A 124,985-nucleotide genomic window follows, 5' to 3' on the forward strand; every position below is an offset into this window, starting at 1 on the left:
GTTTTGTAAAGCTCCCGGATAATGCTGACCGGCACGAAACCATCACGTAAAGCACCAACAATGATCACCACATCAAACTCACCTGAAACCAGGAGCAGACCAGGAGGGAGAGGAGTTCGTAAAAGGAGTTCAATCGGAGTGAGTTAGAGAGGAGTTGGAGAAGAGTTCAATAAAGAGGAGTTACTTAGAGGAGTTGGAGTTAAAGAGGAGTTAGAAAGGAGTTAGTTAAAGGAGTTAGTTAAAGGAGTTACTTAGAGGTGTTAGTTAGAGAGGAGTTAGTTAGTGGAGTTAGATCGGAGTGAGTTAGAGAGGCGTTACTTAGAGGAACTAGAGAAGAGTTCATTAGAGAGGAGTTAGTTGTTTTTGTGTGAAAGTTGGTATTGTCACGTTGTGGGTTTTTCTAAGTTTTGGTTCTACTTTGTTTGTTGCACTTCTATCTTGTGTAATGTTCTCGTGTTCCTTCCTCTATCGTGTCTTTGCAGTAATGCCCCCTGTGTTCCTCTGTAAGTGTTTTTATTTTTAATCTTCATCTCATGGATAGTTTCATGTTTTACTCTGATAGGTTTTTTATGTCTTGTTTTTGCTTTTACTGTTTGTCTTCCCTCCTTTTTCTCTTGTGTTTGATCCGTGATGCACTGTAGTTTCAGACCATTATTAACATAAATATATTGTGGCGAGCTCAGACAAGGAGGAGACAGGTGTCGTTTGGTCTTGCTTCCCGCAAGTTAGCCAGGCAGCACAGCCGTTTATTAGCATTCAACAGAAAAACACCGCCGCTAGCTCCACTGCTCGGTGTAGGGCTAGCATAACAACAACAAAAAGGCGCTTTCTCCACCCAGGAAACAGAGTCGCAGAGAGAGAGAGCGTCACCTGTAACCATGGCAACATAACGCTGCCGCCTGGAACAACAGAACATAGCTGTCAAACCCCAAACAGCCCTGACCCGCTACATAGCCCCCACCTAAGGGGTAAGTCGTCCCCGACAACCCCATTACCCAACACAAAGTCCTGCAAATGTCTTCTTTCGGCGTACAGGCCGATCTCGACCAGCAGGGGAAGAGTCACTCGGATCAGAGCATGGGGTGCCACCAGCATCCCCTGCCCGGCGGCTGCTGGAGCGGGCGGGCGGTACAGTGAGAGTCTGTCCTGGTGCAACACCACCATGCACCCCTGGCCCGGCATGCGGATCCAGTACACCACTTCTGTTAGCCGCTCCATGACCTCCGCCGGCCCTTGCCAGTGACTGCACAGCCTGGGGGACACTCCTCTCTTGCGAACCGGGCAGTACACCCAAACCTTGTCGCCAGGCACGAAAGCTCCCCCTCGGCACCTGGTGTCGCAGGCTCTTTTCTGTCGTACTCCAGCGCTGGCCTGGGCCTGGCGGGTGTAGTCATGAACCACCCGCGGCCGCTCCCTCCGCCTCCTGTAGCAGTCCATGGCCACCAACACGCGCCGGTTCTCTGACTCGGTGACGGGGGAAGGCCCTAGGACGTCCACTCCCACTCTCTCCATCAGGGCCCCCACCAGGTACTGCTGCAGGGGGGCAGTGGAGCGTTGAGTGGGGCCCTTCCGTGCCGTGCAGGTGTCACAGCAGTGCACATGAAGTTCCACATTCCGTCGACAACCAGGCCAGTAGAACCGTCCCCTGAGACGGCGGAGAGTTTTGGCATTCCCATAGTGGCCGGCCCCCACCGAGCCATGAACAAGCTCGAGCCCCTGCGACCGCAGTGACTGAGGCACCAACAGCTGCAGGAGATCCTTGCCCTGACCAGGGGCCCGCCATCTCCGGTATAGGTGGCCGTTGTGGGTCTCTAGATTGTTGTACTGGGAGTGGTAGGCCTTCACTTCGAGCCCCTGTCCCGAAACCCCCGTCCAACCTGGGTGTTGTGCCACCTCCAGCCAGGCCCCCACCTGAACCAATGTCGCATCAGCCTCCTGCTCCCGCTTCAGCTGTCAACGGGAGCCATCCCCCTCCGCTGACTGTGGCCTGAGCAGTAGCCACGCCCAGTACCTCCTGGGCCCGCTCCTCCTGTCATTTCGAGAGGGGCAGCTGGTGTGGGCGCAGATGGATGGGTTGAGCAGAGCCTGTGTTGCTGAACCAGCCGCGTCTGCCTGCAGTCTTCGTCACTAGCGGCACTGATGTCCACATTCTCGTCCAGGAGGCACTTCAACCGCTGGCACTGGTCAACGGTGAGACCTACGCTGCTGCGCTGCCACAGGTCATCAACAGCTTGGGTTGTCTCGGTCGAGGGAGGTTTGTCGGGCCTAGAGGCTGGGGCTGCGGCGAGTAGAGATGGTCTAGAGCCTCCGGCGTCCGAAGTCTGTTGAGCAGCAGCTGCCTGAAGCCCGGCTTGTCTGTCTCTGGTCCCCTCCGTTCCCTGCTTTTGACCGCACTGGAGGGCCAGAGTCTCTGTACCAAGAGTGATAGCCAGCTTTGCGGTGTCAACGCAGGCCCCCCAGCGGGTCAGCAGATCAAGGCCGATGATGCACTGGTCTTGGATGTCAGCAAGCCAGAAGTCATGCACCAGCTCCAGATCCTCCACTCAGATCTGCAACAGTTTCTTCCCCCGCATGTCAGTTCTCTCCCCCGTCACCGTCATCAGCTGGGTGTCGGTGGGCGACCAACCCATCACAAGCGTCCCGGACATTCCAGGGAGCACACCAGGTCGTATTAGGGAAATGGTAGACCTCGTGCCCACCAGGGCCCGGCAGGGCTGGTTCTCAACACAGCAGCTCAGGTAGAGTCCCTTGAGGTGCCCGACTAGGCCCACCACCGTAGATCGTTCTTGGAGGGGGGCAGGAAGCTGGAGCAGTGGTCCCCTTGCTACACCGCTCCCCCTCTCGTTTCCCTGAGGCCAAATAGTTCTGGTCTTTGGGGCGGGATCACCTGCTGGTTAGGTCGCGAGGTGAGCACCAGCTCGGCCCTTTCAGCCTCAAGGAGCACCTCACGGAGAATTCGAGGCATGGCCAGCCGGACGTGTTGGTGCAGTCGCTCTGGAAAGAGTCCTCGCAGAAAAGCATGCAGGCTAAGCTCCTCACGGGCTGCTGCTGGGAACTCCGGGTAGCCACGACGAGCATATAGCAACACATCAGCTGCAAAGGTGCCCGGCTCTCCCTGCCCGACGGCTCCGGTTGGTCAGCTGCTCCCTGCTCTGATAAGTGGAGTGCCGCTGCCCAAATCGCCTCTTGAGTGCCATGGTAAGGGCCTGGAGCTCATGCTGCTGTGCCGGGGCTAGGTCAAGCAGTACCTGCAGTGCATCTCCTTCCAATGCTAGCGCTAGGTGCATAGCAGCCTCTTCGTCGCTCCAGCCACTATGCCTCGCTGCTAGCCGGACTTGTGAGAGGTAGGGCTCTAGCGGGGTTAGCCCGTTGTATTTCGGTACCTTAGCTGGCGTTGTAGGCACCACTGCTCACTGTCGGTCGACAGAGGAAGCCCGCGAAGCATTGTCCTAGCGTCTGTCGCAACGGGCTGCTGCCACGGTGCGCTCGCGCCGTCTGGACCCGTCGGGGGACTTACATGGCCGGTCGCTTCCTCTCTCTTCAATCGCCAGCTCCCCAAGCAGCGAATGCTCTCCTCGACGGCTTGCTCCAGCCTCTGAATGTCTCTCTCCATTCCGGCGAGGGTGCACTATCCCACTTCTGACACCAATGGGGCGAGCTCAGACAAGGAGGAGACAGAGGTGTCGTTTGGTCTTGCTTCCCGCAAGTTAGCCAGGCAGCACAGCCGTTTATTAGCATTCAACAGAAAAACACCACCGCTAGCTCCACTGCTCGGCGTAGCTCTAGCATAACAACAACAAAAAGGCGCTTTCTCCACCCAGGAAACACACAGTCGCAGAGAGAGCGTCACCTGTAACCATGGCAACATAACGCTGCCGCCTGGAACAACAGAACATAGCTGTCAAACCCCAAACAGCCCTGACCCGCTACAATATTTTGAGCATCTAACTAATCAATATCCTCCATAAAAGTATTTTTTATATTTATAAAATTAAATAGGTAGCAAAAGTTTTGACTGCATTAGCACCGCCCCCTGACTTTGACGGGTGGGGTTGACAGATAAAATTAATTCATGTTGAGCTGTAGCAAATGAATTATTAAATAGTTAATTACTTAACTATTAAGTAATTAACTATCTTTAAAAAAAAAACATTTAAATTATTAATGACCAATTTAATTAATTATGTATTTATTTACTTGTTTTATTTTGGCACTTTTAGCCCCCCATATTTCTATTTAAAAAAAAAAAAAAAAAAAATCAGATGTTGTTATTCTCAATTGTGTTGTTTTACTATCAGCTGGAGGTGCTGTCTTCTTGTCTGTGGTGCTAATGTGTCTGTCGGGTCTGTGCTTTGTTAGCTCAGAGTGTGAGTGTGATGTACCAGTCTGTGCAGGCAGTGGGTCTGTTCCCAGTAAGGCTAGTTTGAGTTCCCGATAAAGGCCACTCTTAGCAGCTTGTTCCAGCATGCCCTTACTACCATCCACTCCCACAAAGTGTTTGAAGCCGAGGTCAAACATCTAAATACAGAGAAAAGATGATCAGTTCTGAGCCTGTACCATGAACTCTGGATGTTCGTCTGAGGATGAATTTCACAGATTTTGAATAACTGCTGAAATTTCCCACTTTCAAAAAGAATCACATGTAAGACTGTAAGTTCATGTTTGCCTGGCATTTACTATTTTACAAAACTGATTTGGGATTCATTAAAATGTTGTTGTTTTGTGTTTTTCCATAATTAGATCAATCTGAACATGTCCTCACTGTGATTCATGCTGACCACAGTAAAACTTCCTGAATCCCATTTGTGACATCATCAGCATTTTAAACATCTATAAGTCTCAAATCAGCTCAGAGTGACGGCTCCTTCCAGTTATTAGAAGGTGCCACCTTCCAGAGTTTTCCAGTTATTGGTTCACCAGTTTTGCAGCCAGTCCAGATCCGCAGGCCACATCGAGAACCTGAGCGTCTCCACGATTTCCACAGAAGTGATCGTTCAGAAAATCTACAGCCAGCTGTGGTGCTCTGTACTTCATTGTCTCCGAATCCTGTCAACATAAAGCAGCGGAAAAAACAAAGTATTCTTATTGGCTGTTGGGATTTAGGCTGTCCAGTGCTGTTTTTGTCACATGTTTCAGATCATCAAACAAATGTGACATTAGACAAACCGAGTAAACAAATTTTTTATTGATGATTTCATTTATTAAGGGAAAAACTTCCCAAATCTCCCTGCAATAATTGTCCCATAAATAATAACTAGTTGTGCCACACTTGGCGACAAGACCTGAAATCAAGTGTTTGTGATATCCTGCAATGAGTCTTTCACGTGTCTGCGGAGCTCTGCTCACTCTTCTTTACAGAATTATTTGAATTTCCAGAATTTTCCAGAATTTCCAATTGTTTTCCAGCATGAGCGGCCTGTTTACGGCAATGCACTGCTTGCTTTTTTCTTGTGACCTCCTGTGACGTCAAACTGAAATTAAAAACATAACCATCTTCATCAGTTGCTGCTCTCCTCCCTGAGTGTCTCCTCTCTTGCTCTTTCCTCTTTCCTGTGGGACAGATGTCGCTCTCCCTCACGTATCATATGACGCGTTTACATTTACGCACACGGCACTCAGCGTGTCTCCACAAAACCAGATCTGATGGTGAATGTTCGGTGTTCATCGGGTCAGCTGTGCCACACAGAGTTTAGGTTTCAACGGCTCAATCTTCTGTAATAATGAAACTCTCCTCCGGATCAATGTTCCGTCGTCGGGGCTTTTTGACGCACCAGTGTCCCCTCTGATTTAAACTGCCACACTGTTTTCAGAGAGAAACAACCCGACTGCATCTTTTTATATAAACTTAACATGGAGGCATTTTTATAAATGAATCATTACGCTGATTTGCTCCACTGCTTTCAGTCATAAAGCTGCGTCTCTTTGGTGAACTCTGGCAGCAGAGAACAGCGCACTGCGACCTAATCTGGCCTCGATAGATGACGATGACAGCTCTGAGCGCTCATTTTGTATTTAAAACTTTCTTAGATTAAATAATCTGCTCTTACAACTCAATGTCAAATGAATAAACTGTGAATATTCCATCTCGTTTAGAGCAGCTCACTCCGTCAGCTCCACACCTGTGAGTTTAGGGTTAGTAGGAGAAAATCTCAGGTCCAATCTGAAAGTTTTCGGGGCTTTTTGTTTTTTTCTTGAGGTCAGGGCGGAAACATTCTGATTATTTGAGAAGAAACAAAAAAGAAACGGTAAGAACTGGTCTTCACTGCCAGACTGAGTCCAAAGACCAGTTAAAGCGCGTGTTTGATATTTATTTGTTGGTTCACGCAGAGTCAGCCCAGGAGGGCTTTCTTTCTCCTCACCTGTTCGTACGTCTCAGCCCAGCTGTTGTAAAAATCCGTAGTCTGGTGCGGATCGAAGCCTTTGCAGGACTGAAAGAAGACCTTCATATCGTCCACAGTTCTTCTGGAGCCCGACATGATGAGGAGCTGAGCTCAGACCTGGAGAGAGTGCAGCGGACTCACTGACACGTGGAGACCCGACTAACCTGACTGTGCCCGCCTCCCTGCGCGGAGCAGGTGTGCACCACAAGCATCCTCGCCACAGACGGGCTGCGTTGGTTTTAGCTGACTGCAGGAGAAAAATAAATGTTTAAGATAAAGTATCACGACGGCTGATAGCTGTGGGTTTTTATTAATTACAATGATCGATAAAACGAATGATTCTCCGAGTCTGAGGCCTGCAGTCCAAGCTGTTTAAAGGGATGACATCACTCATAAAACATGCACATTCCAGAGTTTGGGCTGCGGTGACTTCACATCTGAAAGAATACGAAGTATAAATGAAATGGATTCCTGAGTCTTTCTGCCTCTCATGGTGTATAGTAAAAAAGACCAAACATGGCAGCTCCTTTAAACTCGATCAGGATAAGAGTGAGCGCTTCTAACAGATGAACAATGAGGCGACACTGAAAACTAACTAAACATTTGTCTGTTCTGCATATATGACGCCTGTGTTTCCATCAGGTGATGACGATCACTAAATGATTGCTCTCTTCAGATACTTTGTTACAGTTAAACACAATCAGATTTTCTCTGACCTGACTGATCGCTCTCTTCAGTGAGTCAGATGTGAGACTATAACTTCTCATCCTGCTTGGTTTCATTCTAATTTATGAAATAGTTACAAGTTCCAACTGTTTTTAAAACGTGGACACCGATGTTACAGACATGAATTTACTTTACTTACTTTAGTGAAGAGCAGTTTTACACAGCCTCCTCGTACTTTGTTGAAGTATTTCAAGTTCAAGTTCAAGTTCAAATTTTATTCGCCACATGCAGTGGCAGGTTGCCCTGCAGTGGAATGAACCCGCCCCCCGACCTTACACACACAACACAGACATCACATGTGGATACAAGTCAGAGAACGGTTACGTTACAGAAAACCACTGAAATGTACACTACAATGGGAAAGTACAAGAGGAAAAAAAGAGACCTCTACTCATGCTGGGCTCCTATAGGAGGACAGCATGAGAACAGGAAACAAAAAACTCCTCTGCACAGAAAGCACATAAATGTCCACAGTACAACAATAGCGGACCAGCAACAGGGTTGGGTAGGGGCAAGGGCGTAGATTTGGTTCTGGCATTGGTGGGGACGGATGATTCAACCACGGAACCCTGCCCTGTTTCTTTTTTTTTTTTTTTCCTTTTTGTTTTTGCTTCTTAATAAAAAAGAGGAGAAATATACTTGCCTACATATGCAATTCTACATGCTTTTAAACCATTTAAAAAAAAATCACAATTCATAGTTTTATATGTTAATTATATAATGTTAAATTACTATTAAACAAATGACTAAGTATTTTAGACTTTAGTTTACTTCAGCTATATTCCTTTTTTTTTTTTTTTTTTTATATTCCATATAAATCAGGTATCATACAAAAATAAAAAATAGCTTCAAATACAGTCATGACAATAAAAGAATATGACTTTAAGGACTTAACAACATTACTTCAGTTATAGTACACCAACATCTCTGATACATTAGCACTAAGGGAACACTGAATGACCTGGTGGTTTTTGTCCATAAAACTACTCATCTAAGATTACCACAAAGTAAAAGATCTCTCAGCAAAATCATGCAACAGTTTAGGCACTGTTGCCCCGATCAAATCAGTGAACTGGGATTTTTTATTCTAAACATGAACTACTGTTACAGCAACAGACATGGACTACTGGTGCCCCACACAACAACTCAATGTCCAGTATGTGAAGGAGCCAAACACATGCCTTCTCCTCTTGTTAACTGAGATAAACTGCTGGCATATTTGTTTTACATCTATACTGTCCAGCCTCTCCTGGTGAACATGGCATACAGCAGCATTGTTTAATCTCATTTGAGTCATTGTTGACCATAGCCATGTTTTTAGTCTTCTGAGACACTGAAGCTTCTTTCAGCCTCAGTACATGCGTTTTATCCTCAGATTAAAATTATTATTCTGTGCTTGATGTGCCTCACCTTTGGCCCTGGCCCTTCCCCTCTGACTGCACTAGGACATATTGCCACCTGATAAAATACCACATTGATTCGTGCCATATAAAAAGTGGGACATGTCAATTCAGATTCTTTGTCAAATATACACTAATGAATCAATTTACATCAGCAGCCTAACAACTGTCATGATAATAAATACTAGTTAATCTATAGCACCAAATCATCAGTCAGTCACCTGTGACCTCGCCTCTTCACCTCTGTCTGAGCTACAACATGGCAGAGCTGCCTCTGTCACCTGATAAATAACAGTGAGACATTCCAAATACATGCAGTCACACACGTGCTTCAAATACAGTCATGAACCAACAAGTCATCATCCAATTCCACCTGTGATCTTGTATCACCGTTGCTCTCTGAGCTTTGTGTTAGTTCTTCTGTCATCTGACAAATAGGACATACATGACAAGAAGAATAAAATGTGGAGCTGCTTCAGTGTTTCTGTCAATTTGTGCAGATCTTGACTCATCAGTAATGTTTGTAGGGTGAGTGCAATTTTAAAACAATTTGTGCAAACTGCACTACAAGTTGAAATATTTGCAAAATCACGACTACCTCATGATATTTTGTCTCAAAAATGAACCCTATGAATATGTCAACACTATTAGGATGAAATTATTGTGTCACCAACATTTTAACGTTAAACATATAATTTTAACAGCGTCTGTAAACTAATATCCTGGCTTGCTCGAGGCTCCGTTTTCTCTGACAGTTTCAATCAAAATTAGAAATGCTGCTCTGAGACTGAGAGAACTAATAGTGCTGCCTGTTGTGCAGTTAGTTTCCAAAACACGTTATTTATGGTTACATACAATTTCAGACTGATGTGGGCCAAAGCCTAGCACAGCCTGTAACGTTATTATGACGGACACATTTTATGAGTGAACTTGACTTTAAGTGACTTACAGGTTTCTTTGAAAAATACTTTCTTATATCCAGGTTCTTCCTTTGTGCTGCCGTCCTCCTCTCCTCCTTGCAGGAGTCGCAGCGCAGGCTTGCCGCTGCTAAAACTAAACAGAGCTCCCTGAAAGGCACAGCCAATCACATTGGCCATATTTGTCACATGAGGTAGAGAACGTAATTTAACTCTTTCTGCACCGCTGGGTGAATGAGACGTTGACAGATCGTTTTTTTTTCTTTCTATCGGGTTTGTTTTTCTTTACTGGAAGAGATCAAATTATTGGTGGGGACAATTCAGTAATCGCTGGATATTGGTGGGGACATGTCCCTTCCGTCCATGCCAAATCGACGCCCTTGGGTAGGGGGTGAGGAGTAATCCTAGGCTAACACAGCAGCCATTCTGCCACTGCGCCGTCTCTCCAGCGCGGGCCCAGATCCGCCGTGTTCTCCAGAAGGGAACAAGCATCGAAGGCATTGGAAGGGGAGGGGGGATGAGTGAGTGCTTATCAGTGTAAGTGTATGTGTGTGTGTGTGTGTGTGTGCGTGTCCAGAGTTCAGCTGAGACAGTGTCCTTCGCCCTGCCAGGCTAAGTAAACAGTCTTCCAGCCAACCCAGGTGGCCTTGCATAGAATAGGAAGAACAGTCTAAACACAGTCGTTATCAGGGTGTTGTTGTACAGCTCCAGCCTTGAGACCACAGCTGGCGCCGAAGGGGTAGCCGCATGAAGTGATGGTGGTTTTTACTTTACTGCGAATAACTCATATGAATTTCAAAGCTGTTCTAACAGTCCAACACTGGTCTCTGAGAACTCACGACTGCAGTGAGCTTCTTCAAGATGTAATCCAGTTTGCACTCAGAGGTCTTATTCTGAGTATTCACGGCAGCCGTAAGCTTCTCCAAGATCTTATCCGTGCTGCACTCAATGAGCCCATTCTGAGAAGTTGCGCCTCGTCCCATCGTGCAGCCTTGTGGGGGTTTGAACAGCCGATTCCGCTTTCTTAATTCTTCGATAAGCCAGGGCCAAGCCAGCTCCGATCAGCAAGAACCCTGTTATCATGGTTCCGAATAGGTAGATATCTTCAGCAGTCGGGCTCACCCAAGCCTAAACTTATCATTGAGAAAGGGGTGTCAATTGCATTCAGAGACCAGTTGATCAAATCCATAATTCCTCTTTTAGGTTTTAGAGCACAGACTGTGAGAGAGTGTTCCAGGGAAAGTAATACAAAAAACACGAGACTAGACAAGGACACAAGAAGCTAAGCAGGGAAGCTAAGGGAGAGGAGAGGAGGAGGAAAAAAAAGTGCGACCGCCTTCGTCAAGAGCAAAAGAAGACAAAAGAAGAGTGCTACTTTTGACTTTTACTCTGCTAATTTGAATCCAAATATTATACTTTGTGCTCCACAATAAATCATTTAAAGCTTTATTTTATTCTTATTTTGCTGATCTTCAAGTCACAACACATCACAATCATCTGCCAGTTTGTTAGGTACAACTCATGTAAATAACCTGTGACTGACACGATACAACCGACTCAAGGCAAGTTCAAACCCCGCAAATCAGTTTTTGTTGGCAGGTATTTCAGAAACTGTTGATCTCCTGTAATTTTCCTACAGTCAGGCCTGTCAAAACCTGAAAAAACCTGAAGGGAAGCCAGTATAGGAGAAATATGTGCTCTCTCTTTCTACTTACAACATCTGCTCAGTTCTGGTAACTAAAGCTATGCTGTCTGATAAGGTAAGAACAGAGCCGGACGTGGTAATGCACATGGGTTTGACAGTTTATTTCCAGCAAAACGTTCAGAACATTTTCATGCTTTCGAGCAGGTGTGACATTGTACAAGTACAGGAACAGGTCAGTTTAATCCACAGATCATGTAATGATAGTGAAGACAGCTAGAAGAACATCAGTCAATAAAATTCATCAATATGAGAATAAATCAAATCGAAACCTTGTCAGGCTACATTCAGCACAAGTGGGCACAAAGAACAAGGGGACACGCTCTAGTTTAAGATTAAGGGATAAATTCATTCAGCCTATGAACGTCAGCCAATAAAAATTAGGAAACGTTTAGACCGTGTCACAGTCTTCCTCCACAGAGTATCCAGGAGGCTCTGTTGGACCCACTCTGTGGAAAATCTTCCCATCAGGCTGCGTCTTCCACATCAGCTTCACCTCCTCCGTGATCCCTTCCTCCCCCAGCTTCACCTTCAGCTGAAACACAGTTTTCATATATCAACAGAAGCTCCTTAGCGATTGGTCGAGGTGAATGAAGTTTTTATCGCTATAAAGTGCGACCGATTCATGATGACGGGAAAAAAATGAAGTCTGGCTGCAGTTCTTTGATGTCCACCACATGCTCCTTGATCATTTACAAAAATAAAGTTAAAAAGTAAAATGTTGTTTATATAGCACCTCCCATGATAAATATCGCAACCAGCAGCAATGAAGGCCCCAAAACAGAACCTGGCGGTACACCGCAGGAAGGAGAAGGACCTGCACACAGAGCCAAACATCACTGAGGCAGAGAACTGCTCCAAAACAGACCCTGATCCACCCGACTGATAGCTCAGCCTTTCAAGGATAACACGATGGTCAGCAGTATCAAAGTATCAAATTCTAAAATTAGAGCAATATGAAACTGCGTAATGTTGAGATTGTTCTGTAACTGCAAATAAAAGAAGGGTCAAGGACTTTATCAGGGACCAGTGAAAACATTCATAGCGAGCACACGGAGAATAAATGAAAAAAATAATAAGTTTGGACTCAGAGATATCAAAACTACGGAAGCCCGTTTCAGCCACTACAAAAAAAGTATCAATAACTCAAAATTTGGAGTTATTAACTTTAAATTTCGACTTACTTTTCTCAAAACTTTGAGTTAATAAATCGAAATTTCGAGTTAGCACTGCCGATCAGTAATCTACGTGAATGACATCATTTCCTTGTCAGCCGGAAGCTGAAGCCCTCAGCTACAGCCAGTCATGAATGCACAAATTGCTGATTATTTTCATCGTGGCTTCATGAAATCTCTGTGTTATTAGCTGAATCACATGGCGTTACTATCAGCAAACATACTCTTGAATGCGCTAATTTGTTGCGATCCGGTTTTGAGTTCGTAGATTACTGACTGGCAGCGCTAACTCAAAAGTTCGAGAAAAGTAAGTCAAAGTCAAGTTACTGTTCTCAAAATTTCGAGTTATGGATTTTTTTTCAGTGGCAGAAACGAGCTTCCATACAAACCCTATAGCTAAAAGAAAAATTCCCTATTTCCAGGTCTCAGCAGCTTCTTATGAGGCTGTATTGTGAGATACTTTTAGATTTACCCGGTAACTAAAGCGGGCGGCATGGTGGTGCAGCGCTTGCAGTATCACTTCACAGCATAAGATCGTGGGTTTGAATCCACGGGCTGCTCTTCATGTGCTCTCTGGAGCTCCATTCATTTGATATTTTATTTTTAAATTTGATTCTGTAGCTGCAGGAATGCAACTTCCTGTACCTGCATTTATTATTACAGTTATTATAACTGTGCGCTCACTGAGTCAGGGCATCGCGTGTCCTCTGACCTGCTGCAGGATGGATTCTTGCACTGTCGCGTCGTTCAGGTCTGCAGATCCCGCCCTCAGCTGAACCTTCACGTTGTACTTCACGTTGTGCGTCACGTTGTACGTCATGTTCTTCTCTGCAGGCTTGACATCTGCAGTGAAATAAGAAGTCATCAGACCAGGAAGATCATACTCTGAGGAAGCAGTGATGAAGGACCCACCTTGGTAACAGAGGAAGTCATGATTCTTAGTACAGTCTTCACCGGACCAGGAAGCTGATGACGTTTCCATTAAGGCACAGTCCTTACCATCTTTAGGCTCCCCAGATTTCCAGTTTGTGTACGTGGCATTGCTTCCATCTGACCACCCCCACGATGTTTTGTACAAACCAATCCAAGCAGTTGGGGTGTTTAGAGTGTTTAACAGCATCAGAGCGGCGATCTTGGTGTTGTTCTGCACTGTGCTGATGCTGATCAGGTCTGTGTATTTCTCCCTGCAGTAAGACTGAGCAGCAGACCAATTCATTGGTGTCTGAACCAGGATTTGATCGTTTGTTGCACCTGAACAAGGAAAAAATAGACAGATTCACACCAGTGACTGTTTTTTAGGGACCGTCCTGATGCTTATGTTCTTTTCTGTTTGCAGTACTTTCACCTGTGATGTTTTTAAGTGCAGCATCTTGCATGAGTATAGACTTTGTTTGATGCTGATGTTGGTGAATTTAAAAATAGCTCACCACTGTAACAGATGAAATGATTCTGAACTGTACAATCTCTGGTAAACCAGAACCCAGGCTGAGATATTATGACACACTGTCCCGTCCCTGGCTCATTCAAGGCCCAGTTCTGGAACCAGGATGACTGAACCAGGCCTGTTTGAGACCATTTCCACGTGTTCCTGATGAGTCCGATCCAAAAGTTTCCACCTGATGCTGCCTGCTGGGCTTCCGAGTTATTGGCCGGTCCCTGGATGTTAGCGAGGTCGGTGTACATCTGTCTGCAGTTTTGGAAAGCTTCATACCAGCTCACTGATTGACTGACGTAGTGGAGCTGCACAGGCTGAAGATCACAGACCACCACACAACCTGAGCAATGACAAAAAATCAAAAAGGTGCTCGAACCTTTTAAAATGTTGTTTGTTTGTTTGTCATTATAAAGTCACTGAAATGTAAAGTTACAAACAGGACTCTCAGTCTCGACTTGAGGTGACTGTTATTGTGATTCGGTGCCATCTACATGAAATATCATGTCATCTGTGCATCCTTTAATCACATGGACCACCTCGAGTACCCACTGTCAGCACGGTGATTGAGGCCTAATGATTTGAGGACAGAATCCGGGCATCATGCAGTCACTGATTTGACATTGAACTTCTCTGTTTAACAAAGTATTCTAGAGTCAAACTTGAGCCATGCAAGAGGACTATGGTCCCATCACAGCAGCAAATCTCTAACAGAGGGGCTGAATGTGTGCTGCAATGGTTCACTCTGACCTCACCCACTCTGCACCACTGTGGTGGGAGCTTCAGAGAGCTCAGCATAAACAAATGGCTTCAAGCCTCAAAGATGTAAAACTGATACAAAAAAAGTTTGGTCTAAAAAACAGTGATAATTATAACCTGATCCAAAATGTTTTTAATGTATTTATCATAATCATGTCTTGATGCTCAATCATCCAGGTAGGGAAATCCCAAAAAGTTGATTCTGTTCATCTGGACGTTTTCAGAGAAACGTTTCATCATCAGGTGACTTCTTCAGTCTCAGCTGACTGCAGGTTTCCAACCTTATAACCAGGACATTTACGTAATGACTGAAACCAGCCCACTGAGGGAACAATGGGCTCTGAGGTCAGTTCCTTGATCATTAATATCCAAATAGTCATGACCATTGATCAATGATTTAATCTTTGATCAATAACGATGAGTACCATTCACAGAGAGTTGGAGAATGGCTGCAATCACAGCATGACAGATGTACCCTTAGGCCCCCTCCTCGATTCAGAGATGTTTTTACATAAATGGCCTCCTTGACTGAAGAAGTCTCTTGGATGAGTGACGAAACGTTTTTCCCACTGAAGACGCTACGTCAAGATGAATTTCATAAATATGTTCCTGTGAATTTGAACTAGGCAGAACGAGCTATGGGTGTGGTCAGCTTTATTTTGAAATCATGTCCGAGCAGCGTGTGCTTTTAAAGCCTTTGAAAGAACAGTTTGCAACTTTACTTTGTCCCAGGGTTTAGTTTGTAGGTGAACAGGAGGCAGATTCTACAGTCATGGTACAACATCGTGTCTTCAACAGTTCTTTGATGGAATAATTTCACAGACCTGAGAGCAGCAGGAGGATCACTCCACGTCCGGCCATGACTGAGAGCTGAAAGACTGTAAAGATGTCGTCATTAATATCATCTGCAGCCGATAACGAAAGCAGCAGCATGAGAGCAGACTCAGACTCAAAATATAATTACACAGAGCTTTACTGAAACAAAGCCTGGAGTTTGAATCTTTACTTAAAATATATGACTTTGTAATAAAATGTTTACTCAGCCCATGTAGAAGGTAAATTTTTAGACAAGTTACTACATTCATTGCAGTCAGCGGCCTCACCTGAGATGCAAAGTAATGTAACTGCAGATTCACAGTAAACTGCACAGAAGTCAGTATCACAAAAAGAAGGACGGATACAAAAAATCTTTCTTTTCATCATTAGCACAAAGTTTTCAAAAATCCACAGAGCTCAGAGAGGAACAGAAACGTGATGTAAGTGAGCAATATTCTTATCAGGGACATGCTGTCAAGGTCTGCACGGGCACACAGTGAGGAGTGGACCCAAATGCAGACAAATTAAACGTGAAGACAACTCGATACTAACGAAAAACGAGCCGTTTAATAAGACTGATGAAACAAAAGAAAGGGGCAAAGGTGAAACAGCATGAAACTAAACAATAATCTAAGCTGCGTAAAGCTAGCGTAAAGCAAACAGACATGAAAACCTGGACACGAGGAACTTGGAACACGGAGAGATTTGGGAAGATTAACGAACAAAGACTGAATGACAGCTAAACCAAAGGAAAGGAAACACACGGGGAGCACAGCTGGGACGAATGAACATAACGACAAGACAGGAGGAAGCGAGCTGAACACACTGAACATGGGACGCGAGACTGTCAAAATAAAACAGGAAGCGCAGAGAAGCAGACCCAAGACACACGGGCTTAACATAACCTCAAGGAAATAGAAACGGGAGATGGAGCACGGACATAACTAAGAAACAAATACAGAGAAGATGACACCAGGGAGAACACACATGACAGAACGACACGACGGGAAACATGCAGCCAAGATGAGACGAGACCCAGAGGGAGAGAGAGTGACACGAAGGGAGACAAAGACACCACTGAGACACACGAAGGGAGACTTAAACACAAGGGACATGACAAAGTGGGGAAGAAGACACAAGGACACACACATCAACAGAGACACACAGAGAGGGACACAAAGGACAAAGACACAAGCGGAGCCTAAAAACAAGGAACTGGTCATAAGCAAGCTGAGAGACGCAGTAAGAGTGAACTCAGAAATAACCAGTTAAACAAAAATAATCATAATAATACACAACAGAAAACTCAATCACGCTTTGCCAGATTAGCTACATGATAGAACAATTAATAAATACGTAAAGGTATCATCTCTGTCCTCTCCAGTGAGCTTCTGTTGAGGTTTATTCATGAGAGCAATGACGTACCTGAGACGAGGAGCTGCAGGCAGGCTGATGGACTGAACACTCAAAATTCTCCATCTAATATAAATCTGATGTTTCTGCCTCCTCCCACATCAACATGAAGTATGTAAAACCAGATGAAGTGTGAGTAATCGTTCATTAAAGTCCATTTGTTTAGAAGACGACCTATTCAAACTCACTGCAGATGCAAACAGGTTGTTAATTACAGCTAAATGAGGTCATAAGTGTCCGTCCGTGAAACAAAGACAGAGCTCGTGCACAACAAACAGGATGTCGAGGAGTTTCCCTCTCCGTGCTTTCCTTCAGTTTTAAGTCTCAGACTCGTCCCTTTACCGAACCTTTACCCAAACGTCACATTTTCTGTGTTTCTTCTGCATTGTTTGTCTTTAAAGACGGACAAGCTTGAAAGCATCGGTGTCTTCATTTGAATTTGAAGCAGCATTTTGTGTGTTTGCCTTTTGTGTTTGCATAGATGTCAGAGACTTTCTGCCTGACAACTTCGGGGTTATTTGAGTAATGTTGTAATTAAGATAATTCCCGTGAAGGCTTTACGCATCATCTAAACAAATCTGTGATGAGCAGCGTGAAGACACAACCTGAGACATTTAAATCCTAATCACAAAAACATCCTAATGGCTCATTCACTTCATTCATTTATGTTGGAGCAGTTATTTGTTTTCCAACATTTTAGTTTTGCTGCATCTCCTCGTGTTGTATTTTAAAACTGCAGATATAAAATTTTCATGCATCATTTGCTTTGCATGTGTTTTATGCAAACATGGTTTTCTGTGTAAAAAGCAAAGTTTCACTCCAACGATGAAATCAACCTCACATTTTACTAAACGAAAAAGAAGAAGAAGTGACATCAGTTTTTGAACCTCAGAAATATTTGCACATGTTGAATTTGATACCAGCAACACATTATGTCCAAAATAAATCAATAAATACAAATAAAAGTTTCCAAATGTCTGATGGCATGTTGCCCGTCCTCAGGCCTGATGGATTAATCCAACACTCCATGTAATACACTGTGTGTGTGTGTGTGTGTGTGTGTGTGTGTGTGTGTGTGTGTGTGTGTGTGTGTGTGTGTGTGTGTGTGTGTGTGTGTGTCATAGATAGATTTTTATGTCTGTTTGCACCCAGAGGATCAGACACTAAGCCTACTTCAGTGCTGTGACTGACTTTGTGCGACATCAGTGTAAAATGATAAATGCATGAAAGAGTCAAAAGAGTTCAGACTAAATATGCAAACACACAAAAACAAAAACAGACTCTTCCAAATACTCAAGACTTCCATCTCTCCGGGTTTCTCATTTAAAAGCCTGGAGACCAAAAATAAACATTTTATGGGAATAACATTTTTGTTCAGATTTTTTTTTTTTAATCATGTGTTTTGTTAAAGTTTGGGACGTCCCAGCATCACGTTTGTGTTCGCAGCGCCGTGATAGCGGTCGCCTGGTGTAAATCCTTAAATGATCAGGCAGCATGCTGGCATTTTGTGGACAAAAATCAGCTTCCCTACAAGAAAAAGGAAAGAAAAGAGACACATTACAATCAATAAATTGATCAAACTGATTTTATTCTGTTCTTCTCACAGCCTCAGAAGATTCAGCCAAGCATTGCTGCGTGACAGATGAGTGAAGGAGTCTTGAGTCTGTCTCCTTAAGCTCAGTCTGTGTCCAGCATCAGTGTCGTTTACTGTTTTTGATGCAGTCACTGAGTGTCCCCATGCAGCTGAAAGAAGCCCACCTTAGTTTATGACATCTATATTGGTTCTGGAGTCTGAGATGGCCGTGACTTCTAATCCTGCAGCTTCTACTTTGAGATGAGAGACGAGACTACTGTTCATCTAGATCACAGACCGCCTCCACTAGGATCTCCAGAAACAGCCCCCGTTCTCTTTAATTTTTGGAAGAGGTGAAATACTTACAGCTTGGGGCGATGCTGTCTCCGTGTGTTCACATCTGGTTTGGAGATAAGTCACGACAGGGCGCAGTAACCCCAGTAGTATAAAGTTTACGCCTGTTTTGACTGCTGTCAGTGAGGTTGTAGCAGAAACCTTGATTTGTGTTGACAGTCGAGCCGACGGCAGAGATTAGCATGGCGGACAGACAAACTGTGAGTGTGACGCATGTTTGGGTAAACTGTTTCATCTTTCTGGCGATTGGAAGAGAAACTTCTTGATGCATTCTCAATCATCCAGGAAAATAAATCTCCAAAAGTTGAATCTGTTCATCTGGACGTAGCGTTTTGTGGGAGAAACGTTTCGTCACTCATCCAGGTGACTTCTTCAGTCTCAGCTGACTGCAGGTTTCCCCAAACCTTATAAACAGCACATTTGCATAATGACTGAAACCAGCCCACTGAAGGAACAATGGGCTGGGAGGTCAGTTCCTTCATCATAATTATGCAGATTCTCATGACCATTGATCAACAACCACTGACCAAAACCCACTGATCAATGGCCATGAGTCCCATTCACAGAGAGTTGGGGAATCACAGCATTGTAAGATGGTGACAGATGTACCCTTAGGCCTCCTCCTCGAGTCAGAGATGGTCTTTCCCTTTTCACGTAAATGGCCTCCTTGACTCCGCCCTCAAACCAGCGTTCCTCCCTGTCCAGGATGTGTACATCCTCATCATTGAAAGAGTGTCCACTGGCCTGTAGGTGTAAATAGACTGCAGAGTCCTGGCCTGACGAGGTAGCTCTGCTGTGTTGTAGCCAGAGGTTGTTTGGTTTCCCCGATGTATAAATCCTGGCAATCCTCCTGGCACTTAACAGCGTACACTATGTTACTCTGTTTGTGTCGGGGGACCCGATCCTTGGGGTGGACCAGTTTTTGGCGCAGCGTGTTTTGGGGTTTAAAAGCCACAGAGACCCGCTGTTTAGAAAAAATGCGTTTTAACTGCTCCGATACTCCTGACACATATGGGATCACTACAGGTTTTCGCTTGGGCAGCGGTTGTCCTGTTTATTAGATTGGGGAAACCTGCAGTCAGCTGAGACTGAAGAAGTCACCTGGATGAGTGACGAAACGTTTCTCCCACAAAACGCTACGTCCAGATGAGCAGAATCAACTTTTGGGGAAGAGAAACTTATCTCTCATCAGAGCCTCAGTGGGTCAGAGCGCACCGCCCTGACTGTGTTCCTCAAGTAGCTCCACCCACTCGACCTCCATGGCAGTGTGCAGCATGCTTCCTGTATGACACGCCCTGATGGTCTAAGTAGAGCCTGTCTGGTGTGATCAGTGAATGACCCAAAGGTCATGTGCTCTCCTGTGTCGGGCTGAATGAAAGGCTCCATATTGGTCTCAGTGTTCAGATAAACTCAAACGGACAAGTTATGTTTCACATGTGTGACCATGACAGAGACGTTGTCTCTAAGTATTCTGTGTTTGCAGTCCCTCGGGCTCAAATACATGCAGGCTGCTGCCACACGGTTTGACACCTTTGATAAGGAAAAATAAACCAGTTTACTTCCAGTGCAATACTTCAGTTACCAGTCAAGTCAAACAGTGATGACCAGTGCATGATCACATCCCCAGTTCATATGATATACTTCAACAATCACCTTAGGTCAAAGTATTACTGTCACACATACCTGTAGACACAAAATGCTGTGACTGTGTATGATGCAAACATAAAGAGGAGGGCGTGGCACGAGCGCAGAGGCACAAATATTCTTCTCACACTCTTTGTCTGCTGTGTCAATAACTCCCTCAGATACCAGGGTTCATGTAGATGTGCTATACACTGATTAAAATATTTACCCACGTTACTCACTTTATTTACAAACACAAAACTGCCTGACTGAGTTTATGTTTATCAATATTCACAAATGGGAGAACTTTATGAGAGCTGCTGTAATCAGCTGCGCGACAGCATTATTTACTCTCGCTGCTAAAGGAAGGAATAAAGGAAGCATCCAAGCTCCTTTCCTAAGCTCTTATCATGACCGCTGTGCAGCTGCTTCAGGGTCACTTCACACAGGTGGAAACCTTCATAAGCAACAGAGGTTTTGATTGGACGATCCGTTTTAAACCGTTTGATTTTGGGATTTTTCGTGTGTTTCTCAGATCTCTCTTTAATGGTTCCCAGTAAAATCATGCTCACCTAAATGTTTTTCCTGAATATACAGGCCTCAACACATCTTCGCGACTTCGTGTTATCCTATCAGAGCACTTCGCTCTCAGACTGCAGACTTATTTGTGGCTCTTTGGGGTTCAGAATGAGAAAGTTGGGCTGAGCCATCAGCTCCCTCTCACACTGTTGGGCTTTAAACTTTCCTTCTTTTGACTGTAACCCTGAGTCATCTTTTAATTATTATGCTGTAGGTTCAGGTTGCTGGAGGATGTCCCGTACACTGAGCACTGCTCCCTCACGCCCCTCTGTTTCACTTCCTGTCTGTACTTTCTGAATGTAAACTGTTTTTTTCTGTGCTGTAGGGTCTTTATTTGCCTCTTTGGGAGGAGTGTTGTTGTGAGCTGTTACCTCGTAATCCTTCTATCTTCTTGTTGCTATTTTCTTTCCAGGAGTAGGTGGGTTAAGACGAGCATACCCAAACAGTTTGAACATAGCAGCACTGCATCAATACTTAAGCAATACTGCAATATTTTTACTGATCTATTTAAATGGAAAGTCTACCTCATTAGTTCCTCTTCCAGAGTATCTAGCCTCTGTGAGGCTTGGTTTTAAATCCCTCGACTGTCAAATTTGGCTCAATGCAATGTTTCCAGTTTTTTTTTTTTTGTTTGTTTGTTTTTGGTTTTTTTTGTTTTTTGTTTTTTGTCTGTCCCATTTGGATCTTTAGCCATCAGAATTGTTGTCTGAAGACCAACAAGGATACCAAATGGATTTATTTTGCCAAATGGATCATCATGGCATTGCCGTATTGGTCCATTTGATCAAACTTTGTTGTTATTATTTATTTTATTTTCAGTTGTTACAGATGGGACAGACATGATTGGGGGATAGGAAAGAGAGGAAGGAAAAGAAAAACAGAAGGGAAGAGGGACAGTGAGAAAGGGCACTTACAAAGACAAAGAGAGAAAAAAAATCTCCTGGATCACCTGTTGAGAGAAAAAGAAGAGAAAACAAGCAAAAAAAAAACAAAACAAAAAAAAACAAAGCAACATACTAAACACAACACCATCACGTTAATCTAGCTAAGTGTGAACAGCAGTAAATACTAAATATTGAATGTTGTTGTGCAGCACAGACAGCGCACAATGTGCTTTGAAGTAGCAGCTAAGAAAGGTGTAGTTTATGTCTACGAACAGTGAACACCCGTGTGCACACCTGTGTGGATCAGCGCGCTTGTATACAAAAGGTTTCCCCATGTAACGGTCTGCTAGAGGGTGTGGAGGGCCATAGCCCCGTCCCCCAGAGCATGAAGCAGGCATGGAGGAGATCCAGGCTCCAGACATCCAGAGGCCCCAGAGTGCGAGAGCCCAAGGAGTACCACCGGAGGGGCATCCTTGCCACCCTCCTGGGAAGGGCTGAGGAGATCCCCAGACGAGGGGTCACCCAGTAGCCACGGAGCAGAAGCCAGAGGGGGCTGCACCGGCGTGCCCGCCAGCTCTGCCGGCAGCCAGCTGTGCCAGAGTGAACCGAGTCGCAGGCCCCGAGGCCCGAGGCCCGAGGCCCGAGGGCCCCCTTTGCCCCGGAAGAGGCCTGACCGAGCGACAGGCACCAGGCCCCGCCAAGTAGCCACCGGGAGTGAGCTGGTGTATACCTGAGCGCCCAGCCCCGGACACCAAGAACCACCAATGCACCAACCCCTGAGGGCATCAGTTACCGGCAGGGAGTGTGGTGAGGGGAGATAGGCCTCCACACTTTGGAGGGCCTGGGTGTTCCCAGGGAGGTGGAGTCTAAGACCTGACCTGACATATAGACACAGACAAGCAGGCACACGCAGACACAAACATGCATTCCCACCCTCATGCACACATATACAAACACTCAGCACTCATCCAACGTAGGAATAGACATATATGGACATGTACACACAATCGCACTCCCCAAACATACTCTATACCCCGGGTCCAGGTACCCTCGCCCCCAGAGGGGGAAACGGCACCCAGACCCAAGAGATGTACCCTTTCCCCCCGGGGTGGAGGCAAGCAGACCGCCCCAGGGTCCGCAGCAGCAGGGAGGCCAATCGGACAGCCAACACCTCCTCCCAGCCCCCTGCCCCGATGGCTAGTAGAGAACGGGGGGGTGTGAAGACCCCATACCTCCCTCCTCCCGCTCATGTGTAGTGTTGCTGCTTGTTGTTCTAAAGTGCATTTAAAACAAGGGAGGGCATGGTGCTGCTGCCAGAGAGCAGCAGGTGTTAGCATGGCCCCTCCCGAGAACCCTCAATGTCTACATGGATTTAAAATTGAGAGGTGGGCACCGGCGCCAGAGGTAGGGTTGAATACACAGACCGTCCACTGGACGCCGTTAACGTGGTCACCCTCAAGGCCCTACATATGTGTGTGTGTGTTATGAGAGTGTGAATAATGTGGATGTCTAAGTTGTGGAATAAAATTGAGGCACAGGTGGCCAGAAGGGGACAGAGGGGGGGGGGGGAATGCCTCCCCTGCACCCTGGTGACACACCCGCACCCCAAGGCCCTACCTGGGTGGGTGTGGTGGAGCGGGAAGAGGGAGGCAGCCGGGGATGGGGAGGAAAAGAAGGGAGGGGCAAGATGCCCCTCCTTAGGGCCAGCTCCCCCGCTGACCCCAGTAGGCACCCCCGTCCTCTGGTACCCACCAAGGCAAGGGAGCCCAGGCCCATCCAGACCGGGCCTACGACAGCAGCACCGCCAAGCTCCACAGGACCCAGGGAAGCCCACCCTACCCCACCGCAGAGGAAACTGTACCCACCCCAACATTCAATCATCTCCAGACTACACAAGACAACAGACACCCAGGTTAGGTTTATTCTCCACCTCTCCTGTGTCTCTCCCCCACCTGCAGAGTGGACTTCTGCAAGGATGGAACAACCTCCCTGCCAGTTGAAGAGCCCCCCAGTTAGGCCGATGCACCAGAGGCCCCCTGCGCCAGGGCTGAGCCCCCGTGCACCCACCCGCCCACAACCCCGGCGACACACCGACGAGGACCGATGCCCCCAAGGCCCAGCCAGAGCCCCATCACGGAGACGAAGCACCCCCGAACCCCAAGCCCCCACGCCTGCCCCGGATCCACTCAGGGGCAGCCAGGCTACCAGGCCAGTAACCTACATCCACCAGCACAGACCATCCCCCAGCCCCGCTGCACACAGCTACGAGGAGAACACCCTCTAAGAGCGACCAGAGCCACTAACCAGGTTATGACCACAGCCCCCCGGGTTGAGCCCTCCAGGGATAACGTCTCTAGGGGTTCTCCAGATGCCCTAAGCCCGTCCCAACCTCCATATCAACCACAATAGCGAAGGCGGGACCAAACCACGACCCCCCACCCCCACTAGGTGATGAAGCCGATCAAAGGAGCCCAAAGGGATTGATCTAATGTGGTGGCAGAGGCTGTATCAAGACTAATGTGATCTATTAGATGGTTTTTATATTGATTAGAATTAAGATTATTTTTATTTTTCCAGTTAAGGAGGACCGTTTTCTTGGCAATGCATAGGGCTGTAAAAACAATGTGGGCTGTGTTTATTTCTGCAGTGACCTCATCCAAGTTGCACAGCAAGCACACTAAAGGGGAGGCTGGAATGTTACATTTCAGACACTTTGATAAGTCTTCACATATCTCACGCCAAAACTTCTGCACTGGTGGACAGAACCACAGTGCGTGGATGTAATTGTCTGGTGTATTGCCTTGACAGTGTGAGCAGTTGTTGGAAGATGTAAAGCCCATCTTGAACATCCGATGACCAGTATAGTGCACTCTATGTAGTAATTTGTATTGTATTAATTGCAGACTGGGGTTTTTAATCAATTTAAAGGTTTTTAAGCAAACCTGAGACCAGAATGTTTCCAGTTTTAAGCAGTTAATAAAAGCTTCCATCGGTGGAACAGCTGGAAGGTCCAGTTAGTGATCTGATGTTTTCCTGAACCGTGAAGACTGGTATGTTCAAATGTGAGGCCTGTTTGTTTGTTTGTTTGTTTGTTTGTGTAAATGTTTAAAATCACTATGAGATTAATGGCTGTTTGCATTTCATTTGTAAACAGAGCCCTGGAGCTTCTTTGATTTTTAATTCATATTTTGAAAAGTGCTTCATCATTTATTAATTATTTTGCTGTTTGTTGACAATATTAGAGAACACAGAAAAAACAATCTTGTAGTTCCAATTTGGCACATAGTTGAATTTCACAGTACTGTAAAATAAATAAAATAAATCACATAGATTCATCTTTTTAAAAAGGAAGAATCCTCAACATGAAGTTCTGAATGAAAATTTATTTTCATTCAACTTTCACACCTGATTGAGTAAATATGACAAGTATACAAGTATACTATATACAAGTATATAGTATATAGACAATACAGCAAAAATATCAGCAGAGTCTAATCTGAACAGAACAAAATTCTGGACTTTCTCGACGGTACTAATTATAATATTACAGGCTTACAAGTAAAATACTGTCCGAGTAAGACATAAAGGATTTTTCCTTTCATAATTAAATATTATCACAAAGCAAAATTAAAACCTCAAAGTGCTCAGAGCGCAACAGAAAACTACAAGTGACTAAATGTTTTTTATTACTAAAATGTTGTTATGTTTACACTTTTTCAAACTGTAGTTATTACAGGTTTTAGTGCGACATAGATGATGACATCATCATCTGATTGCTGAGCTTCTGTTTAAGCTTACGCAAAAAAAGATGCGAAACAAAAACTTCGTAACTTACCCGACACAAAGATGCCGACCCGCTGTTCAGCTGTGAAGCATCAAAACTCTCCATCTGATATAAATCTGATCGTTCCTCCTCCCACGCCTATCAGAAGGTCCTCATGACAAGCACACGTAGGCTTACTAATGTTAAAGATGCTCGGAATCATTTAAAGTGAAGATGACTTATTCAAATGTTATTACAGATGCAAACAGACTGACCTCTGTCAGCCACAACAGATAGTGCGAGACAAATGAGGTCAGGAGTGTCTTCTTCATGTTTAGTCTCCCGTACTTCTGTATTAAAGTGTGTTTCAGACCAGCACATCTGCTGCATCATCTATCAGTAACTATGGAAACGTTTGGAAACTGCGGGGTCTTCCTCTGAACTGAAAGCAGCTTTTTGGGTGTTTTTCCACCCAAAATCTTTTTTGTCTGAGAACTTCAGTGATATTTGAATATTGTTATAATTATGATAATTCTGTTACAGGAGTCTTCAAGCTTGATTCCTCCTCTAAACCAATCAGTGATGAGCAGGACGAGGACGCAGCCTGGGACAATTTACATCTCAATCCTTATTTTAATGGAAACACAAAAGGTTGAAACAACAACAAAGAAATGTTTAATTCTTCAGCTGTTTCAGTTTATTCAAACTTTATTGTTTTTAAAACTTCTCATACTTTGTCTCAAACCTTCATTGTCTCGTTAATTTAAACTGGATCAAATGATTCAAACTCCAGTCACTCGTCTCCATGTTACAGTTAACTGAAAACTGCAGGAAGTGAATATATCAAGCTGGGAAGTGTTTTGTTTTGTTAAATGCATGTAAGTACTAAAAAAGACAAAAATCTTAGGAACTCTGCACAACAGAGCCGTGGGCTCTAACAACAAGAACAGCAAAGGTCCACACTTAAAGCTGGATCATCGCGGTGCAGTGGTTAGTACTCGTACCTCACAGGAAGGAGGTTCCTGGTTTGAATCTGCTGGTCACTTGGTTCTGTGCGAAGCTTCCTGGGTTCACAAAACGAGTTTGTCTGCATGAGTTTCTGGTAAGAGTCCAATGACATGTTTCTCAGGTTAACTGGTAATTTTAACAGGTCAAAACCTTGAATGTGAGCATTATAAACCTAAGTAAGGAAATTTGTGTTTGCTTTGTTAATGCTGAGTCGCCTTCGGAATAAATAAAGTTCTATGACATGTGCCCGGTTTTACTGTTCCGGAGCTCAGTGGTCCAGATGTGGGCGGAGATCCCCCAGGACACCATCCGTCGTCTCATTAGGCCTGACGATGTCGACCGTGTATACAAACTACTGAATCTGTTTTGAGGTGCTGCAATAAGATTTTAACAAAGTGGACTCGCCAGTTTCTAGAATTTAGGTTTCTGTTACTTTGTCTCCTCCGTGTTCCACTCTAGTCACTCGTCTCCTCGTTCCCTTTGTCTGCCCTGTCAGTCGTGTCTCTATGTCTCAGTGTCTAGTCTGCATCTTTGTGATTGTCTCGTGTTTCCTGTTTTACTTTGACGGTCCCTTATTCCTTGTCAGTGTATTTAGTTATGCTTTCGTCTGTCATTATGTCTAATTAGTCCCAGCTGTGTTTCCCCATTCCCTCATTACTCCTTTGTATATTTAAGCCCTGTGTTTCCTTTGCCCTTTGTTGCGTCGTAGCTCCTCATGTGTGTAAGTCTCCCTGTGTTCCTGGTTTCCGAGTTAGTTCCATATTTGCATATTTGAGTTTTAGTTCAAGTTTCTCAGTGTTCCTTTCCTAGTTTAGGATTTTAGTTTGTTTTTTGTGCTTATGTTTTGGACATTTTTCCCAGCAATAAAGTTGATGCCTTGAGTTCACTTTTTGTCCTACATTTGGGTCCATCTCCTGCCTGCCACAGCCTCACATGACAAACTTTAAAATACTAATAAACACAAAACATAAACATGGAATCACCAGACTCCGGACCGTGACAAGAGGAAAACTCGAGTTTTCTGGTGGTTTTGTTATTTGTCTTCCAGTGTTTAGGTGTTCTCTGTGCTCCACTTGTGTTCGTGTCATTTTACTTTAACGGCCCCGTGTCTCATGTCTGTGTCTCTACCATTGTCTCCCTTTAGTCTCGTCAGATCAGTCCCAGCTGTGTCTCCTCCTGTGTCCCATTCCCTCGGTATCCCTCAGTGTATTTGAGCCCTGTGTCTCTCTCTGTCAGTGTCGTGTCGTCCCCTCATGCTGTCTCTGTTTTCCTCCGTGCGTCTCGCCCCTAGTCTCTTGTCTGCAGGTTTCTTAGAGTTTAGTTTTAGTTTCTAGTTTTGATTTGCTCTTTGCAAGTTTATTGTTTTTGGAGTTTTGTCCTGTAACTGCAATAAAGCATCCTCTTTGAGTTTACTCCTCCGCCTGAGCGTCCTGCATTTTGGGTCCTACATCCTGCCTTCCACAGCCGTTTCATGGCACTGAGCTCTGATGTGTTTTCTAACTGTTCCTTTCATTTTTGTAAACAATGTATGTAGAAACAAGACTTACATAGTACTTAAGTGGATAAAGTTCCTCGTTTAATTTCTTTTACACTTTTTAGGTGTAGCAAACCAGTTTATTTGCTAAATATTAGTGCATGCCACAAGCCCCTTTACAGCATTCACCATATCGATGAAAGCAATCCAGTCTTTAAGTCTGACGTTGTTAGCTGTGTCTGGGCCCAAACTCCGCTGCAGGTCCCAAAGTCAAACGAACACTGCAGCATCACTGAGAGTTAAAAACTGTCTGAATTCTTTCATCTGGAATAAAATGATCAGCGTTGCTGCTTTACCAGGTGTAACCATTAAGTTTAACATCCAGGCATCCATGAAAACAGGATTTATTAAATTCAACGTTAGAGTTAGAGTTAGAAGTTAGCAGGAAGTTAGCTCGCTAGTTTCCACCTAAACATGATATAGCATGTTCTGACTGAGAGATTTAGGGTTACTGAAGCTGGGCTAGCTGGTTTATAATGATGTGCTACGTGATCACAGCTATGTTAGCATAGCATAAACAGTGAAGCTGGAGGATGAATGCTAACTTTTTTCCACTCGATAAAAGTTAGCGTGAGGGTTCCTGATGGTTAGAGACAAATGCAATCGCATGGCAGGATGCTGTAAACGGACCAAACTTCATTCAGGAGAACAACTGAGATAATCCATCCACAATACCAGGTTAGTCATTAATATACTGCTGCGTGGGCTGGGCTGTAGTTACATTGTAAGGTTTAAACACTGAGCTTTAAAATGAACAGTGGTAATAAATCCCGAGAGAGGCCGACAGTGATCACTGACTGTTTTCAGGGGCTTGTTCAGATTAAATAGAACAAGATACAAAACAATAAAACATGTTAAAAACACAACAGCCTTATTAAACGCAGAGTAATTTGGGCCCAGAAGCAGGATTCATCATGTCATCACTTAAAGACCAGATAGTCATCTTCAACTGCCATGAAGGTTGTCTGTCATGCCAGTCAGTTAATCAGGTTTCTTTCAGGTGCAATTTAACTTAATGCTAAATATGGTGACACAAATATAAATGCCATTTAAGGTTAAGTTTATTAATATGACACATGTAGAGAGTAAATGTGTTTGTAATAAAGATTTAAACGTGTGTACCGCCTGAGCTGTGCAGATATGGAGAGGTAGGCTTTAAATCAGGATCATCCTCCAAAACATTGCCCACATTCCCTCATCCACACACAGAACTATTTACACAAAAACTTTAATACTTATATTAATTAAGTTAAAATTAGAGCAATGCGGTTGCTCTGGCTGAGGAGAAGGGGAGGAGTCTGTACGGTCCTGCAATGGCCCTTTGCAGGCCGGTGGTGCGGCCTTTGAGGACTCTGCTGGATGGAAGCAGGGGGAAGGTGGTGTGATTACATTTATGTCATAACAAATGCAGGAGTAAGAAAATAATCGGAGTAAATAATGTCAAAATTCAACAACCTGCGTCCGTAAAACTCAGCAGCCGCACGCACAAAGAAGCCATCGTGCACGCGAGCCTGTCAGTTTTGCACGCGCTGCTACAGTTTTACGTGTAGCTCTGTGCTCAGAGAGAAATCCTGCTCGCACGAGCAGCTCGCTCCTTTAGAGAGGAGAAACTGACCAGGTCAAAGTGCTCAAAGACAGCTTCACTGTGAGGAGGTGCAGATGGGTCTGCCTCAGCCTGAGATGATGAAGGTCTGAGAGCAGACAAGTTTTCTACACAGTAGTGTAGAGTCAGACACCAGCTGTGTTGAGTTGAGTGGTTCACTCTCACAACAAACATGAATGTTAAAATCACCTACAGTTAACAGACGGTCATGTTTTTGTATGAAACCTGTCAGCAAGCCTCTGATAAAAGCGTTTAAGCACTTTGGTGGTGGGTAAAGCGCCGCATAAAGCACAGGGTGGTTCAACTCAATGGTTCAATGGTAACTTTATTGTCCCCAATGGGAAATTGATTTGCAGAGATATAAAAAAACAAACAAAAACAACACATACACACAAATGGTAAATGGCCTGTATTTGTATAGCGCTTTAATTAGTCCCTATGGACCCCAAAGCGCTTTACACATTCAGTCATCCACCCATTCACACACACATTCACACACTGGTGATGGCAAGCTACATTGTAGCCACAGCCACCCTGGGGCGCACTGACAGAGGCGGAAACAACCTAAATTTATTATCAAAAAAGTGCAGTGGGCAATGGCAACAACCCTTATGGTTTAGTGTTATTAACCATGACAATAGCACTCAGTACAAAAGACAATCTATGTCTCTTTGACTTCACTGCAGGCACTTTATACCGATGACCTGATGGAAGCAGTTGAAAACCATTAAAGAGAGGATGATCTGAACACAACATGACAGAGGTTGCCTTCCTCATCACCTGCCTGTTATAGAAGTCCACACGCTGGACCTGAGACCTCCCTGAAATCTGACCAGACACTTTAACCAGGCTACTAAGTCTGGTCTTATTATTCAAGGACATGTTACCGTACCAGGCAATGATACAGAAGGTTCAAACAGATTCAATAAAACTTTTAGAAAAAAAGAGTCAATTCAGATGAAACATTAAAACCTCTCAGCCTCCTTAAACAGTCTTTGTTGAACCTTTTTCAGTGTAGCAGCAACATGTGACTCAAAGGACAGAGCCTTATCGAGAACAAGCCCCAAATACTTATAACTGTCCACCAGTTCAATGGCTGCACATTTACCACTGTTAGTGCAGGATGTAGTGATGTGTCGGTCGCGAACGAAACGGCTCTTAGAGCCGGATCTTTGACGTGAACGACGCGAGCCGGTTCCTTATTGGGAGCCGTGGGTTTTTTTTCTCTCTCTCACCCTCTCTCTCTCTCGCACTTTTTTTTCCGCTTCACTCCGCACGCGAGCCTTGTGCTTTGCGCTGGGCAGAGGGGGGAGGGGCGGTAGTTACAGTCGCAGTAGCACAGGAACAGAGCGGGAGGGAGAGAGAGAGAAAGAGCAGGGACAACAACGTCACATTAGAAAGGTATAGTAATCATCCACAACTATTTTCAGTTGCAGATGATAAAGGATTCAGAAAGTTTATTCATGCAGGCCCGTATGACAGAGAATGTGCATCTTCTTTTTGTTTTCATATTTTAATTTATATTTAATTGTGTTGTGGTTTGCAGTGTTTTGTGTTGTTTCACTTTAAATTTGTTTAAAAGGAAAAAGCTGAAAATTTAAATAGTTAAAAGTTGAAATGTGAATAGTTGGTTTTTGTATTATATAATTTATGTATTACATTTTATGTGGAGTGAATAAATAAAAGTCTCTAGTGGCCCCTAGAGACAAAGCAGCACGTACAAACCCTGAAGCACGTACAAACTCCAAAACAGGTAGAAAACACAACAGAAGTGCTCCAGGATGCTAGGCGCAGTGTTGAGCTTTTGTTACCTAGTGGCTACACAAGCCAGGAAGTACCAACGACCGGATTTGGTGTGTGGTAGTAACAGGTAAATGAACATTTTTTTGAATTATTTGAATATATATGAGTGCTTGAGTATAAATATACAAACAATACACGTATGCTTTTAATTGTGTAATTTAAGTGATCTAGGTAGCTCTGTTTGGGAAGTTCAGTTCATGCTAGAAATGTGTTTTGGAATTTGTACGTGCTTTGTCTCTAGGGGCCACCACATATATTTATATATAAACATATATAAATAAAAGCACGGTTTTTTTACATTAGTAATTCCTTTTGTGCATAATTTTATATTGTTGTTAATAATAAAATAATTAAAGCAACAAAACAACCTGAAGAGCCGGTTGGGAGCCGAAAGAGCCGGTTCTCTAAAAAGAGCCGGAAATCCCATCACTAGCAGGATGGGGGATGACTTCCTGAAGTCAGTTACCATGTCCTTGGTTTTCAATGTGTTGATCTTTAAGAAGGACTGATCACACCACGAAACAAATTCATCCACAGCAGGCCCACGGGAATCCTCTTCACCATGGAGGCTTACAATGACTGTGTCATCTGCATATTTAATGAAATGCCTGTTGGCCTGTGTACTGCGACAGTCGTTAGTGTGCAAAATATACAGTAGAGGAGAGAGACAGCAACCCTGTGGTGAACCAGTAGAAGAGCTCAGCTGTTTGGAAAAACAGCCGTTTACTCTCACACACTGAGATCTGTCACTTAAAAAGTCTAAAATCCAACCAACGAGATTAAAATCAAGTTTAAACTGCTTAAGAAGTTTATCGGCTAAAAGATGTGGCTGGATAGTATTAAAAGCTGAAGAGAAATCAGTGGGAAAAGTTTGTCTCCAACAGCTGCAGCTCAAAATTGGCTGATCTACCGAAACCCGACGCCACTGAAAACTGGTTTAAATATCAGAGCTAGTCCTCCGCCTTTTACTGAGAAGACGTTTGGAAAAAGAAGCAGACTGACCAGCATGGAGCCATGTCTCAGTTATGTTAGGTAAAGCAGTTTCAGCCCGGTTCTTTTTTATTCCTCAGGCCACCAGAGACGACACCGGACCCAGTGGTCATTTCACAAAATCTTTATTCATCTTCAGTTACACATGCATCTTCCAGAAGGGGAGATGTACAGGGCCGGTGTCCCTCTGCAGAGCTTCACTTCTTTGTTTGTTTCCACCAGTTTTATAGAAGCGACCCCATCGTAAAACCCACATGGTGTGTTATAAACTCTGTGTATGTATACGCGAGCACGTGAGTGCCTGTGTGTGCGCGAGTGAGTGTGTGTCTCTGCATATGTGACTTCCTGCCGGTCATAAAAGTCCATCTCCCCTCACCCAAGCTTCACCAAATTCCTTTACAAAACATACTAAACATATTACCAGCACTGAGACCCCCACTCTGCATCCACTGGGCCATCGACCTCTTGTTGTCTTACTTTTACAGCTAAGCATGTGGAGAGTCACCTGCAAACCTGCTTCTAAGTTATGACAATTATGAGCTTTTATTACATTCAGGTACAAGCATCAGCATCAGCAACCCCCAACTGCAGCTTCCTGTCTCCTTTTATGACAGCAGACCCCCAGTGTCCATGAATTCCTCTCCCTCTACACAATTACACACACTCTCAGGCCTACAGCTAAACCAGCTGAAACACACAGACAAATCCTTCCCTATTCCTCTGATCTACTGCTGGACCCTCTCATCTAAGCAAATTTAACACATTATATTCTAATAATTGTTTTCTTGTACTCACAGTTACTAACATAAAATCCTCCCGGGCAGTTGAAAAAATCAGTGAGTATAAAACTTTAAGAGTTTCTTTAAGTATAATTATATTAGTATAATTGATTGTTTACCTACATTTGCTATTTGTGTTAGCTCGTTTGGTGACTTGCTGCAGCCGCCACAGAGAGCGCCGTGTTTGAGCTAGGACTAATCATTATCACGACCGTCAGTGGTGCCGTCGACAGTTCACCCGTGAAGTGTAAATCACTATTTGGCTCGTGTGCTTGCTATTTTCTTTGTTTTAAAAGGGTGTGTGTGGTTTCTTCATATCGTAAGGCTGAGAGTAAATCTTAGTAGCTGTGTGACTGTGAGCAGCCAGCCTGGTGCCGAGTGTCCTTCCATATTTGTCTGATGGTTTTTAATGTTCTTGTGACCGAGGACCTTTCAGGTGGTGGGTCCTCTTCCACACTCCTTTTGTTGTTTTGTTGTTAACAAAAATATATTTAATAAGGGTTTAATACTCGAACCAATCCGTGTGAACACCATTTTTACATTTCCTAGTGGTGAAATTCCCTTAGTTGGCGTTGTGGCATTTAATCATCATTTAATTCTGACACACACAGACACAAACACACAAACACCTGTTTGGACACTGATAACAAGGAAAGAGAAAGCTGAAAAAAGGTGAAACTGCAAATCTATCACAACAAAACGCACACACATGTTTTGTTTGTTCCTCTCGTGATCTGAGAAGCAGAGTAAATGTTTATTTAACCAATAAAACGTGACACATGCTGTAAGTGTCTTTTCCTGAACTATGAGACGATGCCCACTTCATCGAACCTGATGTCTCATATTTAGATTGATACAGTTCAAAAAAAGATTTTAAAAAGTCATCCGTGATGATGTCACTGACCAGCAGAACTGCAGATGATGTGAGAGCCACCTGCCTCCTTCAGATCCACACAGCTCTCCCGTCAGGACTCGGCATCCTACCAGGTGGTTGAGAACAGCTGCGTTGTGTGGGTCAGCCTCCCCCGGCAGCACACCCTGAACCCACTGCTCCCCCCCTCCCACTCAGCTGCACCACATGCCCCTATGGACTGACTGATTTCTTGTAGAAATAAACATTCCCGCTGATGTAGGCAACCTCCTGCTCGGTCTTTCCATCTCTCTCGATTTTCAGATGCGGGTCTTCCATGTATCTGTCCACCTCCTGGATTGCTCCTCGACTCCACAGTCCCTCCTCCTCCATCCGTTGCAGCTCTGTCTCCAGGTCCTTCTTGTAACTCGCTGCCGGTGCTCCTCTGTGGTTCCCTCTCACCATACAGACAAAGCCTCCTGAACACAGCGCACAAATCACTCAGATCACAGCTACAGAAATAAACGTTTTAATGATGACAGGGGATTTCTTTAAATCACCCTGCCGTTCTTCAGCTGAGACGTCTGAGTTAGAAAACACTAGCACACTGCAGTTCTTTACTCGCGAGGACGGTCACAGAGCGCTCGCACAGGAGACACTCATGGACTCGCGCTTTGTCACCGTCTGCGTTCTTTATTTATACAAAATTGATCTGTGTGTGTGTGTGTGTGTGTGTGTGGTGTTACAAAGATAACATCATCACTCCAGTAGCGGGACTTTCCCTTTTCTACATCTAAATGTTCAGAACAACAGGAAGCGCTTAGTATCTACATAAGTTCATCACACAAGTTACTAGGTGAAAAGTCACATAGACATGTGCTTAATTATAAAAAGAATACATTTCATGTAACTGATCAAAACATAATTTTCTTCTGACAAATGAGGAGAACAATTCACTTTGAATTCTATTAAACAATAAGGCTTTTATTCTGATGTTAGCTGATTACTCAGAACGTGCTTGATGTGTGGCACAAGTGCTTATGGCTGCACCACCATGCTGCTGATGTCAGACTGCACAATGCACATCCTTCAGCTAAATGCTAAAGTTACCTGGTTTGGCGGCCCGGCACAGCTCCCTGACAGCACTGACTGGAACAAAACCAGCATCCAGAGCACCAACAATGGTCACCACATCAAACACATCTGGAACCAAGAGAGAAATCCCTTCAGTTAGCACGAGAAAACCAGGGACATATTAATGAATGTGTGGCAGGTGTGTGTCACACCAGTCTGTACAGGTAGCGGTTGTGGACCCAGTAAGACCAGTTTGAGGTCCTGATAGAGGCCGGTCTTTTCAGCTTTCTCCAGCATGCCCTCGCTGCCGTCCACTCCCACAAAGTGCCTGAAGCCCAGCTCGAACATCTAAATACACAAGAAACAACCAATGTTTGTGCTGGTTGGACCTCTGTCAGCTGCAGCTCTCGCTCCACACATTCCTGTAATGTTAGAGGTTTAAGGCCTCTGCTGAATGTGACCCACACCACAACTCGGCTCGTGTGATTAGGTAGAGGATCAATAGGGGGCTCGTGACCCTCTCGGGGACACTCCCATAGGGCTTAAATCTGGGACTCTCCACCAACTGCATCCACCTGAAGAAGCTTCTGAAGAAGGTCTTCAAGAAACTTAAAGAAGTCCAGACGCTTTTCTTTCCAAGTTCCTTAGACTGCCATTAAATACATTCAGGTCATGATGCTGTGATTATGATTTTGCTAAAGCCTTTAAGCAGGTTAGAAACAAACATTTTTACTAAAAGTCCAAATGGTAATTGTAACAAACACTTTCTAGCTGTGTACTGAACCGGTCACACCAGGTTCATTATTCTTCTTTTTCAAGCTGTTTTTTGTCTAAAAAAGTTGTTGTTGTTTTTTGTTTTTTTAAACAGTGCTGAGGCTCAGTGGGGGGGTTGGGATGTCACCTTAGACCAAGGCTCGTAATGCTGGAAGGAAACTGCTCTCACCAGTCTAGCAACCCATCCGGACCCGCAGGCGACATCCAGAACCAGAGCTTTTTCAGGATTCCCAGTGAAGTGATCAGACAGACAGCTGACGGGTCAGAACTTTTGCAGGACTGAAAGGCGGCCCTCGCATCGTCTGCATTTCGTCCGGACTCTGACATGATGGTGGCTGCAAACCTGCACGAAGAAGAAGAGAAAGAAGCCAAACTATGACGTGAAGGTTACATTATCAGGGAGGATCTTTGTACTGCCCAAAATGGAGAAGCTGGTTATCAAACTACAACGTGCTGAAACTAAGATCTGTGTCATCCAAAATATGTTTTCCACAAACACATAGTCCCAAATATGAAATAGCGCATAGAGTTCATTTCGTCCACATTGTTAGGAAAGGCCTTTTAAAATGAGCCTGTCTCATTTCTGCGTTTGTAAGCCTGTGGACACAAAGAACACAGCAATTATGTTCATGTCCAGACACAGACACAGGACATGATCAGGAAACCAAAGAGCAAACACACAAACCTCACTGGCCCTCCTCAGAAAGCTCTCGGGACGCTCGGGTTCAATTAAAAATCAGAGTTTGTTAATCCTGAGATCGAGGAGGCTCCAGGTTCTCTGCTCCAGAAACAACAAAACTCAGAGTCAGTTACTCTGTGTGTTAAACCTGCTCGCTGGCAGTTTTTCCTCAACATACCCCGAGGTTATCACTGACTCCTCCCCCTCCTGCTGCACCTGAAACAGGTAAAATGCAGCTGCAGAGCGCCTGATGGTAATCTGATTACGTTTCGTGTTGAAAGATGTTAACACTTTGAAACGTTCAGTGCCTGAAAGTCAGTCTTGTAATAAGCAGACGTGGAAAAGTAACTACAACTTTCAGGTATCTGTGCGAGTACTTTTTACTTTCCCTCCCTACATTTCCAAACAAATATTTATACTTTCTACTCTCGTTACTTTTGCTTTAACACATTTGGGGGGAGTTATAATTTTGTCACCGCGAGCCTCCAAACATCCAAATGATTTGAGCCTAAACAGAAACACATGAGATGAAATCCTGTTTGTGTATTAATGTGGCATAAAACGTGCAAAAAGTCAGGGCGTAAACGTGGGACGTTGTAAGTTGCGGTACTTCAGCTTCTGGCTAGCGCTACTAAAGAGAAGCAAGCATAAAGGGAGTAACGTTTTTAAGTGCCAGGTAATTTGAAACGCAGTGTTTCTATTGGCTCAGCAAACATCGGCAAACACACAAACTGTCTGTGTGCAGTTTGTGTCACAGTGTGCTGCAGCTAAAGGTCCAGCTGCTGCATTAACCTGAAAAACAGGTTAATGCAGGATAATCAGGTTAGTTTGCTGCACTGTGATGGGTTTGAGTAAAGAACAGTGTGTGGCTGCTGCACAGTGGTTTCATGCTCACAGTTAGCTTACATCAAGTGTAACAGAGACTCATGTGAATTTTAGCCGATGATGCTGAGATTCATTAACTGAACTCCTCCTTCATACCAACTTTAAAAGCATCTAGAAAACCCAGCACAAACTGTGTACTGTCAGTGTAGAGGGCAACTCATGAAACATCTGCTCACATCTGTTGAATTCAAGTGTAAAGAGCCTGAAATTATTATTGTGAGTTATGATTCTTTTCCCACACTGAGCCACGACAGCCATTTTTAGGATTTCCACACCTGCTGAATCCACTTTAACCCCTGACTCTGCTCATTTTCCTGTTTAGATGCTCATGTTCTGCTTCACTGATTCGAGGTACCTTCATTTGAATTAAACACTTGGATTGAAATAAAGCTTTTACTCCCATGTACTAATATTATTTTATATTAGTACATTAATAGAGCACAGGGTTCAAGTTTGGTCCTCCAAAGAGCTACTTTTTACTTTCTTACTTTGAGCACATTTCAGAGCCTGTACTTCTTTAGTTTTACTTAAGTAACGAAGTTGAATCAGTATTTTTTAAAAAGAGTATGTGTACAGCACGGTGACACTGTTGCCTCACAGCAAGACAGTCCTGAGTTCAGTTCCACCATCAGTCTTTCTGAGTGGTGTTTGTGTGGGTTCTCTGCAGGTTCTCCGGCTTCCTCCCACAGTCCAAAGACTGAGGTTCGGGGAAAGGTTAGGTTCCTTGGAAACTCTAAATTGCCCAAAGGTGTGAATGTGAATGCAACTGGTTGTCTGTCCCTGTGTGTTAGCCCTGCGACAGACTGGAGACCTGTCCAGGGTGTACCCCGCCTCTCGCCCTATGACAGCTCTGATAGGCTCCCGCCCCTCTGCGACTCTGAGAAGGATAGAGAATGGCTGGACGGAGTATCTGTACTTCTGTATTTCAACTTAAGTAAAGAATGTCTGTACTTTTGTCACCTCTGCTGAAATCTCTCAGATGCAGATGACCCAACACGTCCACACCTCTATAAAAGCCATTTTGTTGGCATGGAGAAACCAGTTTGACCAGTTCAAAAAGCGGCCTGGAGCTCTGCCACTGAAAGAAGCGAGCTGAGCTAAATGTAGGGACTGTTTTTACTGAACCGTGGCTCAGTCGCATCAAACAGCTGTTATACTCGTATATAAATCAGCAGGATCAGCTGAATGCAGTCTCTTCTTTTCTTGCAACAACATGCTGACGTCAATTTAATTTAGCAGAAAACTGCTTCTTACATCAAAAATGAACTTGTGAATTCTCTCAGTTTATTTTCAGAAATGCAGAAGTGAACAAACCAGCTACTCTTAGTAACTCGTACAAACATTTTTTTTTTTTTTTTTTTTTTTGTCTGTCCCATTTGGTTCTTTAGCCGTCAGAATTGTTGTCTGAAGACCAACAAGGATACCAAATGGATTTATTTTGCCAAATGGATCATCATGGCATTGCCATATTGGTCCATTTGATCAACTTTTGTTGTTATTATTTATTTTATTTTCAGTTGTTACAGATGGGACAGACATGATTGGGGGATAGGAAAGGGAGAAAGAAAGAGAGGAAGGAAAAGAAAAACAGAAGGGAAGAGGGACAGTGAGAAAGGGCACTTACAAAGACAAAGAGAGAAAAAAAATCTCCTGGATCACCTGTTGAGAGAAAAAGAAGAGAAAACAAGCAAAAAAAAAACAAAGCAAAAAAAAACAAAGTAACATACTAAACACAACACCATCATGTTAATCTAGCTAAGTGTAAACAGCAATAAATACTAAATACTGAATGTTGTTGTGCAGCACGCAGGACAGACAGCGCACAATGTGCTTTGAAGTAGCAGCTAAGAAAGGTGTAGTTTATGTCTACGAACAGTGAACACCCGTGTGCACACCTGTGTGGATCAGCGCGCTTGTATACAGAAGGTTTCCCCATGTAACGGTCTGCTAGAGGGTGTAGAGGGCCATAGCCCCGTCCCCCAGGGCATGAAGCAGGCATGGAGGAGATCCAGGCTCCAGACATCCAGAGGCCCCAGAGTGCGAGAGCCCAAGGAGTACCACCGGAGGGGCATCCGTGCCACCCTCCTGGGAAGGGCTGAGGAGATCCCCAGACGAGGGGTCACCCAGTAGCCACGGAGCAGAAGCCAGAGGGGGCTGCACTGGCGCGCCCGCCGGCTCTGCCGGCAGCCAGCTGTGCCAGAGTGAACCGAGCTGCAGGCCCCGAGGCCGGAGGTTCGAGGGCCCCCTTTGCCCCGGAAGAGGCCTGACCGAGCGACAGGCACCAGGCCCCGCCAAGTAGCCACCGGGAGTGAGCTGGTGTATACCTGAGCGCCCAGCCCCGGACACCAAGAACCACCAATGCACCGACCCCTGAGTGCATCAGTTACCGGCAGGGAGTGTGGTGAGGGGAGATAGGCCTCCACACTTTGGAGGGCCTGGGTGTTCCCAGGGAGGTGGAGTCTAAGACCTGACCTGACATATAGACACAGACAAGCAGGCACACGCAGACACAAACATGCATTCCCACCCTCATGCACACATATACAAACACTCAGCACTCATCCAACGTAGGAATAGACATATATGCACATGTACACACAATCGCACTCCCCAAACATACTCTATACCCCGGGTCCAGGTACCCTCGCCCCCAGAGGGGGAAACGGCACCCAGACCCAAGAGATGTGACCCTTTCCCCCCGGGGTGGAGGCAAGCAGACCGCCCCAGGCTCCGCAGCAGCAGGGAGGCCAATCTGTCAGCCAACACCTCCTCCCAGCCCCCCGCCCCGATGGCTGGCAGAGAACGGGGGTGTGTGAAGACCCCATACCTCCCTCCTCCCGTTCATGTGTAGTGTTGCTGCGTGTTGTTCTAAAGTGCATTTAAAACAGGGGAGGGCATGATGCTGCTGCCGGAGAGCAGCAGGTGTTAGCACGGCCCCTCCCGAGAACCCTCAATGTCTACATGGATTTAAAATTGAGAGGTGGGCACCGGTGCCAGAGGTAAGGTTGAATACTCAGACCATTCACTGGACGCCGTTAACGTGGTCACCCTCAAGGCCCTATATATATGTGTGTGTTATGACAGTGTGAATAATGTGGATGTCTAAGTTGTGGAATAAAATTGAGGCACAGGTGGCCAGAAGGGGACAGAGGGGGGGGATGTCTCCCCTGCACCCTGGTGACACACCCACACCCCAAGGCCCTACCTGTGTGGGTGGGTGTGGTGGAGCGGGAAGAGGGAGGCAGCCGGGGATGGGGAGGAAAAGAAAGGAGGGGCAAGATGCTCCTCCCTAGGGCCAGCTCCCCCGCTGACCCCAGTAGGCACCCCCGTCCTCTGGCACCCACCAAGGCAAGGGAGTCCAGGCCCATTCAGACCGGGGCCTACGGCAGCAGCACCGCCAAACATTTTTAAGTGAAAAATGTTACAGATGTCAGTGTTTTCAGACTCCAAAAGTGAAAATTGAAGTTTTCGTGCTCTATAGAGTTTGTTTTTCACTGTCTCAGTGTTGACCTATTACAGTGTCCAGTGACAAGAATTTGTATTTTTATCTCTTCTGGTGTAAATATTTTACATTACAAAGGTTTTTTTTTTCTAATTTAACACTGCAGTGATGGTTCTTATACAAACTGATCAGCTCCTACTCAACGAGCAAGTTTTCTAAACTCAGTTAATTCTGCAGTTTCAAATTTGTTTCTTAAGGAGTTTTTGTTGCATCCTGTTGTAGTTTAATCACTGAACGTCATGGATCAGCAGTGTGAAAGGCAGGATGTGGACCTAAATGCAGGACGCGGGAGGCGGGACTTGAACTCAAAATTACAACTTAATCACTGGCCAAGAACACAAAAGGGAACTAATGAGAACCAGCTCGCATGTCAGTGGTAACAAAAATAACAAGAACACAAGCTCAGGACTAAATCCATAAAAAGGCACAAACACAAGGTTTGAGAACACAGAGAACAAAATTAAAGAAGCTCCTCCTCATTCTCTCTGCTTTGGTCTTAAGGGAGCACAGGCGCTTCCGGGCCCTCAGTGAGAAGAGTCATTGCTGGGACGGGACAGGTCCATCGTGACCTTCCTGCTTTTGCACGCTTGGTGTAGATGGACAGCAGGTTCCCGGGTCCACACCTGGTCCGAGAACACAGGTACAGCTGTTTCCTGTCATTCTGCTTCAGCTGTTTGTGGACATATAAGTACACTTCCTGTTTATTATCTAACACTGTAATGACGCAGCCTGGGGCGGGGTCTCCGCTCCCGCGAGTACCAAGTGGACCCTCGCAGTGATGAGGATGTTGTGATGATGTCTCACTCTGTTCACATTTCTGGAAACCACAAATTTCAGACCTCAGAAATGACGGATTATAGAGGAAAAGGCTCTTTTGTGTTTTTAGTTTACTTTAAATATGATGTAGTAAATATATTTGAATCTTCACTACAGATATTTACATTTTCTTTATATAGAATATGGAAACATTTTGAATTTACTACATTTTAGTTTTGATCTTTTGTTTCTGTAGTCACATAATCAACAAGTACTGCCACACTTTAAAATCTGTATCATCCAAGTTAAGTTATGGGGCATAATATCTAACTGAATTTATAAAATTAATCTCTGTCTCTCTTCCACAGCATGTCTTTATCCTGTCTTCCTTCTTTCACCCCAACCAATCACAGCAGATGGCCCCGCCCCTCCCTGAGCCTGGTTCTGTCGGAGGTTTCTTCCTGTTAAAAGGGAGTTTTCCTTCCCACTGTCGCCAAAGTGCTTGCTCATAGGGGGTCATATGATTGTTGGGTTTTTCTCTGTATGTATTATTGTAGGGTCGACCTTACAATATAAAGCGCCTTGAGGCGACTGTTACTGTGATTTGGCGCTTTATTAATAAAACTGAATTGAATAAAGTTGTATAAATCTCTCTGAGTAATCCAGGAGAGTAGAAAAGCGCTGTATATGAATCATTTACCATTTATTGTTATCATTATTATTATTATGCTCATCTGAGAGGTCTCATGTGGAAAGCAAAGCTCCGTAGGCTCAAGGTCAGACAGTTCACATCTCAGATAAATAAACTATGTCTGACTAGACCTGAAAATGTTAATTCCTGCTAAGCTGAACTGTTATAATTCACATTATTGACACATGGGTTCTTCTTGTTTGCAGCAGGCTTACAGATGAGGTCAGGCTGGAGCTTCTGTGGACTGTGATGTTTGCAGACGACACTGTGATCTGCAGTGAGAGTAGGGAGAAGGTGGAGGAGAGCCTGGAGAGGGGGAGGTCTGCTCTTAGAGACAAGACAAATTAAAGTCAGTAGAAAGAAAACAGAATCCATCTGTGTGAATGAGACGGAGACCAGTGCGAAGTTGAGAACTTATTTCTATTAGTTTCATTGTAATTTTTAACGCGTCAGTTGACCATATATTATTTTATTTTTTATTTGTTTTTGAGGAGAAGATAGTTATTTGGTTTCTTTTTTGTTCCAGTGGTTTTCTTTTAATTTTATAATTTATTTTCTTTGCTAGTGATTATTTTTTTTATGAAAGAAGAAAATGTGGAAACCCTGTTCTGTCAGCAATAAATAAATAAAAGACGGGAAGGTCTGGTTAGCTGACATCTCTGCAACACAGCACAGAATTCATTTTAGAAGCTTCTCAAACAAGGATTTTACAAAAATAAAAGTAAAAAAGTCACCAAACATATTCAACGCATTTGCAAGCAAAAACGTTTTATGAGATTTATAAGATCTGTACTTTTCCTTTTATTTATATATATTTTAAACATTTCTAACTAGTTAATATTTATATGTAAAAAGAAAAATAAAGATAACATGTACTTTTAGAATTCACTTTTTGTCCTTGTGCTTTTAAAAAATAAAGATTCCATAACAATTAAAAAATAAATGAGACACGTTGGCGCAGGAATCCTGCTTTGGGTGAGTCATCTTGTTATTAGACAATCTTTGGTCAGCCTCATCGCGAGCTCCTCCGCGCAGACTCCCTGCATCCTAACGGGAGCATCACTGCGCACCGAGCGGAGCACCGACATAGAGACCGACGCAGCGAGCGGACGACACCTCCGTCAGCCGACGTATGAAGGCTTTCTTTCCCGGATCAGCGGCTTGTTTTCGGTGATTCTCCTCTCGTCCGTCGCTCCTCTATGGATGTGAAGTAAAAGCGGGCGGTAGTCAGTCGGTGTCCTCTCATCTGTGCGCTCTTTCTCCCCGCTCGGTCAGGACCGCATCCTGCCCCGATCCACAAAATGGCGGATATCAGCGAGCTGGGACCCGCCTACGGTGAGATCCAGGCCCTTTTGGTCTTCGTATCTTTTCCATCTCACCCACATCCACCGTGTTTAAATGGCCTCACTGTGTTGGGCTGTGGTGTGTACTGGGGTCAAATGCTGTGACATCTTTAACGGATGCCTGCAGCAGGTGAATAAAGCGGCCGCGGCCGCACAGCCCATCACATCCAGCCTTTCCTTTCATTCTTCAGGGGTAGAGCGGGTCATTTTCCCGTGACTGGCACCACTGCCTGCTGGCAGGCCGGTTAAATTAGCTCACACGGTGATTTTGTGACCGCAGCCATGTTTGAGTGGATGGTGTTGGGGAAAGATGACCGTCCTCTAAGTCATCATTTCACTGCCACGGAAAAAAAGTGCGTGGGGTTTAAACGAGGCCTCGCGCGTGCCTCTACATCATCGGTGACAAATTAAAAATAACAGCAGCCCGCGCGGGGAAGAAAAACAGGGCGTTCTCGCGGCGCTCCCACGCACGGTCTGCCTCGCTCTCGTGCGTGAGCGCGCGCCCGTCGGGGTGTGTATGGGTGACGTCATGTCTGTGCTCTCCGAGCAAAAAAACCTTTTTAAATCAGTTTAATCGTCGCGTGTCGCTGATCAGCGAAAGGAAAAATCAAGTAAACGACGATTACGTCATCGATGAAGCGCCTTTTAATACAAATCAGCTGAAGATCCAGACTTACACCAAATGTTATATATGTTGACTGATAAATGCAGTTAATCGATTGGCTGATTGTGGTGTGATCATAAAACTGGATGATGGTGTTTCTGTGGAAAATTGCTCCTAGTTTTCTGACATTTTTAGATAAACTCTATATTGAAGATTTCTGTTATTTGCTGGTTTAAAGGAGAGCTCTGTCTGTGTTGAACCTGAACATCCACCCAGAAGACACAGTCATCAGCCAGTTTATTAGGTACACCTTGCTAGCACTGGGTTGGGCTCCCTTTTACCTTCAGAGCTGCTCTAAGTCGTCATGCCACACATTCAACATTATGCAGAGATTTTGGTCTATGATCACATGACATCATCACACAACTGCTGCAGATTTGCCGGCAGTGTCCACGATGAGAATCTCCAGCTCCGCCACATCCCAGAGGTGCTCGACTGGACTGAGATCTGTGACTGTGGACGTCATCTGAGTACAGTGGAGTCACCATCATGTTAAAGAAACCAGTTTGAGGTGATCTGCAGTTTGTGACGTGGTCTGTTATGCTGCCGGAAACAGCCATCAGCAGATGGTCCACTGTGGTAGTAATAAGGAGACGCACAAGGTCAGCTAACAGTGCTCAGTTAGCTTTGGGGTTTTAACGATCTTTTTCGTTAAGGAGCCCAAAGTGTGCAACCAAACCACACCTCTACCTCACCAGGCCGAACCGTTGAGTCAGGATGGATCAGTCCTTTCAGTTCACCACACCGATCTGCTGTGGTCCAGTTTTGGTGAACCTGTGTGATCGTAGCCTCGGCTTCCTGTTCTTGAGGGGAGCGGTGCCTGGTGGACTCTTCCACATTCAGCAAAGAGTCTTGACTGCATCCCTAAGTGCACTGAGTTGCTCCTGCGTGTTTGGCTGGTGACATATTTGCAATTCCAAGCAGTTGAATGGGTGTACCTAATAAAGTGGCTAGTATAGTATGTGACAGGACGTTCTGTCCTAAAGATCTTGTTTCACAGACAGAAGCTGCAAATAAGCAGAACAAGGGTGCTTTAAAATGAGAGGTTAAGACTTCTGAGTCAATCCACTGTATTATTCAGGAGCTCGTTGATCCACATACTGATCAGCTGAGGTTATTGATCAGCTCAGGACGGTGCTGATTAGAAAAGAGCTTTTGGTGTGAAGAAATGGTGGCTTCCAAAGATTATGTGAACAAATTATTGAGAGTAAACACAATCACCTTCTGCATTCGTTTTAGCTGCAAAGCTACAAAGCTGTGCGTTCGAATGGTTTGTTCTGCTTCTCTGCAGAGTGAGAGTTCATTTTGGACCACAGTTTAGTTGAGCTCTGATGACTCAGAGAGAACCTTTAGTCAGCAAATTTAATCCAGATTAATCAAACAGCCGTCGCAGGGCCCACTGAAGGGCTTTGCAGAGTGCAGAGTTAGGAGTCCATACATTTTGGACTTTACTGCATTTTTTCATAATGTCTGAATCCCACTGACGAGTTTGATATTACACATTAAATTCTGTTCATTATCAGTTTAAATTGGGGGGGGGTTCAGTGAAATTATTATATAGTTACACCTCCAACCTTAAAATAAAGATGAAGAGATATTTTCAGTGTTCCCCACAAACTAGAACGAGCTCGATGCCCCTCACATACAAGACATAAAAGCTGTGTGCAGGGAGCCTGAGGGCGGCTGTGCAGACAGCTGTCTGTAGCTGTCAGCAGGGTGTCTCAGCACTGCACAGCTGAGGTGCCCGTTAGTTGTTAATTAACTTGAGCTCTCCTTCTCTTTCCCCGTGGCTCCCCCTTCATACAGGTCACCTGGGGCGCCGCTCTGTGTCCATGTGGGCCAAAAAACTCCCACTGTATTATTTATTATCTGTATTGTTCAAGTATACAGACACATCTTTAATATTCAGTAAGTTTGTTACATTTACTTAAATGAATCGATATGTTAAATAATCACAATTAAACCTGAAAAATTGTGATTGTGTTTCTTTCCACAATCAGACAGACAAACGAATACGTCTCATGCAGCACCGACTTCCTGTCGTATCCTCCAGTCAACAAATATCTGGATGTGATCAATTACAGTTATTGGGCACTTTTCCTTTACTCGAGTGTAATCAGTCAGTGACATTGCAGAGACAAAGGTCAGAACAGACAGACGTTACAGATGAGCTGTTTACTCTGTGAGAAATCTCATTAAGTGATGATTTAAACTGCTGAGAATAAACTGAGCAGATCAGAAACTGTGAGTTTCTCCTCAGTGTGAGCACAGCTCTGTGTGTGTGTGTGTGTGTGTGTGTGTGTGTGAGCATGAGCGTTTATTCATATCTTTGTGGGGACTAAAAATTGGAAGTTTTAGGGGACCAACAGCCCTTATAGGGACCAAAATCGTGGTCCCCACAAGTTTGAAGGCATTGTTGAGACTCAAAATGTGGTTTTAGTGTCAGGGTTACAGTTACAGGGTTATGGTTAAGTTTAGGGTAAGTGGCTCGGGAAAGCATTATGTCAATTAGATGTCCCCACAAGATATGAATGCCCAACATGTGTGTGTGTGTGTCCCAGAGTTGCCAGGCAGCGAGCTCAGCTGCTTTCAGCTCTGTCCAAACCATGACATCATCTGATGGAGTCTGAATGAAAAGCGACAACAAACAGGAAGGAGGATTTTCTGGACTTTAACTCTGCAGCTTTTACAGTTTGAGCAGCGACGCGTTTCTGTGTCCGTCTGATAATTTAGCAGCAAAACCCGCAGTTTTTCACCTCATCAGCAGAAACACACATCAGACCTACATATGAGTCAAAACACTGACAGCAAAGGGAAAACAGGGACGTGACACAGTGTACCAGGCACAGATAAACTATTTACACACAGACTGCGTGAACTTGTAAATGCTGTAACCACGGCTAATCACAGGGATCATAGTTCACCTCATCAACACGAGCAGTTTATTGTTTTATTCATATTTTATTCAGCGTTGTTTCTTCTAATCTGACTGAAACGCGCTGATGTGGTTCTGACGCAGCCTGTTTCTGTCTGCAGCAGCAGTGTCCCGCCTGCAGGAGAATCTGATTGGTTACTCATCACAATTTAAAGCCTATAGGAGCCAAACAAAGTAGGTCATTCATTCTGGAGCAGCTCTGCTGAGCTGTGATGGAGATAAAATAGCAGATGTTGGTGAAGTTGCAGTAAATAGATTTTACTAATGAAGCTTCTTAGATTTGATGGAGTTCTTCACCTCAGTTCTGCTCCTGCTTTTGTGTGTTTTTTCACCCCTCTTTGGCATTTGTTCTGCGGTTGTGTGTTTATTTCATTCAGCGAGGTTGCTTTTCATGTTTTGGCTACTGTGGGCACGCCAAGGGCAGCCTAGCGCTACGGGGCCGCTTCAGGCTGTGTGGAGTAGCAGTAACTCCTGCTCTCCTCTGAACGGCAGGTGGACGTTTCTCTTCAGGAGAGAAGTACATCTACCTAACCTGAACAGGAATGAGCTGAGGCAGGTGCTGGAAAACCAGAAAAAGTGTTTAGGAGGCTGGAGCCTTCCAGTGAGAGGTGGAGTACACTCTGCTAACTTTGCATCCTCCACCTGGGGTGGAGAGATTCTGGGACATGAGGACTTTCAGAGAACAGTGCGTAAAGTGGCAGAAACACGAGCTCCCTGCAGCTTTCCAAAAATCCCAGTGACTAAATGGATCAATTGAAAAGGTTTTTCTCACACTAGTTGTCTGGGATGGACATTTACTAACCGCGTCCTCTCTCTGTGGATGCTTTGTGTCCGGCCTGATCACCGACATGTGGAAGCTACAGCTCGCTGTGTTTTGCTTTAGCTGCCGGGTAGCGCAGCGTTTGAGGCACACAGTGGTAATAATCTGAATTCTACTTCAGCATTCAGTGAATACCAAGTCAGTACATCAGTGCAGTTTCTCTGGGAAAGCTACTGTGTGTGTGTGTGTGTGTGTGTGTGTGTGCACAGCATCAGTGTGTCCTCGTGTGACTCACAACAATACTCTTTTATACCCAGCAAACAAAGAGCTCCACAAACTCCGCCTCTCTGCTCTTCCTCCGCCCAGTCCTCAGATGTTTCTAATGAGACCCTCGGAGAGTCGATGTGGTGACTTCACTCTGGTGTTACTGTTTTTAAATATGCTGTCACCGACTGTGCTGCCCTAGCTGCTGTAGGATTGCGCCACAATCTGCGCTTTATTCCTCTGGTGGTCCCAGTGCTCGAATATCTCCACCTCTGCCGCTTAGATTTGGATTATATGGAAGGGAAACACTGACTGTCTCTGTGAGGACTGCAGCGATTCACCGAGTAAACCAAATAACTAACTAGCTAACTACAGAAGTTAAAATAAAAGTGTGCGTCTGCAGACCAACTGTTAACGTAGCTTGACTTAGCTTTAAATCGGGCCGCTCGCTGAAGTCAGACGGCAGATTTCTTACTTCCTGTCAGTGAACCTGAAGCGAGCAGGGGAGAGTCTAAAGGAGGGCACGGGGTGCACTAGACTGCAGATTTACATTTCTATAAAATATAAGTAAATAAAGTAAAAACACAAATGGGTCAGTGCAACACTGAATTATTATTAACATTAATTATTAACATCCACACCATCACAACATTTGTTTTACACAGTGCTGTGATGACTGCTCACACTATTGCAGTCATCACATGCTCCTTTAAATCTCACACACGCATATACTTAATCACAGACACACACACAAGGACTCACACATGAAGACACAGTAAATCTACATCTTACACGAGGCAGTGCCTCTTATTAATATGAGAACACCTTCCAAAATATAGAGTAAAGACTATTTTCTGCTTTAGTGTCAGTTGTGTATACCTCATTTTATATTTAATTATTGTTTTTATTATTTAATTATTTTTGCATTTGAGAAAATAAACATAAACACACAACAAGAGTTACACTGGCACATGTTATGTAAAGTACTGCAATTTCTAAAATGGAAAAAATTAACAGTTCATTTAAAATTTGTTTTGAATATTTACTGTTGCTGATTAATAAGACGACTACTTCGTATCCGATTACTCGATATTCAAAAGTCATCTTGGTTCTGCCCACAAACAGACGCAAAGCGTTCGGTTATATTTGGTTACTTACTCAGTTTAGTGTTTTTAATTATTTTAATTGTCATCCTTATAAGAGACCCTGATTCTAACTGCAGTTTGTTCTCCCAGTGATGGTTGTTTCACTCACGCACTTATTTGAGGGATTATTCTGAAAGTCATGGCTGGACCCTGCTGTGCGGTGGATGGCAGACACTTCAGGGTTAAAAATCGTGTCACACTGGGCTAAACTGAGTGTTTGTGTGTTGACTGAACCGCAGCCTGTTGTGTCTCACTCACTCCCCTGTCGTTCTCTCTCTCGCAGCCATGTCTCCGGTGCTGGCGGGCTTCCTGGGGGCTGGTGTTTTGGTTTTGGTCGTGGTGGTTCTGGTGCTGCTCTGGTCCTTCTGTCAGCGCCGTTACCTCCGAATCTCTGGGCGCTACAAGCTGCACGGGGACCGTTACTATGACTCAGAGGATCCGCCCTACAAGTTCATCCACATGCTAAAGGGGATCAGCATTTACCCAGAATCCCTCAGCAGCAGCAAAAGGATCGTGCGCGGCATCCGGCGTGCCGACCGCTCCGACCGTGACGGAGAGCGAGGCTGCACCACAGCGGGCACCGCTGGGAGGGGGATGGTGCTTGTGGACGCTGAGAACAACATCCTGGACGTCCCCGGTCAGCTGCAGATGAGTCACCTGGTCCCTCCTGCCGGCGCAGACGCCGCCCACGGCCAGGGTCGGCTGGAGCGGGCTTTACCGGTGCGTGCTGACTACTGCTGCCTGGACAGCAGCTCGGCCAGCAGCAGCCAGACCAGCAGCAAGACGGCGTCCCCCTTTACCCCCGCCTCCTCAGAGCCCGAGCCCGAGCCCAGCCTGGGCTCCATCAGCCTCACCGTCGACTACAACTTCCCCAAGAAGGCTCTGGTAGTGACCATCGTCGGCGCCCGGGGCCTCCCCGCCATGGACGAGCAGGCGGGTAGTTCAGACCCCTACGTGAAGATGACCATCCTCCCCGAGAAGAAGCACCGCGTCAAGACCCGCGTCCTGAGGAAGACCCTGGACCCGCTGTTTGATGAGACCTTCACTTTCTACGGCGTGGCCTACAGCTCGCTGCCTGAGCTCACCCTGCACTTCCTGGTCCTCAGCTTTGATCGCTTTGCCCGCGATGATGTCATCGGGGAGGCAGTGGTGCCGCTGAAGGGCGTGGACCCGAGCACGGGCCGAGTCCACCTGAGCCAGCAGATCACCAAGAGGAACATGCAGGTGAGCGAGGATCTGCTGCAGCGGTAATAAAACTAATAATAGTTGTATTTGACACAGTCATGGATCAGACTTCTAATCTGATCCCAGATCAGCACTGAAAAAGTTCCCAGTTTCTAAAAAATATAAAATCACGTTCACAGTTCAGTCTGTTTTTGGTTGTGTTTCCATCTTAAATGAGAGAGTTAGAAGTCACATGAGGCTAAAGCTTCCTGTTAGTGGTCCTGGCCCGTTACATACGTGACTAACTGACCCTGTTGTCTGCTCTCTGCGTTACCATGGCAGCCAGCTGCTCAGTCTGTGTCAGTGACAGCCTCGCTGTTGTTCCGCCTCTTATCAGATTAATGTTGGATTGTCAAACATGCAAGCAGTGGACGAGTGGTTGTCCTGCAGAGAAAACACAGCAAACCTGAAAACAAGAAAGTAGAGGAGCAGCTGTGATAATGATGATACAGTCACCCGGACACAACGCTGACTTTGTTCCATCTGTTGTGTATTTTAGTGCGAGAGCCGTGGAGAGCTGCTGGCGTCTCTGTCCTACCAGCCGGTGTCTCATCGCCTCAGCGTGGTCGTCCTGAAGGCTCGACACCTCCCCAAGATGGACATCACCGGCCTGTCAGCCAGTGAGTAGAAAGCAGGACAGGAACAGGAAGACGCTCAGCGTTCGGTCTGACTTGCTTAGAAGATATTTTTCTGTTTTTTGAGGCGCAGTCAATGTTCTGGTTGGAACATGCAGCATGGAGCGAGTCGGCCTAACCTCCCCTCTGAATTGATTTATTTATTCATAAACTATCCAAGCATATCCAAACACCCCCTGATAAATAACATCCTATAGAGCTGCTGTGTAATTGTTGTTTTTTCTTGTATTCATATAAGAGGATATATGTCAAACATCGAAGCTTGATCTTAGACCGTTCTCCTTCTGTCCTCAGACCCCTATGTGAAGGTGAACGTCTTCTATGGCCGAAAGCGCATCGCCAAGAAGAAGACCCACGTGAAGAAGTGCACGCTAAACCCGGTCTTCAATGAGTCCTTCATCTACGACATCCCGCCCGAGCTTCTGCCTGAGATCTCCGTGGAGTTCCTGGTGGTCGACTTCGACCGGACCACCAAGAACGAGGTCCTGGGTCGCCTCCTGCTCGGCCTCCACAGCCCCTCCCCCTCTGGAGCCTCCCACTGGAGGGAAGTGTGCGAAAACCCCCGCCGGCAGATCTCCAAATGGCACAACCTGAGCGAGTACTGAGGGAGGAGCACCGCCAGAAACCAGCCGACACCACCCACTGGCTGGGACTCCACCAGTGAAGCCACTGGGAAATAAAGACTCAGTGTACAGCACATACACACACACACACACAGACACACACATACATACATAAAACAACACACAGTCACACTGTTGTGATCATAGGTAAACTCTCTCCCTCTATTATCTCTCTCTACCACCACTACATCTGCAAAGTATAAGAAGAATCCTGCAGCTCTTTACAGCCAGTAAACAAACCATGACGTCCATCTCTAAGACTGTTCTCGTGTCTCCTCTGGCTGTCGATGTGTGTCGACGGGGGAAGGAATGCTCAAATATGATTAAAAGAAAAAAAAGAAATGTGAGAAAAAAGAAAAAGATCCCCCTCTTGCTGTTGTTGCCATGCAGTTCATTGCATGTCCGTCTGAAAAGAAAAAAAAAATCACTCCAAATGAAGAGTTGAGATCTGTGACATCACCACGACAGGAAGAAATTTCAGCTCTGATAGAAAATATGATGAAAATACTACATATAAACTGAAACGCTGAATATATCCAAGTAACGATTACTCCTCTGTAGGACCGAATACTGCTGCAAAGAATCGCTCCGACGCTCAGTCGAGGTTGCATTTGCGGGAGTTGTTGTTCTCAGACAGCAGCGTGCTCTCTGCCTGCAGATCATTTTCACCCACCGCTCCTGCAGCAGATCGTACGACCGCACCTGACCCCGGAGGAAGTGCACTCGGCCTCGTTTCAACGTGGATTCAGTCAGAACCTCCTGACTGACCCTAGATCGTTTGAAATCAGCTCCTGCTCATGAAGACTGAAAGATTATGTAAAATACTTGTTTGTAACATGAATGCATTCCTCTAATTTAGACTGCGAGTGACGCAGAGGGCGGCCGTGGTGCTTGGTGATGTTTCAGCTGTTCTATCTTCAGAACAAAAACGCCTGAGAGCTTTTTATCACAGAACGGCATCATGCTGTGGAGAAATATTCATGCATTCATTCAGGAATGTAGCCCTTAAAGAGAAGCTAGTTTACCACAGGAGTGCTGTAGTTATGAGGATAACACTCGCTTTAAATGATGGGAGGCAAATAACTTCAGGGCTTAAAACTGAAACTAATGTGGAAGTGCTAAAACCTGCAGCTCCTCTAAACACTGTTCAGGCAGCTGGGTGAAAATTCAGAAAAGAAAACAACCAAAATAAAGTCTGAAAACCTGAAAGGACATTAAAAAGCAATGAAATCTGCAGCATACTGCAGTTAATGAATAGAATTCAGCTGACCGTCGAAAGTAAAAAAGGACTTTTACGTCTTTATAGTTCGAGTACCTCTTGCTAAAAGTATAGTAACCAGAAACATCAGATGTAGCTTTTGTTGCTTACGACAGCGGTCCCCAACCCCCGGGCCTCGGACCGGTACCGGTCCGTGAGTCGTTTGGTACCGGGCCGCGAGAGTTGAGGCTCAGGTGTGAAATGTATGGTTTTCAGGGTTTTTATCGGTTTTCAGCGTTATTTTGTTATCGTTTTTATCGTTAACTCGCTTTTCCTGGGTCTTTTCACGTGTGTTATGAATAAATCTTCTTTTTTTCAGTACCGGTACTAGTTTTATTTTGTTGTGTTTATCCGCGACACCTTAAAGGCCGGTCCGTGAAAATATTGTCGGGCATAAACCGGTCCGTGGCGCAAAAAAGGTTGGGGACTGCTGGCTTACGACACTTGCTGGAAAACGCTGGACATCCTGAAATCCAACAGTCCACATTCTACAGAAAGGCACTTTACTGTCATGTGACTAAAGTCCACCAAGTAGTGTGTGTCAGGGCTGTTCAGTACACGCATTCAAAACTAATTAAGGCTTGTTCATAAAAGTCTGAATGTAATTCAGCATTGTGACACAGTCATTCTTGATTTATTGAGGTCTTTAAAAGCTCTGATGGCAGACATCCACTCCAAAGGTCAGACTTCCATCTTCCATCTTGGACATAGAGGTTGGATGTAGGTACCGTGACATCAGCTTTTGGTCCCTGTGAAATCGAGGGAACTGAACACTCCTGCTTTTTAACTCTCATAAAAAATGACATCATGCTGTGTTCATAACGACCCAAACTGTCAGGTGAAATGATAAATTCATCATAAAAGTGATAACAAATAGGATTTCATTTCCTCAGTTCTTTCAGACTTCAGGCTTCTTATTCCAGCCCTCGCCGCCCCCTGCTGGTCATTAGAAGGAACTGCTTCCACATTGGGTTCACTTTTCAGACTCTGAACTTATGTTCATCTTCTGTATCCAGCCTTTATTTCTGCTGATTAGGCTCCACCTTCTCGTCTAAATATGGTCATCCTGGCACTGAACGCTGATGGGATGTGAAACATGCTCGGTGACCACGGCAGCGCTCCTCTGCTTCACTGCGCTCTCTCTCTGTCTCATTTTGTACATTTCCCTCTCCTCCATCACATTGAGACTCTGATTTGCACTGCTTTGTAAAGCGTATCTCTTCCTCTGTGAATGTTCCCCTGCAGCCAGCTGGTGGCGCTGTTTTATATTACTTTGTTCCTACAAGCCCAGTGAATGTGTCTGAGGTGACGTTGGACTTTGGCTTCATGTTTTCTTACTGACGAGTTTGTTTGAGTGATGACACACTGTGAGTTTAGTCTTGAAAGCACATTTTAACCCCAGTTTAACTTTAACCTTGAATCTGCTCAACAGCTTGCTTACTAGTGCAGAGAGTAATAAACTTTGTGTAAGTTTCACTTTGAATCATAGAGAGGTGAAGAAAACACGCCACCTGAAGCCTGATCTCCATCGACGCCCTCGGATTCAAACTGTGACCTGCTGATGGACGGACAGACAGACAGACTGAGTGTACATTTGTACAGATGTGAAGATGTTTGCTGGTTTCCTTCCTGTCCGATGTTCTCAGAGCTTTAGTGTGTTTGAGCGCCCCCTGCTGTAGACCTGGATGCTAACCTCTGTGTTGGGTTTGTTAACACTCATTGGACGTACAAATAAAAACAAGTTATCCATGACGGCCGCGCCTGAACGCTCATTTCACTTTATTTACACTTGATCGTTTATTTTATGGGTCCAAAGTGGCGTGATATTAAGAATATTGTATATTGTCAACACAAACAATGGCAGTAAGAAACATAGATTTAATTGGCTCTATAAGGCATTATCACTTCTAACATATTTAAATCTTTACATGGTACTTTCTATATGTTGGCAATACACACCTCACTTATAAGGGAGTTTCTAAGTTACAAGGCTTTTTGTCAGTCTTTGACCAACAAAGACTGTGTCGACCTCATTGGATGTAAGCCAGATTTAATTGGATTGTCACAATGACGTCACTCTACGCCTCTAATAAGTTTAAATCGTTTTTTTCCACTGTGATTGATGGTGTTTTGATATTATTAGTCTGTAAGCAATTTTAATCATTAACTTTATTTGAAGGAGTTTTAGGAGTAGGGATGGGTATTGTTTCGGTTTTATCAGATACCGGTGCCAAACCGGTACTTTTGAAACGGTGCCGGTGCTTAAACGGTGCTCAAACCGGTGCTTAAAGAATGAAGAACACAAATATTGTCCAAAAACCTCTTTATTTTTAGCAGGCTCTTTTTTTCTGCAAAATGATAACCAAGTAGCCTTTTCTGTTGATACAACATGAAGGGAGTATCTGCCATCAAACAAGAAGACAGCCGCATGTAACTACGACGGTGTTTGCTAGTTCACCTTACATGCATTAATGTAATAACGTGGTTAGCCTACTCAATGTAAATTACACATGAACAACATTAAGCTACTCACGCAGAGAAGAACGGCTGCTGCTGCCATCATCATCCTCATCATTTCTGCTACACTGGCAGGGCTAGGGGCCAGGACTCTCCTCTTCGGGTTTTTGGGGGATGTTGCTAACTCCGGGTCCGATAACAGGCACCACACCCGCAGTAGATGTGCTCGGTGTGAGGTCTCGCAGCAAGCTATCAAACACGGCGCATTTCTCGGCTTTTAAAAAAACGCTATGCGTCACCAGGTGTTTCATCAGATCCGAGGTGTTACCTCCTTTGCACAGTATCAGCTTAAAGCACTTGTTGCAGGCTGCTGTTTGCATCTTTTGCTGTGAAGTACAGCCAGACTTTTGACCGCTTCGCCTTGGGCATTTTTAATCTGTAGCTCTGCTCTAAAGAACGTACGTACCTGGGCCCGCCTACTATCCTTGGAAAGGTAAAATGATTGGCTAGAATCCAAAGTGTATGACATCGCAGGAAAAAACCGAAATGTGCGCTGCTTTTCGGTCTGGTTACTACCGTTTATGCCATTATGGCACCGTCCCTAGTGAGGAGCTGTATCAGTGGTGCTTCAAGTGTGCACGGGACGTTTTAATGAGAGAAAAATGCAGCATGTCACCAGATTTTCACTGTGCTGGAATCATTTAAAGATTGAGAAGATGTCCTTGTGTCTGCACCATTCTTAGAAATCACCAGAGCCAGTGTCATCCGGCCTTTGATAATCCCCGTCACATGAACGTTTCTCAGAAACTCTGACGCTGGTTCCTTCATCCCGCCTCTCTCTGAGCGTACGTTGACTGCATTTTCCCAAGGAGACACTGACGTAGTCCATGGAGAGCGAAAAGATTGTAATAACACAGATATAAACGATAATCTGCTAACAAAAAAAAGTAAAAACCTTTTACATAATCTTCTTTCTGTGGTTTTGTAGAGTCTCTGGCAGGCTGCTGCTGATGTTTGCTGATGGTGTTGAAGCATGACCTCATTACTTTCATTGACAGCGAGCGAGCGTTTTCGTGTTTTTATATTTTCAGATTTGTATCTTATTTGAAGTTCCTGAACTGAGTCATGCAGCTACAACCATTTACACTGTAGATTGAAAAAATGTCACTGCTATGTATCAAGCGACAGAAATCTCGGTTGTGTTACGCCTCACAGTTACAGGAACACGATCGATACGTGAACACCAAACCTGAGCACAAACACTGGGAGACATTAGCTGATGAAGGCAGATTCAAAACACCAAGCTGGCCATGGAGAAACCACTCAGGATTCATAGCAAGCTTCGGTAACCAGCGGGGCCAACAAGCCGTACTAAAAATTCAGTCAAGAAGACCAGTCAGTCACTCCTTACCTGACAGCTTCCTGTTTCAAAGTGGCCACACCCCCACCTGCAAGCCTGACCAGTTACAGCTTCCTGTTTCAAAGTGGCCACACCCCCACCTGCAAGCCTGACCAGTTACAGCTTCCTGTTTCAAAGTGGCCACACCCCCACCTGCAAGCCTGACCAGTTACAGCTTCCTGTTTCAAAGTGGCCACACCCCCACCTGTAAGCCTGACCACTTACAGCTTCCTGTTTCAAAGTGGCCACACCCCCACCTGTAAGCCTGACCACTTACAGCTTCCTGTTTCAAAGTGGCCACACCCCCACCTGCAAGCCTGACCAGTTACAGCTTCCTGTTTCAAAGTGGCCACACCCCCACCTGGAAGCCTGACCAGTTACAGCTTCCTGTTTCAAAGTAGCCACACCCCCACCTGGAAGCCCGCTCCTGTGTCTCGTTCCCTCGTTGCTTCCTTGTGTATTTCAGCCTTGTGTTTTCCTCTGTCCGTTGTTGCCTCTCAGGGCTGTGTGTTATCGCCTTATTGTTAATTTTGAGTTCTGAGGTTCAATTTGAAGGTTTTGTGTTTTCCCTGTTTGTAATGTTAGAGTTTTTGCCACAGCCAATAAAGCGGCCTCTCACTGTTCAAGCTTTTGTTTGTGTCCTCATCCTGCCTGCAACACAGCTAACCTGGACAGTATCGGATCGATACTAGCCTGATAAGATCAATACTTCTCTCCTCTGAGTTCAGCTCGTGGCTCCAGTACATCAGAAAGCAGACGTGGCTGTGCAAACGGCGCTCTGCCCGTCCTCCACTAACACTTTGCATAAACTCTGCAGAAAGAGTTTAACTTTAACTTTAATTTTACGTCTGTTTGAATGGCTTCGATCAGTTGTTGGTTTATAGTTTCTTCAGCTTATTATTATCTTAATTCTGGATATTTCTGCTGATATGTTCAGGTGGAGCGTTGTGACTGTCAGCTGGATTTACAGTGTTTATATGTTGTGTCGCGTTTGTTTCCCTCGGCTCTCAGTTTCCTGTACTTTCCCCCTGAATGACCCTTTTGATTCAGAGGTAATTGATTAGTCAGAGACATGTACAGCAGGGCAATGATTCAAATTCCCCATTAAAGTCTAAAACCTCAGTGACATCACACCACGCTCCAGCCAATCAGGTCGCTGTTTATTAACCTCAAATCCCAGGAGCACTCTTTATCTACAGGTTATAAAGTCAGAGTGTCTTCATGATCTTTGTCATCGTGACTCGGCTCAGCTGCTTCATCAACAGTCCTCTAATGGGGTAAGACTCTGCTGTGTGTCTGTGTTAAACTCTGTTACTGGCGCCTTGTAAAAACTGATGCTTTTACCAGGCACCAGAAGTTCAGGACTCTGTGTGAAGTTATCTTTCCCATCTGTGGGAAACAGCAGCTTTAAATGCTGTTTTTTATTTATTGGCTTTGAATTCTCCATTTATTACCTGTTCTGTTCTTATACCAGTGTGAATCCTCCCAGTCAGATGTGACTCTGTAGCTGGGAGCTGTTAGGCCAATCGATCCTAATACATCTTAAATTTTCTTAAAAGGTAGTAGAAAAAACTCTTCCCCTCAAACATCGGGGGGGGGGGTCCACCTGTCAGACAGTTGGTGGTTTGCTCCCTGGCTGCTCCAGTCAATACAAATTAACGTGCTTTACGGTTACACAAGTAGTGTTTAGAGAAAAAAGTAAGTGCATGGTTAAAGAAAATGTTAACAAATGACAATTTTTTAAATCATTTGGAAATAAAACATTTTATTGTGTTTGAGCATGTATTCATATCTTTGTGGGGACCAAAAACTGATAATTTACTATACTTGAGGGGACCAACAGCCTAATGGGGACCAGAATCCTGGAAGGCATTTTTACACTCAAAACCTTTATTTTCCTACACAATAACACATTTTTGTGTAATAACACTCATACGTTCTGAATGTCTTACCGTTGCATAAGAACCAAGTTTACTTTACCCTTCTGTACGCAGTACATCACCTCTGTCAGTGCGCCCCAGGGTGACTGTGGCTACAACGTAGCTTGCCATCACCAGTGTGTGAATGTGTGCGTGAATGGGTGGGTGACTGGATGTGTAAAGCACTTTGGGGTCCTTAGGGACTAGTAAAGCGCTATACAAATACAGGCCATTTACCATTTACCATCCTTTAATTTATTTATTTTCTGCGTATTATTCATTTATTTTCTTTAATTATTCTATTTTACTTATTTGTTTGTAGTGAAGTAAGAATCTCATTGGCCAGCGTAACCTGAGCAGTGCGGAGGACAACAAACTTCTTGATTTAAAGTTTTTTTTTTCTGAAATGCAAGTAAATAACTGTAACTTTGTGATTTAATTAAAATATAATGCAATTAGCTTTTTTTCTCCTTTTTGTAAAACCATATACTTCAAATCAATGCTAATTATTTTAGTAATTAGTAACAGTAACTACCAAAAACACTGCTGATTTTTTATGTGGTATGCGTATTTTGACTTTTGTTGTCATGATGCCAGGTCTCTCTTGAAAATGAGATTTTTAATCTCAATGAGATTTTTTTACCTGGATAAATAAAGGACAAATAAAATAAATTATGTTTCTGTAGTGATTAATCCACCGATGTGCTCCACCTCTTTAATATTTAATATTTGTAACACTACTTATCGTTGTTATTCATGCATTTTCTAATTTACAAATATTATTTTAGTTTTTGGATTTTCTGTTTTGTTTACCTGTCACCTCACTGGGTGCGGCTTCAACACTTTATTTTCATAGTTTTATTGTTTTTAATCGTAGTTTGCAACAGTTTTTCAAAACCTTGGGACAAATTATGTGTAAAATGTGACTAATTTTATCATACAATTATAATTTAAAGTGGTGCGCTGTGCTTTGTTTCAAATTGTCCATCACTGCATTCTGATTTTCATCATTTGTGCAGGGTTCGCCTTCTTGGAAACTGAGTTGTATCGTCTGCGTTCATCAACTACACATATTACATGTAACCCAACTAATACCTGTGGTCACTGCTTAACTTTAACTTTGCGAAGCTGCCAATTTACCGCTCAGTCTACGTCCCCACCCTCACCGATGGTCACGAGCTCTGGGTAGCGACCAAAGGATGAGGTCATGGATACAAATGAGTTTCCCTGGAAGAGCATCGGCCTCGTCCTTAGAGATGGGGTGAGGAGTTCAGCAGAATATGGATGGATGATTTCAAATGATCCCAGTCTGAATTGTGGGATTATTATAATATTTCCACTTCATCCATGTTGAGTAGTTTAAATAGACATTGCTGAAAATCAAAAACAACAACAAACAAATAAAGAAAAAGTCAAAAAAGTTCCCTCATGCAGAAAACTGTGAAATACTGATTAAGTGCCTGAAACACAGAACGTTTATCTTGGTGCAATAGTTTTCCTCGTGATGTTTTTAGGTGACTTATTGAAGGTGCTTTCTGTTTTCCACAGAGGCGACTCGTAAAGCTGAAACTCAGATGATGTAAACTCAAGATCATTTTCTCCCTGTAAAGTCTTCACGCCGTTTCTCTGCGCTCTCGTTTTAAAGACAGGCCTTTGTGCTGCGTCTGAGCCGCTGTGTGCTCGGCGGCTGGAGCCGATGGTGCGGCGAAAAGCCGATTTTCATGCTGGCTTTGGTCGAACAGTCGTGAGCTTTGTGGAGGCTCGGCAGCTGACTGCCTCGTGCTGATGTGAAGGTTGAACTCTGGAGTCGTGGAGGCGAGTCTGATCTGTGACCTCTGTTTGTTTTTTCTCAGATTTGGCGAAAGAGAAATGTCATCTCATCCAGATCATGAGGTGAGCTAAGAGCGAACATACTTAGGCTTCACCCAAACGCTTCTCCAGCTCCTCCACAGAAGAGGAGGAAGGAATTAGATCTGTGGAAACATGAGTAACAAATAATGAAATACAGAATGAATGGGAATAAAGGAACAACGTGATCTGTGTTTGTATTGATATATAAGTATGTGAAAAAGTATTTGTGAGGTGGAGGTGGGCTCGGATCATTGTCCTGCTACATAACCTGAGTGAGCTTTAGCTCCAATGCCCAAATATTCCAGTATTCCCAGTTCCAGCTTTAAAAAAAAAACCCCATTGTAGTCCTGGTGAGAAGGTGTGACGGTTTTCCTCCTCGTGTTTCAGACCAATGCCGTCCTGAGAGCTTCCCATCTGCCTCTGGTTCGCTCAGCGTTACAGATGGTGACTTCGATGTACTCAGGGGTCAAAGGTCGCTACCGTCTGCTGGGTCTGATGGGAGGAATGGCCGAGGTCGGAGTTCGCAGCTTTTCCCAAGAGGCCATGAGACGAGCCACGCCCCTCCTGCAGAGTTTGGAGCCACAGAGTACGTGACAGCACTGCTGACGCTGTCAGCTTCGTCTCACCTAATCACAGTTTCACTCTGAATCGTGTTTGTCTTGTTCTCTGCAGTCGAAGTTGCCAACAGCTTTGCTCTCGTTGGTCTTGATCACCTGGAGAAAAACTATCCGATCCTGAACCAGTCAACAGACGAGGTCATTCCGCTTTGATATCTGCTACAGATGTGATGTTTCTGTTGTGGTCATGTCACAAAGTTTTCTTTGCACCGCTGCCAGTTAAGGTAACAGTGAATTTCTGCACTAGAGTACGAGCGAGCGGCCAGGCTGTCGAAACAACAGGATCCAACAGAAAAAAGGCTCAGCTCCAAAAATGTCAGCATTGTTTTAAAAGGCTGTACACGGATCATTTAAAATCGTCACCTTTATGTAAAAATTAAAGTAATAAATGTAGTTTTTCCATCCAGCTTAAAGTCCTTCAGACATCACTCAAAGGATTCAGTTGTAGTTTTCAGGTGTTTTTAAAGTGTTTGTCTAGAACAGGACACCTGGGGGCAGAATCACCTGGAGAAAGCCTCTGAGGAGGTGGTGGAAACCAAACCTGCAGCTAAAAGAGATTCATCAGGCAGGCCCAAACAGGACTGCAGATAATTGTAAAGTGTCTCACATGCTTCAGCTGCCCCCAGGTGGTTGTTATCAGTTTGATCTCCTTCAACATTTGCAGTCTCTCTGAGCCTGTTAAAGGCTTAATGTGCAAATGTGTCAAAAACAGTTTAAAATGTCAGGGAAGGCTGCTGCCTGATGTTACCGGGACTGTAAATCGCTGTAAATCCCTGCCTCTGATCAGGTTATGACTCACCTGAAGGACGCCTTCTTCCTGACCCTGGATGACGTGCAGCTGTGGGTGGTGGACGGCCTGGACGCAGCTCTGGATCAGCTGGAGCGTCTGGCCGACGTAGGTCGGGTGGCTGTGCAGCAGCTGCAGAACACTCAGGTGGGCCAGGCCGCCATGTCGGGACTTGATGACGTGTTGAGTCGCCTGGAGGACGCCACCGCCTACTACCTGCCCCTCCCACCCACACTGCGTGAGTATGAGGGTTGTAGTGCTATTTGGCAAAGCAGCTATTTTTCTGTCTGAGAGATTTTTGCCGCAGCTAATGTTGCCACCTGTAGTTATCGTGTTATCACAGAGAAATGCATCACTGCAGCTCATATGTCAGACGAGATTATGGAAAATCAACGTTTGTCTGTGGAAAACGTGAGTGTGAGTTCATATCTTTGTGGGGACCAAAAAGGCATTTTTGAGACTCAAAATGTGGTTTTAGAGTCAGGGTTACAATTGGCTTATGGTTATGGTTATGGTTATGGTAAGGGGCTGGGGAAGCATTATGTCAGTTAGATGTCCCCACAAGATAGGAATACCTGACACTGTGTGTGCATGGGGGATATTTTTCTGCAGAATTCAACCAGCAGAGGGAGCCGAAGCTCTGCTGACTCCCCAAACTGCTGCTGGTGACTTCAGCTCTTTATGGTGATAACAGCCAACGAACCAATCGGAGAGCAGAGTCCTCAGTGTCACATGTTGACGCCAATAACACTGAAGGTGACAGGATCAAAACCTCACTTCATGTGACACGCTGAGGACATTTCTAGACTGAGTGTGTTTAACGTTTGTCTTTATATCTACGTGAGGCCTGGTTGGAAGGACATTTGAGCTGTGTCACTTAAATGAGTTTGTTTCACGTGTTTTTAAAATCTTCTTATTGTAGGTCAGGGGCATCAAATGCAAGAGCCACGCCAGGAAATGAGACCAGACACGAAGTTTCTGAACATGCTTTAATGTCATGTGAAATGCACGTCCTGCCCAGACTTCAGTTCAGCATGAGTTCTGACAAACGCTACTTTTGATGGCTGCTTGCTGTAACCTTTCTTTATGAATACAAAGCCTTCTGCCTCTGAACGTCTCTGCCGTCCATCAGGTCAGGAATGGGAGCTGAGGGTGCAGCAGTACGAGAGTGAAGACGATGGCGATGAGCCCAGTATGTGGACGAGGGTCCGCAGCCTCCTGCTGACTCTCAGCCTGCAGCTTTATCACCGCCTGATGAAGATCAGAGAGCAGCTGCAGAGAGCCGTCAGGATGATGGGAGTCGCTGCCGACAAGGTGAGAGGAAAACTCCGCAGAACTCGGTGTGTGACGTTTAACGTGAAAGGAAACGCGACAGAGTTGTGGGTTTTATTCAGGCGACCTGAATGCCAGTGAGAGAGGAAATCAGATGAGGATCCTTTTTTCATTTTAAGGTCTGAAAGAACTGGGATCTAATCCACAGAAACCTAAAAGTGGAAGCAAATCTAATCTAAACTACATCTAAACATGTTGGAGTGTCTCAACAGCTCCCCCAATGAAATGGGAAGTCCAGAGAGCGTGAGTCCTTAGAAATTCTTTCACATACCCAGCAGACATTCTCGTGTGGGCCCACTTTTGGTAGCTGTGGGTGAACTGTGGGCCTGTGTGGGTGGGAAAAACCCACACTTATCCCACACTGACCCTAGTGGCTGTGTCCACAGCAACTTTGTCCTTTGGGGCCTCAGAAAAGGGCTTCTATGGGTACACTACTACACTGCCCAACTGCGGCACATCTGGACCTTGTAGTGCAGGATCCAGATGTACCCCAGCAGGACGTGGTACCATGTGGGGCGGTTCACAGTGCTCCAACATGGTCTCGGAGGGGGAATGTTTGCTGGGTTCATGGCTCCATGGAGCTGACTGACCCGACCACTTGGTCATTTAAACATTTAAAACATTTCTCCACAGCAAAAGTCAGCAAAAATATATAAAAAATAAAGACAGAATATTTTCAGGTTGAAAGAATGTCCCAGTAAATTTCTGCTGAACGCCTCGCTCTCTCTCTTTGTACCAGTGTTATCACACCTCTCTTGCCCATCTGTTGTGACGTTTCCTCTGACTCCATGAGTCCACGTCTGCTCCACTTTCTCCTGTCACCATCACGTGCATTGGTATCCGCTTTGCGATCGGGGATGTGAGAATAAGGACGTGTCAGCTGAGTATCTGCAGGTCCCAGATTTAGACCATGTAATCTGAATCATATCCAGTAATTCGATAGAGATCTGAACTTTAATCATTTATTTATTCTTTGATCTTTTTTGTATCTAGCAAAAAAACACATCTGCTTTTAACTTAGGCTGCGAGCGTCGAACCAGATAAAAGTATAACAATTTGGACGTAGCTTCCAGGTCCTGTCTTCTGACTAATGACCAGCAGGGGGCGATATCTATGGTCTCCTAACTTCTCTGGGCTCGGTCACGTATTTCACATGATGCTGAATCAAACTTTTAGTCAGTTTTGTAAACATTGCGTATTTTAAGACTCACAAAGGAGGATCATCTAACAACAACAACAGCCAACAACCTTGAAGTTTGATGGTCCCATCGATTTAAAACACCACGAAGGCGATGATGAAAAAACTCATCACAAGGTTTCAAAACAGGACTTCAGGACCCCGGGGCTGACGTCACCAGAGGGATTAAAACATTTAAACCTTTTCTGATGATGACGATGATAATAAGTATCTGTCAGTCACACTTTCCAGGCTGTTACTTTATTTGTCACCTGTCTTTATGTTTGAATGTGAGGGAACTGACTGTGACAGTGTCACAGTTTAAAAACACAAACAAAAGTCCTCATAAATATGACCAACACATGATGAAATATGTCCACGTGGGCCAAACTAAACTCCAGTGTCCAAAGATAATTTGAGTCCAGTGTGTTCTCATTTTTTTGTTAATGTTAGTTTCAGTTATTTAAAGCAGCAGCTTTTAGTTTTCTGTGTTATTTTTAGTAGCGTTCACCTTTGACTCGTCCTCCTCAGTTTATCCTAAAAACCCCCACGTTTCTCCTCCCAGCAGCTTTTATGACTCTCAGACTGGGACCAGCGTTTATCGCTGAGAGGCGGCAGCAGCAGGCTGTTCCCTAAAACAAATGTTTCTGTCATTTTCACCATGATAGAAATCTTCTGCCGTCCAGAACTAACAAACAAATGAGGAGACGTGAAGCAGCTGCTGTAAGACGAGTGGTCTCGTTTATCTATCTCTGTGAGGACCAGTTGTTTAAAAATGAAAGCAAATTAGGACAGAGCCTAACACACAGGTCTGTCTGAGGGTTCAGAGGTCGACACTCAACGTTTCGGATACGGGCCCAGAAAGTCCGACCTGTTCAAAGCGTCTTTCTTTTCTTTTTATCCAATTCAACATAAAATATCCAATAAACCTGAAGAAACATGATTCAGAAGTGACTGTGCAAACCAATAAAACCATCCCAGAAGCTATGGGATGGTTGCTGCAAATGCAACCTGCATGAAAACTGCACCTAAAATGGGACATAAGACATTAAAAAACACCTGAAAAACAGTCCTACAAACTGAAATATGAAATGTCAGACAAGATAAGAGCTGCAGGATGTTTCTCAGACACTTACATGTGTGCTCATTACGCCCGGGAATGAAATCAAACCAGAACAACGTGAGCTGATCAAAAGCCCGAAAAACTGTCAGATACCAGAGGACTGGAAAGTTCTTTAAAAAGCACCAAAAAAGATCAAGAAAAGTAATTATTCTCTAAAGCTTTAAAAAAAACCATAAGTGTGTGAGTGAGTGTGAGTGTGTGTGTGTGTGTGTGTGTGTGTGTGTGTGTGTGTGTGTGTGTGTGTGTGTGTGTGTGAGTGAGTGAGTCCTCATACAGACAGAAGTCCGTGTGTGTGTGTGTGTGTTGGCAGCAGCTACGTGACTGGACACACGAGTCGTTTCTTCGTCCTGCACATCTCTCTCTCTCTCTCTCACTCACACACACACACACACACACACACACACACACACACACACACACACACACACACACAGACTCAGTTTGATCGATTACAGATTAGCGTCGTTATGTAAGCAGATAAATGGAGAGACTGATGACTTCATGTTTTAAACGAGAAGAATCTGAAGAGAGAAAACGTGACTCGACACTAAAACATTACTGAATGAAACCAATGGGAGGAAGGTCCAGCCTGCTTGGTGCAGGTGTTGCAGACACACCTGTATTCACAGCGCTGTAATGACAACAGGAAACGGCTCATAAAGACATCTCCGAGGTCACTTTCACTTTGGCCTCCGGGCCTCGCATGTAAATGTTTTTTAGGGTGTGGATGAGAACAGAAAATAAATATCAGCGCGTCAGTTTAGATGTCCTGCTGTTAAAAAACCCCATAAGTGTTCTCTGAATAGCGAGGAATGGATTGAAACCGCACACAGATGGGAGTCTCCTGCCTTCGGGAAAATGAGCTCCATTAAAGATAAATGGATGTGCTTCCTCAGCAGACGGCTGTAATCTAAGTGGAGCTCGCTGCCTACGTGCCGCGTGGAGCGTCTGAGCTGATGGGGCGATAACGGCCGAGTGTGGTCTGCTCAGACTCACGGCCTCAGCTGGTTTAAAACATCATCAGCGACATGCGGAGCGATACAGATCTACACCATGATATCCAGCCTCTGCACTCAAAGTGCATAATGAGAAGTTTATCTGTGGATGATTTTTATTATCTATAGACTAACTGTATTTCACAGTTACATGTTACTTTATGCTCTCACTGAGAAACACTCATTATACTATACTCAGTAGCAGTTTTTGTAGCGTTGCCTCTACACCAGTGCAGACCGTCAGCGTCACCAGTGCAGACCGTCAGCGTCACCAGTGCAGACCGTCAGCGTCACCAGTGCAGACCGTCAGCGTCACCAGTGCAGACCGTCAGCGTCACCAGTGCAGACCGTCAGCGTCACCAGTGCAGACCGTCAGCGTCACCAGTGCAGACCGTCAGCGTCACTTCAAGGAGTTTAAAAAGAAATTTGCATGAATTGTTCAGGAAGTTTATCCATTTTTATACACAATAATAGACAGACTAACATAACTTTAATTATAAGGACTGGTTTAACTACTTTAATACTAGTCAGTCTAAACTGTGTGAGGCGCTTTCACCTGCTGCCATCATGCCCACGCCATCACGCTGCTGGTGTCTGCTTCAGCTCACGAGCTCTTTCTCTGCTCCTGCTTTTCCCATCATTCAGCTCCAACTTCATCTTGGTTTCTGTGCCGGCTTTTTTTCTGCCTAATCCAAGTTTTCCTAAGTCGGGTCTGACCTTCTTGTTCTTCAGTTTGTCGTAAACTCTGTATTTCCACTCGTGAAGGTGTGTCCTGATTCAGACCCCATCATCGGCGTTCTTCACTCGCTCCCATGTTGTGCAGAGGTTTTCTTAAACAAGGAAAGAAGTCTGCACCATGATTTGTCTCCTGTGTGTTTCGGACCTTTCAGTGTTGCTGATCCCGTTGGTGGATTCCTTCTTTTTGAGACTTTTTAAGCAGATTGTGGATTTTTGCTGTTCTTATGTTGGTTTAATTTTGGTTGTTCATGGCAATAATGGCCACCTTCACTTCAACTGCCTGTCAGTCAGTTGTTTAAGTAGCTTTAAACTCAGGAGTTTAGATCATTCCTAAACCATTAATGCAATTTTTTCTTTAATGCAAATGAAAATTCACACTCAAAACACATCTTGATAGTTTGATTTAAAACCCACAGTGTGTGGGGGGTTTTTCATATCTTTGTGGGGACCAAAAATTGGAAGTTTACTATACTTGTGGTACAAAATCGTGGTCCCCACAAGTTTGAAGGTATTTTTGAGACTCAAAATGCGGTTTTAGTGTCAGGGTTACATTTAGGTTATGGTCATGGTAAGGGGCTGGGGAGAGCATTATGTGAATTAGATGTCCCCACAAAGATATGATTACCCGACGTGTGTGTGTGTGTAAAGATGCACACAGAGGATTGTGAAGTTATTTGAATGAAACGTGACAGTGTTTGTCTAGATTGTGTCGTCCCGATCACTGAGCCAAACACTGACTGCGTCCACAGTGGACTGTTGTTATTGTAGGTCTCTATCTTACCGTATGAAACGCCTTGAGGCGTCTGTTGTTGTGATTTGGTTTTATAAAATCAAACTGATTGAATTAGACCTGCTGCTGAAGCTCCACGTGCTGCTGCTTTGAAAGCACCATTACTGTGTACAGCACCACGGGAAAGCAAAGACCGCAGTTTTGGTGCAGCCTTTTGAACTGAAGCATCGTGATTCACCGTATGCAGTAGAAGTAGTCAGGAGTGAAGTTAGTCAAGGCCAGAAAAAAACGATAAAACGAGTTGGATGCCCTAAAATGTTTCAGCTCTTTGAGTTTTAATGAGTCTTTTATCAAAAGCATCTTTGGTGTGAGGAAACACTGAACTCTATCCTTGAAAAGCTTCTTTGGTGTTTTTACTTCACAAGTGAGCAGTTTGTTTCTTCTTGCTGGTGTCTGGGCGTCCTGTGAAAGGCACGTCGCACTGACCCTGCAAAAGCCTCTCATCTCCTCCACAGTGTGACTTCTGGAAGCACAGGCTGGTCACATTTCCGAGGCTCGGCTCTGGGTGCAGCCGTCCTGTTTCATTCAGACTAATGAGGACGTGTCGCTGCAGGTGAGCTGGTCAACATGTTGTTGTGTCAGCAGCAATCAGCCGCCTCATTAGCCTGTCGCTGCGCGTTTCATCGTGTGAGTGTGCGCTCACGTGTTCAAGTGGCTGTTTGTCAGCAGCACAGAAGGTCACGGCCCGCTGTCTCAGTTTGACCCAAATACCCGAACCCCAAATTTCCCAGGAGAGACCTGAGAACATTTTGTATTCGGAGAGAAAAACAACAACAGCAGTCTCCACGTAAATATCTCGTTACACATCCTGGCTTGTCTCTGATTGGTCGGCTGATGCTCAGTCCGCTGTCACTCCAGTAAACAGGAACAAAGACTGGAAGCAGTGACCAGTTAATGTAATAAATTCCCAAATGTTCCTCCTGCTGTTTATTTTTAGTACCGCTTACTTTTCTTCCAACTTTTTTGCTGCGAATACTTTTCATGAAATAGTAAAATATCTCAGTTCGAATATGAGTTTATTCTTTGTTTACATTTTACACAGCATCCCAACTTATCTGCAGTTTGTGTTGTATGTATGTTATATGCAATTACATTGGCCCAAATCTAAATTAGACAGAGTTTTGTCTCTCGGTGAGCCCTGAGTGTTTAACCTGCAGAGATGAAGTAAATGCAGACGAGGCGAGGAAGAGAAAAAAGGAGCGCAGAAGGAAAGAAGCAAGTATAGAAGAAAAGGTGGCGAGGTAAGTAAGAAAAATGAGAAAGGAAATGATGTTTCACATAAAGGATGATGGGATGGAAGGCTGTCTGTGTGTGTGGCGACTGCAGGTAGGGGAAAATATAGACAGTGTGGAGTGAACGTCGGACAGGAAACAATCGGTGTCCTGACGAATAATTCCACTTTGATCCTTTTCCCTTTCTTAGTAAGTGATACAGATTGTTGCTGTGAGGCAAACAAACATAATTCCTCTTATTACTGAACTTTCATCCACATAATGCAGTGTTACCACGAGTTTACAGGCAGGGGAAATAAATGAATGGATGTTTTTATCATCTAAGAGCCCAAATTCCAGGTTTGAAGCTGTTGCTCATGGGCCAGATTAACTCCCCTGCGTCTTTTTGTCACTGTGATCCTGAAACAAGATATTTTTTATTAGTTTATAGTCTTCAAACGAAGTATTCAGCTGGAGGCATGGTTAGGCCTTCTTCTAAATACCAGCACAGACTGGAGTCCTTTCACATGTGAGTGTAGTCAATTCAGTGCTTTTCTTCCACAAAATAAATGCATCACTGATTAAATTTGGGGACGTGTGACAGACGGGCCCTGATCTCATTCCTGCTGTTCCTGCCATCTTTGTTCCTGAGCGCTCCCTCCTCACGCGTTGCTTTTTCCTCACGTGTCGCTCTGCCTCCAGCTGGTACCGGTCCAGTTTTTCTCCCCCGTTGTGTCCCAGAAAAATTGCTGTCTCCGTAAACTGAGAGGTTTACGGAGAGTTTATGCCAAAGAAAGGACACGAGTGTCCCAGTTCGGGTTTGGCACTCACTTATTACAGATCTAATGAGAGTGCAGAAAGGCCCCACTGAACAGTAACACAGTATTTCACTACACAGATCAGAATTCATCACCGGGGTTAAAGGAACTCGATCAAGCTGTTTGCGAACTTTCTTCATAATAACACCAAAAACTAAATCCTGGAGATCCTCAGGGTTCTGTGATCTGTTCCCAGATGGAGCTGCATGTTTGATCCACCTTCTCATTGATCCAGGCTTGGAACTGGGACTGGGAGTAGCTTATGACCCCCTGAGGTTGGGTTTGTGTCTCCTCCTGGTCTCAGAATTGTTGAATGTGTTAGCCATGCATAGGTCCACTGCACCTGTCCATGATGGGTCATGTTTATGTTACTAACAGATACATATATGTGTTTATTGTAAAACAGCTGTAAGGAATTCTGGTTTATGTGACAGAAAAGTTAAAGGAGGCGAAAAGACAGAAGCTGAAGAACAAAGCAGCTAGAGGAGTGAAAAAGTCCTGCCGAATTCTTCCGAGTTCATTCACTATTTGAGTAAGTTTACTGCTGAAGAGACACAAGATTCATGGATGTTCTAACGACAGCACCTGTTCCCTGCAGGTTGGTCTGCTTCAGGTCCTCAAGTTGTCCGGCGACCTGCTGCAGTTCCTGCAGGGCCTCCTGGTGGCGCTGGTGTACCAAGCAGAGGCCCTCAGAGAGGCCTCTCTGAATGCGGTCAGAGTTCGGGCGACCATGTTGGCAGAGCTGCGTGTGGTTCGTCAGGTCCGAGGAGTACCGCTCCAAATCCAGGAGCTGCTTCAAGAGCTGAGGGAAGTGGCCAAGATCATCCTTCAGTTCATGGTCAACACCACACCGCTTTACAACATGGTGAGTAGAAAGCATCTGCAACACACCTGTAACACACCTGAGACATGTCGGGATTTCCAACTCCACTCCCCATTTGTTTTCAGCTGCAGAAGCCATCTCCTCAGGAGGTGGAGGAATTCTTGAACCAAGAGGAGCTTGTATCCGACAACTCGTCTCGTCGCGGCTCGAGTAACAGCCTCTTCCTGAAGGCCATGGACGGCCGTCCTCGCCGCCGCCGGAGCCTGCACTCCCGCGCCGCACGAGGTTCCGGTGGTCCCGTGAGCCCCGACCCTCCCAACGGCCGTCGTCGCTCGAGTCTGCAGGAGCCCCAAGCCCCAGAGGTGGAGGGCACGCCCCTCCCTTCCGAAGGCGCCGCCCCTCGACGGCCATCTGCCGCCGAGCTGCTCCTCGCCCCGCTCAAACAGTTCGTCTCCCAGAGCCAGAAGGCCTTCGAGTACCTGACCCCCAACTCCTCCGAAAATGCTGTCAACGCTACAGAAACAGCCGACTCCTAAACACCACGCTGAGGTTTGACCCCACCCTTATCCCCCACCGACCGCGGCCTTTGACCCCGACCCCCGAGTGATTACAGCCGGCCACCTCAGTCCTGGATGATCAGACGAACCTGCCTCAGCTGCTGCTGGTTTGTGCGTTCGTGTTCAGCCGCAAAGCCATCACCAAATTATCATTTGATCGTTGACGCCTTTCTCGCTGTGGACAGGCGGCAACATGCAAAACCTACAAGACAAAGATTTTCTATAGTTTTAGTTCCTCATTAATCTAAAATTTGATCCACTGAGGCCAAATGTGTAGAATCATATTTATTATTGTTCATTGTAACGTCATGGATGAAGTGTTTAAAAGCAGGTTTTAGTTTATGTTTTCCATACTGCCATATCTTTCAGGAGGTTCTTAAGACAGAAGAAATAAAAAAGGGCCCAAGACCGATTCGTGTGGGACGCCTCCCAGAAAAACACCGTCACGTGAATCTAGAGTATCAACCTGCATCAATGTAATTCCAGAGAAAACTCTGTCATTGGGTTTAATGTCGAGCCACAAAGTCCCAAATAAATCCCAGATCTGTTTCACATTTAGCTGAAAATGTTCGATATTTATTTCACAGTTCTTTCCAATATGTTCTATGTAAGCTGTTCATAATCTGCTTTGCTTTGTAGAAGAAAAGCCTTTAGCCACATTTCATAACCTTCTTTACAGTCACGGAGTTGATGAGATGTGACTGAAAGCTGTGTTTTGTTTTTTTGGTCAACTTGCAGCTTGGTTATGATTTCATTTTGTGTTTTGCTCCTGATAATCAAGCACTGATGCAAAGTAGTGATGAAGGCTCTGTGTTGTTGGTTGGAGATGTGTGGATGGGTTTAATACCAAGACTTGTTGGGTAGACGAATGTTCACTAAGTTCTGAATTTTATTATCTAAAAAAAGGCAGATGCAGTAGAATCTAGTGAAAGTGATCAGTGGTGGTTGTAATTGTCCAAAATATCGAGCACTTTGAAATATTTCACGTTTAAACCTGTTAGGAAGTGACCCTTTTTATTTGGACAGAAATTTGCTGAAACTCATTTAATCTCTTTTAATTAATATAGTTTTGATAATTTAGAAGTTATCATCGGTTTTATGGTTGTCACTCTTGTCTGTATGAAACCACTTATGTAAACGATGATGTGAAAGTGTTTCTGACTGAGCAAGTTCAAATAAAAGCTTCGTCAAACCTCAGAGGACTGAACAGTGACTTTGGTTCATGTTGTTTATTCAGGTTTGAATTTCAGGGGGAAAAAGTTTCTGTACAACACTGATATGAATAAATAGATTTATTTACAAAAAGAAACATTCATTTTACAGTACAGATAGGTTCTTTTGTTCTCGTATATCCCAGATAGCTGGGGTCAGCTGTGACGCCGGGCCACAGAAACATTAGAGGTTTGGGACCGAAACTGCTCGTTCATTCAGGAGCTAAAAACAGACTGAACCCAGCGTTCCTGCAGGTCCATGATGGTGTAAGTTTAGTGTCTGGAGAACCTGACAACCTCTTTGAAATCACAGCCAGAAAAAACGCTGATCGTCAGTCAGTGAGCGAGTTCACATCTAAACCAGTTTTTTAATCCAACAGAAATGTAATTAGCTGATAAATTAAAGACGTCCGTCTGACACACAAAACTTTCAAACTACACAAAGACGCCCGACATTCCCACCAGGCTGCAGAGTCCTGATGATTCCAGATGTTTCGAGGGGAACTCGAGAATTCGTTGAGTTTTTAAAATATTTTCTGAGAACAATGCAAATTAGTGCATGCTTGCTACCTTAGCATGCTAAAGACTATACACAAGGCTAACGCTACAGTCAGTGTTTTTGCACGTTTGGTCACAAACCAAAGAATGGAGCACATAATGTCGGCCCTATTACACTATTGGTTCGATAGAATGGTTACCAGAGTTTAATCAGAGGTTGCATGACTGAAGTCAGTCGGATTCACACTCTTCGGTGCTGGAAGAGTTCGTCAGCTCATCGGATGGAAGTTCAAACTCCATCCTGCCTGTGCTGCTAATGGAAAAGTCAGAGGACCACCTGTGTAATTAGGATTCATCCTCTGAGGAAGACGAACCAAACTTCGTGTCAGTGTCTGATAAGTGCCGAGATATTCATCGCCTCTCTGCTAGCTGAGCTAAAGGTCTTCAGCTCCAGCTGCCCTCTTTATTCTGAAACAACTTTTCTCTGACCAGCTTTACCGTCGACCTTCCAACAAAGAATCGTTCTCTCAACCTCCTCAGCCCGTCTCGTATCTGACCTTCAACTTCACTCAGGAGGCATCTGACAGGAAGTTCTCACTCTGACGTTTTCATCTCATCAGAATTAGCAAAAACAACCTTTGCATGTTGAGTCTACTCTGCCCGTTTCTTTGCAAACACTGCAGACACGCTCCTGACGATCCCTCGGACGCCGGCCGTGCTTTTTCTTATAGCTCGAGTCTCTTTCACGAGGTCGACCAGGCGGTGAAACACCAGCAGGACGCCGTGGTACGTCTCCGCTGCGGACACCTCGAAGAAGCCACAGCGTTGGGACATGGCGAGCAGTCGTCCCTCCTCGCCAGAGACGCTGCGGTGCTGCTGCAGGTCGCGTTTGTTTGCCACGATGATGATGGGGACAGAGGACGGCTTCCTGCTTCGACGTATCTGCTGCAGCTGCTGCTGGACGACGTCGAAGCTGCTGCGATCACACATGTTGTAGACGAGGATCATCCCGTCAGCCCACTGCAGCTGTTTGTCGCTGACGGAGGAACTCTTCTCTCCGGCCTGTGGAGAAAGCAAACACACAAACTCTAAAATTCATGCTCACATCATTATTAATGATGGTGTTAATATGCAAATTTATGCAAAAAGGTTCCCCAAACTAATCTGTCGAACTAAACTAACCACACGCTCGACATAAATGATTGGTCCTGAGTCTGCATTCTGTCTATTGACCATCAGGGGGCGACTCTTCTGACGTTCCTTGGTATAGAGCTCTATTGGAAACACTTGACCTATGACCTTAGCAAACACTTTCCCCATGTTTATTTTATTAATCATGTTTATCTCAGATTTAAGATGCCCTTTAATCACCATGGATACTGATGTATTCTAACTACTCCTCGTAAGCATAACCATGCATGTGTGGTACCCGCTCCATCTTCAGCACTGACGTTTATTATATTTTTCAAATCTGTTTGCTCAGCCACAATTTGGGAACCAAAAAGGAGTTTTAATATAAAGGATCACATTTTAGAGAGCTGGAAGTACACCTGTGTGTGTGCGAGGTGCAGCCAGGTGGAGACCTACCTGTGCATACTGAGAGTCCCAGATGTTGAAGCAGATCTCCTGCCCATCAATTCTGTCGACTCGGCTGTAAACTGACTCTGGAAGAACGAGAGATAAAGTGGAAGCGTGAATAAATATTCATAGTACTGACACTGAATAGTGATTTCGATCAGTCGGAGCATGTGAACACAGACGTTCTCTCTGACTGAACAGACCGAGCTCTCACCGATGTCGCCGTACTCGCCGATGAATCTCCTGGTCAGAAATCTGACGGTGAGAGCTGCACAGAGAGAAAAGATCATTAGATCAAAGAAAACAATCACTGCAAAGTAAAAACAGAAATCAGTACATTGAAATATGTTCATAGATGACTACAGAGCTGCTTTCTCTGAGCAACATTTGAGCTAGAAAACTAGAAATGAAGTGAAAATACGAGAAGAGAAACATAAAGAGGAGGATATTTATAACGAATCAACATGAAAACGTTCTGTAAGCGAACATGAAATATTCTGGAAATGAGCCAGTTTGATCTTTACTCACCGGACTTGCCGACATTGTGAGCTCCGAGCAGCAGGATGTTCACCTCCACCCTCTGCTGGTTTCCCTCCATCGCCTCCATACGACTTTTCTCCTGTACCACCATCAGGAATCAGTTCAGGTTTGCTGACAATGGATGTCAAAGATCTGGAGGCGCCGCTTCAGATCGCCGGCTTATGTACCCGGTGTGGGCGGGGCTTCGGAGCTGTGAGTCACAGCCCACAGTCTGACTGCAGCCCGTGCTTGGTGGAGGGTCTTATCTGGAGTCTTATTACAGCAGTAACGAGGCAGATATGGAGGCAGATACGAGCATCTTTGTGTACGTGCTTGTGTCTGTGTCTTTTTGAGGGCATTTCAGGGCTTTCACTAATTGTGGGAACATTTTAGGACATTTTTGCACCACTCTGCATTGGTGGGTGGGGGTGGGAGTGGGGTGGTGGTGATATAATGACCTCTCTCTGTTGTTTACGACCTTTCTGCTTTTATACTGTCTGATCTGTTTTGAAGTGAGGGGACATTGAGGGCGTGTCTCTGTCTCATTTTTCAGTTATTGGGACATTTTTGCATCGTGTGAAAATCTGCAGAGATTTGTGCAACTGGGTTCGTCTCAGTGGGGAAAGACTTCATGTGCTGCAGAGAGTGCGTCGATTAAACGACGAGCTTTGTTTCTGTGCCTCTTTGGCTCCACCTGCTGGCTCCCAGCTGAACATCCTTATTCTTCCTGTTTTTCTTCAGCAACTGATTATTATTTTCCTCAACAAATCATTTAATTTGATATCAAAGGGGGATTAATTTAGAAATTTAGACCAAGATATCTGATCTTTATTCATTACTGGATCCCTCGTGGCCATATTTGGTGTATAAATCACACAGACAAATATGTGACCTTTTTATCATCGACTCTAGTTCTCCTCGTGTAGCTAAAAGTTTACATTTAATCGTTTTGTTTAAAAGCAGTTTGTCCCACCGGACGATTTTCAGCCTACCGAGAAATTTCAATAAGACCACGATCAAAGTCTCACGGGGTTTCCACAGCGGATGGTGCATTTGGCAGACTTTCACGCCCTCCTGATGCAAGCACAAAGGAATTTGTGTTCTGAGTAAAAAGGTGATTTACGGTCACATGAAAAAAATATTTTAATGGTATTTTTTTTAAACACAGCGTAACATTTTCTTTGATAAAATATGCAGCCAAGAAAAATCCACGTTTAGATTTGAATTCTTGTTCAGATGCCAGTTTTTCTTTTTCAGTAGATTTTTCTTTTTTCGATGAGTCCAACCAGGTTCTGTTCACATCAAAGTAAAACTATTTCAAATTCCTCAAAGGGAAAGTAAACACAGACTTTCACAATAAAGTTTGAAAACAGGAACGTCGAACTGTGCACACAACGAAATAAGTCAGAGTTCCCCAACCAACACCAGGGGAAACATGAACCGGCTCATTGGTTCCACAGACCATGTGACTGGGATCCGTTTGGACATATAGATATTAAAGAAAGAGAAGACAGCGACTTGAAGTGATTAGAAAACAAATCGCGTCATAAAGCTGGAATGAAGGAATTAACAACATCTGAGACCTCAGCAGGATGTGGGTCAAATACTGAAGACAATAAAGATCAAATACAGAGTCGCCTGCTACAACAATCAAGTCGACTGAATGCTCACGGTAAGAACACGAGACTCATCTCAGATGCAAAGCGAGTCAGTTATGGAAAAAAACGTTTATTTTAATGTTATATTTTTATATATATATATGTTAAACAAAGGAAATTCTCTGCGTATTTCATCGTAAGAGAAAACACAACGTACGTGTAAAACATGAAATATCAAACGAGAAAACTCGGACTAAACTGTAAACATGTCACGCTACTCGCTGCAGACGTGCGCGCCTCAGCTTTCAGGGAAAATACCAAAAACAAGAACACGTTATGGCTGATCAGCTGCCAAAGAGATGAAATCTGACAGTAGCAAAGATAACAATACTGCCACCAAGTACTCCACTGTAACTACAACCGCAAGAAAAAAGTAACAGCTTCATGTCTGAATGAACGTCTCACACTTACTTTACATAAGGCGGTAAAATCGAGACCGGCACAAAGTCTCAGGTGAAATCACCAGTTTAATGTTTATAAAGTCAGAGCGCTCACAGCACAGACACTGGGCCTGAACGGTGCCGTCATCATTTCATCCCTTTTTGAAGAAAAATGTGAAATACTGACCTCTAAGATGTGACCACTCACAGAAAAATGAACTTTTTCATACCAAAAATATTGTTTAGAGTTCAGACCAAAATCATCGATTACGAGTCGCAGATGCAGCGCAGTGCAGACATACAGAAGCGCTGACGCGGACCCGTCCCGTCCACAGCAGAGGAAACCTTTAGCGGTTTTTCACGCTGTGTCAGTGAGAGACGACGGGGTTAATACTCCTGTGGGATCACACGCGGCGACCACTCAGAAACTGACTTCATCAGCAGCGGCTGGGTTTCCAGGCTTCTGTGGGCGGCTTTAAATTAAGGCACATGGTGTTTCTGAAAAATGCTTTTTAAAGTTACTCGTGCTGTAACTACACATAAGAATTTGTTTCTGTGAAATAAAAGTGTCTACAGCTGCTGCGGTCACATCTGCTGTGAGCTCAGATACTTCCTGTAAATCAGAGTGCAGCACACCTGGAGGAGCTCCCCCCGCACACCTGGAGGAGCCCCCCCGCACACCTGGAGGAGCTCCCCCGCACACCTGGAGGAGCTCCCCCGCACACCTGGAGGAGCTCCAGCACCGAGCGCACAGAGCCGAGCTTCCACCAATCAAATCTGAATCAGGAAAGGTTTTTATTTTCCTTGAGCCACTGAAACTCTGATTTTGTTTTTAAAAGCAGCGAGGAAACAAACCGATGAAGGCGGAGCAGACGAGCGTGTTTCTGGTCACACACACGGTTAGTCGCGTCGTTTCCATCGCGTTACGTTCAGTCTCGCTGGGCTTTTCACACAAACTTATGACATCTGAAGACGGCCGCTTGCTACAGGAAACTGCGACGGGCAGTTTCTCCTTCATTTAAAGGTCATAGAAGAACTATTGCTGAGGTCACTCGTACATTCATGGGTTAAAAAAGAAAAAAGCAGCTGTGCAGAGTTTTCCTGGTCATTTAAAACCTCCTCAGTCGTTCTCTCTCTTTTTCCTCTTTGGACCAGGACTTCCCTTTAGATCCAGAAAGTCTCTCAGTCTCTTCCTGAAGTCCTCGAGTTTGGATTCCGGTATTAACCCTTCTTCTTTTACCAACTTTAAGCTCTCGTCTTCTCGGCCATGCTGCGATCTGCTTGCGCGTCCAGCGGCAGGTTGCGGGTTTGAGTTCGGTGCGGTGAGGAGTGAAGGATGGAGCTCCGAACTCAGAGTTTCCACCAACTTCATCCGGAAACTTTCCCGCAGTTCGTCTTCCTGAAAACAGCAGAGAGAAGGCAGAGTGACGGCTCGTCCTGCTGCTCAGTTATCTCAATCAGCGAGTCTGCACTGAAGCCGAGCGTCGGCAGCTCGGCATCACTGAAAGAAGCCAAAGCTCGCGCATCAGCTGCACAGCAAACATGGCTGCAGGCAGCGAAATCAGCGTGAAACACCTGTGAGGACGAGAAAGGAAGCCGGAGCATCGACTCCAGACTCACATACAGCAGTGCTCGATGAGGTCGAGAACAATTAGACGACACTAGCGGACAGGTATCACCTGAACAGGTAAGACTGACTCCAGGTCATTTTCCTGCTCTCTCTTTAAACTCGGGTATTAACAGTAGCAGCAGGTTAACAGGAAGCACGGCTTTAACAGACGTTAAAAAGGCGACATATCCTTCAGGTTTCTTAGACGTTTCAGGGACAGGTGTTGCGGGGTGAGGGCGGGGAACAGCTGATCAGGACACAGACTCTCACATCCACAGCACAACTCTGCTGCTCTTATCAGCGAGGCAACGCCACTCAGGCTTCATGGTAAAACTCTGCCTCCTAGTGGTGAAAGTTTAAGGTACAGTTTTAAAACAAATATCTGCCTAAAAAAGTTTGACTTTATGAAGGCGAGCCATATTTTACTTTGTGTTCTTATAACTGAGCAGCACAAACAGCCCTTTAGAGACCTGGATTATTATTATTATTAATGGAATAATTAATGTGTTTCATCCATCCGGTATTTTAATTTCACGATAGTGTCAAAAAAGTACAGTTTAATACTGTCTCATTAATTCATTAAAGAGAGAAAAATCCTAACGACTAGAGTCCATCAGGCTGTTTGACTCCACCTGCTTCGTGCGTACCTGAGAGGCGTCTTTAAACAGAGTCCACATGTCAGAGACGAGCTCTGCGGCCGTTTGATACGGAGGAGGCCGGCGGAGGGTCAGGCGGTCCGATATCGACTTCAGCCCGGACAAACCACCAAACTGAAGAGAAGAAAACAGAAAGTCTTCATCGCTGTGACCTGATCAGGCTGCAGGAGCAACACCTGCTGGTTTAGCGACGGCTACAGGAGACCCTTTATTTTGCATTTCCCATTTCCAGGTTTATTTCCATTCATGCACATTTTATAAAGTGTATAAACTCGTTAGCTGCTAAAAGCTTCTACTCTGACTGGAGCTTTGTTCAGACTGACCTGAGAGCACCGACTGCAGACTTCAACCTTCAGATGCAGAACGAGACTCTCGCATCTCTGAAAAACAAAAACAGACACAAAACTTTAGAAGAAAATCTACCACAAACTGATGGAGACGGAGTCATTTTGTGAAGTGAGGTTCATGAGTAAGCGTTTGTGAGCAGACACTGACCCTGAGGCTCTGCAGACTGAGGCTGGTACGCTGAAGTCTCTCAGTGCTGTAGGGGTCCGACAGGTCTGACAGGTCCTGACATAACGAACAGGCCCACTCTGACCTGCAGGACAAGGACAAACAGCAGAGGTCACTTCACTCTCTTTTTGTGCCCTGTGTGATGTCACTGATGCACTTCCTGCAGATGTTTTCATTCATCCAGGTAAGGAAGACCGAAGGAGCTGATTCTGTTCATCTGGACGTTTTCAGAGAAACGTTTCGTCACTCATCCAGGTGACGTCTTCAGTCTCAGCTGACTGCAGGTTTCAATCTTACAAACAGTACATTTGCATAATGACTGAAACCCACTGAAGGAACAATGGGCTGGGAGGTCAGTTTCTTGATCATTAAGACTTGTCATGACCATTGATCAACAGCAATTTGCAGTAGGGCTGTTCGATATAACGATATATATCGGATGACGATATAAAAACGTCTATTGTTTCATTTTACGCTATCGTTTGTTTCATGGTGTGGCAAAATAAACTGTTTATGACAATATTTTTTCACCGTTTTGATGCTCACTGTAGCGGCTATATTCATTTCTTAAAGTTCTCTCTCTTATATGTAATATAACCACACTACAGACGGACAAGCGCCTGTTTTTTGCGTTGTCGTTAGCAACAACAATGGTAAAACCATTGCGTGTCCGCTTGTTTATTTTCCACAAAAACCTTTCACAATAAAGCTCAAGATCCTGTTGAGACTTTTCAAAATAAACTGAATCACGTGAAAGATGCAGAGTGTTTACGGATGAGAAGCAAAAAAGAGCCGTCAGGTGCTAAAAAAATAAACCTTAGACTCAAACGTTAGAACAGGCTTTTCCCCGCAGCACGCCGTGTAATAAATACTCACAAAGAAAACGGCGGCTGTTACAACTAAGGTCTAAAAATGTATCGTTTCATTCATCGGTTAAAACACTCGACGCCCAGCTGGAAACACTTCACACAAGTCGAGCTGCCCGAAATTCACAGAATTTACAAAAAATGTTAAAATTTTGTGATTTATATCGTTATCGGGACTAGTGCTGGGCGATATGGAAAAAATATTTATCACGATATGAATTCTTTTATATCACGATAACGATATATATCACAATATACCACCTGACCTGTGGTCATCTGGAAAGTATGCAGTCTGTAAACAGCGAGTGGAGAGGGTGCAGTCTTTGTTTTGAGTTACCGTAAAGCATGTCGCAAATCCGGGTGCACGTAAAGCAGCACCATGTCGCAAAACCACAAGATGGAGTTTCTTTGCAAAAAATATCATTTTTTTATACTTTATTTTCTCTTGCATAAAGTTAAGAGCATGTATAGTGAGAAGACAACACTAATATATTTGCCACAGGCTATTTAACCCTTTAAGACCTACCATAGAACCAAGTCCGCCAGAGCTTATCTTTACATTTTACATGCTGTAGTGCCATTTGTGGGAGCATTTCAAGTTGCTATACATCAATACAACCGTTATAGCCCAAATTTTAATAATATGTATGCATTAAGTCCATAGTAACTACATAAATTGCAAAAAAGTGCAATAAACTACAAAAAAATTGAAAATCTTTTTTTTTTTTTACATATATTTCTAGTTAGAGAAATTTAAGAGGTTTATCCCTCAAAACTGTAAATACAAAAAAGTTGCACAAAATCGTTTCCAACCACGAGAAATTTATTTTGAGTGTCTTCATATTTGTATTTTTGAGATACACAAATTTTTATATACTACAGGAAAAATGAAAATAAATAAATGCAAATTTGCAAAAATACAGTATGTGCATCAAAATAAACTATTTCCAACAGTGTAATTTGACTTCTAAGCATCCCAGAAACGATACAGAAGAGCATAAAGTCAAACATGACTTTTAAAAACACCAACATAGACTTTGAAGCTAAAAAACATTTCCGCGAAAATGACGTCACTTCCGGTTTCGGACAGGTAATGGCGGACATGCGATAGTTCGCGCTGACGTCTATTCCAACATAGGAAGTGTTATGAACAGCTGATCGGATCGGCAAAGCGTGTTAATGGAATATTATGTTTTTGTTCCTGCAAGTGCTTTTTATGCAACTTTTGCAAAGCTTTATGTGGAAGGAAACCGTGACCTAGGGCAAGCTGATGGAATAAGATGTAAGTACAAAAACAATTATTGCGCTACCTTACGTGGTTCCAGTTCTACAGGGATTTAAAAATAGTTAGGCAAAACGGAGTGTGCCTGCTCCGACTGGTTGTAAAGGGTTAATGATATATTTTATGTAATAATTTATAAAATTAGGTTAGAAACGATAGAGATGATAGAAGACAAATGGCACGATAGACACTTTTCTATCGTCCACACGATATATATTGTCATATCGCCCAGCACTAATCGGGACGATAGATGTCTTATATCGGGATATGAGATTTTGGTCATATCACACAGCCCTAATTTGCATATTAATGATGAAGGAACTGACCTCTGATAGGTTTGTAGCATAAACCTATTCACTGGAACGTTCAAGATAATTCAATTGCACCGCAAAGCAAGACACGAGTAGGCAAAGTTCTTTATGTTTCTCGTGCACGGGAGAGAACTGGACAAACGCCGTTCCTTCGCTTGACCCCAGTTGCTCTCGTCCGCTCCCCCGTAACACTGCTCTTTTATTGAGGTTACATGAATATGCATAGGCTCATTAACATATGACGTCTACATACACAAAGAGTACCTTGCCTGTGCGTTGTGTAAGTGTGTGTGTGTGTGTGTGTGTGTGTGTGTGTGTGTGTGTTACCCCATAAAAACTTCCTGCTGGTCTGGAAGTCCAGCAGTTCATCTAAACAAAAGGCACTTAGACTAAAACAGATATAGATATGTTATCCTACCATGAAACAATAAGAGAAGGTACGACCTCTCCCATGCTCCCAGGATGTGGGTGTGAATGCCAGAACACTCTGGAATGCACACAAAGTCTTTGCAGACTCCTAAGGATCAACCCTCTACCAACATGACATTGATTATAAAACTCTAAGCATATATGAGTAGATATTTCTTAATACAAATGACAATCAACAATACAAATCTAACAACATCCCAGCCCATTGTTCCTTCAGTGGGCTGGTTTCAGTCATTATGCAAATGTCCTGTTTATAAGATTGAAACCTGCAGTCAGCTGAGACTGAAGAAGTCACCTGGATGATGACGAAACGTTTCTCTGAAAACGTCCAGATGAACAGAATCAATGTTAAGAGACTTCCTGCAGAGGTTTCATAATAAAAGTAAATCAGGAAAGTGTTGAGTTTTATTCATAATAACTTAAAATGAAAAAAACCTTTTTGAATAGGCTTTAGATTGATTTTCAATCCAATGGTCACACATCAGTGGACTTCAGTGATCTTAAAGAAGCAAAAGGATAAAAATTATTTTTCTTACCAAAAGTCGAGTCCAACTGGGGGGACGTGACAGTCTCTGTGGTATCCTCGACCGCAGGCTGAGCAGATGATCGAAGTGCCGGGTGATGCACAAACCGAGCAGGCAAGAATCTCCAGGGTTATTGGAGAGTCTGGAGACGCTTCCGGCTTTATCAAATCCCCTTTGTCAGCCGGCACGTCTTCGGCATCGGACTGTAACAGAGCACAACGACAACAGTCTCTTAAAGCTGACCGGCTCATTTTATAATCCAACTTTCTCAAGTTTGCCTGGGTTACAGATCGTGTTTCACAAGTGCATCCTACCTGACAGTCGTCACTCATTTCCTCCAGGTAAATCTCATCTTCAGTCTCTCCAGGTAACAGACGAAAACTGGGAAGGGGCTGTCCAAATCTTGGTAGGGACACAGGCAGTCTCAACACAGACACTTTGGGCTGCCACCCACTCAGACTGAAGTCCTCCCGTCCAATCACGGCGCTCAGCTCTTCGATGTCCTTGTCAGAAGTTACCAGAGTTGGTACGTCGTCTTTTGGCTCGAGGGCGTTCGGTTTTGCTTCGTCAGAGACAAAAGTGGCGTGCTCGGTTTCTTTCGTTTCCCGGACCTCCTCGGTATCTTGTATAGTGTTATCACAGCGAGAGTCAACCACCAAGCCCTCCACAGGAACCTGCTGAGTCTGTTCCTGAGGGGAGGGGGGATGAAGTGTGCTGTCAAGTTCCTGAAGCGAGGACAAAGGGCTGCTGGGTAAAGCCGGGCTCTTATCTTCCACGGTTTGCTGCTCTGACGGTAACGTGTCGCTCGGTCCGTCACAGCTAGAGTTTCCCGCAGAAGTCTCTGGACTCACTTCTGTGATGGTGCTTTCCTCAAGGCCGCTTCGTCTCTGCGTCGAGGCCGGATGGAAAGCACGATGATCAGGCAGCCTGAAGAGAGCAGTCTCGTTGAGCAGCACCTGATACATACTCTGAGTGTTGGTCAGCATGACAATGGTGGGCTGGTTCCAGTGAGGACCGGCGGTTTGGTTCAGAACCTGCAGTGGTTGGACGGGTTTAAGTGAGGATAGAAACTGACCCGCCGACAGGGGGAATGTGGAGCCGGCAGGCAGCATGCTGAGAACAACTGAGGAACGGGAGGCGTCAGTTTGGGGGAGGAACAAATAGCTGGGAGATGAACAGCTGGTGGCGAAGGAGGGAGAACTGATGAAGGACGAGAAGGTTGGAGTGATCGAGGGAGTGAAGATCTGTGACGTACTGAGACTGCTGACTGGAAAAAGCGAGTGAGACGTGTGGAGCAGCGAGCTGCGCGTCACTGTGGAACAGGTGGTGCTGAGCGGGGTGGCAGAGGAGGAGTATACGAAAGCTATAGAGGACGAAGTGGACAAGGAATTCCAAAGAGATGAAGGAAAGCTGACGGGAACAGGCGAGGCAGCGTTACCGCTGGTCAGAACTGCAAAGGTGGATGTGGGTGGGCTGGTGGAGGAGGAGTTTATGGTTGTCGAGGAGGTGGTGGTGGCATCAGAGTTGACTGGAACAAGTAGGTTAGTATTACTGGAGTTACGTGTTTGGGGGAGGAGGCACCAGGAGGACACGGGACAGGCGGAGTTTAATGTGGAGGAGGTGGCTGGAGAACCAGCCAACACCATACTCGAATGTGTAACGAGAGGTTTGAACCGATTCGGAGAGGCGCTCAGCGAGTTAGAAATCTGAGCAGGTGGGCAGGTCGAAGAGACGGTTGGAGGAGAAACAGACGAGGGGCAGGCGGAGGAGGAAAGACGAAGATTAGACTGATCGTGGGGCGAGAGCCACGCCGAAGGGCGACATGTGGAACTATCTGGAACAACCAGGTTAGTGACACGGCTGTCGAGAGACTGGAAAACAGACCCGGTGGTGGCTGCTGGACAGGTGGAGGCGGAAAGAGGGGTGGATAAGGAGGAGGAGGGAAACGCAGACAACTGATTGGTTAAATGTGGTGACGAGAAGCTACTGATGGTAACAGGTGTGTCGGGGGAGGTGCCGGTTTGAGTGATGGAGCCGGTGAACACTGGATTGGTGGAGGTGGAAGGAGTATAAGAGGAGGAGGAGGAGTGGGGAAACATGGAGGTTGTGGAGGATGGAGGAATAGTGGGCTGACTGGACACAAGTGCTGACAGACTGGGACGGGTGGAGATGGAAGGAGTGATGGAGGAGGGAAACATGGCGGTCGTGGAGGACAGAGGAACGCTCGACTGAGCAGACACAGACGTTGATAGTGGAGGGAGAACACTGATGGTAGCTGGTGGGTTACAGTTCATAGCTTTGCCAGTTTGAGGGGTGGGGTCAGTGGGCACTGGAAAGGTGGAGGTGTGAGCAGGAGGAGTAACGGAAGTGGAGGAGCTGGATAAGAGCGTGCACAAAGGAGAGGCACGGCTGGTTGGAGCGCCTGGGGTATTACAGGATGGGAGGAGGGGCCTGTTGGAGGTTGCAGGAGAGGTGGTGGTTGGAGGGAGAGCATGACTCAACTGACCCGATGGGGAACTTGAGGGCGGAGATCGAGGATTGACCGAATCCCGTGTGCCAACCTGATTGTGAGTGAGGAGATTATAAAGGGTTAGGTTGGGCGAAAATTTGCAAAAGGCCGAAGATGAACTTGACTGTGAGGATGGAGAAGGTGTAGCAGCACAGTCATTAAGAACAGGTGTAGCACTGGAACCGGCCGTCTCAGTTTGGGGGCCGGGGGATACCAGACAGGTGGAGGGAGACTTGGACGAAGTGGAGTCTATTCCATGTTTGGGGGCAGATGAGGATGTAAACGACAGATTAAGCGAATGAGAAGCAGAGGCGCTGTCCATCACGGTGCTGGAGATGGGGTTGCAGGTGGAGGTGGGAGGAGGGGCAGCAGGACTCGCCGGAGTTCCTGTGTTTTTATCCAAGGTTGGTGGCACAGCGAAAGGGACCCACGAAACATGAAGGTTACCTGGAAACCGAAACAATGGAGGAGGAAGAGGAGGAGGAGGGTGCAGCAATTATTTTCTCTTGGATTAAACTACATCCAAACTTAAACAGCATCAACATAAACTCTGAGCTCATGGACAGAACGAACGAACCAAACTGGCACATAAAATGATTCGGTTTGGTTTCCACACGTACGGCCGAGCGTCCGCTGCAAAGCTGAACACACAACATAAACAAACAGATACACGAGCAGACTTACAAAGCTCAGAGAGGGTTTCCTCGTAACCCAACTTGGTAATGAGCTTCACTTCAGGCATTTTCAGAGGGGGGTCTGAGTCCTGATCTAGAAGCTCCTTCATTTGGGTTTTAATCTGGAAGAGAAAACAAAGCAAGGATAAAATGGTTGGTCTACGCTCTACATCTCCAGATTAACGTTTTCTGCAGAACTTCTATTTATTTGCAACAGTGTTGTATTTTGTTTTCAAAGATTTTTATAAACAATGATTATCTGATAATGTCTATGATTGGGGGGACGCTCATAGGGATCACTGTGCATGACATAAGAGTCACATGATGTGTGAAACGTCCCTTTTTAGGGGTTTTAATCTTTGTTGAGCGAGCTAAGGAAGGAAAGCCTGGCTTTGATGGACTTTAGTCTAACTCTGTGGGGACGTACCAGTGAGGACTGGCTCCTCCCACAGTTTCGCATCTACAGCAGACATTAGTGAAGATAGCCGACATCCATGAACACGGAAACAACTCCAGTCTCTGTCTTTGCTTCTAATTGTTGCTGTTAAATTTCTGTCATGACTGTTCATGTATGATTTACATGCTTAAACGTCTCCATCGCTCTGTAAAGACTTCAATATTCAATATCTGACAATATACAGAGTCACACAGCATTTTGAGAGTCAGTGTGCCTCGCATGTTTTCATGAGTACAGCTGCAGTGTGTGTGTCACATCTCTGATGTGTACCTGTGCGGTGTGTGAGAGCAGGGTCGGCAGGTCGGTGAGATTTCGGGCCTTTTCGAGCGTTTCCTTCATGGACATTTGGCTCTGCTGCAGCTGCTTCATCTTCACCATCCTCCCATGAATCTGCTCACATTCCAGCTCATACAACTTCTACGCACACACACACACACACACACACACACACACACACACAGCACATTTTAATCATTTTTTAGGCGCTCCATTTTTTTATATTTTACCACAAACGTTGGCGTGCGAGGCTGAGTGAGCACAGACGTTTGATACTGAGAGCAGCAGCAGATAAGACTCAAGGCTATGCTGAGGAGTGAAACTCACTGAACTCACTGCAACAACTTCAGAGCACAGACTGAAAGACTTCTAAGAAACATCCATCAGCAAGAAGGAAAATCTGTTCATAAATTCGGTTCCTATATTGAGCAAAGATTTGCGTCACTTTCTAACAAATGAGAAACGTACACTTGTAGCTGAGGCAGCGGATCAACTCTGGCTGCAGAAAACAAAGACTTTTAGATACAGACAAGGACACTGCAGAGAGAAACAGGAAATGACATCAGCCTGCTAGATAGTCAACAATATTTAAAACAGCTGATGGATGTTACCTGTATGTCTTTAAGGAGTGACATCATTTTCGCTTTCAGAAGCTTAGCAAAGGCAACGAATCCCGCCTGCAGCTCGGTCCTCAGACGAGACTCTGTTTGCTCGATGCTCTGCAGCCTGAAACACAGCAGAAGCACGAGGGGGGGGGTTATTGTCCAGAAAGTCCTCAGACGGGACAGCGAGCACCCGAGGAAGGTTCAAGTTATTAATACTAAGTAGGAATGAGGTGGCGACCTTTACCGCGTGGAGACTCAGAACAGTCGAGCTCAGCAAAGAGACGTTTGGTAACAATTTGGGCGATCGTGGCTCAAGAGTTGGGAGTTCGCCTTGTAATCGGAAGGTTGCCGGTTCGAGCCCCGGCTCGGACAGTCTCGGTCGTTGTGTCCTTGGGCAAGACACTTCACCCGTTGCCTACTGGTGGTGGTCAGAGGGCCCGGTGGCGCCAGTGTCCGGCAGCCTCGCCTCTGTCAGTGCGCCCCAGGGTGGCTGTGGCTACAATGTAGCTTGCCATCACCAGTGTGTGAATGTGTGTGTGAATGGGTGGATGACTGGATATGTAAAGCGCTTTGGGGTCCTTAGGGACTGTTAAAGCGCTATATAAATACAGGCCATTTACCATTTTACCATAACAATTTTATGAAATTCAGTGAATGTAACACAAATTCTCGGAATGTTTCCAAACATGAAGATAACGAGTAAAAGTCTGTGTGAGGATTCACAGCAGTGCAGAGTCTGACAGTGGGAGTGTTTCACGTTAACGAGCAATAACGACTTCAAACCAGGCGTTTATGCCCAACGCAGTACTGTGATTGGAGATCAGGAGGAGGCCCTGCAGCCTGTGGCGAGTGATACTCTCCTGCTCCTGTTTGAGACGTCACAGGTCAGGATGTTTCTCAAGCCATGCTGCACACTTTCCAAGGGCAGCCACACATTATTCCCATCCATCCATGCTCTTCTGCTTATCGTTGTCAGGGTCACGGGGGGGTGAAGCCTACCCCGCAGAGTACACCCTGGACAGGTCGCCAGTCTGTCGCAGGGCAAACATGCAGACTGACAACCGTTCGCAATCACACACAGTATTTACGTTTAAGAGTATTTCCAGTGCCACTGTGTAAATTTAAATGTTGTTTTTTTGCCCTCTGTGGCAGATTTCAGGCCCACAAATGATTTGACCAACACAGAATTTAACTGAACGTACAGAGATGGTGTTTCTGTGTTGGCCGGTCTGCACACAGTTAAAGCAAAGAGTCTGGGACACCCGCTCTGCCGCGCCTCTGTACATTTACTCATAATCTGCTAAACGAAAACAAATTTAAGAAGATTAAAAACACTCGAGCTGCTGATATATATTTCTGTTTGGTTCTGTGGAGTAACGACTCAATAAGGCAAAAAGGATTTACTCTGCTGATGAGCCATCGCCTTTTCAGGAAGTAAACAGTGAAATCATCAGCCGTACCTGGTCTCCATGTCCTGTAGACTCCGCCTCACCGTGTCCTCCTGCCTCTTCGTGGAATGAACGTACACGTCCAGCTGCTTCTTCAGGCTGACCACCGCCTCACTGACAAAGCAGTACCTGGAAACAAAAGCAGCTCACGCCTCAGTGTGCCGGCTCACGTCTGCACTACAACCACTTTAACTCGAGAACGCGTGCGACCCGGCTCACCTGTGGTTCATGTGAGTCATCAGCTGACAGTCTCTGCAGGTGAGCTGCTTACAGGTGAAGCAGATGAGTTTGAGTGGCTCAGATGGGTGGAGTCTGCAGAACTTGGTGGGAGAAGACAAGATGTTTCCTGAGGACACACACACACACACACATTATCACTTAGTTTGCTCAATAACTGTGATCTCAATGATTACTATAATATAACAAGTTGTAACAGATGAGGTAAAATCAGGTTCCCACTGAAACCGTCTCTGGACCGAGCGCTCTAACAGACCTGAAACAAAGTATGAAAATAAAGTAAAATATGTAACAATGTAGTACAAATACTGAGTGTACTGTGTTTGATATTATCTGCGGGACTTTCCCTTCGTTTCCACGTGTTGGGCTCAGAGCTCAGTGGAAGTTTGGCAGGTGAGGGAGACGCTGGAGTCCTGACACGCTAATGGTGTAAACAAAGAAACTGGAAAGTACCAGTGTTTCTGAACTGAACACTGCAGAGACAGGCGGAGCTTAGCAGACCACTCCCCATTAAAGCGAGAACCTCCAAGGGCCCGGTGTGTGGGAGTCGGCGTTTCTACAGCTCGTCCCGTCAGGTCAAAAAGACTAAACTCTGTCCGGCTGTTTGAGGATTCAGTTCTTCAAAAATAAATAAAAATAGTGGACTGAAGCGCCTCTGGCTGCTCCTGCTGTTGTGGAACCATCACATCCTGTTTCATTTGTATCCAACTCCAATTCATGAACCAAATACTTCACAAGTTGTGGCTTACACACTTGGATGTGCTTCTACACTTTTACAACATATAAGATCTTTTTGAAGCTCGTCACTAAGTCAAAGGTCAACAGCGACGGTCAGCTGACAGCAGAGAGCAGTTTCTCTCCAACAGAATCTGGATCTGGGTGTGGGTGGGTTTTTTTTACCTTCTGGCGGGTGATGGAGGAGCCTGTGCGATCTGGTCACCGTGACTCTGCGATGCGCTGACACACAGACGCCGCACAGAGCTTCATTACAGTCAAGACACCAACACGTGGCGGAGGTGGCATCGCAGTTGCTGCACTGAGGAGATGAGAAGGCGGAGACGTTCACAGGTGAGACCGAACTCCAGCTGAAGGTCTTTTCCTTTATCAGTCTATTTAAATGCCATAAAATCACACAAATTCACGTTTCCTGCACGTGTGCAGCTGCAAAGTACCGACCACGGGAGATCTTGAAAGTGTGTCACAAGACACAAAATGGTCTTCACAGGGCTCGTGGTGTCTTCATATAACACCAGCCTCACAGTGTTCTACGTGCATGCAAACACACACTCACACACATTTTCCACATGCTTGACTTTTTGGCTTCTGTTGCCATGATGCCAGGTCTCTCTTGAAAATTAGATTTTTAATCTCAATTCGATTTTTTTACCTGGATAAATAAAGGACTAATAATAATAAAATGCTGCTGCAGGATCATATGTGAATATTCTTTGGTTTTAAAAAGCTCAAAGCAGGAGATCCTGGTGGTGAGGTACAGATAAATAAAATAAGGTTTGCTGGAGTTACCTGCTGACTCAGGTTGTCTCCTGGTGCTCCTGTCGCTTCCATGTTGCTCAGCAAAGTTGCTTCCTGAAAGACAGAGAAGCTGATAACGTCCGGCAGCCATGATGAGAACATTTGTGGAGTTGGTGACGTGCCAATCTAATATGCGAATCAATAATCAGTCTGATCCTGACACAAAAAGCTAGATCTGACATTGGTGACATGGTTCCCCTTTACTTTATCAGGTGACAGCAGCAGCTAGCGGGAGCGCTAACATAGCACGGAGGAAGTGAACCAAAGAAGCAGGTTCAACAAACTATAAAATCAGAAACTCTTTGTGTTTGGTTCCAGAAAGGCTGATCACAGATTATGTGCATGAGTAAAGAAAGTCATCATCAGTGGAGCTCTGATCCCAAGATTCTCCACAGCAAAGAGTAAATAAAGAGCGGAGCCTCCATGTTAGTCTTTGGACACATTAGTGTGCACCGTGATGTTTGTCTTAGTCAGGACGGGCTCACGTTAATGAGCTCGGGTCACTCTGTCATCATCACAAACATCTGCAGCAGTTTATCAGTGTTTCAGTTTCTTAATAAAGCTCAGTAAACATTTCATGTTGCCGACGGACGCCACAGCCTGTTTTTATAACACACCATCTTTATCGTTTTATAACTTTATCTCATTTCAGCCTTCAGTGACAGACGGTGGCTTTCTCACAGACACGTGTCTGTAACTGAAAAAAATACAATTTGAATTTAAAGTTTTGTCTGTAAAGACAAACAAGCTGTAGGATAGGGCTGGGCCATATTATACCGTTCACGGTAATACCGGTACAATGTTAGGCAACGATAAGAAAATAAAATATCGCAATAGAATATGGGTAAAACGCGCATGCGCAGTGCCTTTGTTTTCATACGCACATGGCCGAAAAAGCATGGCGGCAACGGAGAATCAGAAGGGAGAAAGCGGATCGTTGAGGGAAACGGATGAACCAGAATTGGTTTGTAAAAATGGTGCAGCTTCAGTGATGTGGGACTGGTTTGGTGTTTGTCCGTCAGATACACAACAAAGCACATTTTTTTGTAGAACATGCAAGCGGCCGTCGTTATTGCCGTATTTGTCGGACTAAGGTGCTCGTAAATCTGGGAGTAATCTGGGTCCTAAACTCCGTCCATTTCAGGTCCCAAAGTCAAACGAACACTGCAGCATCACTAAGAGTTAAAAACTGTCTAAATTCTTTCATCTTTAATAAAACGATCAGCGTTGCTGCTTTACCAGGTGTAACAATGCAGTTTAATGTTGCAAAGCACCTCTTTTTAACTTTAGTGGATATTATACATGGTTATGCTCAGGATATGTCAGCCCATTTCTACTGGAAACGCTTTTTGGTTAAACTTTCAGCAAGGAATTTGCATTTGTACTATTAAATGTTTATATAGCTTTAATGCACATAAAAAAAGCTTCTTGTTGAACTGAAAATAAATTGATGTTTTTTTGCACTAGTAAAGTTGTTGAGTTGTATTTTGTATTTTGTCTCGCATCAATTATATCGTCAGTTATATCGTTATCGCAAATTTTCGAATATATATCGTGATAAATATTTTTGGCCATATCGTCCTGCTCTACTTTCAAATCAATGTCTACATGATGGTAATTTACATTTTAAATAGTTCAGTACAGATTTGGAAGGATGCCCAGATAGCAAGACGACATTGAATCTATGTTGATTTTTCATCCGAACCGTCGTATATGGTCGGGGTTGAAATGCCAATGTTGTAACAACATTGAAATACTGTGGTAAACCGACGGTCTTACTATAGAGACGTTGTAACGATGTTGATTCACCGTTGTTTTTTTGTCATTGATATTTGATCTATTTATAGTCGACCAGGTGACAACAACAACATCGAGAAAACGTCTATTTATAGTTGACGATCATTCGGCTCCGGTCACCATCAAAAACCATCGATTTGTAGTTGAGCATTAAATTGCATTGCAACTGATCGGGTATAAAGTACCAGAGAAAGTAGATTTATTGTTCATTTGTTATCAATGACTTGGTCTAGTTCACCAGCTTTAAAAAATCGTGTCTACGTGCAATTTATGTATAGTTGACCGGGAAATTAAAACAGCGATCACTTGGACTATTCCGCAGCACCCCTCTCACATTGGTACATCCCCCCCCCTCCCCAGGTATTCATTGTCTTCTACAGTAGAGCGGGACATTTAATTTACTCTCAGCGGAATTGACCGGAGAAGGCATCAGTTCATGCACTGCACTGGCCTGCACCATGATTAGTATAAGGTAAGAATGAATGATTTTTTTTTCCTACTCGGTATTTCCATGTTTGCATTTGAATAACATTAAAAAAAAAAACTTGTTAATGTTGTACATTAACGAGTTTTTTAAATTGTGTCTACTTCTTACAATCTGGCAACAAATAAATTGCACTGCGAACAAAGTATATCAACAAAGAAAACATTTTCGTTTCATAATTTCTTCGTTATATTCCCTTACAAAGCTAGCTTTAACGCTTCGAGGTTTCCTTTGTTCTTGCCGTCGCCTCGGCGCTTGACCCAGACTTTCGCTCTGTAGTTGCTTAGTACTACAAAAAATTCTAAATCTGTGATATATGATTGATAAACGTAAAGTTAACTGTATAAACGTGTTCAATGACTTTGTTACTTTTGATGATTGGAGAGCACTCGCTTCAATGCGCACACGAAAACTTTAGACTCAGTTTGAATGCTCACGCAGCATGCGTGACTGTACGTTGCACGCTCAACTAACTTTACGTTGCACGCGTACATGACTTTCCGTTTGTGCCTTGAATAATGAATAAGGCTACGTCCACACGTACCAGCGTATTTTTGAAACCGCTGATTTTTCTATGCGTTTGCACCTTTTGTCCACACGTAATGTATGTCTGGCCGTACATTGTGTTTGTATTTCCAGGCACATTTCACGAAGCAGAACGCAGTCTTCAGAGATATCCACGTGAACGCTGTGATACGTCTGACCTTCAGTCCGAAGAAGAAACCCAGACCAGTCTTAAAAGAAAGCACAAGTAAAACCTTTATATTTACAAACATATCTTTGATTGTTAAGAATTTATGATCTTGTCTTTTATACATATCTGTGGTGCTTGCATACTGCAATATCGCCACATAATATAGTCCAAAAAGTGGAAGTTTGTAAACTTTTTAAAAATGCAAAGCCGTGTACACTTGTGCACTTCAAAAATTCATTGTATACTGTACCTTCTTGCACGTCTCTGTTTCCTGTGTGTGTTGTTAGAAATCAAACTAACTTTAGGAAACAATATGCCAAAAGCATATTTACAATTACTTAAGACCGTTTTTAATTTCTTTTCTTTAGACCAAATCCCCTGTACACATATACGGACTCAGAGGATGAGTTTTTTTGTGGGGAAAGCCTACAAAAAAACGGTTTTCCCAGGCCCCTCGAGTGAAAATACCAGGTAATAAAATACTGTCTAGTGTCTTTGTACATATGTGTCTGACATGAGGAAACTTTTTTGACAAGTTGTCTGTATTCTTAAATACTTAAAAAATTATCTTTTTCTAAACAGCCCTCATCACTCCGCAGTCTGCCCCCCAGCCCACTGATAGCAACCATCATAATGCCCCACCCAGCTTCCGGCACCTTTCGCCACTCCGGCACAAACCGAAACAGCTTTGCGATCTCCCCAGCATGCAGAGTCTGATGTCTTCCCTATAGATGGTATGCTTTTAAAAAAGCTTTAAAGCTGCATCACAATGTCATTGTACTCTTATCTAAAAAAAAAACCTAATTTATACTCCTGAATGTCATCTTGTTGTGATTTTTTTTTTCTGTAGATTCCAGAGACTCTGTGAAGCCACTATTACAAGGCAAGTTTGAAAATCTTGGAATTTCACAGTTTACATGGTATAACAAATATATGTGACAGGCAAAAACTAGTAAACACTTTTAGCAGTTACAAGAACTAACAAATGAATATCCAACAAAAGGGAATAGAAATACATTGCACTGCCAATACTTTGGTTTATTCTTTGTATGACTTGAAAATCAGGCTTTAGGGAAAACTAAATGACATGTTTCTATCATCAATTACATGAAGTAAACACACAGGCACTTGCATACACATTTAAGACATGAGACTCGCTAATTCCATCTCATAAAATGTGTCTATAGGTGAGACGCTTTGCGTTGATTGGTGCTGCTGGACCACACTGGAGGTGCGAGTCCGCCGTGTAATGGTTTATGCCATTACAAAGGAGCTGGCCTCTGTACTCAACTGGGCAGGGAAAAAAAAACAAGGACCAGACAAAGCAAAAAAGGGCATTTAAAGAGACAGCGCCGTGCAGATGCATATTTGGTAAGTTTTAACATTTATTGTAGTTTTATGAGCCTAAAGTGAACAATAAAGGGATCAATTGATGTGCTGGGTGCGTTTCACATTTCCTATGTCTGTTTTTTGCTATATTACTTTGTCTTTCTTAATAACAAGACTTTCATGTCCGGTTAATCTGGAGATGGAGTCTTTGGTCTTCGGCTTGTTTTGTCCTCGGGTTGTACACTTTGTACAGCCCGAGGACCCCATGTTTTCTTTTTTTTTTTAAAGGATACACGGCACACCATGCTAAGACATATCGCATTTTCAGCTTATAGCTCTTTGGGAATCAAATGCGGCAGTTTGCTGATTTCCACCTGGTGACTTTCATGTTTATCAGCCTAGGAGTTTACATACTTTCTCCCTGCTGAAGACAATTAACAAGAGCTTATTCATGTGCTCTAATTCCCTTTTTTTGTGTGTGTGTCTATTTTTTGTCCTAGATGGCCTGGCGCAGCAGGTAGGGGCGAACTCTATGTCTGAGTTGGTCTTTGCTCAAGCAGTCCAGAAATGGCTCAGATATGCTCCAGGTCGTACGGGTGGCGCGCAGGACGCCCATCATCCATCCCCATCCCGGAGTAAATAATAAAAAGTGACGTGAAACATAGAAATGTAAATAGGAAACTTTGTCTTTTAATAAAGTATTTTGCAAATGATACATGTCTATTGACCTTTTTTGTTTTTTTGTTTTTTTTCAATAAAAAGCAACTGTGCGAAAGAGGTGGAAAATCAATACCATATCTCAACAGTGTTTCAATATCAGAATCTGACATTGTTTCAATGTCAACAGTGTTAGAAAATATAACGTCGAATCAATGTCAGGTTTCAACATTGATTCAACATCAAAACCTGACGTTGTTTCAACGTTAAAAATGGGTGCAAGAGTGATGTTGGGTCAACGTCACACTTCAACGTTGCTTCAATGACGTCGCCTGATATTGACTCAACATTGTTTCAATGTTTCCTTGCTATCTGGGTGGTCTCTTTAAATACAAACAGCTTACAGATCGTGGACAGAATAATCAGTACGATCAGCTGTGATCAAATCCTGATCAGATATCATTCAACTGGATCCAGGTTGGAGTCTCCTGCCGTGTAGTCGGACCTACTGAGACTGATTTATGTGGTTTTCAGTAGAAAATATTAATTTAAGAGACTGAATCTTTTAAAATGTTGAATTTATGAACAAATCGATACAAAATGTGAACACAGTGAAACTCACTTTAACCTCATTTCAGCCTCATCTTCACTCAGTGACTCACGTCGTCCAAAGGGGGCACAGATATACGTATATATACCCTCACTGTGTTTACAGCCCCTTACTGCACTTTAAGAAAATCTACCAAGTGAACAGATTAAGCTCAGACAATCTGTTACCATGGCAACTGACTCAGCGTTCAAGTTCACTCTCTTTAACAGTAAACCTGAGTTTCCCTCATCTAAGAGCTGCTATTAACGGTATTTGTAGTTTGAACGCTGATCATGAGTCTGAGCTCAGTTTTGTGCGATGCTGCTGTTTTGTTGGTCACACAGCTGCAGCGTTCATGCAGTCACGTGGAGGACAACGCAAAGGTTTCTCTGACTGAAACAACTTTCTGGGAAACATCGTGCTTTACGTCAGAGTCTGACCACGCAGCTGTTGTAATAAAAGTCCACATGTGACCTCTGCGGGCCCTCCAAAGCTGAGTCCACATACTACATTAACATCAGTAACCACGCTGTCACTGAAACAACCGCAACTCAGCGCGTCTCCTCTGAGCCACATCTGACACTGGACTTCGTGGATTTGTCACCCTGAAGTCCACCCTCACGGGAAAAACCGTTAGAGCCACACATAAAACAAACGCATGCGTGTCTGTGGAGGCTCTCGGTCATCCAGGTCATGGAAGAGTTTCACCTCTCATCAGTCCTTCAGTTACAGGGTTTAGCGTGTCTCCACTAGTCACGTCACAGAGCGCGTGTCTGAGGGCCAACGTGAGCCGAGCATCATGTAAACACAGAGGAGCATCGCAAACACCGCCATGACGTCACCGCGCGGGAACAACCCCCAGGCACCTGGAGAAACACGTCGCTTTCTCACCGTCATGTTATTCTAAAGTAATCGGATTAAGAAAGGTCACAGGCGAGCTTCAACGTTTCTTCCTGCTAAAATGGAGTTTTTGCTTCCCACGGTCGCCAGGTGCTGGCTCGGGGCGTGGTCTGACGGTTGGGTTTTCGCTGCATTAGTGGCGCCGCGATTTGGCGCTGTGTAAATAAACCTGAGCTGAGCTAGACCCGGACCCGAAAGGCCGCTAAGGGGGCCGAGAGCCCCGGTGTCAGAGACCAGCTCCGACACCGGGGCTTCAGCCGAGATGTGATGAACTCACCGTCACCGTCCGCTCCGTCCACAGACACGCACACCGTCGACATTCACGGTAACACGAGTCCTCCCGGTTTAGCCTGGAGCCGCTAAGACAATCACAACGGCGGAACCAACAAGAACCGTTACGAACACAACACAGATATAACTTCCGTCCCGCTTCTTCTTCTGGTCCGGGCAGGTGACGTCCACACTGTGAGCGTATTACCGCCACCTGCTGGTCGTCACCGGAAACCTCTGGTATTTACAGACCTGCTGCAGGTTTGGGAAACAGCGGAGCGTCTGTGACAGGAAACACATTTATACACTCATCGACCTCTTTGTTGGGTACACCTCGCTGCGAGTCCTTTACTAATATAAGGAAACACATTAGACATAAAAACACATCATAAACATCCACCATCACCTGTCGGACACCCTCTGCCCTGTTGTTGTTGTTGTTGTTGTTGTTGTTGTTGTTATATTCATGGTGCTGGAAACCTTCCTCGGAGACGTGGGTCCACATACCGGAGGTGCGCTGCTGGACTGAGATCAGGTGACTGTGGACCTGAGTCACCTTTCAACAGGTCAGTTTGCCTTTGTCTACCTGCCTGATTACACTGAGCTGCTGTCATGTGATTGGCTGGTTACATAATCAGGGCTCACAGGTGTACCTAACAAAGTGTCCAGTGAGTGAATATATTGGATTTTAAATATATTTTATTTTGTTAATATATATATTTACCTATTTAAATGTATTATCATTTAAATACATTTGAGATGTTAAGATTTTTTGAAAGTAATTTTACGTAGTACTCTAAGATAATTAGCAAATTACTAAAATAGAGTTTATTACTGGGAAATCGAGGTGGATAATAAATAAAAGAAGGGACGTGTCCTGTCTGCTTTCACTGTATCACTTCGCACCAAATGCAAAGATGCCAAAAACATAATTTTTTTTAAAAAGATATCCTGATGTTACAACAAAACCGTGTCGGGCTGTGTCCTCAGTCTGCTGGTTACTGATTTGTTGAGTTGAGCTTTTCTGCTCTTTCCAGAATTATAATAATTACAGCTTCACTCAAATATGACTGAGGTGGTGAAGCAGCCATGCAAACACACAAAACTCTGCTTCAGATTCAAATGAAGACACAAACCTGACACCTGATGCAGCAGACGTGTTCAAGGTTTGATGCTGTGAGAAAAGCTTTATTACACTTACAGACTAAAAGTGCAGAAGAAGGTCAGAGAGGATGAATGCACGAGCACAGCTTACAGGGTATCACCTCAGTCTGGTTTCATGGTTTCACACTTCATTCACTCACCATGTGGTGGTTGATGGACGTCAGTCTGAGGACTCTTTGCTCCTCAAGTGAATTTGAATAAGGCAGATTTTTGCATCAAGAAAAGACTCCTGATATCTTTAACCAAATAAACCTTAATGAGTGCTTCCATTTCCTGATACTACATCTGGATTTATATAATTTACGATGACTTTCTGAGAGAGGACGGAGGAGCAGATGTTTATTATCTGGACGATTTTAACTGTTTCCAGTTCAGCAGACTGGATGCTTCTCTTCATGTCAGAGAAGTGAGATGAAATATTCACTGATTCAGTCATTTATCAGACAGTCATTCAGCATCTTCTTGTAGCCATGGAAACGATGTGCGTCATAACTGATATTATAGGACTCACTGGGTTCATCAGTTGCATAAAGCACAGAAACATGTGGCTCTCTTCCACAATGCAGCTGCTATCACACTCGGTACACAAACCTGAGCAACAGCATGGAGGACGCCGCTCTGCTGGCATCAAACGCCTCTGATGAGGTCACCGTGCATGGAAATGGTTTGAACAGCAGCGGGTGTGGTCAGATGGCAGCAGTACCCAGCACAGACAGTGGAGGTCGTGCTGGTCTGAAGCGAATCGTACCGATGGCTAAATGGTTCAAACGGCCTTTCATTACTCCGTCTGTGAGAGCGAGCACTGTGATGGTTTAGTCTGCACACTAGGAGAGGATCAATGATTTATTCCCTGATTTTTTATTTTAGGTTATTCATACAAGCTGTAAAAATTCAGCGTTTGTCTGGATTTAAAATAATGTTATAGTCAAACAAAATGTTAGAGCTATGGACAGAGTGCAGAACATGAATAATCAGTGTGTCTATGAGAGGTAACAGAGAACATGATAAACTATGTACCCATGTTAAACTCGCGTTGATGATTGGGAGTCACTGGTCTTCTCTCCACTGATACCAAACACCTCTTCTGGACCGCCAACCCTCACTGGTCTCATTGCTCTCCTGACTCTGTGATTAAACTCCAGGTCAGGTCTGCTCTGCTCCTGTCTCTTCCAACAAAGGAACCTCTGGATTTATTTCTGGGAATAAACTGTTCAAATACTGTGCGATCATCATCTGTTTTTAGGTTTAGGTATACTTTAAATACAACAAAGCTGTGTTTCTGTGCTTTTTCCATGAACATCTGGACTCATGGTTGCTGCTTATTATCAACTAACTGTATTTTTTTTTTATCGTATTTTCCTCTCTCAGAAAATTCTAACCCATTAAAGCTGTAATTCTCATGCTATCAGCTTAATGCATGATTAAAAAAGATGTTTAGCAACAGTAACAGATTTTCCTTTTTTGGTTATCCGAGGGTTCGATTAAAGAGGTGATTGTATACAAGTCCTCACTGTGTTTCTGTATGTAGCCGGTGTCCACACAAGAAAAGATCAGAGCAACAGAGGCTCCATGTAAACATATTACTCAGTTATATGTGAGGGGGCAAAAAATCATTAATAAACTGGTTTAAATACATTTTATAATATTTATTACTGCTGAGCTGTTTTCCTGATCTGACTGGAATTTGATGGAGAAAGTGCAGCTTCAGGTTGTTTAGTTCAAATTTAATTGTTAATAACTGAGTGAAACTGGATACATCCATGAAGCATTTTCTCTTCATCTTCTTGCTGAATGATGACACATGGACCTTTGTTGGGTCCAAGCTTCAGATGAGTTAATTTTAAACATTTTAAACATTCTTCAGTCTCCCCAGCATTTTATTGCTAACTCATATATAGCTCCTCTTTAAGTTAAATAAATTCATCATTTATTGAAGCGGGGACAGGTTTCTGTTCAGCAGTCAGACCGACAGAGAGTCAGAGCTGCGTCACATTTCTTTGTAAATCAAATTTTATAGAAATTTATAGAAAAACATTACCATAGATTGCCTACATATAATAAACATTTAATAACTGCTGATATTGGTTTAGTTTGCTTCTGAAGCGAGATCGATCAACTGCAGATCAGACAACAAACGACGGAGGCTCCAGAGAAGTGCAATCAAACGATGAGTTTATTAGCACAGGAGAAGACATATCACCATATGTCTTCTGACAAAAATACATGTCGAGAACACTTTTAAAGCAATGGGGTATCCGCCCCCCCATGGCGTCAACACAAGTCAAAAATACATTGTTTACAGACAAGGGTACATCATGTACATCTTCAATAGCTATAAACAGACATATAACTTCTCTTTTCTGCAACACCTTCCATGCAAAGTCATAGTCTTAAGCCTTCAGAGTGTCTGAGGGCTGGTTATCGCCTCCAGTCATCTGTCACCAAGTAGGTAAAAGGGCAGCCGGTTACAAAAAGGTCAAAGACACTTGGGCCTTCGCTCAGGCCTGTTGCTAGATTTATGTATTGTAAGCATGCATGCAATCAACCTGCTATGTTCTCATCCTCCCTCAACATGTATCACCTGGACATCGCGCCAGTGAAGCTTGCAACCCTCCTGGATGGAACATCAACTCGAAACAAGCACAGATAAGCAATGTGTACAAACTAAACTAAACCTGTGAATAGAAAGGTCAATATGGTGACAAACATCTTCAATATAAACCCTGTAAGAAATATCACTGATAAAATAATGCTGTAAAACATGTTATTAATGCAGTTATCATAAGGCAGATTATATGGCAGCAATAAAGGAATTTCTGAATCCTAACATTCCCTCTGATCTTTCTTAGCTAACTTCATTAGTTACTTCCTACCAACAGATCACCAACATACACATTAAACCACATTCAAATATTACCTTTAATTAAAGGTTTGTGTTGGGTCTGTGTTTCCACAGGCCCCGCTAGTTAAGATAAGATAACCTTTATTAGTCCCACACGTGGGAAATTTGTTTTGTCACAGCAGGAAGTGGACAGTGCAAAAGTTATGAAGCAAAAATTAGAATAAAATAAAATAAGAATAAATACAGTACACAACTGTACAGAATAGAATAAAATAAAATACTATATACAGTAGAATAAAATGGAATAAAATATACAATAAGATAAAAATAGAATACAAATGCTATATACAACTCAGTAAAGATACAACGATGCCAGAAAAGATTATTGCACATTAGTGTTATTGCACATGTGTGGATGTGTGTGTTTGATCAGTTAAAGTCTTTGTTGTGCAGTCTGACAGCAGTGGGGTGGAAAGACCTGCGAAATCTCTCCGTCCCACACCATGGGTGCCGCAGTCTCCCACTGAAGGAGCTGCTCAGTGCTGTCACAGTCTCATGCATGGGGTGGGAGATGTTGTCCAACAGGGATGACAGCTTAGCCACCATTCTCCTGTCACTCACCACCTCCACTGGGTCCAGAGGGCATCCTAGAACAGAGCTGGGTCTGGTCTAGAGACTTATTCCTCATGAAGAACGAAAAACAAAACAGAACATCTTCAACCGGTCTTTAACTCGCTAACGAGGGAGAGCTTTGGTCAGAACCAGGCAGTGGAGCAATGCTCCTCACCTGTCTCTAGCCCAAATCCTTCAAAGAGTAGCTCTCCTCGCAGCTATTTATTCCCATGATAGCTACAGTTTACACAATACAACACAATAATATCGTTGGGGCGATCGTGGCTCAAGAGTTGGGAGTTCGCCTTGTAATCGGAAGGTTGCCGGTTCGAGCCCCGGCTTGGACAGTTTCGGTCGTTGTGTCCTTGGGCAAGACACTTCATCTGTTGCCTACTGGTGGTGGTCAGAGGGCCCGGTGGTGCCAGTGTCCGGCAGCCTCGCCTCTGTCAGTGCGCTCCAGGGTGGCTGTGGCTACAATGTAGCTTGCCATTACCAGTGTGTGAATGTGTGTGTGAATGGGTGGATGACTGGATATGTAAAGCGCTTTGGGGTCCTTAGGACTATTAAAAAGCGCTATATAAATACAGGCCATTTACAACACCTCCCACCATAAAACCCCCCAATGGTTCTAAAAGGCAAGGCACTGTGTGTATGTGTGTGTGTGTGTGTCATGGGGGTGTGTTTGTGTGACCTCCTGCTCACCAAAAGGATCATAAAAGCAGGAAGCTTACAACACAAGAAACAGATCTGTCAGATAGGATGTATGTGCGATAAAACCTCCCCCAGCACAGAGTGGCTGGAGAGGCGGTCAGGATCAGAGGAATGGCTTTGATCCTACTGCTTGAACTAAGACTTTACAAATTTAAGAAACACAATGACACATTCAACAATTTGACTTAACAGTTTGATTTTAAATTTGACTGATTTATTTTAAGAGGCTGTGCACCACAGGCTTTTAAGGTGTATCTGACAATCTGAGCTCTGATTTAACTGAAGAATCAAAGCCAAACAACATGAATCAAAGTATAACAATCAAAATCATGAAATGTATTCAAATTAGTTTCATTGGTGCCATGTTTGCCATCATAACCCTTAAGTGGTGAAAAAGTAGAGGTGTGTAAAGTTGCTCTTTTATTTAGTTCATAAGATGAAAATTACAATTTCATGCATTGAGAAAAACAGTTGAAGAAGAAAAATCATAGTTTTTAAAAAGAACATCATTTGCACCTGTTTCCTGACACCACAGCAGGACTCTTAAAGCAGAGAGTCAACCTGCTCAGGAGAGCAGTGGTTAGAGGTCCAGCAACTCAAGATCATGAAATAATCTACAGAGTAATTACTTTTCAAACATTACACATACATATACTCGAGTACTAACCCTAATATACACAATAATTTATGAGCTAGCTACTGATATTTGTCAGTCAGATAACTTCTGAAGATTAAAAGACATAATCGATTTATCATTAAAACATCAGCCAGTAATAATGAATAAACAGATGATGTCACTTCCTGGTGTGCAGACTAAACCGACCCACAGTCTTCCTTCTCACAGTAACCGGCTGTCTCCTCCTCTCTGTGGAAAATCTTCCCATCAGGCTGCGTCCTCCACCTCAGCTTCACCTCCTCAGTGACTCCTTGCTCTGCCAGCTTCTCCCTCACCTGAAACACAGTTTTCACACATTATGACACTGTGTAAGTCAAAAAGTGTTTGAAACCTGATGAAGACACAGTGACTGATTTATAACCAGCACAATCACTGAGGAGTCTGAAAATACCAGGATGACTTCATTCTTAAATTCTTGAATTTATACTAACACGGTTGTCATTGAGTATTTTCTTTCTTGCTGACTGAGGACATGCAGACTAGTGGAAAATACCACCAAATGATCCTCTGGTTTTTTATTTTAAAGATGCAAGAGGCTGCAGTTTGGTGGGGCTCTGCTGCAGCTGTGCTGCAGGAACAGGGTGTCGTGTGTCCTCTGACCTGCTGCAGGATGGACTCTTGCAGTGCGGGGTCGTTCAGGTCTGCAGAGCCCGCTCTCAGCTGAACCTTCACGCTGCGCTTCAACACTGGAGTTTGGACGTCTGCAGAGAAACAACAAGCCGATCAGATCAGAATAGATTGCCTTGTTGTCACTATGCAGTTGTACAATGAGATACAGAGCATCTCCAACTCAGTGCAAACGGCAGTTCTGCAGCACTATATACATATTGACAGTATTAACAGAAAAAAAGAAAAAGCAGGTATGTAAATAAATAGTGTTTTGTATATACAGTTCGGGTTATTGCACAGTGGTGGTTTAAAGAGGGAAATGGAAAAAATGAGGGGGTGGGACTGTGTTATCGGTGCGTGTGTGAGTTCCTTTGGGAAGAAACTGTTATTGAGTCTGTGGGTGTTTGTGGGTCCTCTCCCTCCTGCTCTCCCCAGCCTACACCCCCCTCAGACGCCCAACACAAAGACTGTTACAACCTGGCCTGAAAATGCTCTCTCCAAACTACAGGACGGCTTCACACAGACAGACTGGGACAGATTTGAACACCAGGACGTAGAAACATTTGCAGGATCAGTTCTGGACAATATCAAGTTGTGTATTGGAAATGTGACTGTGGACACAAGCATTCAGGTTTTCCCAAAACAAAAACCCATGACCAGCGAAGTCCGCTCACTCCTCAAAGCCCGCGATGCCGCCTTCAGGTCAGGTGACAGAGCTCTGTACAGGGCTGCACAAGCTGACCTGAAAAGTGGAATTAAAAAAGCCAAGACAGACCACAAACAAGCATCTTGTCCCTCCTGTCCAGCAACAACACACGGGAGGTGTGGCAGGGAATACAAGACATCAAAAACCACAGAGGCAGCACTGAGAAGGCAGAGAACCTGAGTGTGCAGCTGGCAGAGGAAATAAAAAGCTTCTTCGCCCACTTTTAAACACAAGTCCAGTCCAGACGGAGTACCTGACAAGATGCTAAGAGCATGTGCCCACCAGCTCATCCTCATCTTCACCAGTATCTTCAGCCTCTCACTGGATCCGGCAGCCATCCCATCCTGTCTAAAATCAGCCAAAGTCATCCCAGTGCCGAAGCAGTCTCCCATCACCAGCCTGAAGGATTACCGCTCCGTGGCCCTCACCCCGTAATCATGAAATTCTTCAGCACATCAAGGACTTCCTTCCCCCTTGGAGGGGGGAAATTTGACCCCAGCAAACACCAGGGCCGAACAGCGGCCCTGGTGTTCGCGACAGTGGGATTGTGCTAACAGCTGCCTCTGTTGTTTTCCCCAGCAGGAGAGTGGAGCACAGGAGGGCAGCAGATACGAGTACAAGGGAGCGGAGGCGTGGAGCACGGGGAATGGATGCTGCACGGGAGTCGGGAGCGCACAGGGGATTATTGTTGGATTGTTGTCACTCACTGTGAACGAAACGCACTGTCATCATTACCAGAGTCCTGCATTTGGATCCTCATTACCCACATCCCCATGGCCTGCCCTGGCAAACCGTGACACCGGCCCCAGACTGTAAGACTCCGCCCTCATCTCTCCTCCACTCGCACACTGAGCACCGGCTCCCCATAGGGCTGTGCACTGAGCCCCCTCCTGTATTTCCTCTACATCCATGACTGCAGTTCGACCCACAACAACAATCACATCATCAAATTTACTGACTCATTGGACTCATCTCAGGACCTGGAGGATCAGGCTCTGCAGGAACAGAGAGGACAGACTCACCCTGGTAGCAGAGGAAGGGGTACGTATTATTGCATGGCTGGAAAAGCAGCAATGATGATGAGTGGTCCACCATCACACAGTCCCCATCTGCTGATTGCAAAGTCAGAGGCAGGAACTGGGCGTCGCTCCCATCGGACCACTCCCAGCTGTTGCTCAAACCAATCCAGGCAAGTGAGAAAGAGGGAATCAGCCATCTACTTCCATTCATTAAAGAACTATCATAAATGTCTGACGCCAGCAGAGTCATGATCTCCGTGTTGTTCACCACACTGTTGACGGTGCTCAGGTCTGTGTACCTCTCCCTGCAGTAGGACCGAGCACTATAAAAGCTCCTCGAGTCCTGCACCAGGATGTAACGGCCAGCAACACCTGGAAGAGAAACGAGCAGACAGAGTCAGAGCACAGGCTGGAAATATTCACCAACAACATTCACCTTTTTTAAACTAAAAACTGATATTTTTAAGAAATGTTGATCATGATATCTTTTCTTCGACTAAATATTTTTTAGTTGTACATAAATATATAAATATGCTTATTTTAAATATATCTATCTATCTGAGAGACTATTGCTCCTTCGTCTTGGTGCTTTTAGGCGCTGATGCCACTCACCGTTGTAACAGATGAAGGGCTTCTCTTCTGAACAGTCTCTGGTCGACCACAGTCCCGCTGTAGATACTGTCACACACTTCTCCACACCGGGCTCGCCTATGCCCCACTTTGTGAAGGTTGATTTACCTGTTCCAGTATAAGACCACTTCCAGACCCTGAAGAGTCCGATCCAGAATTTTTGACTCCCCACCAGCTGTTGGGCCACCATAGTTTCCTCTTTGCTGGTGAAGGTGAAGGTGGCGAGATCGGTGTACTTCTCTCTGCAGTAAAGCTGAGCTTCGGCCCAGGTCTTTGACTGAGTGACGAAGTGGAACTGTCTGTCGCACTGACCAGACTGAAACTGGCAAACGACCACATAACCTGAGAGACAACACAAGAGACAGCCCTGACTGCAGAAACACACGCCACCCAAAATGTCACAGATTATTCTGTGTGTCAGGAATACTTTGACTATTTTGTAGTTCAACAAACTGCTTTGCTGCAAACTCTGCTCTTCTCCACTGATAACTGTGAATAGTTTAGTTTTATTAACATCTGAAAAACCGAAGTGATCCACAGGCGATCAACCACACAAAGTTTGATATTTTTGACAATGGATTATTATTTTATTATGTCTGTTCAGTTATTCCACTCTTCTGCAGTCGAATAAAGAAGTTGTGAAAATAAAATTTCTCCTGATCAAAGTAAAATTTGCTCCAGTATACCTTCCTGGTTATACTGGAGGATTGTTCCTGTTAAAATGGGGTTTTTTCTTCCCACTGTCACCAAAGCGCTTGCTCACAGGGATCATCTGATTGTTGGGGTTTTCTCTGTATTACTGTAGAGTCTTTAACCAACTGTTGTTGTGATGTGGTGCTGTATAAATAAAACTGAACTGAATATTAGCTGCAGTTCCAGCAGTGTAAAAACACCCAGCAGCAGATTAAACGGCAAAACAATTTCTGCATCACTAACTGAATCTCTATCAATTCCAGTGGCAATAGACCACCAGCTGTTTGTGATGGCATATCGTCACAGCTTCATTCAGTCATGTTGGTGAGATACGCTTAAATCAGGCTGTAAATAAAAGAATCAGTAAAACGTGGCACTTTACACAGAAACTCCACACATAACCTGCTCCAGACCAAGTTATGTGTTTATCATCAGTTGCTATGGTGATCTAGCAGGTGAAAAGATGAACACAAGAAACTGACTTTAAGCTTGATCATCACACTCTCACCGCTCAGCTCAGAGGTTTCAGTTTATTGTGGTTTGAGGTCGACAGGTTGCCACATTTTCTTGTAACTAAATGTGTGAGAGTGAGACATGTTTACAGACCTGAGAGCAGCAGGAGGAGCGCTTCACCACACTTCATGACAGACAGCTCAGAGACTGTAAGGACTTCTTCTGCAACCATTCCATCATGGACACAAAAACATCATCAGCACAGAGCGACACTTCTTTATTATTACTGAGTTAGCTCTCACTGTAAACTGTGTGAGCGTGTTCCTTTGTGGGAGTCTGAAGAAATTTATTTTAGCATCACATTCCTGCGACACAGGAAGGAGGATAATCACAGGCCTTAAATCAACCCTGGCAGTACTCCTGTTTGCTTCTCCAAATTGGGACGATGCCATTAATGATAGATGGGACCTTCTAGTCTACAGTTCCACTTCAGTGAAACTGACCTATCCCACCGGCTGACAGCACCAGCTCTGTCATGAACTTGAAACAGTTTTACATTCCTGTTAAATCTCTCAAACCAGACTTGAAGACCCAATGCACCAATGTGGCCCAATGAAGCCAATGTACAGATATTACAGACTGAATTTTGTGTAACTGAATGATTCTTCCATCAACATGAATTATTACTCACATCGCTTCACATGAATATGAGACAAAAGAGAGCCTCAACGTACCTGCAGTGAGGAGATGGAGTCAGTGTGTTTGCCCACGAGACACCCAGACTGTCCCTCTAAATATACATCTGTTCCTCCCTCCTCTTCCTCCTCTCTCAGAAAGTCATCATTAACTATGTAAAAACCAGGTACATGTTCTTAGACATATAGAAGTGTTCATTAAAGTCTATTTGGTTAAGAGATTTATGGAGTCATTTCTGAATGCAAAAACAGGCATATAAATCTGAAGTTGACTTATTCACACTCATTTCAGATGCAAACGACTCTCAGACCAGAACAGACTGTAAATGAGGTCAAAAGTAAGTAAGTAAGTAAGTAAAGTTTATTTATTAAGCGCTTTTCATAGACAGGTAGTCACAAAGCGCTCCACACAAAGATTAAAATAAACAGTACGATAAATAGCAAAATGCACAATACACACAATATAGAGTTTAAATGTAAATTAGAAATGTAAAAAATGTAAAAAGCATTGGTCAACAGAAAGCTTGTTTAAACAGTAAAGTTTTTAACTGCTTTTTAAAAGAATCCACAGAGTCAACCAAACGTAGTTGTAGAGACTGTTCCACAGCCTTGGTGCCACAGACTGAAAGGCTCCGCCCCCTTTCGTCTTCAGTCGTGTTCTGGGAGCAACCAACAAACTCTGAGTCTGTGAGCGGAGACGGCGAGCAGTAGTGTATTTTGTGAGAAGCTTGGATAAATAATCTGGGGCTTGGCCGTTTAGTGCTCTGTATGTTAAAACAATAATTTTAAAATGAATTCTAAAATCTATTGGGAGCCAATGTAAAGAACATAAAATAGGAGTGATGTGAGCTCGCTTGTTAGAGCGAGTTAGTAGTCTGGCTGATGCGTTTTGTATAGCCTGGAGGCGAGAAAGAGATGATTTATCCAAGCTGGTAAACAGGGAATTACAATAATCTAAACGCGATGACACAAATGCATGGACAATTTTTTCTAATTCAGCAAAGGAGACCATATGTCGCAGTTTAGAAATATTCCTTAAATGAAAGAAACAGGATTGAGACAGAGATTTTACGTGTGAGTCAAGGCCCAAAGAAGAGTCAAATATTACTCCAAGATTTCGAATATTTGGCTTAGCGGAAGAACAGAAAGGGGCAAGAACCTGACTGATTTTAGAGTGTAGACCAGGAGGAGCTATGATCATGGTCTCCGTCTTGTTCATGTTTAAAACAAGGTAATTGCTAGTGTCCTGATTCGAGATATTGAGAACCAAAACAAAATATCAGAGGCCCAGAAGGATGCAATCAGATGAAGAGTTTATTGACAACACACGCGTGGGAAGAAGCACACAGCATCACATCTGCGGGGTTCTTCCCCAAACATACACAGAGAATGGTTTTTATAGCATCGGAGTATAACGCCTCCTCTTGCGTTCTATAACATATTTTTGTATTTCTAAGAACATCATTTGCATCTTGTACAGACAATGATCAATTTTAGAGCCAAAGTCAGACACAGAAGTTCCTCTTTCTAGCATCTTCTTTCCAAATATGGCGATGATCTCAGACCTTGGATGTCCCCGTAAACTTGTCCTCCTGTTGACCCATCACCTATCATCTGTTGTTAAGCAGACTTTAGTAAAGCAAATTACACCAGAAGCTGATTACATTCAGGCCTTCACTCCAGCCTGTTTCTAAATTATCTGTACTATATGTGTTTTATAAACCTCTATGCAGTTTTAACCTTAATGTTATATGTGTATACAATGATTATGGCTGCTCCTGTAATACAAATGTCAACATATGATCATGACAACACCTGTAACACAAGTTTCAACGCAATGCCAAATGCTTTGATGAAATGATGATTAATGCAATGATAATGATGATGGTTATGAATAGTAGCAGCAAAATATTTCCCTCATCCTGACACTAGAAAGCTAATCAGAGATCTGAGTTAAACACTGGACTAGGGTGGACAGCCTATCCAGCTGATGAGGCTTAAAGGACATATGGAGCTGAATGTCATCGGCATAGAAGTGATAAGAAAGGTCACTAAAAGACTGAATAATGCCAGCTAAAGGAACCATGTAAAAAGAAAATAATAATGGACCCAAAACTGAACCCTGTGGAACCCCACAGGTCAGGGCAGCAGTGTTAGAGGAGAACCTATCAGTCCTAACAGAAAAGGTCCTGTCTGATAAGTAGGAAGAAAACCAGTCTAAGGCGGTGCCAGATATACCAGCCAGAACCTTCAGCCTGTTGAGTAGGATTTTGTGGTCGATGGTATCGAAGGCTGCGCTAAGATCTAGCAAAATGATCACGGAACAATTTCCTGCATCAGATGCCATTAGTAGATCATTATGGACCCTTAAGAGAGCGGTCTCCGTAGAGTGCTGCTTTTGAAAGCCAGACTGAAAAGGGTCAAAAATCTGCAATCGGCATAGTAAGGACCTGAACTGATTTTCTACAATTTATTCTAGTAATTTACTTATAAATGGCAATCTTGAAATAGGACGATAACTACTAGGGGAGGTAGGATCTAGATTCTGTTTTTTTAACAGAGGGGTTACCTCAGCATGTTTAAAATAGGACGCAACACAGCCTTGCCTCAGTGAATTGTTGATGATGGATAGTAGTGTGGGACCAATGCTGGTGAGAGTCCCAGACAGGACAGAGGGAGGTAATATATCTAAGGAGCATGATGAGGATTTCATTTTACCTATTACTGCAATTAAGTCATTGAGTGTGATTGGAGAAAAAGAAGTAAGTGACCCGGGACAACAAGGGGCATCTTCATAAGGGGAGGCACTTGAGGAGATTTTGGATCTCAAGTCCATCACCTTAAAAGTGTGAAGCTGTTAAATCAAAGAGATGGAAGCTAGAAACTGTGAGCAGGAAGTTAGGTCAGTTGATTTTATTTTACTTCTCTCTTCAGTTTTACTCCATTTAAATGAAATTGTATTAAAAACTTTTGAATCTTATCATCATTTGTCAGTACAGACAGAAATCTTGGCATCTTCATTTGAATCTAAAGCAAAAGCATTGCACGTGTTTGCATGGATACAGCACAGACTCTCTGCCTCACCACTTTGTGGTTATTTGAGTACAGCTGTAATTATATTATAACTCTGATAAAAGAGTATTCAGAGTCAACTCTTCATCTAAAATGATCTGTACTGACCGACTGAAGACACGTTTTACATCTAACTTCTAATTGTACTGATTTGGCAGCTTTAATATTACAAATATTTAATATTTAATATTAAGAATGTATTTTTTTCTAGATTTTCCTACTTCTTGACTCTTACAATTCTCTGTAGTAATCATCACGATGGCATCTTTGGTTTCAGTCAGGTTTCAGAGCTCATCACAGCACAGAAACAGCTTTAGTGAAGGTTACAAATGATCTTCTTATGGCCTCTGACAGTGGACTCATCTCTGTGCTTGTCCTGCTAGACCTCAGTGCAGCGTTCGATGCTGTCGACCATAATATCCTATTAGAGCGATTAGAGCACGCTGTAGGTATTACAGGTACTGCACTGCAGTGGTTTGTATCATATCTTGTTTGTTTTTTTGTTTTTGTTTTTTGTTTTTTCTTTACAAATTTCAGCTGTAATACATTCCAGGACATTATCGATCACCATCGTCATCTTTTCCACCACATTAAATTTCAAGGATTTGTCCACATACAAGGCCACTCCTCGTCCTCCTTTGTTTTGCCTAGTTATAAATGTGAATTCATAACCCTCCAGTTCAAAGTCTGTTCCTTTTTCCATATTGATCCAAGTTTCTAAGGCAATGACACTAAATGGATGTGAAAACTGGTTAAGATATTCTTTGATATGATTAAAATTAGCATAGAGACTTCTACAGTTAAAGTGGTTAATTGATAATTTATTCTCAGTTTGAATCCTCTGGTTGTAGTCTTTATTTGTATACTAACAGCAGTTGTTATTGATAGATGAGAAGAAGTTGTTGTCTGGATCTATTTCATATTCCAAGTCCTGTGTATTGTGATCCATATAGTTAAATGTTTTCAGTTCCATTTGATCATATTCTGCAACTGTCTGGATGATGCAGCTGTTTCTTCCAGATGTATCTGAGTTCTTCCTTCCAGTGTGTGTCATAAGTGAGTGTGTGGTTGTCTGTTACCTTGTTTGTCGTCCAGATCGTGTTGCTCACTGATATTTTTCAAGATCCGCCATGTTTTTAATGGTCAGAACTTTGGCTTCCTCTGGTGATCCGTTTAGTTTAATGAATATTTTACAGTTCGTCGTCCAAGTGCTTTGAATTTTTCCCATCTTCTTAAGGTGTCGTGCTTTTGTGGCTATTTCAGCGTTGTGTTTGGTTAGATGTTCATTGATAAAGACATTAGAGCCTTTTAATTTTCTTCCTTGTTTCAGCAGCGTGTTCTTGTGCTTTCAATTTACAGACCTAAATATAATAGCCGGTTTGTAGCCGTTCCTCCTGGGAAGAGGGTGGCATGGTTCAACAGAGTTACAGTCCAGGTCAATCCCTTTGGACCGCAGGAAAGCAGCACATATTAAACAAATATGTAAGACTGCTTTCTTCCATTTGTGCAACATCTCTAAAGTTAGAAATATCCTGTCTCAGAGTGATGCTGAAAAACTAGTTCATGCATTTATTACTTCCAGGCTGGACTACTGCAATTCATTATTATCAGGAAGTCCTCCCAGAAAAGCCTTCAGTTAATGCAAAATGCTGCAGCAAGAGTCCTGACAGGGACTAGAAACAGAGAGCAGATTTCTTCCAAACTGATTTTTCTTCATTAAATCCAGAATTGAATTTAAAATCCTGCTCCTCACATTAAATAGAATTAAACAACATAGCCTTTTATTGTCAGTGAACATGTACAACGAAATTGTGGGTGCTCGACAACAACTGTGCAGAAATAAACAGATTAGAAGAACAGGTTGCAAAGTTGAAGTAGTGCAAACTGAGTCTGAGTCTGTGTGTGAGCGTCCTGAGTGATGAGGGTTACTCAGACCATGGCTCTGATTTGTGGGTGGGTGGGCAGGGTGGGGTGTGGGGGGAGGTGTGTGGGACCTGACTGAGCTGAGGTGCCGACCAGAGGGCAGCGGGTCAAAGATTTGGTGGGCGGGATGTGAGGGGTCACCTGTGATCAGTTTCTGGAAATATTCATTTGATTTATTAGGCTGTACATTAGTAAGCATGTCCTGAAAGTCCTCCATGGCTATCTTTATTATGCTGACTCTGCGTCTGACACTAACCATAACACAGGGTTTGGGACAGTTGATGACCTCACAGGGTTAAAAAGCCCATCTTAACAGAGAAAGTTGATAACCACTGTCTTTATTATCTCTTTAAGACTTTGTTGAGACTTTGTTGAGACTTTGTTGAGGCAGCTACAGACAAGATTAAATACTTATACGGCTTCCTTGTTCTGCCTCCAAATTACTTGCCAAGTGGAAAAAATCCTGTATTTTCACTCAGCAAGTGAGCAACATCATGTGACCTTGGAAGGGGCGGGGCTACATGCATTTACACAGAAACGTGTACCGAGGAAGAGCCTGTTTCACCTGTGAGCTCAGTAAAAGGAAAGGATGAGTTTGGGCCCAGCAGCAGAAAAATTCCACTGATCCCATTTTTCTCCTGTGTGCTAACCATCCTGCACCAAGCCCAGTGAGCAGGAGTGTAATCATCATCGTCATATCCAAGGTGGAGCACCCACCACCTTCCATCCATCCTCCGTTTACACTGCCCCTGCATCACGAGCACTGAGACACTACAGTGAATAAAGTTAAGGTGTTACTTCCCTTCCTTTCATGCCAAATCTGTTGAGGGGCGCCTTAATTTAACTATCTATATTAAATTTTGTGTAGCAAACTGGGATATTTAGAATTAAAGCTATATATCAGAGCTACTCTGTTATATTTTGTAACTTTGTAGCATATTATATTTTATTTATTGATTTTATTGGAGGAACTGTGACCACATTATTTCCTCTGGTATTAATAAATTATTTTGATTCTGCTACCACTGCGGCTCATTAGCTGTGCTCGTTTAAACTGACTGAGCGTGACTTGTAGAAATAAAGGAACGAACTCAGTAATTCCTGGAAACCAGATCTTTGTTTAGTGTCAGTAAACCAGCAGCTTAGCCTGTGGCTGATGACTACAAGGACCCACAGTGCTGCACCTTTTTCATGATCCAGGGCAGGTCTGGCTTCTTCTTTCTCTTTCTCTCTCTCATGTTGGCCAGACTCACCTTTGGCTCCACCTGCTGGTCAGCTGGTTTCCTTCACTTCAGCTGACACACCTGTCTTCTGGCAGCTCATAACCCCTCTGTACACAAGGACCACTTCGAGCCTACACTCTCAGATGAGTGTAGGCTCGATGAGCCTACAGATCATTGTTGTGGTGACGTCTGACATCTCTCTGACATCTGCCTTGCACTGAGCTCCAGAAGAACCCCTTACCTGTGTCCCTGAGCGGCCCTGTTCCTGTGAACAGAAGAACTGTGTTTACTGTGTTTCCATCCATCTGTCCATCCAGCCATTCATTCATTTTCCTCCACTTCTTCAAGCTAAACTTCCTGTGTCCATGTCTCTGGTTGAGATTCTGGTCAAAAACAGACCAGGATTCTTTTCTCCAGCAAAATATCCATCAGAGCAACCAAACACAGTTTTAGACTTTGATGAAGTCTTGTTAATACTTTCAGTGAAATTTAGTGGTGACTTTAAAATCAGTGCATTTTATTTGTATGTGACTGAGCCTCCATCTTTGGAAGTGGTGCTGTGTGAGACTCTCAAAGCAAGCTTTGCACTTTCAGAGGAGATGCACTAAAAGTGTAATATCATTAAAAAACACGCTGAAGCCAAACAAACAAGGAACAAAATAAAAACTATTTGTTCTCTATGATTGGAACTGACATGTGAAATGTGTCGGGTTGTGTCTTCATCATCACTGATTTGTTTGGAGGAGTCGAGCTTGAACGCTCTTTTGTCCCAATTATAATAATGACAACATTATTCAAATAAGACTGAAGTGGTCGGGATCAGTGCTGTATCCATGCAAACGCATGCACAGCAAGCAAACCCGCAAACCTCGGCTTTGGATTCAAATGAAGACGCAAACATTTCCAAGTGCGTCCATCTTTGCTGATGATGCAGCAGACACGCTGACCTCCAGTCAGGAGGAGAAGCATGTTCTTCCTCTCACAGAGACTGAAGCCTGAAAGCGAACGGCCCGTTTACTGCCTTTAACCTCAGTCCTAGTTTCATGGTTCGACGCCCGTGACCTGGTTTAGCTCCAGTTCACAGCCCGTTCTGCCAGACGTCAGTCTGTTTGCATCTGTAATAACTTTGAATAAGTCATCTTCAGTTAAATGACTCTGAGCATCTTTAATCAAATGCACTGTAATGACCACTGGGCTGCTTTCTAAAACCACTTTTACAAAGGCTCTGATAGACGTGGGAGGAGGAGCGAGGATGACATTTATATCAGATGAAGAGTTCTGACTGTGTCGCAGCTGCACAGACGTCTCATCGTGTCGGTATGTTATGCATATGTTTGATTTGGTTTATTTGATAATCTCACACATTCATTATCTGGTATTCTAATAAACAAAATGATGATAATTGAATGAAGACAACAGTTTTAAAGTTGAACGTTTCAAATGTTAAATATGTTTGATAGTTTTGTTTGAATGATTCGATTCGGATAGAAATGGAGTGAATGACAGAGACATCTGCCTCTTTGTTGATGCTGCTTTAAGTGTTCTGATTAATAATGAACGAGCAGCTGCAGATGAGATTCATGAGGACGTCTTCACAGTTTTTCAGCTCTCAGTCATGAAGAGGTGTGGACTGATCCTGCTGCTGCTCTCAGGTCTGTAAACTCATCTCAGTCGCCTCATTTATAGTTTGAATGAAACTTTTGATATCAGAAAATCAAAGAAAGCACAAAGTGAACTGCTCCATAGTGATTATTTTAAAGGTGTCTGTAAACGAGCTTCAAGCAGTCACAGAAACACTCGTACAATCTCCAAAGATCTTTGTCATGTCAACTAAACTTCTAAAGGTTTCTTTGGGTCCAGTTAGAAGTTTGATTGACAGTTTAATAGTCGGCAGTTTGTAACAGTTTGTATAAAGTGAAGTAAAAGAGTAAAACAAGAAAGAAAGGAGGGAAGAGTCAGTGCATGAGCGTGGCTCTGTTTGTGTGCACTGCTGACAAAAACACGTCTTGATTTGATTTTCTGTGTAGAAATCTGACTGAAAGCCTGAAACGCTGCAAACCCGTCAGCTCGCTGAAACACATCCTGACTGCTTTTAGCACGTCCGTGTGCACGTGTTGTTCAGCTTTGAGCCTCGACCACCAACACGTTGTTTTCCTTCATTGTGCACACTGAAGAGGAAAAATCGTCCAAATACATGTGCAATAAGGCCAGAGTGAAAAACAAACTTAACACTGTTAAAGCAGCTTTTTAACCTGATGTGAGAGTTTTGCCCTGGAGCAGGAAACCAGTGTGTAGGTGTCCACAGGCATTGTAAACACATTTTAACCAGTACACGAGTTACACATCCTTTGAAGGACACATATATTAACATGTCTTTAAAGATGTCAACAAAACATTTGCGTTGTGGTAGTATGTAAAGAATTTATTCTCCTGATGACTAAAATAGTCGAGCTGAGGTGAGTCTGTGACCGCGCTGACTGACTCGTGTCCTCTCAGGTTACGTGATGGTCTGCCATCTTCAGTCTGATCAGTTAGTCAGACAGCTCCACCTCGTTGACCTGCAGAAGTCCTGGAACGATGCTCAGCAATACTGCAGAGATGAGTACATTGACCTCGCCATCGTTAACAGCTCAGCTCTCATCCAGGAAGCTCAGAAAAGGGCGGGGAGCACAGAGGCGTGGATTGGACTCTCCAAGAGCGGCTGGAAATGGTCTCAAACTGGTCCAGTTCAGTCATCCTGGTTTAATATGTGGTTCCTGGGACAGCCAGGGACTGATGAGTGTGTGATAATAACTGGATCTGGATCATGGTTCACTTCACCGTGCTCAGCTCGTTATTACTTTGTCTGCTATAATGGTGAGTGTTTCAGACTTTGAAACCAGGGTTTGACAAACTGAACATTTTAGCTGCAGGTCTGAATCCGTCTGATCGTTTGTCTTTCAGCTGCGACTAACAAACACATCCTGGTGAAGAACTCAATGACCTGGTCTGATGCTCAGTCTTACTGCAGACAGACGTACACAGACCTGAGCACCATCACTGACACGCAGGACAACAGCCAGGTCGCTAATACGATGCCATCTTATTATATGAGCTGGATTGGACTGTACAGAAGTGGTTGGACGTGGTCAAACTCGAGCACAGCCTCCAACCTGCCGTGGGGGCCCGGGCAGCCTGATAACAGAGTAAACTGTGCCACAATAGTCGGATCAACGGGCTCCTTCAACAGTCATAACTGTGGTGACCAACGCCCCTTCCTCTGCTCCAGAGGTGAGTCTGTCCTCTGTGTTTCTGCACAGTCTGGTCCTCCTGGGCTCATCGGCCTTTTCTTTCTCTGCAGATGTCAAACCTTCGGCCTCGAGGTCAGTGAAGGTTCAGCTGAGGGCGGGATCTGCAGACCTGAATGACCCCACAGTGCAAGAATCCATCCTGCAGCAGGTCAGAGGTCACACGGGCCCCGATACAAGGAACAGACCGCTATAACTACTGTGAAATGGTAGAGAGCAGTGAGTCTGTGCAGGCTCAGGGACACGTGACAGCACACAGCTGCAGAGATACGGGGCTCGTTTAATGGGATCCCATCGATTTGTATTATTTAACCTTTTTTTAATTGGTAACTTGAAGAAGTCATTTAAATTCAGATTACTGTGAGGAGACGAAGTGAACCAATGACAGGCAATGAGGCCTAATTCCAAACTTCAGTTTCATCCCCAGCCAGTTCATTTAGTTCATTTCCCCCAGAAACAGCACGAACAACGTTTTCTGCTCACTACGGAAACAACGGCTGATTAATGAGGAGCTTCTGTTAATGTGTGAAAACTGTGTTTCAGGTGAGGGAGAAGCTGGTGGAGCAAGGAGTCACTGAGGAGGTGAAGCTGAGGTGGAGGACGCAGCCTGATGGGAAGATTTTCCACAGAGAGGAGGAGACAGCCGGTTACTGTGAGAAGGAAGACTGTGGGTCGGTTTAGTCTGAACGTCATTGGCTGATGTTCCTCAGATGATCTGCTGTGTAATTCAACTTATTTCCATCTCTGTACTCTGACTGCTGGACTGTAACAGCGTAGCTTTGCATGACTGACAGTTGGAAATAATCCTTCTTTATCCTAAGCTCAGATCACAGAGTGTCTGATGAGCTGTTTTATGCCTCTTTGTTTCTTCTGATTGGTGAAGCTAAAGTTTGCAGGTGAGCAGGTGAGCGGACCTTCTGTGTCTCAGATATAAATGTTCATGATATCCTGTCTCTACATATGAAAGTTCAAGAGGAGAAAAAAGTGAAACTGAGTGTTCAGAGCAGTCTGATGTCTGAGCTTTCTGACTTCATACATTATATTTCAAATGGCTGATGTGTTTACAGATACATGTCTTTACTTTTCCTTTTCATAATGATCATGTGTTTTGAATAATTGTATTGTTTGTTATATTTTCTCTTTTACCGTGGGAGGGGCTTTCATGAGAATGAAATAAAGTAAATGATGGGCTGAGGAAAGCTCTTCCAAAGTTGGGAGCTGTGACTCTGGCTCGGTTTAGTCTGCCCACCAGGAAGTGACTGATCAGCTGACTTTTAATGGCTGATGTTCACAGGTTGATTTGACTCTTTTTTATCTTTAGAAAAATGCTCGTTTTGTTGGATAATAACATTTTTGTTATTCAGTAGAAAAAGTCTGAGTGGTAATGATCGAGTTTTCCTTCAGGACTTCATCGTTGTTACTGAAAATGTGTGACTGACCATTTAAAAGTCCAACCTTTCACCTCCACAGTAACAGTTTTAGACCACGCATGGCGCCATCTGCTGGCCAAACCTTCACATTGCACTACAAGAATAAAGACGATGTAGTGTGCATCCTGGTAACTGTGGCTTGTTTACAGACTCTATTAATATACTGTGTGGAAATGTACAGAAGATTCTTTGTTTTTGTTTGTTTGTTTGTTTTGTTGCATTCAGTAAGACCTGAAATTAGAGACTGCACTTCTATACAGTCAGATTTCTTCCAACCAGACCAGCTGCCCCCTGCTGGCCTGTAGAAAGAATGCAGATTCAAAGCTTCACGTTCAGACGCACCAACGTCCATCCTTTATTTACAGCCTATGGGTGTAATGGCCGCCATAGCGGTGGGTATCAGTGTGTTTACAGTTTTGTTTACATGTGAACAAAAAGAAGAACAGGACGGTAACTACATGCAACCAAAGACGTGATTGGCCAATGCATGTGGACTACAAATAAATATGTATATAAATAAATAAAAGCAACTTTCACCATTTTTGTTCATTTAGACAATTTGTTGCAATAAGTCATCCTCTGCCTGCTGTGTCCACAGAGGACGTGTCCACCTATAAAAGTGTGAGGGCTCAGCAAACTCCAACCCCTCCACCACTGAGGATGTAGGCCCATCCTTCCTGTCCACTCAGTGAGCCGATACACACCAACGTTGATTTTCTCACAAATAATTATTCTAATAAAAATAATAATTCAGTCGGCACACCGCAGTAGGTTTGTTATACTAAAAGCAGTCACAGGTTTATTAACATTGAGATGATCAGATGGTTTACAGTCAATAAAAACATGTTAGCAACATTCAGATTTGGTCAAGAACATCTTAGCTCTGTAAATCATTTTCATTCATGAAAGTTTAAATTATATTTATTTCTAAACACATGTTGTCATTTACAAATGTGTTTATTCATTTGGCCTGTTTGTTTTTCAACAAGTCACCTTTGGTCCTCCGTGTATTCAGTGGGTTTGAAACAGACTGCAGGATGTAACTCGTCTTTAATGCAAACAAAGTTTGAAAATCACTGATAAAACTCTTCTTTTTTTGTGTCTTCATGTCCCACTGTTACCCTGCAGCGCCCCCCTGTGGTCTGCACAGAGAAAGCCGGCACGTGTGGTGGTGTTTCCGGGCTCAGGTGTGGTGGCGTTTTGGCTTCAGGGCTCACTGCAGCAGGCAGGTGCACTTGGTGCCTTTCTCTTTGTGCTGAAGGACCTGGTTGTTGATCAGCTTCCAGAAGTTGTTGGAGATGTTCTGGCCGCTCTGCAAGCCCAGGACCTTACCCAGGCCTTCTTCATTCTCCACTGTCTGCAGGCAGCAAACAGCAAGTCAGTCAGCACTGCTGGAAACACTTAGTGGAAACTCAGGGGAGCGTGACCTAAGGCACAAAGCAGGGGCGGCTCTAGAAGGGTGGCATGGGGTGGCACTTTGAGCCTGGCTACAATTAACACTGAATATTGCATACTGTTACCCTGTTCTCCTCTGTCTTGTGGCCACAAACTATTTTTTTGCACTGACACCTGATTGTTCTCTCATTGTAGTTTCAGTAGTTTTAAATGTTTGTACAAAGAAACGCCGGATGCACTGACTTTTAGATAAAGTTTTAGTTGTGTAGAACTTTATTGTTTACAAAACTTGTGCGTACATTTTTAAAATTTGATACTTTATATTTGCATTTTGACTTTAGTAAAATTATTCAGTAAACATGTTTGTGGTTTTTACAGTAAAACAAATATAACTACGACTAGGATTTGATGTTTTTGTGTGATTGGTTATTTTTACCAGAAATGACACAGGTGTCTCCCAAAAGATAATAAGACGATGTACAAGAGGCATTATTACGGAAAAAAACAAATCTCAGCTTTTATTCACATATCAGCAAAAAGTTTCATGTTCAAAATTATTCATACCCTTCTCCATAATCAATGGAAAAGCCTTTATTGCTTATTATTGGCAAGGCCAAGTTCCAGAGGTGGGACCAAGTCATTGTTTTGCAAGTCTCAAGTAAGTCTCAAGTCTTTATCCTCAAGTCACAAGTCAAGTCTCAAGTAAAGTCAAGCAAGTCAGAGTCAAGTCGTAAGTCAAGACAGACCACCTTCAAGTCAAGTCCCAAGTCCGAAACTTTGAATTTCAAGTCCTTTCAAGTCTTTTTTTTAAAAACAATGTTGCAGTTATATGTTAGATGTAAATAATAAACCATGTGTTCTTTTTTAAATCTGTATTTATCTCATCACCTGATGAAACAATTAACTTACAAAATATGCACAAACTAATTCTGAAATTGCACCTTTATAATGTACAGCTCAATTAAACTTTGCTGCAAGAATAGTCTTCCTCTAAATTACAAATTCACAGAATAAACATTCAGTAAAAAATGCAAAAGCAGAACTTCCTGTTGAAACAAAAAGTGCTGAGATTTCCTTATGTACAAAACAATGAACCATCGCAGTAAATTTAGTGCAGTGTGATTAGCTTGTCCTCTCTCTCTCATCTAGTCTCTGTGTGAACAGGTGTGAACATGTGTGTTTGCATGTGTCCAGGTGTGAGTGACAGAGGAAAAAAAAACATTGTATATATATATATATATGTATATATAAATAAATGAACAATGAACAAGAATGTGCACTTTAAGTTATTTCAGTTAACTATTCTGCATTGCATTTGCAAAAGACCAAATTGGCCAAAAGTCTGTCAGTCATTTGTGCACGATGAGGCTGTAGAATGACGCCACCATAGCTGAAAACTCGCTCCACAGGAGCACTACATGCAGGTACTGCCAAAACTCTGGTGGCCACATGAAACAGAGAAGGAAGAGTCTGCATGTTCAATGCCCAGAACAAGAGGGCGTTCTGTCCATCAGCAATATCCAGGTAGTGACTTAGCTGTAGAGCTGGACTCTTCCCCACATCCTTCTTCTGCCTCTTACAGTAAGCAGCAAAGAGTCCTCCATCTTCACAGGCCTCTTGGTGTTCCTCACCAGGAGTCACAGGTTGCTCTGACTTTGCAGGATCTGCCGCATCTTGCAGGATCAGATCTGGCAAAACAAATTAACAACAGCAAAAGAGCCTTTACTACAATTTTAGACAAAAAATACAGAAAAAATATAAACTATATTCAATCTTTACCTTTAACTTTTTGTGTCACCTCTGTCTTTATGTCACAACTGCCCAACACATGGTGTTCCACCCACAACAGAGAAAATGCTGGATCCAAAGCAGCTGCTTTAAGGTACGCTGGATCTGAAAAGGGGGCAGTGATCCCATCTTCTGCTCTAGCCATTCGCACACTGATAAAGATTCCAAGAAATCTTTTGTTCATAGATGCTTGGAGGCTCCTGACCAGACCATTCAGGAAACGGACTTGAGGCTTCAGTTTCTCAAGGTGGTGATTGAGGGACAGCACGGATGGAACAACAGCACTGATCGTCACTATTTTCTCACCTTGTGTCAAATCTGTTGCTTCTCCAAAAGGCTTCAAGATGTCCACCATCTCCTTCAACAGGTTCCACTCTCGTGTTGTGAATAATAACTCCTTGTGCCCAGCCATTTCAAGAACAGCACAGAGTTTTAGATGTTCACATTGGAGAACTGCCTTCACTTGTCTCAGTGTTGAATTCCATCTTGTGATTACAGCAGCAGGGATCGCTTTCTGTTCACCAAATTCAGCTTCAAACACATCTTTGAATGTTGTGCTTGTGTGCAGTAGAGAGCTGAGCTTAGATAACTTTGAAAGTGAAGGAGATGTTCCACTTTGGTCTCTGACAAACCATCTCTCACCACCAGCTGAAGTGTGTGCGCAAAACACTGCAGGCGCTGTGTCTTTGCCATAGCAGCACCTACTGTTTCCTGATCTTCCAAGGTTAAGTCGTGCCAGAGCTCTGGGTCGTCAAGATGATCACCATCATCATCATGTTCCTCACCTTGCTCAGTGGGGAAGCACACAGTGAATGCTTTCCGCATATTGGCAGCATTGTCACTAATAATATAGTTTATCTTTGATGTTGTATTCGTCACATATAGCTTCAAATTTCTCACAGATTCTTTCACCAGTGTGTAATCCTTTGAAGCGGTCAAAGGCCAGCAGTTTGGATTTTAGCTGCATCCGCTCTGTCTCTTTCTGTATCCAGTGCACAGTGATACCAAGGAAACCCCTCATCCTTCGGTCCGACCAAATGTCCACAGTGACTGAAACATGATCAGTCTCGCTCAACTGAGTTTTTAACATTGAACGTTTCTCAGCAGCGAGGTTCTCTGTTTTTGATATAATTGTTCTGCGACATACCGGGCTGCATTTTCTGTCAACTACCGTCAGAAAGTGCCGAAAATTCTTGTTTTCCACAATAGAAAGGGGCAGGTTGCAACCAATAATCAAGTCACTTAATAATGCATTCGTGATAGCTTTCTGCTGTGGATGAGTCATGCTGTACTGTCCGGCACAAGTGTCCATAAACTGTGATATGGAAGGCTGTTGAGGTTCATTTGTGATCCTCTTTTTCATCTGGTATTCTTCAAATCTGATAGAGGTAAGCATATTAGACTCATGTCAGAAATTCCATTACAGCCATTCATGAATTGCATTTGACTTTAAGTTGATCCTAATAATCCTAAATAAATATTAACACTTAAGCCCTCATAGTTTTCAGACAATAAAAAATATAAATAAAAAAAATATAAAAATTATTTATTAAAACACTTTTCTCAAAACTCTGCATACAGTTCTAATAAGCAATGTTTAGCATTCCTGTTAAGAATAACTGACCTTTGCAAATAAACAACAGCTAATAACATAAGATCAAAGTATTTTATTTGATGTATTGACATAAATGACAG

At 44.1% G+C, this 124,985-nt stretch overlaps 6 protein-coding genes and 2 long non-coding RNA genes across 8 annotated transcripts in view; 4 read left to right on the top strand and 4 right to left on the bottom strand.

Moving 5' to 3' along the window:
* The window catches only part of LOC135933612 (methyltransferase-like protein 27), a 12,222-nt gene extending 1,816 nt beyond the window's left edge, over positions 1-10,406 (bottom strand). Inside the window, exons 1-6 of the mRNA XM_065471726.1 lie at positions 10,263-10,406; positions 6,545-6,627; positions 6,360-6,462; positions 4,918-5,046; positions 4,383-4,518; positions 1-82 (exon numbers count right to left, since the gene is read on the bottom strand). The exon at positions 1-82 is cut by the window's left edge and continues 11 nt beyond it. Of these exons, the coding sequence (XP_065327798.1) occupies positions 1-82; positions 4,383-4,518; positions 4,918-5,046; positions 6,360-6,462; positions 6,545-6,627; positions 10,263-10,406 (677 nt within the window). The remainder of the gene's footprint in view (positions 83-4,382; positions 4,519-4,917; positions 5,047-6,359; positions 6,463-6,544; positions 6,628-10,262) is intronic.
* A 23,836-nt stretch (positions 10,407-34,242) lies between these two features.
* LOC134635885 (methyltransferase-like protein 27) lies at positions 34,243-56,884 on the bottom strand. Its single transcript, XM_063485527.1, has 5 exons — positions 55,809-56,884; positions 36,081-36,254; positions 35,350-35,485; positions 35,174-35,266; positions 34,243-34,542 (listed from the first exon to the last, which is right to left on the bottom strand). Exons 3-5 carry the CDS (start codon positions 35,483-35,485, stop codon positions 34,298-34,300), a joined length of 474 nt encoding a protein of 157 aa, XP_063341597.1. The 5' UTR covers positions 36,081-36,254; positions 55,809-56,884; the 3' UTR covers positions 34,243-34,297.
* syt11b (synaptotagmin XIb) lies at positions 43,464-55,027 on the top strand. Its single transcript, XM_063485526.1, has 4 exons — positions 43,464-43,759; positions 49,819-50,759; positions 51,259-51,379; positions 51,689-55,027. Exons 1-4 carry the CDS (start codon positions 43,726-43,728, stop codon positions 51,997-51,999), a joined length of 1,407 nt encoding a protein of 468 aa, XP_063341596.1. The 5' UTR covers positions 43,464-43,725; the 3' UTR covers positions 52,000-55,027.
* Positions 56,885-58,382: 1,498 nt separating the features above from the next.
* Positions 58,383-73,021, top strand: plin6 (perilipin 6). The gene is made up of 8 exons (XM_063488610.1): positions 58,383-58,408; positions 60,904-60,943; positions 61,289-61,487; positions 61,574-61,656; positions 62,306-62,543; positions 63,438-63,619; positions 71,088-71,354; positions 71,438-73,021. Exons 1-8 carry the CDS (start codon positions 58,404-58,406, stop codon positions 71,846-71,848), a joined length of 1,425 nt encoding a protein of 474 aa, XP_063344680.1. The 5' UTR covers positions 58,383-58,403; the 3' UTR covers positions 71,849-73,021.
* Positions 73,022-73,146: 125 nt separating this feature from the next.
* Positions 73,147-75,901, bottom strand: zgc:171704 (Ras-related and estrogen-regulated growth inhibitor-like protein). The gene is made up of 4 exons (XM_063488611.1): positions 75,685-75,901; positions 75,371-75,424; positions 75,166-75,242; positions 73,147-74,640 (listed from the first exon to the last, which is right to left on the bottom strand). The coding sequence occupies exons 1-4, from the start codon at positions 75,785-75,787 to the stop codon at positions 74,230-74,232; spliced, it is 645 nt and encodes a 214-aa protein (XP_063344681.1). The 5' UTR covers positions 75,788-75,901; the 3' UTR covers positions 73,147-74,229.
* A 927-nt stretch (positions 75,902-76,828) lies between these two features.
* On the bottom strand, positions 76,829-98,603 carry trim33l (tripartite motif containing 33, like). Its single transcript, XM_063488609.1, has 14 exons — positions 98,370-98,603; positions 91,634-91,696; positions 91,010-91,145; positions 90,092-90,218; positions 89,885-90,001; positions 88,431-88,545; positions 87,814-87,960; positions 87,097-87,208; positions 84,218-86,859; positions 83,916-84,106; positions 80,474-80,576; positions 80,302-80,358; positions 79,970-80,092; positions 76,829-79,112 (listed from the first exon to the last, which is right to left on the bottom strand). Exons 2-14 carry the CDS (start codon positions 91,673-91,675, stop codon positions 78,834-78,836), a joined length of 4,191 nt encoding a protein of 1,396 aa, XP_063344679.1. The 5' UTR covers positions 91,676-91,696; positions 98,370-98,603; the 3' UTR covers positions 76,829-78,833.
* LOC134637912 (uncharacterized) lies at positions 93,811-96,659 on the top strand. Its single transcript, XR_010095203.2, has 7 exons — positions 93,811-93,911; positions 94,563-94,674; positions 94,986-95,088; positions 95,200-95,351; positions 95,468-95,500; positions 95,805-95,988; positions 96,447-96,659. It is a non-coding gene; the product is annotated as an uncharacterized LOC134637912 (long non-coding RNA).
* Positions 98,604-116,613: 18,010 nt separating the features above from the next.
* On the top strand, positions 116,614-118,125 carry LOC135933664 (uncharacterized). Its single transcript, XR_010573874.1, has 3 exons — positions 116,614-116,707; positions 116,930-117,042; positions 117,887-118,125. It is a non-coding gene; the product is annotated as an uncharacterized LOC135933664 (long non-coding RNA).
* Positions 118,126-124,985: the final 6,860 nt, after the last annotated feature.

Source organism: Pelmatolapia mariae, linkage group LG10_11, assembly GCF_036321145.2.
Source record: "Pelmatolapia mariae isolate MD_Pm_ZW linkage group LG10_11, Pm_UMD_F_2, whole genome shotgun sequence".
Taxonomy (NCBI): Eukaryota; Metazoa; Chordata; class Actinopteri; order Cichliformes; family Cichlidae; genus Pelmatolapia; species Pelmatolapia mariae.

Coding starts and splice junctions, on each gene's coding strand:
- LOC134635885 (XM_063485527.1), bottom strand. CDS start 35,485: ATGTTCGAGCTGGGCTTCAGGCACTTTGTGGGAGTGGACGGCAGCGAG. Junction 35,267..35,349: donor ACCGCTACCTGTACAGACTG/GTGTGACACACA, acceptor TCTTGGTTCCAG/ATGTGTTTGATGTGGTGACC. Junction 34,543..35,173: donor GTGCCGGGCCGCCAAACCAG/GTAACTTTAGCA, acceptor CGCTGTGTTCAG/GAGGCTTTGTCTGTATGGTG.
- syt11b (XM_063485526.1), top strand. CDS start 43,726: ATGGCGGATATCAGCGAGCTGGGACCCGCCTACG. Junction 43,760..49,818: donor CGAGCTGGGACCCGCCTACG/GTGAGATCCAGG, acceptor TCTCTCTCGCAG/CCATGTCTCCGGTGCTGGCG. Junction 51,380..51,688: donor CATCACCGGCCTGTCAGCCA/GTGAGTAGAAAG, acceptor TTCTGTCCTCAG/ACCCCTATGTGAAGGTGAAC.
- plin6 (XM_063488610.1), top strand. Junction 61,488..61,573: donor GCAGAGTTTGGAGCCACAGA/GTACGTGACAGC, acceptor TGTTCTCTGCAG/TCGAAGTTGCCAACAGCTTT. Junction 61,657..62,305: donor TGAACCAGTCAACAGACGAG/GTCATTCCGCTT, acceptor GCCTCTGATCAG/GTTATGACTCACCTGAAGGA.
- zgc:171704 (XM_063488611.1), bottom strand. CDS start 75,787: ATGGTGGTACAGGAGAAAAGTCGTATGGAGGCGATGGAGGGAAACCAG. Junction 75,425..75,684: donor TCACAATGTCGGCAAGTCCG/GTGAGTAAAGAT, acceptor CTCTCTGTGCAG/CTCTCACCGTCAGATTTCTG. Junction 74,641..75,165: donor GGGACTCTCAGTATGCACAG/GTAGGTCTCCAC, acceptor CTTTCTCCACAG/GCCGGAGAGAAGAGTTCCTC.
- trim33l (XM_063488609.1), bottom strand. CDS start 91,675: ATGGAAGCGACAGGAGCACCAGGAGACAACCTGAGTCAGCAG. Junction 88,546..89,884: donor CTACAGGACATGGAGACCAG/GTACGGCTGATG, acceptor GCTGTGTTTCAG/GCTGCAGAGCATCGAGCAAA. Junction 80,577..83,915: donor CCAGTTGGACTCGACTTTTG/GTAAGAAAAATA, acceptor CTTGTCCTGCAG/GTCAGAGTGGGCCTGTTCGT.